Here is a 143,448-nt window from a genome sequence, read left to right as displayed (position 1 = left end):
GATCATAAACAAGACACAATCGTTCAGGGATCGGAAAACACTTGTGAAGTCCATTGCAGGCTAAGCAGCTGCGTTTAAAGGCATGCGTGGGCACCAGATTGTCTCATCAGAAAATTTACCCGCCGGATTACAATTTCAATGGAAAACAAAAGGCTATCACACCTCCATACTCTTACAGGCTAGAACAAAGGCGATCCCATGGATCGCGAGCAGTGCCTTTAAATGACCTACATAAGTCCTGATTACAGTTTCTTAGTACAGAACATTTGTAAACATTGCTGTATACCGATACAAAGTCCAGACGCTGATAATTGTTCAAAAGAAAACACTCTCACGTGAGTTGCTCGGCTTGAACAAAGTTTTATCTCCAATCAACCCAGTAGGCAAATATAGCTAACCACGCTGCTGCCGCGAAGTGTCAATGATGTGATAAGCTTAATATATAATTTAGGCTGCGTTTATCTTCACACATTTGTGATCACATCGAAGTGCAGCATATAATTAAAGTTGGCATTAAGTGAAATCTTAACGCCTTGCTATAGTCTGAATTATCAGTGGTGTTGAATGAACTATTTGGCTTGTTTAATGTTGGATTATGTCGTTTGAAATTTAATCAATTAACATGCATACAAATATAATTTACAGAAGCTGTAATTTCATCGTATTATTCAAACAGCTGTAGAGAGACGAATTCCAGTCCTCTTGAAAATCCCAAAGTTGTGGACTTGTTTGCAAAAATTACGACTCAATGCTGCCTTTGGTGCCATTGCAACAACCCTGATTAACGATGATTTTGGACATTTTTGTTCTCAACGAAGCATGGCTCAAGAATCAAGCTGACCCTGCAATCGCTGACAACTCGGCCATTAGCGGATATTCTATTTACCACCAGTCTCGCTTTAAACGTAGAGGAGGCGGCGTTGCTGTCATTGCCCGTTCTAATCTACGTGTTACTGAGAAACGAGCCGGTTCATACCAATTGTTTGAGTGTTTGGACGTCATGTTTAAATCATCTAGCCAGTCTTTACGTGACGTTATTATCATCTACCGCCCACCGAAATCGCACAGGAATAATTCAACCGTCAACGGGTTTCTTGCTGAATTTTCCATTCTACTTGTGTCCGCTGTACCGTTGCCCGGCAATCTTATCATGGCTGGCGATTTTAACATTCACCTTGATGAACTGAACTCGCCCGACACAGTCAAAAGTTTATGAACCTGTTGCACTCGATGGGGTTACATCAACATATTCTCACACTGACACATAACAAAGGCCATATTCTAGATCTCCCAATTACACGTTCGACAGATGAGCTTGTTCACTCGGTGGATGTATCGAACTTTATGAACTCTGATCATAGTCTCTTACAGTTTGATCTGAATCTTCGACGCCCTGCACCCAAAAAAGTGAGTATTTCGCGTCGCGATTTCCGAACTGTTAGCATCGATGTCTTTCAAGATGAAATCTCTACCAAGTTGTCCACTTACCCACTAGTTTTCGACGCTGAAGCCATTTCTACATTTTATTGCGACACCGTTACGGAGATATTAGACACTGTAGCGCCCATTAAGAAGAAATGGGTTACTGAAAAGGTACGTGCTCCATGGTACTGCGAAGAGCTACTGATGTTGAGAAAGAATGTGAGACGGCTGGAGTCAAAGTATCGCTCGACAAAGTTTGAGATTGACCGGCAGATTTTTCTGATAAAGCGAATTGAATATTTTCGCCGCTGTGACGAATTAAAGGCCGACTACCATCGCGCTCGCATCCAAGAAACAGATGACAAGAAGTTGTTTAAATCGTCTATGAATTATCTGATACGCAAGCTATCAACGCTAAAGCTCTACCCAGTGAGATTCCATTGAAGGAACTACCATCTAGATTCCTGAGCTATTTCAACTCCAAAGTTGCCAAACTTCGTGAAGGCTTCATTAGTTACAGTACTGACACCGGCAACACCTTACCATCTCATAATTTACCAACTTTCAGTGAGGTGTCCGTGCATCAGGTTCGTACTCTTATTGAGCGGACAGCTCCAAAATCATGTGATCTGGATATCCTCCCGACAAACTATATCAAGAAATTCGCCTCTGTTCTTGCACCGTTCATTACGCATCTCTTTAATGCATCACTATCATCTGGTGTCGTTCCCTGTCAATTTAAATCTGCGATCATTCGACCATTGCTGAAAAACCCGGACCTTGATCCAAACAGTCTGAAAAACTACCGACCTGTGTCAAATCTACCATTTCTTTCGAAATCACTTGAACGGGTTGTTGCTTCACAATTGAACATCATTCACCTGGCTAACCATTTGTAACGCCCCTCCCTGTAGAGATTTTATCTCGAAGCGTCCCTCACGTGGCCAAGACGTGTGAAGGTCATTGACTCAGATCGTACGAGAAGCAGATAAGAGATAGTGTGATAGTTTAATTAATTATTGGTTAAGATTTCATTGAGAACAATCGAGAATGGGATATTCCATGGTGTGATCTTATTTAATCTTAAGAATCAATCAAAGACTGGCGGGAAAATTACCACGTGATAACTTTTGTAATTATGTAAGTTTGAAGATGTATTTAACTTTGTAGAGAGCTTAGACTAGAGAGAGACGAGACTTGAGATCAGACCGTTGACGGTGAACGACACGGTCGCCATCTTGCAATAAAGTACAAGGTTGTGTTACAATCTACATCTTGGTGTGTCGGCTTCAGTTACTGAAAGCATTACGATCCAGGCTGGTACCTCTCAACTCGTAATTCCCCTAACTACGAGCGCAACAATTTGGTGTGAGAATCCGGAGTATACTGAAGCAGGACGAATATATGATCCTTAGATCTGGTAGAATTATCAGGCGACAAGAACCAAACATGGCAGAACAAGCAGATATACCAGTAGCTGTACCACTGAACCAGCAGCGGGATGAGCGATATGACAACCTCCAGCAGCGCATCGGAGAGATACTTCAACAGGTGCAGGGTTTGCGAGACCAAGGGCAAGAAGTCCGACAAGCCGAAATAGATGCTCTAGGTAGGCACGTTGACAATTTGACTATTAGTGCAAATATCATGCCTCCTAGGTACACTGGGCGAGAGAGCGACTGCCCTCAGAAATGGATGAGGAAGTTTGAACTGTACGTGCACTTGAGACAATTACAGCCAAACAATATCCGTGATGTCTTTGGTTTGCTACTGACTGATGAGGCTGAGCGTTGGTTTAACTCACAGCCAGAGGAAATCTTGGGAAATTGGGAGGCCCTCAGAAACGCTTTTCGTGAGCGTTTTACCGACAGGCACCGAGGTGGCGTAATGATGAAGAAATTCGCAGCATCCGCCAGGGGCCGAACGAATCTGTGGAGAGTTATGCAGGTCGCCTGAAAGACAAGTGTGATCGGTATGGTCGAGCTGATGCCGAACTTTTGAGCGCTTTCCTTCAGGGACTGCGTCCAAAGCTGAAGAAGTTCGTCGCTGGACGGGACCCCGAGGACTTCAGGGCGGCTTTCACATCCGCGAAGACCGGCGAGTTAGTGGTTGATCTGCCCGAGGACGATGGTTCTTCGACATCGGAACTGACGAAGGCCGTCATGATGCTGGTCGAACAGAATAAAACTCTGGCAGAAGAAAAGAAGGCCGCCGTACCGCAGGTTGCAGCGACAAGCGGGATTTCACCAGCACCGGTACAAGTAGATACAGTACTTCCTAATTTTAGTGGTAATTATGACCAGAGACAGAACTCTTACTCGTACCAACGGAACAATAGTCAGCAATTCAGGAACAATGGGAGACAACAAACTTTTCAAAATCGGCAAATCAATCAAAATGTGGTTTGTTATAATTGCGGAGGGGTGGGCACATTAATCTGCATGTCCGAGCGGTAATTATAGTAATAATAATGTTGGGCAAGGTGCTAAAGTTTGTTATAATTGCGGTCAAGCTGGCCATATTGCTCGTAACTGTCCGGCAGGGGGGCGTGGATACCAAGAAAAAAACGAATAAAGCCGGCAGGTGTTTGGAGAAAGAATCAAGGGGATGGTACCTGTGAACGGCCAGATAAGGGGATATTTGATAATGTTAAGAGCGTGTGTAATTTGAATATTGATGATAGTTGTGTACAAGGTATTAGTGTTATCAATGTTAATATAATGAATCAGAGTGTTCCAGCAATTGTTGATACAGGTGCTGCCATTACGGTTGCTCCGGTGAGTTTGTTATCGGAAATTCCCAAATTGCGTAATCAAAGAATTCACAAGTCAAATTACAACGCAATCAAATTAGCTGATGATCGTGAAATTCCAATTAAGGGTGTTGTAAATGCACGTGTTAATATTGCTGGTAAGAAAGTTATGATGTCGATTCATTTAGTTGAAAATTTGAAACAAAAGTTAATTATTGGTGTTGATTTTCTCACAAAGTATAGAGCTGTAATTGATATTGCTAGTAAGAGATTAAAGCTTCGTTCGGCTTTGGTTGTCAAGGCTACCGAGGGCTTCACTGTTCCACCTCGATCAGAATTAGAAATTTCCGGTAAATTTAATGGTCATATGCCCGATGGAATTCTGGGACATACAGAAAACACCAAAACTTTGAGCCATTTGGGAGTCGTGACAGCACGTGTTTTATCGATGACAAAGACGAACGAAGTTCCGGTAAGGTTAGTTAATACGACCGAAAGGGATGTATACATAAGAAAGGGAACAAAATTGGGGGCGTTCCGTTTTCTTCCCGGGGGTGCCACTGTTCATAAGGGACTGGTCAGTTTCTTCGGCCTGGGGGGGGGGGGGCGGTGGATTATTTTTTGCGGACATCAAAAAGTGGCTGACCCCCCCTATTCCAAATTTTGAAAACAGGGTGACCCCCCCATCCCAAATTTTGAAAACCGGGTGACCCCCCCCCCTGCGCATGCGACAACTGTAAAACAAAAGGTGGACATAATATATATATATATATATATATATATATATATATATATATATATATATATATATATATATATATATATATATATATATATATATATATATTTTACATACATTTATATTTTAACAGTTATTCTGTGTTTTAGTGAAATTGTTGACATGTCAGTTGTAAGATAGGAATTTCAAAGTGTCAATCTTGAAGTTTGAATACAGTAGGGTACATTTTGAATGAGTTGTGAATGTATTTCACATTTTCTATGCTTAACCAGATGTCCTGAACAGAAATGGATGTCAATCATTAATATCAAAGAGGAAAGTGCAGTAAATCAAAAATTTTGATGGGTGTTAAGACTTTCCAGCCATCGAATGAATTCTCCTGAGGAGCCATAGAGAGACATTTGCGCTAAATCTGATGTGTGCAGTGTCTGAGATGACCTTTTCTTGTAACATTGAAACCATAAAAGCACAGCTAATAATGACAAAAACTGCCTTTTTAACTGTTATTTTGGTCATAAAAAAGTATTATTCTACAGAAAACCTGAGACACAAAGGAAAACAGTTGCATTAATGACAACGAAAGATGTCTTGTCATTTTTCTATCTCTAAAATAAGTCACTTTATCAAATATATATTGTGAAATATTTGTGCAGAGAACAGAAAAGTATCAGGAATTTGTCATGCTTTTCATTTTCACTTAGCAAACATCAAGATATCTCTGGCATATATCTTTGATTTATTACAGTATGGTGCCCAAAGGGCGCGGAGAAAAATATGAAACATCCTGATACCTCTGATATATATTTCTTGCATATTAAAGTCATGCACAGGAAGGGCGTGCTGAAAAATGTCTGATATATTAAAGTAATGTGCTCGAAGAGCACGCTGAAAAATATTGAACATACAGATATCTCTGATATATGTATGCCTGATATGTTAAAGTTGGGCGTGCTGAAAATATGTCTTATTATTAAAGTTACGCGCCCGAAGGGCGCGCCGAAAAATGCAACTGAATGATGAAATTTGTGGCTGACACGATGCATTTTAGGCAATGATGAGCCTGTGTCGAAATTCAAAAACACACTGACCCCCCCTATTGGGCATTTCAAAAACATGGTGACCCCCCCATCACCAAAGTCAAAAACAGGGTGACCCCCCCATGAATCCACCGGCCCCCCCAGGCCGAAGAAACTGACCAGTCCCTAATTTGGATATTGATGTTGGTACGAATGTGAATGAGCAAGTAAATGAAACCACCCGTCAACGATTTCTGAGTCAGTTTGATTTTAGTGATTCATTTTTGAGTGATCAACAAAGAAAGAGTTTGCAAGAAATATTATGGAAAAATCGACAAGCATTTGTTGGTGATGATAAGAAGTTGGGTTACTGTGATGTCATAAAGCATAGAATTGAATTAGTCCCGGGGGCTCAACCTGTTAAAATGCCGCCCTATAGAGTTGACCCAGAAAAGCGCAAGGTCATTGAGAAGGAAGTTGATAATTTGCTGGCCCAAGGTATAATTTCCCCAAGCACTTCTCAGTTCTCTTCCCCGGTCGTGCTTGTTAAGAAATCATCATCATCGAATGAATATCGTTTCTGCTTAGATTATAGACGTGTAAATTCTCTTACAAAACCGAATGTATTTCCTATCCCAAACCTTACAGAGTCTCTTGAAATGATCGGTGATCAAAATCCCCAGTATTTTTCGACTTTAGACATGATGTCCGGTTTTTGGCAAATTGCCATTGACGAACGAGACACCCACAAAACGGCCTTTGTCTGTCATGATGGTTTATATGAATTTAATCGACTTCCCCAAGGTATGAGAAATTCAGCTAATTCTTTTCAACGTACAATGCAGTTTATTTTCAGGAATATGTTATGGCATTATGTGTTGGTGTATATTGATGATTTGATTGTCTTCTCAAGGACGTTTGAAGAACACTTACAACATCTCGACGCGGTTTTGTCTCGCCTTCGTGAGGCTGGGTTGAAACTTCGTCCTCAGAAGTGTTCTTTTGGTAAGAAACAGGTGAAATTTCTTGGTCATATTCTCAACAAAGATGGAATTTCTGTTGATTCGAAAAAGGTGAGTGCTGTTCGAGATTTCCCCGTCCCAAAGAATGTTTCCGAATTACGTGCATTTTTAGGTTGTGTTGGTTTTTGTCGTCGTTTTATCAAAGATTTTGCAAAGATTGCTGGTCCCCTTTATAAATTGTTGAAGAAGGAGGTTAGATTTTATTGGAATGATAAGTGTCAGGAAGCGTTTGATACTCTTAAACAAGCCCTTATTACTGCCCCAGTTCTAGGATTTCCACGTTTCGGCGAACCTTTCAAATTGTACACAGATGCATCGGCCTATAGCGTTGGTTTTGTATTGACACAAGAGCAAGACGGAGTAGAGAGACCTATCGTTTATGGTGGGCGTTCCCTCAGCGCAGCGCAACAGCGATACACAACTACAGAAAGGGAGGCTATTGCGGTTATACATGGTTTGGCCCAATGCGACCCTTACTTGCGTTCAACGAAATTTCAAATTATTACTGATCACGCAAATCTCCCGTATTTGTTCAGAATTAAGAAACCTTCAGGTAGAATCGCTCGTTGGATACTTAAAGTGCAGGGTTATGATTTTGAAATTGTTCATAAACCAGGGAAGTCTATTGCGCATGCGGACGGATTGTCTCGTAGGAAATACTCGGAAGTTTGTGACAATAGTTCCGATTTCAGTGGTAGAGATTTCATTGATGATGTGAAATCGGAAGTAGATATTGATTTCGAGGCGACAAAATCAAATGAGGATAATGATACAAGTATGTCTACGGAAATTCAAAGTAACGAATCGGTGGTCCCAGTACATAAAATAGGTGTCCCCTCCGATGATGATGTTGTAACAGATGTACGACAATTGTATACGGAGACTGAATCTAAGACAGGCGCGGAATTACAATCTAGTGATGATGTTGACGATGGAAATCTAGAGATTAATCGCCGTGACTCGAGTAGTACTGATCAAATAGTAGAGGAAGATGAGGCGTTAACACGGATTAAGAATTTGCAGAGGAAAGATAGTCAGTTAAAATATTGGTTTGATTTTATCGAGAAAGGCGAATTACCGAATGACGATAAATTGGCGCGATACGTAACATGTGATAGTGATAACTATGCAATCATAGACGGTGTGTTATACCATTACTGGAATGCGACAGGTAAGGCTGCGAATAAAGAAAAATGCGTTAGACAGGTTGTGGTTCCCCAATCATTGCAACTTTATATCCTTCAGAGAATGCATGATGATATTACAGCTGGTCATCAAGGCGTACGCCGTACTTTGGAGACTATAAGATTGCGTTATTTCTGGAAAACAATGATCAAGGACGTTACTGATTACGTAAATTCATGTGTGAAATGTCACTCGCGCAAGCGCGGTCCTCGAGGTAAAGCCCCTTTGCTCCCCATCCCCGTGTCCTCAGTTATGCAACGAGTTGGAGTTGATTTTCTAGGTCCCTTGAAAGAAACAAAACAAGGCAATAAGTACGTTTTGTTGTTTACGGAATATTTGACGAAATTTAGTTGGGCATTTGCAACCCCTGATATGAAGGCTGAGACAGTTGCTAAGATTATGTTTGAGCAAATCCTTTGTATATTCGGTTTCCCCAGTATTTTAATCTCAGATCAAGGACCAGCATTTACGTCACAAATTGTTAAAGAAGTTTGTCGTTATTTTGAAATTACAAAACGTTTTACGAGTCCTTATCACCCGAGCTCCAATGGGGCTACGGAACGTATGAATCAGAGTCTTCTGAGTATGTTGTCTATGTATGTGTCTGAAAGAGAAGATGATTGGGATCAATATTTAGCTTCCGTGATGTTTGCGTATCGATCAAGTCCGCATGAGACGACTGGTGTCAGTCCTTTCATGGCAATGTTCGGATATGAAGCGAAACTTCCGGTGGATGTAGAAATTTTACCACAACAGTCAAGATCAAGAAATATAGATTTCCATTTGAAAGACATAGCGCAGAAACGAAACTTAGCGGTTTGGTTAGCCAAAGAAAACATACATAGAGCGCAAAATGTTATGAAGGAAAGACACGACAGAAAATTGGGCAAGATTGTCAAGTTTAAAGTAGGCGATACAGTCTATTTACACTCTCCAGCAGTGGCAGTCGGAAAAAGCCCAAAGTTCGCCCATCCCTATCGAGGCCCATACACAATCAGCGCGCAAGTATCCCCAGTAAACTACCGTTTACAACCAATAGGAAATGTAAAGCCGTACAAAAATGTTGTTCACGTTAATCGATTGAAACACGCCCATCTGAGACCACGCCGACTGTTAGATTCACAATCTAGTCAGTACAGCGCCGATGATAGTGAGACAAACGACGACGTAAACAACCTGCCACACCCAGCAACTGTAGATTACCACTTAGAGTCAGATACCGACATTTACTTTAGTGCCAGTGAAACGCCCCTCGAGTCATCTGATAATAATCAACGAAACAAACAACGTCGCCGCGAAATTCGTGAGCGCGCTGAAGAACGATTAAGTCAGCTTTCTGTATCACAAACTGATGATGAGTGTGATGATAATAATAAGAATAAGAACTTTGGTATAGAGAAAATTGAAAAATGTAGATATCGAAATGGAAAGCGCGAATATTTGATAAAATGGCATGGATACAACGCGAAACATAACACATGGGAACTGGAGGAGAATCTGAATGACGCAGCTTTGGAAAGTTTGAAGTCAAATCCAGTCCCCACTATAGGAAAACCCACTCATAAGGTCCGACAGCAGCGCAAATAAGCATGCATGACTTTTTTTTGTTTTTGGTGAATTTTCTGGTATTTTGGAAACCACTCTTTTAATAGGATAATTCTCTGGGCTTGTATGCAAACGAGGCGTCTTTCTTGTTTTGAAGTGTTGTTTTGTTTTGTTTTGATGAAGTTGAAGTTATGTTGTTGTTAGAGAAGTAAGTTTAAGGAGTGTGGATGTTTTGTTGTGTATCTCCCCTCAGTTGGCTAGGAATGCCAGTGCTAGTGATCCGTAAGTGATACAATGGTCCTTAGTTTTGACCGATGGCCTGAGGAATTGAGTTTCTGGAGATAGAGCGATAGTGAGGTTTATCACGTTTTTTGGAGTTTTTGACGTTGTTGAGGAGGTTTTGTGCTGATGTTTTGTTGTTTTATGTTTTATGAAGATTTTTGGAGATAGAAAGAGCCCCGAATGTTGGCACAGAAGTTGCTATTTGCTACAGTCTAGTGATGCCTAACGGTCGTTACTATGGTTACCCTGAACCTTTGACCGTGATATCAGAAAACACCAAGCAAAATTACGTCATCCTTCTCAATGTCCACCCCCTTCCAGTTAGACCCACCCTTTCACACAAATTAAAGAAAATTATCATTGATACATGTTACAATTTTCAAATGATTTTCGTCGATTGTATTTTATGTAGAATAGTTGAACTTTTGGTTTCTAGTTGGATGTATTTTAGTGATTTTATTAGTATTTCTGTAAGTATTTTAGATGCGTTAATGTTAGTCTGTAAGTTTGTAGGTGCACGAATAATGAGTTTATGCTAACTTGTAAAATATGTGATTTATGCGTATTTTAACCACACTGCCTTACGATTAATGTATTTTTTTTTATTTTAAGTAGATTGCAACTGTCCGCTATCGCCATGCTTCGTCACTCGTTTTGACCAGCGAGGACGCTGGTTATAAAAAAGGTGGGAGAGTGTAACGCCCCTCCCTGTAGAGATTTTATCTCGAAGCGTCCCTCACGTGGCCAAGACGTGTGAAGGTCATTGACTCAGATCGTACGAGAAGCAGATAAGAGATAGTGTGATAGTTTAATTAATTATTGGTTAAGATTTCATTGAGAACAATCGAGAATGGGATATTCCATGGTGTGATCTTATTTAATCTTAAGAATCAATCAAAGACTGGCGGGAAAATTACCACGTGATAACTTTTGTAATTATGTAAGTTTGAAGATTTATTAACTTTGTAGAGAGCTTAGACGGAGACTTGAGATCAGACCGTTGACGGTGAACGACACGGTCGCCATCTTGCAATAAAGTACAAGGTTGTGTTACAATCTACATCTTGGTGTGTCGGCTTCAGTTACTGAAAGCATTACGATCCAGGCTGGTACCTCTCAACTCGTAATTCCCCTAACTACGAGCGCAACACATTCACTGCTAACCAAATTCCAAAGTGCGTATCGCGCTCACCACAGCACAGAGACTGTCCTTCTGCGTGTGCATAATGACATCATGCTCGCTCTCAACGATAAAATAATACCGCTTTGAACTTCCCCAGTCCTATATAGCTCTTGTTATATACTTTCAAGCAGCTGGTAATTGCATTGAACTTGGTCAGCACTTGCATTACTGTAGCAAACACTGCATACAAATCAAGACAGACTATGCATTGTTTAATAATTTTTTCAAAGTGGATATAGTGAACTATCAATATAAAATATGGATAAAATGCTACCTAGAAAGTTTTTGAAGATTACTGAAAGAGTCTGAAAGTCCTTGCATTCTAAGTGAATTTGAGTGTATGGGCCCAGAATTCTGTTTGTTCCTTCAAGGCTGAGTTTCAACTTGGAGAGGTAAGCAACCATTGGTACTACATCTTTCACCTTAAAACATATTGAATTTTACTCAGACAATCCTGGTCTTATGGTTACTCCAAATAAGATTAAATACATGATGAGTGATTTGAACAGGCTAAGAAAAATACCACAAGATTCCCATCAAGTTTCCATCAGATCCGGCACAAACCTTTGCTGTGAAAGGTAAGCCTCATATTCCACAGGCCAATTGCAACTGGCAAATACAATTGTTTTAACCCTTTACCACCATGGTTTCACCCACAACCATTGGTATAATGAGTATTGACCTGTTTGTAGGGAACAGAGGGAATTGAAGTTGAACAGGTTAGCTGTAGATTGGCACAGTTCTTTGGTTCATGTCCCTATTTCTTCAGCTACATTTACTCTTCAGGTCATAATGGCTAGGCAGTTATTCTTCTACTACCATAAAGAGTGCATGGTTCAAGATTAAGGTACAATTGTAGAGTTGATATGTCCTAAGAGGGGTGGTACAGTTGATCTCATCTTTTCCAGAGTATCAAATTCTTTTCCATGGAAAAAACGACTTTACACTTTGTAGAACTTCCATTAAAAAATTATACTCTTGTTGCAGATTTTGTTTAATAAGGATGAGAATGTACTGTCAAGTTAGCATAGAATCACCATGTACCACTTTTGTTGTGCAAGCGTTATTCAGTTTACAGCCCCTGAAATGAGTAGTGGGAAATCTTTGCTGAACTGAACGATAATTTAATATTAGAATTGAAAATTTGTACATACATTCATATTCCTGTATGAAGGCAAGTATATGGTGCTGTAAAGATACTCGGGCAATTATTTTAGAAGGGCTTAGAGCTGCTACAAATTAATTTCGCTGGTTCAGCTTTTTAAAATGCCCAGAGTTTTATTTCTTCATTGTAGGTACAATGCAAGCATGCAGACTCCTGACAGCAACATCAATGTATGAAAAAGATGCTTTGGAAAATGTATCCAGACAACTTTGGCTCAGAATTTGATCAAGGGTAATGCAATGAATACATTATTCAAGGTCCAGGCGTCATAATAGATATATGAACACATATCCATGAGCAAGATCAACACACAATGTCCTATCAAAATTGTAAACTTTACTAATATTTTCAATTTATAAAGCAGCAATTTTACAAGAAGCTGTACAGTAAATTATAATGCTGCAGGGCAAGTGATTGTGTTGGTCATTTAAAATTTGGTCCTGTCCGGATGATACCATTGAAATATCATCCATCTAGTAATATTGAAAATGACAGGAGTTTGCAGAGACAGTCAACATTATTGTGTCCCAAAATTGCATTAATTCTCTATTATGTTGCACTTTAACCTTTAACTTTTGTGGAGTAGGAAAAATGTATACTTTCTGTTTCAAATAGGATGAAGATATCACTGAGCCAGGAAGCCTTATTGAGTTGTGTATACACACTGTAGTAGTTTTAAACAAGGAAACGTTTTACATATCTGCAATGTGTAATACGTGATACAAGTACACAATCATGACATTTTTCATGTGCTTATGTCTGTAACCATAAGGCAAAAGAGCACCTCTCATTTCTGTTGACATGTGCCAAAAGGTGTCTCATGGAATTTGTCAAAAATAGGCATAATCAGTAACTTTAAAAGTCCAAAATTCAGCTTCAAGGAAAGATATATAAACTCACACAACAGCAACTTGAGTTGATGTTAATGTTAATGTTTGACATCAGCTGTTGCAAATTTCTGTGATTCGTGATAATATGATGTGAGAAACATGCAAAACACCTAAAAATGCTACTTCCATTAATTGTATAATGTCATAATTCTAGTTAGGAGTTAAACATCGACCAACTAAGAATCAGTATTATTGCATCAAGTTTTCATCGCAAAGTCAAGCATGCCCACTTTCAAATATCAAGCGCGACATTCATACCAAACTTGCAGCAATGAAAACAGTGTCTGTTTTGGTTTAGAATAACCATGTAATAAGATTTCAGCAAGAACAAGTTTTTCATAAACGTCAGTTAACGGAAAGTTTCAAAAAGCATCTTGTAGTTTTTTCCCATAGTCATACATTAAATCTTGTTTCTTATCTTTTTGTGTTTCATGTTTTATGTTGTACAGGCAATGGGAGCAGCTGGTTTAACAGATGGCACAGCACAGAATTTGGTATCAAAGATTAAAGACCAGGAAGTAAAGGATAAACTTAAGGAAAGAACTGAAACTGCATTGAAGCATGGGGTAGGGATTTTTCTAAAGCATTACTAGTAATTCTGGTTGATACAGTATAGTGATAGGATTCTGTTTACTCTGGACAAGTGTTCTAGCATACAGCTCATCACTCGAAATTGCCATGGCCTTAATATGTAACATTTTTGGTGGAATTTTTCAGAAAGCATGCATAGCATGATTGTATACTTTAGCAATTAGTATTTTATGAATCAAATGAAGCTCTCCCAAAACTGAGCAGTGCTACTGATATCACAGATTTGTTACCATGTATAGATATGCTGTATTTGCAGAGGCCAAGCTCTAAAACCTGTATCATAACATATGCAGCAGAAACCTTCAGCTTTTTATTGTATGAAGGGGATTTCAAAGAGCTACCCTGTAATAAAATTGCAACAAAAGTGTTTAATTTTGTTCAACTTCTTTCTAGGCATTTGGATCACCAACCATCCTAGTGCATGACAGTGACAAGAAACACATGTTCTTTTGATCCGATAGATTTCATGTTATTGCAAGTCTAGCTAATTGGTAAGATTGTTGTGCCGCCATTTGTGAGTTGACAAAGTAACTAAATTTATGACATGAAACAAGTATTTTTGCCGAGTTAGTCATGACTTTGTGTACACAAATTTAGCAGAATTTTCCATGCCCAAGTCTGTAGACATCTCTTTGAACGACAACTTGTCATTTGCTTTGATATGGTATATAAATTGTATGATAGTGTTTTCATTTAGAGTTTAAACATTTCAAAAGTGAATTTCATCTTTTTACTAACTTGGATACATGTAAGTGCTGTTTCTAAAAGTAGGCATGGTGTAAACTGTTCAAAACATTCATTTTGCTAATAAATGATTGAAACTTACTAGTTTTCATTTGGAAATGAACAAACTTGATCAAATAAACAAATACTACCGTGAAATCTAGTGTATATTAAACAACGTAATTTTTTCATATCATTAGGAGAAACCTATGAGGGGCCATTGACAGAGAAGTCTAAGGTTTAGACAAGATTTGGCTTTCATGGATGGTGCTGTAAGAGTTGGTTTGAAGAAAAACCAGCTGATGACAAAGTGATTATCAGTACCTCTGACTATGGTATCCTGTAATGGCAATGGTGTCCTTTTAACAAGAATTTTGCAGCCAGTTTCCTATGATCCTGTGTAGTTATTTTGTTTTTCAATATCTTGTGTTCGTTTGATTGTGGTGCATTCTTCAAAACGCAGAAATTGATTACTTTCCCTCTATACAGTAACCTTATGTGCAGTTTTTGCATTACACGTAAAAGTGAAAAGTTTAATGACTAGGACATTTTGAAATATATGGCGTCCATGAACATTCATAATGCAAAGTTTTCACGGCAGTCAGCAATTTTGCAGTATATTGTATCAATGTGTGTCCTCTTCAAACAATCAGACAAGTTGAGAATTTTATAAGATTTTGTCAAAATGTCCTGTACAAATAGTAAAAGCAATGCAAATGAATATGTTTGCAATATCAATGCAAATTAATGGTATAAATTTGAATGAAACCCAATATGTATTTATCAAATGTATAATTTTTTTCTTTTGCTTCATTTGTAATATTTGGTCATGATACTTTTTGGAAATCTGACAGTGCTTGACAAAACTCTAACATTTCAGTCCCTCCATCACTATATATACCATATAAATATTATTATTGGCAAGACTGGCTTATATGTGAAGCCTTGTAAACAGCATCATTACCAATTAGAACATTTGACTCGCATATTCTTGAGATTGTGAAGGTGCGTGATTTTCTCTCCACTGCAGCTATCCTATGCAAGTATTTGGGTACATCTACCTAGCTAATTCCGTACTGGTAAAATCCATTCTTCAATTAAGTTTTTCATCCATACAAGAAAGTAATGTGCAAAAAAGACAGCAAGTTAAATTCCATGCAAACTTTGATGTGCAAATTTGTATCTAAAACTGTCTGTTGCAGTCCGGCTATCGATTGTGATTGACACTGAAATGAAGAGTTTTGGTTGGCACTGCCTTGTGTTTTGATCATTATGTAACCTTCATAGACTTTGCGCTTTCCTTTTAAGAGAGTACATATGGGAATTTATTTTGGTTGTCTTTATCAAAGAATTTTTTTGATATGACATTTTTTGAGATTTCTATAAATGATATTTTTGTTTTAGTGGGAAGAATAAATTGACAAAGAATGACAGAAGTTTGTTCTCATTCTATTTTTTCATACATTCCGGCTTGGCTAGCCTAATAATTAAGCCTTTTTTTATCAATGCCTTTGAACGTCTGACATTTTACTGTTGAAAATCCAAAAATTGTTAACAGTTGTATTGTCAACAAACAAAATATACAGCAGTGTACTTGTTGCAATCAGACGGATTTGAATTGGACATTAAACATACCAATAGTTTTGGGCAGGAAAGATAATTGAACAAACTGGCTACAGTGTAACCGCCACAGTGCAGGAAAATTCAAAAAAGAATTTCTAAAAAGAGAATAGAAAATCAAATGATCACAATTCACAGACTTCAAGCCACAATCCTACGTCATCAGATCCCAAGTCTCAATCCCTTTCCAGCAAACAGTTTGGTACTCCATGTCATTAATGTAAGAAAGGTGGCCATTTAATGTCTGATTGTATCAAATGAAAAGAGAACGTGAATTAAGGTCAGAGTGCTCAAAGTGAATCGATATCCAGGCCCACCACCTTTATATTTTCATCATCTCTATTGGAGTTTAATAATACTGATGATGTGTGCAACTCATTTAATTATAATTGTCTGGGGTTAAACCTGTCTTATCCCCAACCGATGAGGTCAAAGTATTCTTCTCAAGATAGCATTATGGATGTTTTTGAACCATTTGTTCACAATGGTTTAGTATCACCTTCCAGTCATTTGTCTTCCCTTACCCCTGTCAAAATTTTAAAAATACCAGGCGTTCCTAGTCCCTTTCATTGGTAATTTTAACTCGTATAAGACGGAGTTTAACCTTGACATTAGACATATCAAGGGCTGAGGCAATTTGATCGCAGACTGTCTCTCTTGTATTTAGAGTTTGTTTTATACACTTTTAATATCATAAGTGTAAAAAAAAGGGGTTTTTTTGTTTTTTGAAAAAAAATTGAAGCGGGGTGTGTTATGTTGGTTGTTGTTTCCCATTGCCAGGACGGTACACAGGATTAGTCAGACTGGGGGATTTTCACGTCAGTTTTCATTTCAAGACTTTCACACTGGTTTTTACTCTGTGAACCTTGCATGGTTCAGATCTACGTCAAAGCCTGTAGCCAGAGGACCTACTTCCTCAATCAACAGTGTTTTTATGGACTCAACTCCCTGGAGACTGTGGCTCAGAATTTTCGTGCTGTCCTAGCCAAGTACAATAATCTTCACACTGTTTTGTAATTTCCCTCTGGACTTATTCATTACTTATAATAAATCTAGTTAAAGAAAATCTCTAGCTTCACCGCCGTTTTCTATCGTAACAACAGTAAATAGTGAAACTTTTGTATACATCTAGCAACATGATATGACTTCTACAAGATATAGCAGAGAGGCAGCACACAGTAAAAACTGACTCGTCTTAATCATGATCTTTGTTTTTTGTGTTTACTTATTCCGTCCAATCCAAAAGAAAATACGCACTAATTTTGTAAAATTATTTTGTATACATGTACTTCCATTTTGATAAAAAAAACCATATTTTCGGCAATTTAGACCAGAGATATTTTTCACTTAATGAGGAATGGGTTATATCAAAATCTGTGTACGTTTGCCTGACAGCAAGGCAGTGGTTAATTTTATATAGGCTTGTAGGTTAATTTGCATATATTCAAATTATCTGTATATTACCTTTACAAAGACTTCTGTACTCATATTTTAGTCATATAAACTGAATGCAAGTGACCTTTATGCCAGACAATTTTGGAAGGTTCAACAAGCTGTATATTAAAACTAAAGAATAATATTAAAATATCATGCAAATTTGGATATATTAGCTAAATTTAACCATTATTTCTGACAAAATGAATGTCATAAACTCATATAAACAGACCTTTTCTCTATAAATTGTTAAAGTTAAAAAGAGCATGTCATCGTTGATGATACAGACCGCACTTGTCAATGTGTATTTTGATTGCAAGTCCTCCGAGAGAATAGAGTCCTGTTCATTAATTGGGTCTGTGATTAAGAATCAATGTCATGGTGGTGAATATGTAAAACCTATATGGGCTGCAACCTTGATTACGAAAGATCATTAAATAAGTAAATTAGTAATTCATTAATGAGATGTCGTCAAACATTTTTGCATTCTATTCTAACACTGGCAGATCATCACCTGTACAACATTTTATAAACGATACTGCTAAGTGTCAATGAGTTGTGTTATATCACTGTGAGATCAACATCTGTACCAAGTTTGATCAAATTTGATATATTTGATATATTGCAATATTTCTGGACATATCACTCTAACTAGGAAAGTTCATTAAATATGCAAATTAGACATTAATTTGCATGACACTCATGCACGTCTTTATTCAAATGTTAAAGCATTGTGAGCTCAGTATCTGTACCAAGTTTCATGAAATTCGTTGAACTATTTCTTGACATAGGAGCCCAATTACAAAAATTCATTAAATATGCAAATAAGCAATTGATATGATAGTGCTACATATGTTTGCATGCCATTACACTAATGGGAAAACAAGATCTGTACCATGTTTCATCAAATTTGATGCAGCATTTCTAGACTTATCACACGAATTATAAAAGTTCATAAAATATGCAAATTTGCAATTTGTTGAAATGATACACCTTTATGTGTTTACATAGTATTACAATGCTGACAGAAGTAATCAGCATCTGCACTGCATTTCATAAAATTTAAAGCAGCATTTTTGGAGATAGCCTACTAATTAGGAAAAGTCATGGAATATGCAAATTAGCGGTTGGTTATTATTCTGCCGTCTCGAAACATCGGTTACACAAGCAACATTTCGGTGAAATTCCAAAGTCAATTTAATTTGTTTTCCATAACTCAATACAAACCTTTGTAAAATTTGACCCCCCCCCTTCAATCATTGATTGTAAAATTTGACCCCCCCCTAAAAAGCGGTTTTGTAAAAGTCAACCCTCCCCCTGATTTCCACCGGCCCCCCCTCCCCGTAAATAACGAATGCTCCCTTAGTGAATATTCAACCATCAAACCTGTTCGTCCTTATCCGCCATTCAAATTCTTTATCACTAGATTGGCACTCACAACTACTTTAGATGCTGTTATTTCTGTCATCAAAGATCGCTGCCGCGTTACAGTTAAAGTTGAACTAATAAAAATCGAAAGATTGAACTAATAAAAATCGAAAGATCAGCACAACTGTAGAGTGTCGAAAAAAGTTCATTAGTAACTGAATATTTCAATCATTGTGGTTTACTTAAATAATGCCCAAAAACATAAATAATCTTTCAAAAATGTACTGCAATTGAACACATGGAGGAGAAAATGACCAAACAATTGACAATAGATGTCAAAATATTCCCCTCTACTAATGTACATTAATATTTATGAATAATATTTTCGTTTAAAAACAAAGAAGCAACATAAAAGAAAATATTCTGTATTTATATTTTTAGAACGTATTATCCGCTGCTACTTATATAAGCAACCTTATTCAGGAAAAGCACGCTACAAGGATTCTGCGTTCATCTGCTAAATGTCTATTAACAGAACCGAGCTATACCAACTTGAACCATATGGTCGGCGAGCATTCTGATGCGCGGCGCCTCCATTATAGAATAAACTTGAATAGAGACAGAAGCCCTTAGCCACTAGCTTCAGAAGGAACCTTAAAGGTATACAGTCACCTGTAATCTAAAATATGCCCATATATGGTAAAAAGGAGCGTTACTTGGTATTCAAAATGCCCATGTGAGGGAGCTGTTTCTAACAGCGGCCACCTGCTTAAAATCTGTGATTGGTTAGATTTTCCCTTTCCATGGTGACTGTGGCAAAATTGGAACAGGTGACATACCTTTAAAACTTACTTTCTAACTGAAGCATTTGCTTTATAATTGTTGAGCGCCTCTAGAGTATAGATATTAAGGATACCAGCACTTTATTAATCATTTAATTGATTGATAGATAGATTGATTGATAGATTGATGTCTGCGTAAGCGGACTAATTTGCATATTTGATTAATTTTTGTAATTGGGATGATATGTCTAGAAATACTGCAACAAATTTAATGCAATAAGGTACAAATCTTCAGCACACAGCCCTATAATAGTGTATCTTGCATTCAGTTTATATGACTAAAATATGAGTACAGAAGTCTTTGTAAAGGTAATATACAGATAATTTGAATATATGCAAATTAACCTACAAGCCTATATAAAATTAACCACTGCCTTGCTGTCAGGCAAACGTACACAGATTTTGATATAACCCATTCCTCATTAAGTGAAAAATATCTCTGGTCTAAATTGCCGAAAATATGGTTTTTTTTATCAAAATGGAAGTACATGTATACAAAATAATTTTACAAAATTAGTGCGTATTTTCTTTTGGATTGGACGGAATAAGTAAACACAAAAAACAAAGATCATGATTAAGACGAGTCAGTTTTTACTGTGTGCTGCCTCTCTGCTATATCTTGTAGAAGTCATATCGTGTTGCTAGATGTATACAAAAGTTTCACTATTTACTGTTGTTTACGATAGAAAACGGCGGTGAAGCTAGAGATTTTCTTTAACTAGATTTATTATAAGTAATGAATAAGTCCAGAGGGAAATTACAAAACAGTGTGAAGATTATTGTACTTGGCTAGGACAGCACGAAAATTCTGAGCCACAGTCTCCAGGGAGTTGAGTCCATAAAAACACTGTTGATTGAGGAAGTAGGTCCTCTGGCTACAGGCTTTGACGTAGATCTGAACCATGCAAGGTTCACAGAGTAAAAACCAGTGTGAAAGTCTTGAAATGAAAACTGACGTGAAAATCCCCCAGTCTGACTAATCCTGTGTACCGTCCTGGCAATGGGAAACAACAACCAACATAACACACCCCGCTTCAATTTTTTTTCAAAAAACAAAAAAAAAACTTTCTTTTTACACTTATGATATTAAAAGTGTATAAAACAATAAACTCTAAATATGAGAGAGACAGTCTGCAATCAAATTGCCTCAGTCCTTGATATGTCTAATGTCAAGGTTAAACTCCTGTAACATTAAACTCCGTCTTATACGAGTTAAAATTACTTTTCATAAAACGGCAAGGTATCTGCCAATAAAAGGGACTAGGAAGGCCTGGTATTTTTTAAATTTTGACAGGGGTAAGGGAAGGCAAATGATTGGAAGGTGATACTAAACCATTGTGAACAAATGGTTCAAAAACATCCATAATGCTATCTTGAGAAGAATACTTTGACCTCATCGGTTGGGGATAAGACAGGTTTAACCCCAGACAATTATAATTAAATGAGTTGCACACATCATCAGTATTATTAAACTCCAATAGAGATGATGAAAATATAAAGGTGGTGGGCCTGGATATCGATTCACTTTGAGCACTCTGACCTTAATTCACGTTCTCTTTTCATTTGATACAATCAGACATTAAATGGCCACCTTTCTTACATTAATGACACGGACTACCAAACTGTTTGCTGGAAAGGGATTGAGACTTTGAAAAAGAGATTTTAAATTTTCCTGCACTGTGGCGGTTACACTGTAGCCAGTTTGTTTAATTATCTTTCCTGCCCAAAACTATTGGTATGTTCAATGTCCAATTCAAATCCGTCTGATTGCAACAAGTACACTGCTGTATATTTTGTTTGTTGACAATACAACTGTTAACAATTTTTGGATTTTCAACAGTAAAATGTCAGACGTTCAAAGGCATTGATAAAAAAGGCTTAATTATTAGGCTAGCCAAGCCGGAATGTATGAAAAAATCGAATGAGAACAAACTTCTGTCGTTCTTTGTCAATTTATTCTTCCCACTAAAACAAAAAGTTCATTTATAGAGATCTCAAAAAATGTCACGTCAAAAAAATTCTTTGATAAAGACAACCAAAATAAATTCCCATATGTACTCTCTTAAAAGGAAAGCGCAAAGTCTATGAAGATTACATAATGATCAAAACACAAGGCAGTGCCAACCAAAACTCTTCATTTCAGTGTCAATCACAATCGATAACCTGACTGCAACAGACAGTTTTAGATACAAATTTGCACATCAAAGTTTGCATGGAATTTAACCTGCTGTCTTTTTTGCACATTCCTTTCTTGTATGGATGAAAAACTTAATTGAAGAATGGATTTTACCAGTACGGTATTATCCAGGTAGATGTACCCAAATACTTGCATAGGATAGCTGCAGTGGAGAGAAAATCACGCACCTTCACAATCTCAAGAATATGCGAGTCAAATGTTCTAATTGGTAATGATGCAGTTTACAAGGCGTCACATATAAGCCAGTCTTGCCAATAATAATATTCATATGGTATATATAGTAATGGAGGGACTGAAATGTTAGAGTTTTGTCAAGCACTGTCAGATTTCCAAAAAGTATCAAGGCCAAACATAACAAATGAAGCAAAAGAAAAAAATTATATATTTGATAAATACATATTGGGTTTCATTCAAATTTATACCATTAATTTGCATTGATATTCTAAACATATTCATTTGCATTGCTTTTACTATTTGTATAGGACATTTTGGCAAAATCTTATAAAATCCTCAACTTGTCTGATTGTTTGAAGAGGACACACATTGATACAATACACTGCAAAATTGCTGACTGCCCTGAAAACTTTGCATTATGAATGTTCATGGATGCCAAATGTTTGAAAATGTCCTAGTCATTAAACTTTTCACTTTTAGGTGTTATGCAAAAACTGCACATAAGGTTACTGTATAGAGGGAAAGTAATCAATTTCTGCGTTTTGAAGAATGCACCACATTCAAACGAACACAAGATATTGAAAAACAAAATAACTACACAGGATCATAGGAAACTGGCCGCAAAATTCTTGTTAAAAGGACACCATTGCCATTACAGGATACCATAGTCCTGATAATCACTTTGTCATCAGCTGGTTTTTCTTCAAACCAACTCTTACAGCACCATCCATGAAAGCAAAATCTTGTCTAAACCTTAGACATCTCTGTCAATGGCCCCTCATAGGTTTCTCCTAATGATATGAAAAAAATTACGTTGTTTAATATACACTAAATTTCACGATACTATTTGTTTATTTAATCAAGTTTGTTCATTTCCAAAATGAAAACTAGTAAGTTTCAATCATTTATTAGCAAAATGAATGTTTTGAACAGTTTACACCATGCCTACTTTTAGAAACAGCACTTACATGTATCCAAGTTAGTAAAAAGATGAAATTCACTTTTGAAATGTTTAAACTCTAAATGAAAACACTATCATACAATTTATATACCATATCAAAGCAAATGACAAGTTGTCGTTCAAAGAGATGTCTACAGACTTGGGCATGGAAAATTCTGCTAAATTTGTGTACACAAAGTCATAACTGACTCGGCAAAAATACTTGTTTCATGTCATAAATTTAGTTATTTTGTCAACTCACAAATGGCGGCACAACAATCTTACCAATTAGACTTGCAATAACATGAAATCTGTCGGATCCAAAGAACATGTGTTTCTTGTCACTGTCATGCACTAGGATGGTTGGTGATCCAAATGCCTAGAATTAGAAAGAAATTGAATAAAATGATAAGATTTTTGTTGAAATTTTATTACAGGGTAGCTCTTTGAAAAAACTAGGACAGGAAAAGTATTTCTTTCTCCAAGAGCTTTAAAATAATCTGCCACAAGCGGTAGATTAGAGTCAAATCATCTGTCTCCGAGGCGCATTCTACCTGACTTTTCTCACTGAAAATGAGCTGAGTACTAGAACACTTGTCCAGAGTAAACAGAATCTTATCACTTTACTGTATCAACCAGAATTACTAGTAATGCTTTAGAAACATCCCTACCCCATGCTTCAATGCAGTTTCAGTTCTTTCCTTAAGTTTATCCTTTACTTCCTGGTCTTTAATCTTTGATACCAAATTCTGTGCTGTGCCATCTGTTAAACCAGCTGCTCCCATTGCCTGTGCAACATAAAACATGAAATACAAAAAGATAAGAAACAAGATTTAATGTATGAATAGGGGAAAAAACTACAAGATGCTTTTTTGAAACCTTCCGTTAACTGACGTGTATGAAAAAATTGCTCTTGCTGAAATCTTATTACATGGTTATTCTAAACCAAAACAGTCACTGTTTTCATTGCTGCAAGTTTGGTATGAATGTCACGCTTGATGATTGAAAGTTGACATGCTTGAATTTGCGATGAAAACTTGATGCAATATAATAGTAATGATTCTTAGTTGTGTATGTACAACTCCTAACTAGAATTATGACATTATACAATTAATGGAAGTAGCATTTTTAGGTGTTTTGCATGTTTCTCACATCATATTATCACGAATCACAGAAATTTGCAACAGCTGATGTCAAACATTAACATTAACATCAACTCAAGTTGCTGTTGTGTGAGTTTATATATCTTTCCTTGAAGCTGAATTTTGGACTTTTAAAGTTACTGATTATGCCTATTTTTGACAAATTCCATGAGACACCTTTTGGCACATGTCAACAGAAATGAGAGGTGCTCTTTTGCCTTATGGTTACAGACATAAGCACATGAAAAATGTCATGATTGTGTACTTGTATCACGTATTACACATTGCAGATATGTAAAACGTTTCCTTGTTTAAAACTACTACAGTGTGTATACACAACTCAATAAGGCTTCCTGGCTCAGTGATATCTTCATCCTATTTGAAACAGAAAGTATACATTTTTCCTATTCCACAAAAGTTAAAGTGCAACATAATAGAGAATTAATGCAATTTTGGGACACAATAATGTTTACTGTCTCTGCAAACTCCTGTCATTTTCAATATTACTAGATGGATGATATTTCAATGGTATCATCCGGACAGGACCGAATTTTAAATGACCAACACAATCACTTGCCCTGCAGCATTATAATTACTGTCAGCTTCTTGTAAACGTGCTGCTTTATAAATTGAAAATATTAGTAAAGTTTACAATTTGATAGGACATTGTGTGTTGATCTTGCTCATGGATATGTGTTCATATATCTATTATGACTCCTGGACCTGAATAATGTATTCATTGCATTACCCTTGACCAAATTCTGAGCCAAAGTTGTCTGGATACATTTTCCAAAGCATCTTTTTCATACATTGATGTTGCTGTCAGGAGTCTGAATGCTTGCATTGTACCTACAGTGAAGAAATAACTTCTGGGCATTTTAAAAGCTGAACCAGCGAAATTTACTTGTAGCAGCTCTAAGCCCTTCTAAAATAATTGCCCGAGTATCTTTACAGCACCATATACTTGCCTCATAGAGGAATATGAATAAATGTCCAAATTTTCAATTCTAATATTGAATTATTGTTCAGTTCAGCAGAGATTTCCCACTGCTCATTTCAGCAAATGTAAACTGAATAACGCTCGCACAATAAAAGTTGTACATGGTGATTCTATGCTAACATGACAGTACATTCTCATCCTCATTAAACAAAATCTGCAACTAGAGTATAAAATTTTAATGGAAGTTCTACAAAGTGTAAAGTCGTTTTTTTCCATGGAAAAGAATTTTATACTCTGGAAAAGATGAGATCAACTGTACCACCCCTCTTACGACTTGTCAACTCTAAAATTGTACCTTGAACCATGCACTCTTTATGGTAGTAGAAGAATAACTGCCTAGCCATTATGACCTGAAGAGTAAATGTAGCTGAAGAAATAGAGACATGAACCAAAGAACTGTGCCAATCTACAGCTAACCTGTTCAACTTCAATTCCCTCTGTTCCCTACAAACAGGTCAATACTCATTATACCAATGGCTTTGGGTGAAGCCATGGTGGTAAAGTGTTAAAACAATGGTATTTGCCAGTTGCAATTGGCTTGTGGAATATGAGGCTTACCTTTCACAGCAAAGGTTTGTGCCGGATCTGATGGAAACTTGATGGGAATCTTGTGGTATTTTCTTAGCCTGTTCAAATCACTCATCATGTATTTAATTTTATTTGGAGTAACCATAAGACCAGGATTGTCTGAGTAAAATTCAATATGTTTTAAGGTGAAAGATGTGGTACCAATGGTTGCCTACCTTTCCAAGTTGAAACTCAGCCTTGAAGGAACAAAAAGAATTCTGGGCCCATACACTCAAATTCACTTAGAATGCAAGGACTTTCAAAGACTCTTTCAGTAATTTCCAAAAACTTTCTAGGTAGCATTTTATCCATATTTTATATTGATAGTTCACTATATCCACTTTGAAAAAATTATTAAACAATGCATAGTCTGTCTTGATTTGTATGCAGTTTGCTACAGTAATGCAAGTGCTGACCAAGTTCAATGCAATTACCAGCTGCTTGAAGTATATAACAAGAGCTATATAGGACTGGGGAAGTTCAAAGCTACATTGTATTTTGTACAGATCTACCAGTACTTATCAAAAGCTTGAACTTCTTGAAGGAGATCATGATGACTTTTGTCAAAAATGATTTTACAGATTCTGATTGCAAGTAACTTATTGGCATTTTCCAGTTCTGTGAAGATTTCTTTTCTTTACCTGAACTCTTCATTATTCCAGCCAGGAAAAATGGACGGAGTTTCAAATCCAAGTTCCATTTGTCTGAGTATCTACATAGTGTCTGTGTATGGAATATATACAAAGATATTTGACATGGTTACTGTGAAAATAAAAACAAACATACATATTCTGGAAGCAAGGCTTTCAGTATCTACTTGAGAGGGCTGGGGATATGGTTATAGGACTGGTCATGGACTATGGAGCCATAATTAAAACTTGGAATTTTACTGAGATTTAGTGAGAGACCACATCACTATCATCTAAATAATATGCAAGAATTATAATTTTTTTAAACTTGGCTAAAGAGCAACACACTATCTGATTCTAGCATTTAGTATGTTTTTCATTGGAAGTCATATTTCTGTTCTTTTTCATTGCAGACCACTACTGGTATTAAGTTAACTTACCATTTCCTCATTAAGGTGTTAAAGGTTGTTTGAGCCTCGAAAATGAAAGACTTAAACTTTAGCTCTAACTTTCCCCACACAAACTTTAAACCATTCTCTTTTAAAATCAAGAATGAAAATCAGGGTCAATGTGCAAGTTTCATTTCTAGAAAAACAGATACTTATCAAAATTTGAAATTAACATAGCAGCTATTCCTATGTTATTTCTATGGGCAAAATAAATTCCAGATTTTCACAAAACCAAAACTGATGAAACTTTCATTAACGCCATAATGCAGCTTCAAAATGAGCCTGGGCGCAAGCACTACTGTGAGAGTTTGAGGGTCCAAATTTGTTAAAGGTTTATACGATGCATCATGACACAAGTGAGCGGTCAATGACCTACCTAGAACTCTTTATCAAACTCATTTCATGATAACATTTCAACACAGGCTGTTGAGATTTGATCACTCTATAGCATGAAAATCACACCCTTGGGTGAGTCACCCACTAGACTGAAGAAACTCGTAGCTAGCACTGGCAGAACTCTATTTTGCAGCGAGAGTAATATTTCCTCATATTTTACTGATTGCATTGACTTCAGAATAAAACGCAGTGTGCATAAATGCTAAACAATCGTTGCTCCTGTAACTTTGCATTCCCTGACCTAGGAAAACTTTTAGATTCTAATCATGTCGATGTTAAATCTCTACCGGATGTTATCTCTATTTATACGGAAATTTGATTTAAAGAGACTGATGATGTATGACTATTTTATTTATCAGACATATCTCTACTCACATGGAAGTTTTAAAAAACAGATCGAAACTGATGATGAAATATTTTTGTTAATGTCGGCTTGGTGATGTAGATTACGGTAAACACTTTTCGTGCATCGTGCATCGCGTCTATCGTATTTTGAGCGCCACAGGGTCTACACTGTATTTCACAAAGAAAACGTCATAAAATTTATTTTCAGAGAATGCCAATAATTTCTCGTTTACTTGAAGCAGAAGGAGTTCATGCAGACACATTGTATGCTACATGATGGATAGTACGTGACAGGAAAATCGAAACAACTATGGGGCCAGGTGGAACGAAGTCTTCCCCGCCAGGTTGGGGTGCGCTGCGTAGCGCATGTAGCGTGCATCCACAGTCCCTCGCACCTGAGCAATTCAGTTTGGACGATCCCAACCCGTATTTGGTGGGCCTGCTTTTGTCTGGTGCTTTCGACCACAGGTCCGTGGAGTTGCCGTTTAGTATATTCTCTCTATGTATACTACACGGCAACTCCATTTACCTGTGCTTTTAACGACAGGTCACGGCCAGAAATGCAGAAACCGATGTACATTTTGCATGAACCCATGTTATTGATTGTCCCGCTGTGTATGAAGAAAGTTAACGTATCTGAGCGTAAACGGACGTGAGATTTTCTCATCATATGTCCCAGGTTTCCTGTCAGACATATCGATATGTAAAGCCTGCTCACCTCAAACCCAATCCACGAGTACGGGGAGGCAACGTCGTAAAACAGTTCAATCGTTCTTTTCGCCGGTGCAGCCATTTTCGTTAAGCATGACCTGAATTGACCCGTTACATTCCAGTTTGGGGCGAACCACTATTTTTAAGGGTATAACGCATTAGAGGGGACACATACTCTAGGACATGGAGGTAGAACTACCTCCATGTCCAGGAAGACTGACTGGGGCCGTTTTGCGTCAAATTGGACCAACAAGTACTTGGCTGCAGCTTCAATGTTTCATTTATTTTTATTTTATTTATTTATTTATTTATTTCGAGAACCAGCTCATACACCAAAAAGCATACAGAAAAAAAGGGGGACTGATAAACTTAGATGCTACGCGACCTCTTTTCACTTTCACTCTGGCGGTACAATTCACAGGCACGTACTAGCTGACGAGTCACCGAGCGAAAGCCAAGCTCTGGCTAATGTTGCAATACATGGCTTTCTTTGAGTAAATCGGATGCCTGTGGTGCAATCCATCGTGGCTTTGATGCACTGGCCATTTGGAAGGAATACCTTTGTTTAGTAAGGATCGTTAAAGTCTCTGTCCACTCTTTGACTTGACTCAAAAAGTAAATAAAAGTATGGGACCCAATAAGAAGTTTGAGTACTATGTACAGGGAAGGGCTGTACCTAAGCTGACTTCGACTTTTGATGCAGAATTATTTAATTTGATGTTTTTTGAGCAGAAGTGTAGGACTGAAGTTCAGGGGAAATGACAATTATATATCTGGGCAGGTTACATTGAAGAGTTACGATACCTGCCCTGAATGTCTTGTTCACTGTACACCTGGCAATATTTTATCTTTGAGCCCGCAAAAAATTATACATCCAATTATACATCCAATCTGTCCATACGGCAGATGAACATAACATTTCACCTGTTTGGTAAAATTTGATAAATATTTAATAGCCCTAGGTAGGCGGGCAACTATTTTTTCCTGGGAGAGAAAAATGCAGTCAGTTTTCCCTTTTGTACAATATCATGCTGATTTCAGCAGCCATGGACATTTATTTTTGCAAAAGGAATATGTGGCTGAAAGAATTTTTCTATATTTGACTAAAATCTCCTGACATTTATACATTTATTAATATCATTTAAGTCAATATGGCATGCAATACGCCAGTTGTTTTGTACAAACAATGGTTAGCTTTTCACTGCAAAAATGTTTGAATATTAATGAAAGTTCTGCAATGCTTGCTCTTTACAACATGACTTACATCAGAATTTCGCATATCTAGCCCATGACATTATATCATAGCTTTGAATACCAGTGTATTTAGCATGTCACCCCAAGATTATCACTGACAATTTATCTGATTATCCAACATTGTAGCCAAAGATGTTTTGTACACCTACAAATTCACTGACATGATGCCAAAACTGTAACATAATAGATTATGTCCCCCCTCCCGACCCATAATGGACTCAAGCAAACTTTAAACTTTGCACTCCATAATGTAAAGAGCTTAACCTCATGTTTTAAACCTTTGGGTGCCAAAGTAAATTTTTGTCGATTTTGTAAAATATACCCACGCAAATTTTTTCCGGACTATTGCCAAAATTTTGATAAAGAACTGTAACCAATGAAATGTGATGTACACTTAGTCCAAAATTATAAAAAAAGCACGGTAAGATTAATAAAAATTGGTAAAATGTTGCAGTAAAATTTTGGTGGGAAAAATTAGAGCACTCATAAGGTTAATGTCGTGCGAAGTTTGCTGTCATCCATCATGGGCCAAGAGGGAAATTATTGTTTAATTAAATTTCCTGTACTAAACATTACAACTTTAAATCACAATGTGCAGTGTCCAGAATATTTTCAACTTTATTTCAGTCATTCATTTATTTATTTATTCACATGTGCAACACAATTGAGAGAATACAATACTGTACATTATCAAATGTTTTACTTAAATATGAATGAATGTTCTGTTGCAGAAATGACAGGAGATATACACAAAACCAGTTTTAATAATATATACATGTGTCATCTAACCTTTTTTTGTCTAAAAGTCCCTAAATATTTTAAAAATGCTTTGCATTGATCTTAAAGTTTCTGAAAGTTTACTGTGGAAAGTGTCTTGAAGGGAATGACCAAAACACTGTATTTGACACGTTACTCAAAGTATTTCCTATTCAATGTACTGGTATATCTGATGTGAGCAAAGCTGTTTATGGACATGTTCACTTTGCACTGATGGGATCATTAGATTTAGCTGTATGTAAATTTTTTACTGTTACATTTGTCATAAAAAGTGTGGTAAGCACCATTTCTACATAGTAAGGTATGCCAATACAACATCCTGTCAATAATCCTCGCAGGGAAACAGTGGAATTGTACAAGGTTCTGATGGAGTTCACTTGGTATGAACTTTTGGTCTTCAAATGTGGTGACGTCAACAATTTGACAGCAACAACAACATTCACATTTTGAGTTTGGAGTATTCGACCAGAGGTCCTTCATATTTTTCTCCTGAAATGATGAAAAGAAAGTGACCAGGAAAACGTCAAAATAAGGCTGACATGTGATATCAAACAGGCCACACAGCATTCACTTTGGATATGATATTATGCTGGTAAAAACAGTCAGCAATTTCAATTAAATGATGGTTTCCTGAGACTGACTCCCACTGATGCTGTACCCTGCTGCAGGGTCATCGATAACAGCCTGCCTTGTATAATTCATGACATAACTACTGGTTGTGTACACATCAGATTGTAATGTCTGTAAGCAGTTCCAGCAAAGGTTACAGTCCAAGTTACAAAGGTCATGGCATTAAGATAAGATAAGGTCAGATGTCATGTAAAGGTAATGTATGCATAGTCCTTAGGCATCTGATATTCTGATTGTTTTTCTTCATTCAAAGGAGATACCACTGACAGGTAATTTTTCAATTTTACAAAATCATCACACATGTCGAAGGCCGAGATACTGATTTAACATGATTTTGACCTTGACCTAAAAATTGGGACGGGAAAGCAGAGCTGTTTGTATCTGCCCTCCAACTGTCATTTGCGGAAAATTCCCTCTTACTGAATATGATGCCCACTGCCCTCCAGTATCCATTGTCTGCACGCTCCCACTTCCCACAACAGTTCAAGCTCCCAACTGCCTCTCCCCACCACTGAAATTCCCCATTGCCCACAAGAGGTACTTATTCCCAAATGTACATTTTATTTACGCAACCATTCATCTATCACGCAGACGTGCTAGTGTGGCAACAAAGATCAGTGCAAAACAGTGCAAGCAAAACCTTATCATTTCAACCTTTGGACATTGCATGCCTCCCTCTATCTTAGGTGCTAAATCTTCCCTGAAGTTCTATCAACTAGGGCATTCCCCTTCCTCTACCTATTTTCGGGTAGCCACCAACAGATATTTTCTCCCTGCTCATTGTAAAAAATGAAATTTCTTCCCATCCATTGTAAATATTGACTTTTTTCTCCCCATCTGCTGATTATAGTTTTTAAATTTGCCCGCCTGCTGAAAAACTGTGAAATAACACCTTTTTGCACAAACAGCTTAGTTGGCGGCACCTGAAAAAGATAAAACAAAAATGATATTTTATCCCGTAGAATCGCCATACCTAATAGATCGGCTATGAGATGAAATCGATCAGATCCAAAGAACATATGAGCTTCATCATCCATATGTACAACTATTGTAGGTGCACCAAATGCCTAGAACAGACAAGAACAAAAGTTTCAGTAATGCAATTTCTTTTATTGCATTAAACTTAAATTATGCAGTGCTTAACAAGATCTTAGTATGGGCAGATGTAAGTACACATTATGATTATGAATTAATCTTCAGTTATGTTGCAGTAACTTCAGAGTTCTTGTTGAGGGTGAATGCAAACAGGAAACAGCTAAGAATTGTGGAAGAAGATTGTATGGCTAATCTTTGTATTTCACTAAACTTTTTCAAGTATGGCATATTGTCTTTCAATAGACCTTTTCTAGATCAAACAAACCAATTTATGGTTCAGTAAAATATGGAAACATATCAGATGTGACAATAACACAGTTAACCAATAAAACCGCTGAAAGAACCAAAAATTTATCAAATATTGACTTTCTTTTTACACTGCTACTCTTCCGTTTATTTTGTTGTGTTTGATTCGTTTTGGTTAGGCCATCATATATGTACCAGGGTACTTTCCTGGAGGCTAAGGTGGTATATAAAAGCTTCAGAGGACTATATAAATAAATATTTTGGGGAAAAATGTTGGGACGTTAGGATCAACTGAGTGATATTCAATGTCAGCTTTCAAGACTATAATAATAAAAAAGCAAACATTATTTTTTATTCTTCAAGGTTAACAAGGATAAATATGCCATTTTAATTCAAGTATATTGTGTAATTTGTTTTACTGTTGCAAACTTTTGGATGTCCATCGATGGTTTCTATTCATGATTAATACACATATATCACATTGGGACTGAACCCCGAGAAGCTCGCATAGCTGCGCAGAGATGGATTGAAAAAGCTATTTCAATTGAAAGTGGTCACTGTTAATAGCAAAGACGTGCCATTGATAAAAATTCTTGAATTCAGTCTTCTTCCTTAAAGGTGTTGATGGCTTTGCTGGCTTTGCTTACAACAGCTGGCTGAGACCAGCTACCCAGTATGCTTTGTGCTATGATGGTGACCTGTGACATGAATCATGACAACAACTCCAGAACAATGTTACATATTTCATAGAAAACAAAATGTTGGTGCAATTTTTATCTAAGTTTATGTTGTAAAGTTATCTTACTAACTAGGCTAACTTGTAAGCTTTATCACTTGCAAATCTTTATCAAAGTATTGTACACCAAATATTGTGATGGTAGGTGTGGCGGTTTGGGAGCTTTTGCATGTGACGGACATACATCTGCACATACATACATAATACATACATACATACATGCAGACGCCACCGACTCATCATCACATGAGCTCTTTTTGGTATTTATATATGTGACAGGGTTTTGTAGAATTTACGAACTCTTGGTGTGTTTTTCAAGACGCCCATCTCAACGCAATTCCCAGCTTGCACCCTCAATCTGAATGCTTGTTGGCGACCTTCACATATACATACCAGATATGAGCTAAAAAATTGGGCCACGTGACATGTGATGATACATTTACAAGCATTATGGCATTGCAATGTCATTTACTATGTGGTCAAAGAATTTTGTCGTATCATAAGGCAGTGAGCTGTTTGCAGCCAAGTTTGGCAGCCCACTGAACAAACTATAAAAGAGTACACACCCCCAACTAGCTCTTTGTGCACACAGTCAAAGTGAGTTACATTGTCAATTTGTTTCCTTTCATGGGATAACAGCCATTTCTTCAATCATTGCTACACTTTTTTCAGTAAGCCATGCCTCAATTTAATATACTCACTCCATGACCAACAGCTGTTTGTGTGTTGTCCTTTAATTTATCTTTTATTTCCTGATCGTTTATCCTTGATACTAAACTCTGTGCTTTCTCTTCGGAAAAGCCTGCTTTCTGTGCAGCCTGAAAATGACCAAAACATTCACGAGTATTATCAACTGGTGAACATTACATCGAATTACAGTCGACTCGCACTTTTTCCAGCCCGCCCAGAACCAACTCTCCCGATTCCAACTCGCCCGATACCAACTCGCCCGATTCCAACTTGCCCGATACCAACTCGCCCTATTCCAACTTGCCCGATACCAACTCGCCCGTTGTTGTGAGATAGGGTGTTGTAGATTCCATGTACACTAACTCGATGGCCCGAGGCCAGCTATTTTCATGTCATGCCAGGCCAGTAACTCGTGAAAGACGGTCCTGCTGTTCCTAAAGAAGTGAGCCAGTACGCAGTAACTATCCCCATACGTAAAGAAGCCGAACGAAATTTATTCTTTCAAGAGATTTGCAAAATGTGAAATTCGCAAATAAAAAGGTTTTCCATGTTGGCACATATTTCAAGCCGCACCTGTGGTTCTCAATGTTAGAAATAATTGTTGTTAGAAATAAAATGTTTTATACGTACCAGGTACTCATAAAATTGCAAAATAGTAAGCTTATTGGGCGAGTTGGCATCGGGCGAGTTGGCATTGAGCGAGTTGGTATCGGGCGAGTTGGAATCGGGCGAGTTGGTATCGGGCGAGTTGGCATCGGGTGAGTTGGTCCTGGGCGGGTTGAAAAAAGTGCGAGTTGACTGGTACCCCATTACATCATCTGCATAGAAGATGTGTTGATCTTTTGAATTTTGGCAGTAGTGGAAGCAAGAATTTTTGAATGAAAGCAAAGTCAGTCAGTGGAACAGAATCTGGTTGATATTGTACAATATATATGGCACAGTTAATTTAACTAGGGCTATTTCCTATATGTTGACATTGAACCATTGTCTTCCATTATAATACAAAACAAACATTTTTAAAATGGAATGGAATCAAACAATTTATTAAGTGTTTGTGAATGCCCCAAATACATAGATCTGTTTTCATATCAACAATTATAACGCAAGATACAGTGTAGGTTTTCACTGTCCCTTGTTTGTGTTAGTATTTCTACTCTTTCATATATCATCATAATCAGCTAATTAGCAAATCACCAACCTCCATCAAGCTGCTTGGCTGAGTGACGTCCAAGTCCTAAAATACAAAACACAAAACCAAAGTGAAGACACATACCCTGTTCACTTTCATTTGTCAGTACTTGTGTGAAAATTACACAAATGAAAAAATTAAACGGCCCAAAAAATATGAAAAAAGTAATTTGAACTTTGAGAACTGTTCAGTTTCCTAAAGTTCTACACTATCGGGTTAATGCTTCTACATTTCAATAATCATACAGGGAACGCTCACCTTTGACCAGACTCTGAGATATAATTGTCTTGAAATGTTTTCCATTGCATCGTTACCTTCATGCATTGACACGGCTGTAAGAAGTCTCTGTGCTTGCAAAGAACCTAAATAATAGCATAGCATAATAGGGAAAAAGTTTACTACAGAATACAACTTGTAGTACCTTTGTAAAAATAAAATTAATTTGAATATTGTAGATCAGCAAATTGAAAAATATCATGAAAGTATTCATCTTTCAGTGAGAAAAATTTATTGTATACACAATATTATTGACAAGACACAGCTAAATGACATTGAAAACTGATTATGTTAGTATGGTTAATATCTGTAGCAAGATTCATCAGATCTGATGATGTCATATAGACACTTATGGATGATTAATTATTCAAATAAACATCAGTTATGCAAACAACATCAAGCAAACACAACGTTTTTGCTATTACCAAAGAGAAGCCATGTACTGGATTGATACAGATGGGCCATTCTTGAGATATCACACACACAGGTAGACAGACAGACATACATACACACATTAGTATGACGATCGAATGCATACATGTTGGTGTGTGAAACGTGAGTCATATCGCACGCTGACACTGGTAGACAGACAGACACACATTAGTATAACAGTCGAGTGTTTATGTGTGTGAAATATATGAGAGCCACATTTGTCAGATCCTTTTGTGAAATGGTAAGAACAACAATGATTTGAAAACAATGGCAAGCAAGTTGGTAATTTTAAGTGCCATATTCAAGTTGCAGTATTTACCTTTAACAAACAAGTCTGCTACGTTTTTTGGTTTCACCATCGGGATTTGAAAATGATCTCTGTTCCTTTCCAAGTCTTTATAGCCATACACTTTAATAGCTTGGGTCACTCCTCGATTACCTGAAATCATCAGAAAAATTTATATCAAAATTAAAAAAATAGCGTCAATGACACTGTAGCTCCCATCCTGGACTATTTAGTGTTTGTTCTCTGGTCATATTTGAACATGTGTGAAAGGGATAAAGTGCATGAAGTGAAAATACTTAAATGTAATGTACTGGAGACAGTGAAATACGTTTAATGTATTTATTCAGAATATAAAATGGAAAAAATACAGAATTAGAAATATTGAATACTGTGATACAACCATTAACTCAACAAGTCATTGACAATGACATAGTCCCCACTTGTAATAGGAGTATTAGTCTTGATGGGGCAGGGAAATGTGGTCATTCAGAACTATCACTGGAGTGTATATGTTGAGATCTATGGGCACATAGGTCTATGTTGTTGTTTCCAATTTGAAACACATGAGGCATGTCTAAGTTATGGTTCTAAATCGGAAAAAAGATCAGACCTCTAGCAGTATTGGCCAGCCAAGAAATACATATGCGCATAATAAATGAGGTACAAGTTGTGACATCTTAATGTCTAATATCCTATCAAAATTGGAGGGTATAGAACTTGTGGTTACTGAGATATGCATATATATGTATAATCAAGGTCAAAGGTCATCGAGGTTACATGACATTTTGAAAAAAAAATTATATTGCTAATTTATCCCTATATGCCAAAAAATCAGACCTCTGGCTCTATTCGCTTGCCCAGAATTAGATGTGTGCATAATTAATGAGGTAAAGCGTGTGTTGTCATAAGGTCTCCCATCCTACTAAATACAAAGGACATAGCACTTGTGGTTACTTATTTATTGATATAAACATATATTTTTGGTAAAAGGTCATCGAGGTCACATGACATTTGGTCAAAAAATTTCTCTCCTATAGTTATCCCTATATACCAAAAATCAGACATCCAGCTCTATTGGCTTGCACAGAATGAGATATGTGCATAATTAATGAGGTACAGTATGTGGTGTCATAAGGTGTCCAATCATACCATACATGAAAGGTGCAGCACTTGTGGTTACTGAGTTACGGACAAATATGTATATTTGAGGTCAAAGGTCACCGAGGTCATGTGACATTTTGTCAAAAAAATTGTATTACTAAGTTATCCCTATATACCAAAAATCAGACCTCTAGCTCTATTGGCTCCCTCAAAATTAGATATGTGCATAATTAATGTTAATGTCACGGATGGACAAACAGACGGACATGACCCAATCTGTAAGCCCACTGGACTTCATCCTTGGGGACTAAATTGTGTCACTGCATCCTTTTTGCAATATGAATACGATGAGAAACTAAATTTTTATTTTTCGTGGCCTTATACATGGGAGTCTATGGAGATCTGCCTATACAAAAATTTTGACGAAACAAATTTTATCAGGGAGCTTGATGAGCTCCCATGGTCAGTTTTGGAAGTGTTTGATGACCCAAATGATTATTTAGAAAGTTGGTATGAAATGTATATTGGTGTGTTGGATAAATATGCTCCGTGGCGAGAAAAACGTGTCAAGAAACCAATGCAACCAGAATGGTTGTCTGATGATATTCTGAATGCCATTCATACTAGAGATAGATTTAAGGCATTGAAAAATCACACTGAATATAAAATCCGGAGACAGAAAGTTAATAAAATGGTTAAAAAGGCTAAAATTGATTACTACAGATCGCTCATAGAGGACAACAATACAAATACAAAAGATCTATGGAAGTACATGTCTGATCTAGTGCCCAAAAAGTCTAATACTTGCCCCGCTTCATTGAAAGTAGAGGGATCAGATATTACAGATCCAATGGAAATAGCAAATTCTTTCAATAAGTTTTTCACAGATATAGTGAATCAGTTTACTACAGAGTTTACAGATTCAGAAACAGATTTTACAAAACTAAGAAATCATGTTCATGACACTTTGGGTCCAGATGTGAGTTTTAAAATCCCTCCAGTTAGCGAGGAATTTGTGTTAAAAGAATTATCAAGTTTAAATACAGCTAAAGCTACTGGACTTGATCAGATAAGTCCTAAGATTCTTAAATTATCATCGAACGCTATAGCTAGATCTTTATGCTACATTTATAATTTAAGCTTAAAAACAGGTGTGTTTCCAGATGTGTGGAAGGGAGCAAAGGTTACCCCTTTGCACAAGTCTGGATCCTTACAAGATCATGGAAATTACAGGCCTGTTTCAGTACTCCCGGTCCTTTCAAAGATATTTGAGAAACACGTTCATAGTCATTTATACGGGTTCTTAAAACCTATGGTTAATGACTCACAGTCAGGTTTTCGAAAAGGTTTCTCATGTGAGACAGTTTTATGTAAAATGGTTCAAACCTGGTCTAAGGCTATGGATAATGGTGATCTAAATGGAGTAATTTTTATAGATTTACGCAAAGCTTTTGACTTGGTGAACCATGATGTGCTTCTTAAAAAGCTTGAAATCTATAATTGTGATATAACATCCATAAACTGGTTTCATTCATATCTCTCAAATAGGAAACAAGTTGTGTGTTTTCAAGATCAAATTTCTGATGCTTTACCGATATCTACTGGGGTTCCTCAAGGTAGCATACTTGGGCCCTTTTTTTCATATTGTTTATTGATGATTTACCTTTAGCTGTCAACAACACCATTGAAATGTATGCCGATGATTCTACAATCATGGCAAAAGGAAAGAACCTGGCAGAAATTGAAAAAACACTCAATGATGATCTTGAATCAGTAAGACATTGGTGTATGCAAAATAAAATGGTTATAAATACAAGTAAAACAAAGACCATGCTTATGACCACACATCAGAGATTGTCACGTCTACCAAGAAATGCTCTTCATTGTAAACTTGGTCAGAATATTTTAGAGTCTGTAAATGAAGAAAGACTTCTGGGTATAGTGGTAGATCAACACTTCAACTGGAAGTCAAATACTGATTCAATTTATAAAAAGGTCAATTCACATATAGCTCTACTTAGACGTATAATACGATATTTACCATTAAGAACTAGACGAACATATTATAATGCATATATACTTCCCCATTTGGACTATTGTTGTAGTGCATGGGGAACTAGTGCAAATATAAACAAGTTATTTAAATTACAGAAACGCGCTGTGCGTGTTATGATGGGCACTAAGTATAATTATCCGACCAATGGACTTTTTAGATCATTACATATTATGCCTTTACCTGATAGAATTTTATACAAAAATATGTGTTTAGTTTTTAAATCCTTGAAAGGTATAGCCCCATTGTATATGACGGAAATGTTCCAATATGTCAGTCAGTGTCATAGCCGTGTGACCAGAGCTAGCTCCCAAAATAAGCTTGATATCCCTAGAGCCAAATTGAATGTTTTTAAAAACGCATTGTCAGTACAGGGAGCTATGGAATGGAATAAGTTGAAAACAGAAGTCAAATCTTCTGAGACACTTGTCTCTTTTAAAAGAAATTATTTAAAACAATATTGGGCAGAATTTTAATTTTTTCTTGCTTTTCCTGTTAAATGTGGCAGTTGTTATATGTGGTGTTTGTATTTTCACTCTTGAAAATTGTTTTTGTGGTTTTGTATATATTTGTTGTAATGTTGAGGGCCCTGGGGAGATAAACTCTCTCTAGAGTTTACCAGGCTACCCTCATTAAATAAAGCCAAATAAAAAAATAAATAAAAAAATAAATACATGGGAGTCTATGGACGTGTAAACTAAAAATATGCAAATTTCACCACGATTTGCCCAAATTTGGGAAAGGTCACTCCTATGCACTTCCATACCAAGTTTCAAATCAATCGGACTTGCGGTTTCAGAGAAGAAGATTTTTTGACCAAAAATGGGAGAAAATTACAAAAAAATTCATGAAAAATAGCAAGTCCAAGATATACTGACCCAAGATGTGCACAATCATTTCAGGTCAGCCCAAAGTACTTACATGCTAATTTTTCATGTAATCTGCTCTGTGGTTATTGAGTTTTTCAATTTTGACTGTTTTTACATTTTTTCACTTAATTTGCATATTTTTGGCAATGACAACTTCATTTGAACAAAATCTCATCTACAGCCCATCATCCATGTACACATCAAATATCAAGATGAAATGTGCAGCGGTTTTGGAGTTTTTGATGTTGACGGACAGACATACATACATACAGACAGTTCTCTAGCCTATAAGAATAGCTTCCATTGCCATATATACATATGGCTATGGGAGCTAAAAAAACTAACATACTATATTGCATGATATAATATTGAACTTTTTAAGTAATGAAGTTGATGATACTATTTCTAGCTCACACTTCTCTATTCAATTGTGAGCATCATACTTCTAGTACCTGGACGACTGAAGATTAGTGGACACAACTTTGGTTGTGAACTAAAAGGGATTTTCTTAGGGGCTTTGGTGGGCAGTGATGGAACAAGTGCACTCCCTAGGTTACTGACATTTCAAACAAAATTTCTTTGGGTCCACTACTATCAAGTCTTGCCCGGTATGTAACCTTTGTTACATTAGAAATACAATATTCGAACTGAAAAGTAGAATCAACATAGAAATGTTAATTAATCCAACACTCTGAAATATGTTTGCGTGCTACAATAAGTTAATGAACACTATAGGCACCTCTTCATGGCTTTTGCAGTGGTGTAGTACAAGAAACTTTTCTTCACAAACAGAATTAAATCAATATTAACATTTACAGCCAATGGAGCCGTACCTGTACTTCTCTTTGTTCTTACCTACAGCTGCCATGACTGCCCCCAGGAAAAACGGTCTGAACTGCAAGTCTATGTTCCACTTGTTCTGGTACCGGCACAATGTCTAAACAAGTTGTAACAAAATATATATTAGCAAAACTGCTTCATTGTAATCAATATGTGTGTACAAAGAAATCTTGTGAAATTAAATACAATGCAAAAAATGTTTACTGAAGTGTGTACCCACAAACATTTTTCAAACTTAGCAACATTATATATGTACAATTTGGATTTTCACGGCTATGAAAGTAACAACTTGAAATGTCGCAAACATATGTGTAAGTATTTCAATGACCAAATCCATACCAAAGGTTGAAATATTGAATACATTTTCAAAGACAGCATATGGCTTACTGAAATGGGAATATAAAACACCTCTCTGAAATTGGATGCAAAAAGATACAGCTATAGGGCTTTGGGGAATTTGTACAAGTTGACCAGTACATCAATAATCAATGCTGTACGGGCAATTTTGTCAATCAAGTATAGTATCTCACTTTACTTCATGTATTTACTGTAGTCGGATAGCTGTTTTTGTGAATTACAGCATCACTTTGATTGCTTTAATTGACCATGCATAATGAAAAGCGCCCCCACTCAAGCTCTATCACTGCTCTACCCATTGTGGGGTAGAGTGGTTAATCGTACCGCATCTACCAAATGCCAGGCCATTGTAGATTAAAACTTGGGGACAACTCAAATGCAAATGAGATACAAGTACACTATGGTCAATATCAAAACCATTTCCCTCACCTAAAGGGCTGTCCATTTCTCAATGTGGCACTGGCAGCAAACTAGCACTTATAGGGTCAAGACCATGGAGAAGTACTTTAATTAGAGTCCTACTATAATTGAGCCATTTTGAAATTGGACGAAAATCCAGCATTGGATTTCAAAATTCTGCTAAAAGGATAAGCTGGAACACCAAACATTGATATTGACCTTGGTTGACCTCACTTAGCTCGAAGAAGAGAGATTGATGATGATAGAGCAAAGAAACCTCTACATGTATACACAAGCTCTCTCCTTTCTATCCATAAATGTTGAGGCTAACAATTGTATGCATATGAAGCAAACCCTTGCCCCGGCCCTTTACCAATCTGCACAACACGGACCAGTGAAAATGTCCCTCCCCAGGGGTGGGGTGTCTAAGTCTCAGCATGGGTATCTTGTTCATTTTTTTGACTATGATATTCCCTATAAAGATTTATACTACCAACCCTCGGTGTCTTGGTTTCTCTCAGCTATACAAATGTGTTCTGTTTGATTTGACGCATCATTGTAATCAATAGTGAATAGACAATGGCAACAAGACAACCCACTCCTCCCCATCCCTAGAGACGGACTGATATTTTTGCTGGCCTATGAGCCTGCACATGGGCCTGGGCTTTACAGCTAAGCCAAACGGCAAGCACTGGCGGTAACACAGTCTTGTCAGGTCATGTCATGTTGAGGTACCTGTAGGCTGGAGTACCAGTATACTGAGCACTACAAGCACTTCAACTAAACCTACCCAAACTGAAATACAGACGTGTCAGTGGTGACATGATAGAGTTATATAAAATTTTAACTGGGAAATACGACAGTGAAGTATCCAACTTCATCCAACAACATAGAACAGCACATGGCACCAAAGGGCACCTGTACAAAATCAACAAACAATATGTCAGGCTCAACATCAGGAAATCTTCATTTATTCATAGAAGTGTGGACTTATGGAATAGTTTACCAGAAGCAGTAGTAACAGCAAAATCAGTACAAGTATTTGAAAATAGACTGAATAAATTGTGGAAACATCAACCCTTTAAATTTAATATAAATGAGGAGTTACCTACTCGACAAAACCGAACAGAGCTGACATTAGAGGCCCAATAAGGCCTGTAGTCAGAAGAGAACCTGTAAGTACCTGTAAGTACCTGCATGCAGGCTGTGTAAGAGCAGTGCAGTGATAGTGATACTGTACAACTACAACGGGGAGGAGTACAGTTTACGTATATATGGAGGTACAAGTAAGGAGGTCTTTTTTGTACCTCCATGGTACTAGTCACAGGTGTCCGGAGTTGCCGGTGTACATGCATAGAGCATGTACACCGGCAACTCCGGAGACCTGTGGTACTAGTAATATCAGCTGAGTCGGAGTGCCTAAAATCTCCGTAATGCCTAAATCACACATGGTATAGTGACAAGGATTGGAGAGGTGCGGTTGAAATTACCCGTATGTTTCACATTAGTACCGGTAATACCATTTGAAGTTTAAGACACAGTCCCTCGTGTACCGTGGCCGAAAACGACACACACCCTCTTCAGTTTGTAATTGCGTCGTTCTGTTTGAGCTGCGTCGTTCTGTTTGGACCTGCGCTCTTCAGTTTGTAATTGCGTCGTTCTGTTTGAGCTGCGTCGTTCTGTTTGGACCTGCGCTCTTCAGTTTGTAATTGCGTCGTTCTGTTTGAGCTGCGTCGTTCTGTTTCAACCTGCGCTCTTCAGTTTGTAATTGCGTCGTTCTGTTTGAGCTGCGTCGTTCTGTTTTGACCTGCGCTCTTCAGTTTGCAATTGCGTCGTTCTGTTTGAGCTGCGTCGTTCTGTTTTGAACTGCGCTCTTCAGTTTGTAATTGCGTCGTTCTGTTAGACCTGCGTCGTTCTGTTTGAACTGCATCGTTCTGTTTGATCTATGCTCTTCAGGTTGTTTTCAGCATAACACGGAAGTACTGGAGTAAACATTTTGTAAAAAACATTGAACGGTCACTTGGAGAATACCATTGCAACTTGGCATGGGTGCCCGTGGAGTCATAGGTAGTAGAGGGAGAGCAACTTCACACATCGTTCACATATTGGTTGCTTGCGTTTAATGTATGGTGGTGTGTATTTTTTGTTTCACTGTCTTGTGTACAGAACAGAATAGGTACGGCGAGACAGCTGAATATCATGAATGTCAGTGCAGTCTGTACTCCATAGTTGAGACACTGCGTACGACACTAACGCTATGTTTCGAAAGTTTGCCAGACTTTCTTTATCAATCGCCTCAAGTCAGGTTCAGTGGATAAATTTCGTGGTATAATGGCAGATCATTGTACGTATTCCTATGTTGTCCCACTGAAGGTTTGTTCTTTCATTCTGGAAGCTAGGATGTCTAACTTTGTTCTATTGTGTTAAAGGTTGTGTTCGTATTGTGTTTACTAGACTGATATATATATATATATATATATATATATATATATATATATATATCATTTACAAACAAGAGAAAAAGGTCCGTAAAAGAACGGAAACAGAACACAGACAAAAGACAAAGAACAAGGATAGCACTTACAAAAAAAAGACATTCTCAATCTATGATTCAAAGTACATTACCAAAATATGCCAGCGGGTCCTATACTTTTCAGTTGTGCTATTTTTGTAGGAAATGTTTCTCTCAACTTTGTGCTTTTGTTTGCACTTGGTAAGGGTTGAAATTCATCCCAACACCAAATCGTCCTCACAGAGTTCATCTCATACAAGACGCAAACATTACGAGAAGGAAAATCCAATACATTATGCGACACAAATTGACCAAAAAAGACAAATTCAAACACAAGTCTCGATGGACTCCACATACAACTAAAGAACACAAATCGACAGATTTGAATTCTTACATAAAACATCAGGCCAAATGAAATCTACGCTTTAAAACCCTGATCAAAGGCGAAACACTAAGATATACCGTGGCCGAAAACGACACAGACCCTCTTCAGTTTGTAATTGCGTCGTTCTGTTTCAGCTGCGTCATTCTGTTTTGATCTGCGCTCTTCAGTTTGTAATTGCGTCATTCTGTTTGAGCTGCGTCGTTCTGTTTCGACCTGCGCTCTTCAGTTTGTAAATTGCGTCGCTCTGTTTGAGCTGCGTCGTTCTGTTTCGACCTGCGCTCTTCAGTTTGTAATTGCGTCGTTCTGTTTGAGCTGCGTCGTTCTGTTTCGACCTGCGCTCTTCTGTTTGTAATTGCGTCGTTCTGTTTGAGCTGCCTCGTTCTGTTTTGACCTGCGCTCTTCAGTTTGTAATTGCGTCGTTCTGTTTGAGCTGCCTCATTCTGTTTTGAACTGCGCTCTTCAGTTTGTAATTGCGTCGTTCTGTTAGACCTGCGTCGTTCTGTTTGAACTGCATCGTTCTGTTTGATCTGTGCTCTTCAGTTTGTTTTCAGCATAACACGGAAGTACTGGAATAAACATTTTGTAACAAACATTGAACGGTCACATGGAGAATACCATTGCAACTTGGCATGGGTGCCCGTGGAGTCATAGGTAGTAGAGGGAGAGCAACTCCACACATCGTTCACATATTGGTTGATTGCGTTTAATGTATGGTGGTGTGTATTTTTTGTTTCACTGTCTTGTGTACAGAACAGAATAGGTACGTCGAGACAGCTGAATATAAATGTCAGTGCAGTCTGTACTCCAGAGTTGAGTCACTGCGTACGACACTAAGGCTATGTTTCGAAAGTTTGCCGGATTTTCTTTATCAATCGCCTAAAGTCAGGTTCAGTGGATAAATTTCGTGGTATAATGGCAGATCATTGTACGTATTCATATGTTGTCCCACTGAAGGTTTGTTCTTTCATTCTGGAAGCTAGAATGTCTAACTTTGTTCTACTGTGTTAAAGGTTGTGTTCGTCACCACGTATTGTGTTTACTAGACTTATATATATATATATATATATATATATATATAATTTACAACTTGAACAAGAGAAAAAGGTACGAAAAAAGACAACGGAAACAGAACACAGACAAAAGACGAAGAACAAGGATAGCACTTACAAAAAAAAGACATTCTCAATCTATGATTTAAAGTACATTACCAGAATATGCCAGCGGGTCCTATACTTTTCAGTTGTGCTATTTTTGTAGGAAATGTTTCTCTCAACTTTGTGCTTTTGTTTGACCTCCGTTATAAATGAATAGAACGGAAGAATTTTCTTTATTGTCTACACTTTTAGACAAGAACTGTTTCCCTAAGATAATGTGCACAGTAACAACATGTTTTTACTGTAATTTAAATAGCAGGGAGAGAGGTTATGCCTCCACTGTTACCCTTGCACGAGGCTACCTCGCGGTCGTCATCATCACTTGCCACACGTGGTAGAGCAGACAGTTTACATCCTGAGCATTTTTGAGCAATTTTACAAGAAGGAAAGTGAGGGCAACTTCACACATCGTTTCTACCTTTGTTCAATGATGCGGTACATTGAGTCGATTAATGTGTGTATATACAATCTCTCTTTCTACCTAACCATAGTGCGTCACTCTTTTCCTTATTGATCTTCTGGCCGGGGATGTTGCGAATGAGTCAACTATTCTGAGAAATTCTTCGGCAGATTTCACATCTGATAACATTCGAGTGGTGTCATCTGCATATTGTGCAATTTTAACTCATTTTGTTCGATTTGAATGCCCTTAATTGTTTTGTTGTGACGAATGGCGATGGACAAAATTTCTAAACTAAAAACAATAAAGTGAAAGAGTATCACCTTGTCTTGAACCGCTGCTAACTTAAAATTAACCAGAGGTGACACCATTATTAATGACTAGAAATATCGCAGTATAAAACTTTGATTCATAAAATAAAAGATTCACCAAAATTAAATTTCTTTAAAGCAAAGTAAAGGAAAGACCACTCGATAGAGTCAAATGCCTTGGCAAAATCAATACAAAGTAGAATACCATGGAATATCGTTTTCTTTTGTAAAGTGTATTGAGTCTAAAATCTTGCAAACAGCGTCACCGATGTAGCGACCTTTCACATATTAACCAGCTTGATTTGGGTAAATTATTTCCGATAAAACTTTGAAATTCGAATTAAAAGGCCCTTGGCAACAATTTTTATAATAAAAGTTTAAAAGAGAAATAGGTCCCCAATTTTTCAGCTACAGACGATCTTTTTCTTTTTATCAATCAAAGTAATGGTTGCTGGTCTTTTGGGAAACTGACACTGACAACTCTCCATATGGACGTGTACATATAGTTGAAACTCAGTACAATTAAATTACCATACAAGGGCCAGAAACGCCATTCCCCGGGCTTTAATTACTGGACATGTTTTTCGAAGCTTGGTAGCATTCTTCGAGACTCAAATAACCCTCACAAATATTTGTTCTGTAATTCTGACAGTAAAGGAATATGGAAATCGCCAGTGAACTCTTCTGGTTTTTCTTCAGGAAAACAATGTGTAGTCTGGTATAAATTTCGATAGAATTCTTTCTGCGTGTTTAAAATTTCATTTAAATCTGTAGATGCTTGAAGTTTACGAATGTGATTTTGTAATGATTTCTCTTTTCAAGCTTCAAAAAATAAGCATTGCTTTTTCAACAAGCTCATGTCATCTTATTCTAGCATGTTGAATAGGCCTAATACCTTGTGTTTTGACTTCGTAATATCATCTAAAGCTCTCTGAATTTCATCAATGTCTTTTCATGTTTTTCTATTTCACTTTCTTAATTTCGAGGTCCTTTTTTGTTGCTCCAGCTTTTTTTCCTTGTGTCTTTGACACTTAGCCCGTTTTTGCTGTATTTCATACAAAAGTCCATGATTTTATACTATTTAAGCTTTGGATCAAACACGTCAGTGAAATCTTGTCCAAAATTTTTTTCATGCTGCAAACCTTCGAGCAACCAATAATCGCATACAGAAGGAACAGAAGTATGCGATACACTTACACATGCCAGACTTCACAAAAGCTACAATAGATGGCACTCCGATTCACATGAGCATACACAAACACAACAAGACCAAACCGTAGACATAGCTTCCGTAATTGAACAACAAACTTCAGTGGAACAACATAACACATAAAATCAATCAATCATTCAACATGTCTCACCAATCAAAAATGAATTTTAAGTGACTGATGAAGAAAACTCTGTTTTCGAAACGTAGCTTCAAAGGATTGCAGTGTAACGCTAGTCTCTCCCCTCCAATGTTGGTTAACAGCAAGACACGTAAATTACGGGTACGTCTCGCCATGGCTAATCAACTCTTTACATAAAACAGCTAAACATGATATACATACACATAGAATCATACACAAAATGCAAAGAATTCACATATGAACGATGTGACGAGTTGCTTTCCCTTTATTACATTCGCCATGGCTAACCAATACTCACATAAAACAATCAAACATGATACACACTCACAATATACACAATATCATACACAAAATGCAAACAACTCAGATATGAACGATGGCGATGTGTGGAGTTGCTTTCCCTTTATTACAACAAACAAACTGAAGAGCGACGATCAAACAGAACGACGCAGCTCAAACAGTACGACGCAATTACAAACTGAAGAGTGCAGGTCAAAACAGAACGACGCAGCTCTAACAGAACGACGCAATTACAAACTGAAGAGCGCAGGTCAAAACAGAACGATGCAGCTCTAACAGAACGCAATTACAAACTGAAGAGCGCAGGTCAAAACAGAACGACGCAGCTCTAACAGAACGACGCAATTACAAACTGAAGAGTGCAGGTCAAAACAGAACGACGCAGCTCTAACAGAACGACGCAATTACAAACTGAAGAGCGCAGGTCAAAACAGAACGATGCAGCTCAAACAGAACGACGCAATTACAAACTGAAGAGCGCAGGTCAAAACAGAACGACGCAGCTCAAACAGAACGACGCAATTACAAACTGAAGAGCGCAGGTCAAAACAGAACGACGCAATGACAAACTGAATGGGGTCTGTGTCGTTTTCGGCCACGGTAAAGATACATCAGAACTTGCAACACACAAGTGACTTTGTTTCAAAGGTCAATACACTTTATGCAAGATTAATCTAACGTGGCTATTACAACAGGAAATGTCCAGTCACATCGCAAGCACAGTTCGCCGCACGAATTACGCAACTAGAACACAAGCGAACGAACGAAGAAACAAAGAAAACACTAGTCTTCACAACGAAACTATAGCAACAATATATATAAGAACACATTAAGCTATAAAAAGCAGCAATATACGAAAACTCGGAACACATAGACAAGGACGAAACACTAAGCCTGAATGAAATATTTCCACAACAACCGATCATCGCATACAAAAGAAATCCAAACATTAGCGATATACTGATACAGGCCAAAGTCCACGGCATTTTTGTATTATAGGAACAAGTCAATGAACGGCTATTGACAAAGGTTGAGACGACCCAAACTAGCCAAAATTAGCCAAACCACCATAAACCACCATAAACGACCCATATCATCAAGTAAACGACCTAAAATAAGCACAGGGATGAAATATGTCTCAGATTTCTGGAGAAACCGCCCCAAAAACGGCGAAAACCAGCCGGCATTTTCGATCATTGCAAATTCCTATACATGCCATCAACGAGTTAAGGGGTTCGGTTTGTTTCTTCAATAGAGGGCGCTGTGCAAGATTGTTACTGCTTTTACAACGTAAAGTGTAGCACAGGGAATTTCCCCGTTGTCGTGTTTAGTGGCTTACCAAGGAATGAGATCAAAGTTTTTAGTTTATTACATTTTTACAGCTCATTCACATTTTTTTTGATACCAACATTAATTTATTTGAATAAATTCTACAAACCAAATATTAAGATAACATGTGCCGTGGCCCTGGTTCCATACATGTACATACACATACCTGCATATATGTGCATGCATGCATGCATGCATGCACACAAACATATATATGCCTGCATGCAGGTTACCATGGAAAGTTGAAGATCTAGCAAATAACAGATTAAGTGGTGGTCGCTTTAAAAAGCACGTGGCATTATCACATCACGCAGGACTTTCAACTGCATAAAGGTTTTAATTTCAAAAGTTTGAAGCTTTAATTTTTTTCACAAACAAGTCATCATCAATGATACAGCTGCATCCACCTGATAGAGGTGTTTGAATTATCATGGTGACTGAATAACACATGTAGTAGACTTGTGCTTCAAAATACATGAAACAATAAAAAAAATTCTTCATTCACTTGGCTGGATGTACTCAAAGTGGATCCATTTTTCAATTACACATATTACCCACAGCAGACATGGCATTAAATGGCAAGATAGAACTGCTTTGAAAAAGCGCCCTCCTTCGGTGAGCCCAGTTACGATGCTGAAGTTATTTTCGTTTTCAGTTGTGTCATCGAAATGAGCCCCACAACTTGGTAATTGATAGTACCAACAACATGGCTGCCCGCAATTCTGTCGACGGTTTCTCCAGAAGGTGGAGTTTTATTGTATCCCTGAATACCTAGAATGTTTGTTTTAGGTCGTTTACTTGATGATATGGGTCGTTTTTGGTGGTTTATGCTGGTTTGGCTAATTTTGGCTAGTTTGGGTCGTCTCAACCTTTGTCAATAGCCGTCAAGTAATGAACGAACGAACACATGACGATCCAAATATATGGGCCAAAAGGATGCCTATTCGGGCAGTATTCCGCGAAGCATATTTCCTACCTGAGAGCGCTTCAGTCGGTTGCTATTGACGACAGTGAACATTGTATCAATTTATTTTCAATAGTATATCGATCGACATCTGCTCGCGTGCCGCTCGTGTAATCAGGTCAACTCATGAATATTTCCACATTTACCCTTATATATATTGACGTACAAGCCATACCATAAATGTATCTGTTGGTTTCTTGTACTCAAATAAAATCGACGACACTTTTTTCAGTTTTGGTAATACTTTTACGTTTCAGCATATTTTCGCGCACTTTTGCCAAGTTTGGCGCCATTGTGAGCAGGGAACGACCTGCAAGTGAGGGAGACAACAATGTATCAATTTCGGACAAAAGATTATCGATCGATAACGTTCACTGCACGAAGACAGTGGAGACTCTGTGCCGGTTCGCCTCCGTTCTGTGTTGTTTTTTCAATTTTCTGCAGTTTTCATCGTTCATATTTGCCCGAATTTTGTATACACTACAACAACTTGACAGGTATTTAGTCTGTACAACTTACGAGACGCTTACTGATTAAAATGCGTCCATTTAAGACCCTTCTTCTGTATATGTAAACGCTGTCAGATCGCCATTTTATTGAGCTACAATAGATGGCACTAACACAACAAGACCAAACCGTAGACATAGCTCCCGTAATTGAACAACAAACTTCAGTGGAACAACATATTAACACATAAAATCAATCATTCATTCCACATGTCTCTCCAATCAAAAATGAATTTTAAGTGACTGATGAAGAAAACTCTGTTTTCGAAACGTAGCTTCAAAGGATCGCAGTGTAACGCTAGTCTCTCAGCTCCAATGTGGGTTAACAGCAAGACACGTAAATTACGGGTACGTCTCGCCAAGGCTAATCAACCCTTTACATAAAACAGCTAAACATGATATACACACATAGAATCATACACAAAACGCAAAGAATTCACATATGAACGGTGTGAGGAGTTGCTTTCCCTTTAGTACATTCGCCATGGCTAACCAATACTCACATTTCTAAAACAATCAAACATGATACACACTCACAATATATACAATATCATACACAAAATGCAAAAAACTCAGATATGAACAATGTGTGGAGTTGCTTTCCCTATATTACAACAAAACAAACTGAAGAGCGACTATCAAACAGAACGATGCAGTTCAAACAGTACGACACAATTACAAACTGAAGAGCGCAGGTCAAAACAGAACGACGCAATTACAAACTGAAGAGCGCAGGTCAAAACAGAACGACGCAGCTCTAACAGAACGACGCAATTACAAACGACGCAGCTCAAATAGTCCAGTCAATCTACGAGATTTTGGCACCTAACCCACCACAAATTGCAACAGAATTTTTTTCTTCAGAATGCATTTTGGAGAGGTACCCAGAACAACATATCAAAATTTACTCGAATCCACCTTGGGGAAATATGTCTAATTAGCATAAATCAAATATGGCTGCCGGCAATCCGACAAAATAGCATAATTGGCCATATATCACATATTAAACAAGCTATTTCAGTGATTTCAAAGTCTGACACTAGTTATTGGGCTCAGGGAATCATTTTTGGGATATAATGTTTCATATAGGCACTTCATTAATTTGCATAATTCCAATATGGCGGCCAACATTCCCACAAAAGACATTTTCAGTCATATACCACATATTAAACAAGCTCTTTCAGTAATTTTAAAGTTAAAAGTATATTTCTTAGGCATTAACAAACGTTTTTCGAGATGCAATGATTTATAGGTAATTTGTTAATTTGCATAAATCCAATATGGTGGCCAACATACCTACAAAAGACATTTTCTGTCATATACCACGTATTAACCCTTTGGGCGCCAATGTCTATTTTTGTCAGCTTTATAAAATGTACCACAGTCATTTTTTTTGCCTTTTGCCAAAATTTTGATAAAGAAATGTAGATGATGAAAAATGATATCCATTTGGTCAAAAATTATAGAAAAAACGTTCAGAAAAGTTCGCAGAAATTGGTAAAATATTGCATAAAAATTTTTGTGTAAAAAATTACAGCAGTCAAAGGGTTAAACAAGCCATTTCTGTGATTTCAAAGTTAAAAGTATATTTCTTTGGCATGGACAAAAAATTTTCGAGAAGCGATGATTAGCATACTTAGGTATTTCGTTAATTTACATAAATCCAATAGGGTTGCCAACATATATAAAAAAGAAATTTTCTGTCATATACCACGTATTAACCCTTTTGGCGCCAAGTCTATTATTGTCAACTATATAAAATGTATCACAGTCAATTTTTCTGCTTTTTGCCAAAATTTTGATAAAAAAATGTAGCTGCTGGAAAATGATATCCATTTGGTCAAAATTATGAAAAAACGTACAGAAAACTTCACAGAATTTGGTAAAATATTGCATTAAAATTTTCGTGTAAATAATTACAGCAGCCAAATGGTTAAACAAGCTATTTTTGTGCTTTCAAAGTTAAAAGTATATTTCTTTGGCATGGACAGATGATTTTTGAGGTGCAATGATTGGCCTAGAGGTAAACTTTAGCAACATGCATAGCAGAGAATGTTTCAACCATGGATGTACAAAAATAGACATCCATGGTTTGAGCAGGTCTGTTAATATGTCACAGTTCATAAACAATCACAGGAAATAATAATAAGCTGTTTCAGTTACTGCCACCACTCCCGCACATAATAGGTACCCTGCATACAAATAGGTTACAGGTCAAAAACCTCTTACTCAGATGTGTGCGCTGTTTCAGTTATTGCCACCACTCCTGCACATTTGCAGGATTTCCCCTTTTTCTGACCTCATTTGCATATTTTTGACACTGAAACAACGTCACATCTCAACCCCTGCATCTACCTGTACACCAAATACTGAGATGGTAGCTTTGGCGGTATGGGAGCCTTTGCGTGTGACGGACATACATCTGCACGTACATACCTACATACAGACATACAGACATACAGACGCCATAGACTCACCATATAAGCTCTTTTTCGTATTTATATCAATACCAAATATGAGCTTAAAATGAATGTCGAAGGACTTAACTGTTTCTTGTTGATAGTTTCCTAGTGCTTAACACTATACCAAACCCTTATTTATATTAGAAGCTATTAAGCCATGGGGCATTAATATGGCAGCCATATTTAATTTATGCAAACTATCAAAGGTTCTTTGTAAAAATTGAACCACTAAAAGTGTTTCTTCATACCCAAGAAAAATATTAAAAGTTTAAAATCACTAAAATAGCTTGTTTAATGCATGCTATATGACCGACAATGTCCTTTGTAGGACTGTTGGCCACCATATTGGATTTACGCAAATTAACAAATTACCTATGCAAATCATTGCATCTCGAAAATCATTTTTCAATGCCAAAAAAATATACTTTTAACTTTGAAATCACTGAAATGGCTTGTTTAATACGTGGTATATGACCGAAAATGTCTTTTGTAGGAATGATGGCCGCCATATTGGAATTATGCAAATTAATGAAGTTCCTATATGAAACATTCCCTGAGCCTAATAACTAGTGTCAGACTTTGAAATCACTGAAATAGCTTGTTTAACATGTGATATATGGCCAAGTATGTTATTTTGTCGGATGGTTGGCCGCCATATTTGATTTATGCAAATTAGTCATATTTCCCCAAGGTGGATTCGAGTAAACTTTTAATATTTTGTTCTGGGTACCTCCCTGAAATGCATTCTGAAGAAAAAAATTCTGTTGCAATTTGTGGTGGGTCTAACCCTATTTTGACTGGACTAGAACAGAACGACGCAATTACAAACTGAAGCGCGCAGGTCGAAACAGAACGACGCAACTCAAACAGAACGACGCAATTACAAACTGAAGAGCGCAGGTCAAAACAGAACGACGCAGCTCTAACAGAACGACGCAATTACAAACTGAAGAGGGTCTGTGTCGTTTTCGGCCACGGTACTCGTGGGCTATTCAGCTCTGGGACTATTCGCCCCATAGACGAGTGTACAGAAGCGAGCCACTCGTCTATGGGGCGAATAGTCCCAGAGCTGAATAGCCCACCAAACGACTGTGGTTTTTACTACCCTTCTCAGAATTAGAGCGCGAAGCCACTGCAGTGAACTGCAATAAAACTGCTCACACTAATTAGTTTCAGCTGTAGCCAGCTGTCAAAGTCGACAACATTGTATGCCCCATGCAGACAGTTTGTCTGGGGAAGTTGAAATAAAAAAGATTTGTACATGGACCAGTGCATGGTAATGATACATTGTATATTAATCTTGAACACAGGGTGCAATCTTAAACTCTCATTTACAACTCGAGCCTCAGGCAGAGCTAGTTTTGCCTTTGTACAAGCAGACTTTTTGGTCTTTATCAAGTAGCCTTGTTCAACACCAAAGTGGCCACGGCTACAGCTGAAACTAATTAGTGTAAGCAGTTTTATTGCAGTTCACTGCAGTAGCTTCGCGCTCTAATTCTGAAAAGGGTTTTAATAGACGTTACCTAAACTTACTTCAAACCCGATCCAAGCATACGGTGAAATAACATCATAGAACAATTCAATTGTTCTTCTTGCCGGTGCTGCCATGTTCACCTTCAACCAGGCAGGTCATGGGGGTGAGGGGTCTGGTCTAATTTTTCGCGCAGACAGTGCTTCAGGTTTATCTGTTTATCATGTGTCCTCTGATGATATGGGACCGTGAGCTTACGAATCAGCTCTTGGTCACGACCTCACTGCCGGACGATACCATTCTGAAATGGGGATGGCAATGTTCCTTGCATTGGGGCATTGTGCGGGCGAAGCAAAGTGGCTGCGCGGGTATCAGCTGCAGCTTGTTACGAAGCTAGTTGCTGCAGTTCCGTAGCCCACAACTTTTCTTGCCACCAAATAAACAAAACAAAACGCCCGGGCAAGTTGTGGGGTACTGAAAGCAACTGACACGTTGCAGCAAAAGATGAGAAACTCAGCATAATAGAGTGAAATCAAATTTCTTGATCCTGAGATGATTGTTTTAGGCTTCATTCACAAAATTGGGCGGGGGGGGGGGGGGTGTGGCGAAGGGAAATTACGGCTGTGATGGGAGGACGTACAGACAAGCCAGAGAATGGTGGGGCTTGGTTTATTCGACACGCTGGAAGTGGTGGTGTCACAGGTACTTCGTATGATTTCCCGTGGAGTTTTTTGCACGTGATACATCGGAACAGCACAGACTTCACTCTCGATCGGATTTTCGGAATCCAATATTTCTGACGAATTAATGTTACGCATGATTCTACGCCCGAGTGAAGTGTCCGCGCATGCGTACGTTCAATAACGAGTTCGCTGAACTTGTGGTACGGTGGTAGCAAAATCGGAAATTTTGCGTCATATTCTACCGGTGCGTTGTGTATTCGACCGCCGCAGCGTATGACATGTTTGTCATCTACGAAGAGCTTCAGTTGTCTGGCTAATGCGAAGTTGTTTTGAGACTTCAGTTCGCGTTTTTCTTTTCCATACGCTTTATGTTGTGCGGAGTGTATCCATAGAATTTCGGCGTCAGCAAGTTCTTTGGCTGTGATGTCGCCGACTCTGCGCGCGTTTCGGTCAGTCTTCAAATTGGATACGAATCTGGTAACATATGTCGTTATTCGTAACAGTTTAGGTAGCGATTGGAATTTGTTGATGTCGATGACGTTTCCGATGTCGGCAGATCTTCTTTCATCGGGGAAAACTCGGTTTCGTTTCTCCGCTTCTGGTTCTGATGTGTTGGTTTCTAGAAGAGCGGTTGTTTGATCGGTTGTTTCATCGAAAAGTTCGCATTTCGGCCAATTTCCAGTAGATAGCCACGGGGGGACCCTTCCACCACAGTTCCGAAGTCGTGAATCATTAGCTCTGATTCCTCTTGTTAGGAGGTCTGCAGAGTTATCGGCTGTGGGACAGTACTTGATTTCTTGAAATTGTTCGGCACGAATTTCGCGAACTCTGTTGTCGACAAACACTGGTAGTTTCTTCACACTGCGTATCCAGTGTATCGCTATTTGACTATCGGACCAGAGTAGGCCTACACGTTTGGTGATGTTTATGTTTGTTAGGGCTTTCTGTACTGATCTTGATAGTCGGGTAGCTATAACTGCTGCCATGAGTTCCAGTCTTGGTAGTGACAGTTCTTGAATTGGGTTAACACGGGTTTTAGCCATAACTAATGCGGTCTGATTTCCTCTCTTCAAGTAGACTGCTGCTCCATATGCTGTGGTTTTACTGGCATCGGCGAAGACGTGCAGCTCGTAGGCTCGGTCTTCTGTATCGTCATCTTCGAAGTATTGTCGGTTTAGAGTTGTTTTCTTGACTTGTTCAAATTCGTGACGAATCTTCTGCCATTCGTCTGCTAGTTGTTCGGGGAGGGGAATGTCCCAAGAGAGGTTTGATTTCCACAGTTTCTGGATGAACGCTTTCGCTGTGACATGGACTGGTGACAAATATCCCAGTGGATCAAACAGGCGTGATGTATATTGCACGATTACGCGTTTTGTAATCAGTTCGTCCCGGTTGTCATTGTGTTTTTCTTCATCATCTGCGTAGCGGATAGTATCTTGTCGTGGGTTCCAACGTAACCCGAGTACGTTCACTTGCTTCGAACTGTCTGCAGTATTATCTTCTTCCATAATGTTACGCAGTGTTGGATCATTCGTCGCCCATGATCTCAGGTTGAATCCAGCGGCGTGCATAGTTTCCGACGATTTTCTGTAGTAATGTATAGCATCTGCCGTTGTTCTTTCTCCACTGAGCATATTGTCTACGTATATATTCTGCTTCATATCATCTGCAATGTCACAGGATTGGTTTTCTAGGTGGGTTTTGATGACTGCATTTAGCATGAATGGTGAGCTGGTGGACCCGAACAGGACAACTTTGAATCGGTATACTGCGAAGTCGCTTTCGGGGTCATCTGGGTTTGTCAACCAGAAGAATTTGGTGTATTCTCTGTCTTCATCTGCTAGGCTGACATTCAGGAATGCCTTTTCAATGTCACTGGAGATTGCGATCTGGTTGACACGGAAGCGAAGTAGAATTTCTACCATATCATTTGTGATTGGTGGTCCCGGTTCTAGGCAGTCATTCAGGCTTGGTTGGTCACGATATTTCGCGCTGCAGTTGTAGACGATTCTGACTGGTGTTGTAGACGATTTTTTCTCAACTGGATGGTGTGGGATATAATGTCCGTGTGATGGGTCATCGTTCTCAACTTTCTCGATAAAATCACGGTTCAATTGTTCTCTGATGATAGAATCGTACACGTTGCGTAATTCAGGTGTTAATCGTCTTACCATTGCTCTGGTTCTGGTTTTGGCGAGCGCGAAGTTTGTCGGAAGTGTAGCGTGATCTTCTTTCCATGGCAGACTTGCGACGTACTTGTTACCATCGCGTTTTATCTTGCTGTCACGGTACTCTTCAAAAAATATCTTCTTTGCATCTTTCTCTTCGGGAATCGATATCCCAATTGTCTCTAGCTCCCAGTACTTTGACGTTAGATCTTGTTCGTGTTCGGTGTCGGCCAGTACTCTCATTATTGTGGTGTTCATGACGGACACGTTGTTTAGTTTGGTGGGTCCCGAAAGTAGATAGCCGAGTTTTGATGCTACTGCTGTTGGGCCATCGCCTCTGACAATGTGATCTTCTACGATGGACCAGTAGTAATCTGCCCCGATCAGCATGTCAATTTCAAACGTACCTGACTGTACTTGTGGAGCGAGAGGCAATTGCTGTAAATATAGGTGTTTATTTACAGCTGCATGTACATGGTTTCGTACTGGTGAACTGATCTTCGGTACTATCAATGTTCGCATGGTAATGTCGCCTGACTTTGTCTTCAGTTTGATATCTGTAGCTTTGATTGCTCGTATACCTGTTTCTTCATTTCCGAATGAACCCACGTTGAGATGTTCGTTCTGGCAGTCTTCATCTCGAATACTTAAACTGCGTGCTGTTTCTTCAGTTATGAAAGTACGTTGCGCCCCTTCATCAAGCAAGACGTTCACGGAAATTGATCGGATTTCTGAAGACACCGTCCCTCTGGTTGTTTTAAGCAATACAGGGCCTTGCGTAGGTGTTAATTTGACATGTGTCACGTTCTTCTCACCATTTCTGTTGTGGCTCTTCTCATGCTGTTTGGCTTGATCACAAATGGATGTGTGGTGTTTCTTACCGCAGTTTCGACACGAGAATTTGCTCCAGCAGTCGGTGCTCCTGTGTCTTGGGCCGAAGCAGTTGAAGCACGATTTATTTCTTGATAGAACTTCGATGCGTTTATTACGATCGGTAACTGTAGTGCACCTGCCTGACGGATGTGGCCCATGACAAAAAATACAGGATTTCTTCGGCATTGGTTTGGTTCCGATGTGAAATGATGTCACTGTTGATGATGGGATGTCACTGGTTTCCCTCAGGTTTTCGATATCTGAACTTGAAGCTGCTTGGTTTGCTTGAATCTCTTTGTGTATGGCATCTTTCAGTTCTTGAATCGTCCAGGCGTTGTCGCCGTGAGCACGGGAGATTTGGGTCTTTACACTTGGTGGTAACTTTTCAAACACGATTGGTACAAGTAATTCGCCATAACTATCTTCTGATTTACCCAGTGCTTTCAGACCCCTGGTGTGTTTTTCCAGTGAGTCATAAAAAACACGTATGCTTTCGGTGTTGGTACTTGGCATTGGTAAACTCCATAACGCCTTCATATGACATGAAATGATTTTATGTGTTTGTCCATACCTGTTTTTCAGTAGCTGCATTGCTTCTGTGTAATTTGCATTCGTCAGCTGGAGCCCTTCTATGGTGCGAGCTGCTTCACCGACTAGCTGTGCTGACAGGTACTGGAACTTCTGTATGTCTTCCAGTGTTGGGTCGTCATCAACGGCTGCCTTAAAAGTGTCGATGAATGTCGTCCACTTCAAACAGTCACCGTTGAAAGTTGGCAATTGGAGTTTCGGTAGATTTACCTGTCGTCTTTGTGTTGATGGGGTGATAGACGCTATGGATACTGTATCTGCTGAGGCGGTTGGTTGTGTGGCTCTCTCGGCTGCAGTCGTCGATCTTTCGAGGAACAGCTTGTATCGGACCAAGTGCTCGTTGATTTGAATGTGATAGTCATCTGCTTCTTCGAATAACTGTTCATAGGTTTCTTCGTCTTCGGTCGCTTGTAGGATTAATTCGTCTAGATCTTCGAGAGTTTTCGTTCTTTTTTCTATGTTGGATATAGTTGCTGTTAACAGGTCTAGGTCGCTCTGTTGAGGCTCACCTTTCTGTAGAATTCCGTCAGCTTTCTGCAACTGTTTTGTCATCTGGCCTCGGTTGCTCGATCTTCTCTTGGTAGCTTGCTTGACATCCATCACGGGTTGGTCTTGGTTCTTCCCTGCCATGCTTGGTTGACGCTTGGTTTGGTCAAATCACTCTGGATCCTGGTCTCGGCACCATAAAATGTGGCGAAGGGAAATTACGGCTGTGATGGGAGGACGTACAGACAAGCCGATACGAGGTGTTGCATTTGAACACTAACTAAGAAGTCCTACTTTATTCACAAAATCTATGGGTTTATATACATGTGTGTTGTGTAAGTCACATTTACATATATTAAAATTCATAAGTCTTATTTAAGTCTTGGTCAGGTGTGATGTCAGGGTGGTCTTTCTATACACAATTACAAGGTGTAAACGTAAATTGCATGAGGTTTGGAAGGTGTTAGTAAATAAACTAGTTGTATATCGGATAATCACTGGTAGTGTTGAAAAATAAACTAAATGTATATGTCAATCAAACTAACATATTTTCATTTCCCGACATTGGTAGTGTTGAAAAATAAACTAAATGTATATGTCAATCAAACTAACATATTTTCATTTCCCGACAGGGGGTGTTGAATAAATTAAGGAGAATTTGAAAATTTTGGGAGTATATTATAGTAGGGGCCGGCCTTTAAGGCTTTCCTCTGGGTGAACAGGGGAGCTGAAAATATTTTTGTTCCGTATTTTGTTACATTTTCAGATTCCATTGTGTAATTCAATGAAAACTTAACCTAATAATCTATGTAGAGCTTGTAATGGGAAAGAAGCTACAACTGTTGATACATGTAATTTGCTTAATATTTCTACGCAATATGTCTTGAGTACACTTTCCTGCTTTCTCCCTATAGCAGGCTGTAACACTCAATCAGACATATCAGACATACATACCGGTATATCAAAGATATCTGTATGTTCAATATTTTTCAGCACGCTCTTCAAGCGCATGACTATAATATATCAGACATATAAATCAGAGATATCAGGATGTTTAATATTTTTGGCAAGCCCTTTGGGCGCCGTACTTTAATAAATCAGAGATATACGTCAGAGATATCTTGATGTTTGCAAAGTGAAAGTGTACCATTATGAAATCTGCAGTTCATATGAAAAGCATGACAAATTCCTGATACTTTTCTGTTTTCTCTATGAGAATTCAGTATGAGAAAGCAACATGCACAAATATTTCACAATTTATATTTGATACAGTGACATATTTTAGAAAGAGAAAAATGACAAGATATTTTTTGTTCTCATTGATGCAACTATTTTCTTTTGTGTCATGCGTTTTCTGTAAAAAGATGTTTCTTTTTATGACTAACAGTTAACAAAAGGCACTTTTTGTCATTATTAGCTGTGCTTTTATGGTTTCAATGTTAAAAGAAGAAGTCCTCTCAGACACTGCACACATCAAATTTGGCTTTCTATATGGCTTCTCAGGAGATTTAATCGGATGGCTGGCAAGTCTTAACACCCATCAAGAATTTTGATTTACTGCTTTTTCCTCTTTGATATTAATGATTGACATCCATTTCTGTATAAACAGTTCAGGACATCTGGTTGAGCATAGACAGTGTGAAATACATTCACAGCTCATTCAAAATACTGTATTCAAACTTTAAAATTGACACTTTGAAATTCCTATTAACAACTTTGTTTAAGGAGAATGACTAATATATATATATATATATATATATATATATATATATATATATATATATATATATATATATAATATATATATATATATATATATTTCACCTTTTGTATACCATTGTCGTGCTGGGGGGGGGGGTTGTGGTGTCACCCTGTTTTCGAAATTTGGAATGGGGGTCAACCACTTTTTGACATTGGCAAAAATAATCCATCCCCAGGCAGAAGAAACTGACCAGTCCTTTACTGAAAGTCATTTGTGGTAAAATTAATGCACAAGGATACATAGGTGCTAGTTGCACATTGAATGCTGGACAGTGCAACATGCTAAACAAATATATTATGAAAACTTATCAAAGTTATAAAGGTGCTACCCTACTACTGCCTGCGAGCAGTGTCACTGTCGCTATCAGTGTGCCCTCTTACAAAAGAGATTTGAGGAAACTTTTGAGTCAATTGAAAAATTTGTGAAATTTTCTTGAGTCTCAGTGTATAATTTCCTATTCAATTGGAAATTTTCTTTTGTCAAAGAGAATATTCTTGAGTCATGGCATGCCAAAGAGACATTTTATCGTAGGGTTGGACTTTATATACCAGAAGAGCCCGAGTACGAGGGTTTTATCCGACTTAAAAACTATCGCCCCTAACTGATATATTTTCGTTTTCAATGTGTTTACGTCAACCGTCCCCTTTGTCAATATAACATTTCAGGATATGAATTAAAACTTTTATTTGTGAAATAGCCTTCCAATGTAATGGAACATCCTATAAATGCCCTAGGGCACATTAGTTTATGTTTGTACCACCGCAGATTTTGTGTTGCAGCTGGTTTCTGCTTTGTTACCAAATTTGAATATTAGGGAAAAAACGTACCAGATGTCTACAGAATATGACATGTTCATTTTTGATTGGACAGTACTTTACTACAGCACTGTCATTCGTTTCTGGAATTTGGTGACAAGGCTTTACGAGTAAATAAAACACCCTGAATTGAGCACTCTGATTGGTCAATCAACAGTAGATAGTTTTTAAATATATATATATACCGGTATATATATATATATATATATATATATATATATATATATATATATATATATATATATATATATATATATATATATATATATATATATATATATATATATATATATATATATATATATATATATATATATATATATAGACAGAGATAGCACAGACTCTGATGTAGTTGAAGAAGAGTTTTGGTCATAATGACCTCTCGTGACAGTGAAACATACTTGTTCATAAAATGGAGCCAGATAGTAGCACATGGAAAACCAGTGTTGACTCTGGTACATAAAAAAGAAGGCATCTCCTTGAATGTAACATGGTACAGTTTACTTATTTCTACAAGGCTACCTGTATTTGTTCCTTTGCTATGAATACATTGTCTATCAGTGTAACCAAGAATGTAAATGTCAAGTAGGTATGTTGAAGTCATCTTCAACTTTGGACTTAAAACTTTAAAGGTATACAGTCACCTGTAATCTAAATATGCCCATATATGGTCAAAGGGACATTCCTTGGTATTCAAAATGTCCATGTGAGGGCGCCGTTTTAATAAAGCGGACATCCGCTTAAAATCTGTGATTAGTTAGATTTTCTCTTTCCATGGTAACTGTAGCAAAATTGGAACAGGTGACAGTATACCTTTAAAGGTGTGTGTATGTTCACATTGATCTCAAAAATGACCAAACTGATGACACGTTATTTTAATATTATCATTATGTTAAATTTATTTTGACAATGTAATACAGGGCTTTCACTCATGGCAACATGTTCTCTGCACTTTTTTTCTTCTCATCTTGAAGTAAGTTGTTTTTACATCGCATTTCAAAGTCTACTGATCATGTCAGCCATGCAACACACACACATTACAGCGGGAAACCTTGCTATTTTTTTAACATCAGTTTAATTTTGATCAGAAAAATGTATGTGAAGTGAAGCTGTGAGTCATGATGGCCTGAATTCAAAATGATATTAAACTAATGTCTCTGAGGCAATTGTTTATCATACCAAATTTGTTTGTGGTATTTTCTTTGTATGATTCCATGACTTTGAAATATTTTTTCTCTATAAGCTTCATGAAAGCAGGTCAAATTTTACACAATCAGACGCATGCACAGTACATACAATTACTAACACAGAATATTGTAATTACTTGAAAGAAATAAATGGAGATATGCTCAGTTGAAAACAAATTTCACACAACCTGAACCCTTTCACCAAAATAGTTTGGCCTAAAACATTTGTATTATATGGTGACTTTGGACCTATTTGCAGGAAATTTAGGGGTGTACAGGTTAAACCTGGGATTTAAAAAAAAATTTACATGATGGATATAGTGTTTCTGGCAAATATTTTTGCATTGCTATGGCAATTATTTTTTTCAGCTTTCAGCTCATATACATTTCATGATTGTTGAACGCTTCAGTGAAGAGCTCACAGCTTGGAGAATTCCGTCAGGGGTCCCTCAAATTTTTCTCCTGAAAGAAAGAAAAAATAATATTTTGAAAATCTGAAACAGGGCATTCAAGCAGAAACTCTGTAGGAGTTGCGGAAAATTTAAGTAAATGTAAGTATGCGGTAAACTTTGATTTCTTGCTGGATGGATTCATTTCAATATTGATGTTCCAGTTAACCCTTTGAGTGCTGTAATTTTTTTTACACCAAAATTTTAGTGCAACATTTTACCAATTTTTGTGATTTTTTCTGTAATTTTTTTATAATTTTAGACCAAATAAACATCACATTTCATTGGCTAAAGTTTCTTTGCAAAAGTTTAGCAAAACTTTGAAAAAATTGACAGAGAGGGTATATTTTATAAATGCAACAAAAATTGACTTTGGCACTCAAAGGGTTAATCTCATTTGTCACTTATTACACTTGTGACTTAAGATACATATGCAGCATTGGGGTGACACGACAAACTTGCATCATGGTAATTCGCGTAACTCTTTGTCAATATCGCTCTATTCTCATATGGTGATGATAAACAGTCCACTACATCTCAGTTGTCAATCAGCCTAAATGATCTGATTCTAGTAAGAAACCATCTCAGATTGTCGCATAGTTCAAGAAACGAAATTCCTTTTTGAACATCAAAACCCCCTCCTCCCCTTAAAAGAAACTTCAAAAGTGCAAAATGTTGATGTCTGCCTGGGAGTACAATGTAGAATTTTGCTATAGCTACTGGAGAATATGTACATGTATCCCTTGACCACATTACATGTACATCGTAAAGTAATCAATCAAATTTGAGTAGTACATGTATTAACCATAACATGACATGAATGTGTTGGAAACAGTTACAGAAAAATTTGTCGAGTGTGCAGTTTTTGTTAATTTTACACACCGTGTAAAGAGAACTTGTGATCAAAAAATAAAAGTGCGAAAGTAAAGTTCACTAATTGAAAGGAGGTCAAACCCCCTCCTCCGCAAACAAACAAAATTTCGCTTCTTGAACTTATGCAACAATCTGAGACCATCCCTAATGCTTCCTTTATTTGACCACTAAATAATAACTTGACGTGCAAGGTGAATGATACTGAATTTTTAACCAAACAGCCCGAATGAAGGTTACACTCAAGGTACAAAATCATATTAAAGCTAATACACTTCAATTGAGGTCAATAGGTCAATGTGACTCTCCTGAAATAAATGTAGAAATTTTTGATAAATAAAACTATGATAGGAAAGCAATCCATACCCAACACTTCAGCTATGAGATGAAATCTGTCAGATCCAAAGAACATGTGGGTTTTACCGTCAACATGTACAACAATTGTTGGTGCTCCAAATGCCTATGAACGAAACAACCAGATATATTTAACGAAAGATCTTTATTCATGGTACATGTATACATACGAACAACATATTTAGGATTATCAGTCCATTCACATATATAAATATTCCACTTCTTTACATTACTATTTACTAAGAGAAAGATCCCGTTCTAGGTGAGACATGTATGATCATAAACAGTGACATGTTTTTCCAACCTTTGTCACCATTAAACATGAAAAAAATTTATGAGAAATAAAGTTATTTATTTGGGTAATTTATTGCACTCTGTGATATTCTTTTATTGCTTTACTTGTTAAAGTTGACAAGCAGTAATACTATCCCACTAGCAACAAAATAAAATGTCTTATAACCTTTGCCAACTAGCTGAAAATGTCCCAGTTACTGTACATTAAAGTCTGGCCATTTCAGTTTAGATTGAAATACAGTGAGAAAATTTGAAAGCTAGGGACAAATCCACTATCACTGTCGCTGCCATATTCGTGGAAAGAACTCACTCCATGTTCCAAAGCAGTATTTGTGTTTTCCTTTAATTTATCTTTGATGTCTTGATCCTTTGTTCTTGCCACTAAACTTTGTGCTTTCTCTTCGGAGAACCCTGCTTTCTTTGCAGCCTGAAAATGACCAAAGATTCATTAGTTTAATGATGTTATTGTATTATGTTATTTTAGCGTACATGTAGTATACATCTCAATATTGAAAAACTGAAAATATTCATCAAACTTTGCTCACCAAAACTCCCAATCATTCTCTTTACAAATCAAGAATTAAAATTAGGAGGTCACCAAGCAAATTTTGGAACCACAGAAACAAATAACCTAATATATCTCGGTATTGAAAATCATAATGGCTGCTATCTTTGTGTTACTGCTACCGGTATGGGCCCAAAATGTTGAGTTGCTCAAAACTGTACTTATTCCAAGAGCTTCAAAATGAGTCTTCGAGCCTTCACAAGTGGTACACCAGAAAAGAATTGTAAAATTTGAGAGCCTGAATACATGTCCCTGATGTGTATTCTACCTCAACATATCCATTTTCTATTCAATCATTTCTGTCATGGACTTACATGTATTCCAAAACACTGAATTGTACAACAAAAGTGTACGCCACACAATCACTGGTTCCTTTGCAACATTTAACTTACATCTTGTGAAGCCTTGCAGATTGATATCTTTATTACTGACAGTATCACAGCGTTTTCAAGTGCTCAGAAAAACGGAGGATGACTATCATATATGTAAAAACCCGCGTAATACAGTAGTATACTTTGTTTGCATTTTAGTTTATAATTCAAGCGCTAGTCTTGTCAATAATAAACCACCATAAAGAAGATAAGGCGACTATTTTGGACTGGTATCTGATTTTTATTGTGTGTGCATAATTCAATTTTATAAACACACACACATCTATTTACCTCCATCAGGCTTTTTGGCTCTGTGATGTCCAGGTCCTGAAAGATAAAACAAAATACTGAGCCAGAAATAAACAAACCTGAAGTGTCTTTTCATCAATGACACTGTTACAGTATACATCAATAAATGTAAATATCAGACTTGGAAAACTTAACAAGATATGTGGAAGTGACAAACAGTAAATATACTTTTAAATCCACGCTTAATGAAAAGTTGAACACTGCAAAGTTATTAATGTACATAGAATGCAGTTGCAAAGCAAAGCTATTCTATGGCCTTGACCTTGATTTCTTACCTTTGACCAGACTCTGAGATATAATTGTCTTGTTACATTTTCCACTGCATCGTTCCCCTCCTGCATTGACACGGCTGTCAAGAGTCTCTGTGCTTGCAAAGAACCTACATGATGGGTTAAAATGATGATTCAGAAACATCAAAACCACATGTTCATGATGTTACCGTAGTATGTGCCTCGAAGGTCAAATATTTAAACTTTCGCTCAAACATTTTTCAATGAAAATTTTTACCATTCTCTTACCAAACTTTAGGAATGAAAATCAGGTGGTACAATCGAAACGAATTACCCAACAATTTAACCAGTACTAGAAATTCAAATTGGCCACCATCCCTGTGTTAACTAAATGGTAAAAAATAAAATTTTCAGTTTTTGAAAAACTACGTCAGTTAAAATATTCTAAGGCTAAGCACTTTAAAAACATACAGATAGCTTTTTCTACCGATAACTTGAACTTCCTTTTCACAAATACATAATGATGGGAGCTATTTAAGCCCCAACAAGTGATGGACCATAACAGTATTCAAAAAAATTGAGAGTCAAAATATTTGTCCCTAAGGCACATTTGACACTGAGGGATATTCTCACCGGATGTCCTGAGAGGTCTACTTTCTGTAAGATTTTCACTTGTCAAAATTGTTCTCATGTTGAAACTTTTCACTGCATGGAAATTTTACAATATTGGAGAATCACTCAGGCAGCCTGAGAATTACTGTACTCTTGTGTAATTTTTGCATTAACCTACAAAGCATGCATGATGTATTCTAAATTCCATGGAAACAACTGCATATACCTTTAACAAACATGACTTCCGCAGGATCTTCCGGTCTAACAAGAGGGATTTTGTAATAATCCCGGTTTCTCTCCAAATCCTTCTGACCATATGCTCCCTTTGCAGGGTTCATTCCTGGAGGTGTGTTTTCTGAATATCAATGGACAAGAAGTATAAACGAAATATCGCAAAAGTGTTTTGGCGGTAGAAGCATATTACTATTTGCAGTCATTTTGTTTGGTTATCAACATTACCTGCATAAACAGTACATGTATGCACACACCACTAAAAGTTACTGAAACAGCAAAGTACTGGTATGCAGTAAAACTTAAACTACATAGTACATGTACATTAATGGAAGTTCAAACTCAGGATTTTGTCACCTCTGATAGAAATAACGTGTACAAAGGTTGGAATTAGTAAATGGGTGAGGAGTTATTGTACTGAATTGTGTTGCTTTATACACAATCAGAGAAATGACATAAAACTTAACTTTCTCGAGGCTAATAAAATAACTTCTAATTTCTCTAGACAGTGAAGGAGTATGCGCTCTAAATATTACTTCTAAGATCTCTTAACTCTTTTGAATAAATGAAGGTAATTGGTCTTGACATTTCCTTCTTGACATTTCCTTGGGTCACCCCTCTACCTATATATGTAGAATAATTCATATTGCCAGGCCATAGAGAACACTCTGAGTTAGTGCATCAAATTAAAGGGGCAGTTCTCAATCCCAAGTTTTCACATTAGTTCAGTTGTTCTTGTTGACTTTGGAATTTTTTTTATTCAATCATTAATTCCATATGTGAACACCCTAGTCCCTATTACAAGATGAGGTATACAGCACCCTTTACTCAGTGTAAAAATGAGGATTAACGTGCCTTGCTCAAGGGCAAAACATTGGGCTAAAGTCTTGAGCTCACCATTTTCTCACAGCAAATCCGTTATACTGGACTAACCTGGTCTCAAACTCACACCCTCTCATAGTGAGATCATTATCCTATTGGTACATGTATCGTAACATTAGTCCTTTGTTTTCCATTGATGCTTTTGTAAAGTTGGTAAATTTGATTCTAGATATTATTTAAAGCTGATAAACACATCCCTCTTTAACTGAGAGGATATATTATTGTGAAACAAGTATCAAGAATGCAACATACAAGAACAAAGACTGTCAACAAGGGACTTTGGATTCATGCATGATAAAATCTGAGTACATATTTCAATATGAATTAATATTGAAAACCACCTGACTCGGTTTCCAGCTCTGGATTTGGGATGGGGATAATAGTTTTAAATTTCTTACTGTACTTACCTGTAGCATGCATGACTGCCCCCAGGAAAAATGGTCTGAACTGCAAGTCTATATTCCATTTGTTCTTGTACCGGCACAATGTCTGAATTGAAAATGTTTTGATACAGTGTTAGATCTAATCTTCCAATTAACTTTTAAATTCATTATTTTGTGGAGGTCCTTCATATATATTTCAAGGAAGACTAGTATGTTGTTTCATTGGAATTAAAAGCAATAAGCCAGTCATCAACTTACAACGTATCAGAATTACTGCACTGCATGTTTCAGAATTGCTGCTGCATGTGATATTTCTGCAATTTTTTTTTTGTAAGAAACCTAGGAATAGGAACAGACTCATAGGTATTTTTTATGCATAATGCAACTAATACTTCATTGTCATCTGGAAAATAAATCATTTCTCCTGATTCTATTACCTAAATAACCAAGCCAACAGGTAAATGATTCCACTTAAATCATCTGGTGCCATATCATCATATGTATATTAGTTTTCTTGCCACAATCTCACTTTCTCACTATACCATACCAACCATTAATCAATGTTGTATTGCAGGGGGATAAGGTGCTATTACTATTAGTCATCACAAAGGTGTAAAAAATATCAACAAATTGTGTAAATTTACTACTGATTCTCATTCAGGATTCGAGTGCAGTAGGGTAAATTTGTAAGTATACAATGATGACAGAAAATAAATTTATATCAACTGTATTCATAATCACAACTTTGTTGATACTTTTAACACGCTTGATATGAATCGTGGCGCTTTATCCTCCCGTGGTTGTATTATCAATCCTTTGTGAGAATTAATTACTGTCACTATTATTAAACTATTTGTACTGCAATGATATTAAAACCATATACCTTCTCACACTGTCCTATGAGCAATGCCTTCTCACACTGTCCTATGAGCAACTTGACAACAAATTATATAGTGCAGAGGAGAGTACATAATTAAATGCCATGTTTTAAATGTGCGAAATGGGTGACCCGTCGTGACCGTGTTTGTGCAAAGTACATGTACACGCAGAGCGTAGTTCACTAGTAGCAAGTTGTACCACAGGGGGCAGATGAAAGTCCCCTGGGGTGGGGAGGAGGTTTTCTTTGTGCAACGGTTTACCTTTAATATTTGATTTTATTAATTTTGACTGTGATATTTCAAATAAAGCTTCCGACTCCAAACTGTCTGACTGTGTTTCCATGCGTGTGGGACGGCTGTGGTGTTGACTCAATCACTTAATCCGCTGATACCGACAGCGGATTAGCAAGTTGGCAATGTTTTCGGAGCAATTACAGTGGCGTATACACACAAGTTGGAGAGGAGATTAGGTCTTGTCGGTAATATATAAAGCAGTCAGACGGTGAGGAGTCGAAATCTTTTTTTGAAATACCACAGTCAAAATTAATAAAATTACTTGTAGTAATAAAGAAAGCAGTCAGACGGTTTTGACTTGAACTTTATTTGAAATATCATAGTCAAAATTAACAAAATAAAATAAGGTAAACCGTTGCACAAAAAAAACTCCCTCCCCACCCCAGGGGACTGATTTCTTTCCCCTATGGTTGTAGTATGTACACTGTATTCAGTCTACAAAGCGCCCTAACACAAAACTCAGGTTAAAAAGTTTTTGTTGCCTGTGTTGGGTGTTTCAGCGAACACTACTGGACTGCATGCTTCATTGCATTGGAGACCACTGGCGACCCGCGCTGTGTGGAGACCAATCGACAGTTTGAATACATTTGACAAGTCATTGGTATACAACTTCTATAGTATGTATGCCTGGGTCGACCTACTTTTCGGTGAACCCCAACAACTTCAAGGCAACGGCGCAGCGCACTGAAACAGTGAGTCGCAATGTATATAAACGTAGAGAATTCTCTATACCTTCGGAAAGGGTAAATTTCATCTTAACTTACTTCAAATCCGATCCAGGAATATGGTGAAATAACATCGTAGAACAGTTCGATAGTTTTCCTTGCCGGTGCAGCCATTTTATTTCAGCGTGTTGTACTCTGAAATGAACTTTGAATGACATAGGTCAAAGGTCACAATCATTTCAAGTGCCTAGCCGAGGGTTGGCTCGTCCGTTTCGCAGTTAAATTGAAGCCTACAATATTTGTCTGTGTGTTTTAAAAACAAAATAGACTAAATAGCAGATTAAATAAGTACAAGTAGAGGACCAGGAGAAAGCTTGTGAGGATGTAGATGAGCTGAAAGCGATTCTGTCCACCCACCTTAAAAAGGCAACTCCCTACACAGTAAATCGGTCGACCAAAGAGTATCACGTGATTTGCTGCAGACGACACTTTTCCCCCAATGAGCTATCAACTTAGTGTTCTCGAAATCTGCCAGGCATATCAAACTTTTAAAAGCAAGAAGTCAAAGTTGCCAAACAAATGGTATTAATAAGCAACATTTCTTCATAACATCTAGGGTTAACATATCCAGAAAGTGTTACAACATCAAGAATGGCCACTAGTACGACACAGATTCGCCACAGCAGCCCCGAACCCGAAAGTACGAATGGCGGACCAGAAGATCTCCAGAAATTGCTCCAGAATTTAGGTTGGTATGGGATTTCAAGTCTTGTAAGAAAGAATGTATTTTGTTTACTATCATCTTGTAAACATAATTTGTTTGCTCAAATCCTTGTGCTTTTTAATGTGTTGCTTGCGTGTTATCTTATGGGCTGATCGCACTTGAAATTTGTTCGTTGCTCGATGATCGATCACCATGAAAACGACTCTGACTCGGCGGGCGAAAGCATCGGTGTGGTTCTGGAACTAGTGGAAGTGCAACTTGTGCCAATTCTCGGACCCTAGAGTCTATGCATTGTGTAGATTGATAATAATAGCGTTATGAGATCATAAGTTTTGCTCAAATGGTGGTAACAACCCAAATACTTATAATTTTTTACCCAGAGTTTGAAAATACACAACAGTTGATATTAATAGACAAGGAGAATCAGCAAATCGAAGGTAAGATGTCGAGAAACCTAACAACATCCCTCCGAAATGATAAAACTTCAACAAAGTTTTCTTTAAGTTTGGTTTCATTGTGACCGACAAAGACAAACAGAACTGAAGTTTTAACAGCACTAGAAGGAATTTCAAAAATGTAAGAAAAGGAGAGTCATTGGTAACAAATGTTTCAACATTCACTCTTGCAGACTACACATGACTCCAGCTGGCACAACTGTTCTGTAAAGCATGGGAGTTGAGTTTCAATTCATCAATAACATGTATGAAGGAAAAGAGTGATGAAAATTTTCTCAGTATTGAAATGAAATAATTTACACATTTTGCATAGAAAGAGTGCTCTCATCCAAATTTGCAGAAGTGGAAAATGTAACATAACAATAACATAACATAACATAACGTATCAAATACATCACGTAATATCAGGTACTTTTCTCAGGTAAAACAAATTATTGATAATTTACAAACTTTTCATAGCTCTGGAAAAAGATTTAAAGCACAAACAAGAGGCAATTCAAACCTTGCAAGAGTCAACAGCACAACTTGATGAACAAACAAAACGAGTACACAGACAATTCAAGCAAAATAGAGAAAATCTTGGCAGGTAAGAACCTTAGTTCTCTTTGTAAGTTCTATTTGGCTTTGACTTCACTCTTGTGCATTGCTATGTTTGTCTGTTGAGTTATGTAATTTTCAATACATATACTGAGTAGTAGATTGTATTAAATGGATACATAACATATACCTGTAGAGAGTTGGTTTCACTTTGTTCACAGCCTGAAGAAAACTTCTGATGTTTTAGTTGAGCATGAAGAGGCCTTGGTCAAGAAGTTTGAGAGGCTTAAAGTAGCATGGGAAACAGATAAGTATGCATAAACACAAATTGATGTAGCACTCTATATACATTACTTACAGAAGGGAGATGGAAAAGGATGTTCACACATGAGAAAACTTTATTAAACGGGCTTCTAATACAGGATTACCATGATGATGGCTGGAGTGCTTGCATCTACTGTCACACTTATGAAATTTCTTCATATATTACTCCAAAACTATATTCAATATCCTATTAAAATAACCATTAATATAACCAAGCTTAATGTTACCATTATAAGATGGACCTGTTTAATCTGTGTTGCGTTGAGGCAAAAAGGATCATTAACTTCTAAAATTATTCCACTGTTTGCTACTAAATTCAGTGCATTGTTAATGTTATATATATAGTAATGGCTTTATGACTTTTTACGTATCATTCTGTGGATGTTGATTCATGAAAATGTACACAATCCAAAGAAATGATAATTCTTTCAATTTTGCAATGTGTACATTACTAAATTTTGTCAACACAGGAAAGTAGAATTTCTAGTGTGTTGTAACTGTTACTGTACCATGCATTAAATGACAGAGATGGTAGTGAGGCATACAGTATGCTCTTCAACATGGGAGTTGATTTGTTCAGAACTACGGTACACATGCATACTTTATGTCTTTATCTCTTTGTAGAACAGAACATGAGGCAGCTACTGCCCACTATGAATCAATATGGGAGTCCTGTAAAAATAAATATGAAGACAATCCAGCTGCAAGGGAACTTGCTAAGCAACTCAATGTACTTCAGGATTTAGAGATAACAGCTGATAAAGCAAGTCAAACAGTTGAAGATCTAAGATGTGCAATTGATATCATTAAAGGTAGTAAACATCCTTTGTAGTCTTTATTTTGATGATAAACTGTGTTGATGAGACATTGATCATCTGTCAAGTATTACCAGGTAGTTGGGAAGTAAAATGTTTTCATTTTATTTTCCTTGACAGGAAAACAGGAAAAACCATTTGAGAGTCTGACAAACTGGATGATTTCAGTGTATCCTTTTAATCTCTGCAAGGGAAAAAGGCTTTACATCAAAATTGTGTCAAAATTATTTTAGTTTTCATTCAAAGTGTGTAGAATATAATTTGCAAAATTACCAGTAGATTTTGTCAGTTCTTTGTTGGAGGTAAAAAATTAACATCAAAATGCCAGGTATTGGTCATGTAGGGATTTTCTTACAGGGCAAGATAGTTGGGTAAGTATAGTTGGTAGTAGATATGATATGAAAATGTTTGCAAAATGGCACACAAATGAACCTTTCACTACTAAATTGTTTGTATTTGGCCAGACAACATCTATAGGCCACACTTGGCATAGTACTGCTAAAAACCCAATCCAGTTAATGTGGACCAGTCAATTCAAGTCCAATAATAAGAATATTCACTTAACAAAAATTTGGTAGTGCAGAAGTAGGCAAGGAGCTTGGTCAAACTGAATGTGAAATTCAGGCAACTCAAAAGAACATCATAGAACTACAGAAAACAAATGAAGATCTCAAGGATAAAGAAGAGAAGATTTCAGAGGTAGCCATTAAAATTATATTAATGACGTCCAATCGATTTTTCAAGAAATGTTTTGAAGCTTGCACCTATTTTCCTCATTTGCATTTCATTGATCTGTTTAAATACCATGTAATAAAAGTTTTAATTGCTCTTGTCTTTGCTACAGCGACATATGGTAATGGAAAACAAAGCCACCTATTTATATTTTAATTTTGAATACTAATGTTTTGAATATTAAATGACCATGCTCATTAAATCTTTTTTTCTAAGCCATCAAGCAGAGGAGACAAAGGTTCAAAACAGCAAGAAGAAGATGAGAGTGTAATGCAAGGACAAGATGAAGGTCATCAATCCAGGTAATGTGCACACATAAATGTGGACATACAAGGTATTGCTATCAGCAATGGCTTGACTATCCTTAAGCTTTTTCTTCATAACAATAAGCTATTCTATTCTGTAAATCATTGTTTTGCACTATCTTTTAGACTGAAGTTCATGTTGAAATAGTAGTCTTTAGTAGTGTTAATGATTACAATTTCATGGTAGCAAATTTTCACTACTTGGCGAGGAAGAAAGGAATTTCATGTTTGTTCTTGTTACAATTGCACTATTTTATGCATATAGTTGTAAATATTTACCTGATAAACATTCAGTCTATAAACAAATCCAGTTTATTATCAGGTTTATGGAATTCCATGCATTAAAAAAAAAGAATTGATGTTAATCTATTTTCAAATCAAATCTATTCTTTTCCCCTAGTCTGATTTCTCATTCTAAAATCTTCCATTCATGCACAACATTTTTTCTACAATGCAAATTTGCAGTGAGGTGGTAGATGAATCCACTGAGGGCATGGATCATCATAGCAATGACTTGACACACAACCTGGAAACTGAAGAAAGATGTGGGTTACAACCCTCACAAGATGCCACCATCAATAATCAGCAAAGACAGAATTCCCAAATTGAGATGCTGAGACCATCAAAGCCGCCACCTACAAGAAATCATAGTGTCCTTGGGCAAGTGCCGCAAATTAATATTCCAAGACAGCAATTACCATCTAGAACTCATACAGAAATTCAAGTTCCTCGGCTTCAAACTTTAAGTGAGGTATGTATAAATCGGAGCTAGATATGTACCAGTATTTTGAAAAAAGCTTTTATGGGCATCTCTATTACAATTTATATACCCGTATAATGTGAGTTTTCAAGTATATTTATAGTATGTGCAGAAAGGAACAACCTGCTCATCAAGCTTTATGGACTTGAATGAACTATGATGCATGTACTTTCTTTCCCAGAGATCATGCTATGTTGCAGCACCAAAACAACACTGTCCTTCAAATAGACTATCTGTTAACGTTCCACAACTGCATGTACCAGCTATGAATCTGGGAAGTCCACAACATATCCGCCAACAAAAACCTCACCAGCAATCATCAAGTCTACTTTGGCAGATGCAAAATCAACAGTTGCAAAGAAAACTTGAGAGTTTTTTGTAAGTTTTTAATTAAGGTAGAATATAGTTGATTGGACTCTCAAACTTTTACAATATTCTTTTGGCCTAGCACTTGTGGGGATCATTTTGAAGCTAGTTGGATTAATAACATTTTCACTTGCTTAGTTTAGTGAAAATCTCGAAATTTTGTCTAGACATGGAGATAACGCAGGAAATGGCACCCATTTTTAATTTCAAATATTGCCAATAGGTAATTTATTTCTGGATTTATCATGATTTTGAAAGGGGAATGGTTGAGAGTTTGTTTGAGGAAAACTTAAGCAAAATTGAAGTCTTTTAATTTTGAGATGTGAACAACTTTAATTTGACATTGTCATGATTGTTTTTTGATAACCGATATGGCTGATAAACTCTGCTGTCAATGTTATATCATATGTAATGTATTCATTGATCGTTAACATCGATATGGAAAGAAAAACGTATAGCTATCATGACAAATAGGGAAAAAGAGTAAACTCTGCAGTTGTCCTGATTTATGATCAGTGTTGCACAGGGGTGTGGGTTAAAGAATGAATCGTGTCACAACGAAAACTTTTATAGCACCATCAGCTGCTTTGAATAGACCCGTCATCAAATCCTAATCATTCAATCACAAAGAAGTGGCTTCCACTCAAATGGTTGTAATTACTTTGATCTAACAATACCCTCAGTCCTTGATCATTTTGTAAACTCTGTGTAACCCTTAGTATGTGAAAGAACAAAATTTGCCAAAACCTGGCCCTGTACCTCTTCTATTTGGTACATTTCCTGCCACTTTCTGCATGTCTTCAAAGGTTTAAGCTGAAACAAAAACTTCTGGCATGTGAATTGGCAAGAAATTTATTCTGCAGACTTTTGGCTGTGTGGTAAGTTTCCCCTAAGATCTTATTCAACTAAAATAGACAGTGCAGAAAGTTACTTTAAAAATTTACATTCCTCTTTCAGCCATCTGTTCCACCTGTTCCATTGCAAAAACCCCAAATGCCACAAAAGCAAGCTCTAAGTCAACAACCAGAAAGCCTGCCGCGTCCAGCCAGTCATTTCAGTCAAACCTCTCAACAAATAAGTCGAGAACTTGGTGGCAGCAGATTACGTACTGTGTTCCCTGAGAAGACTGGAGACACTAATCGTGACTCAAATCCTCCTCTGAATCAAGTGGAAGATATGAATGGTATGGGTTTAACCACAGACAGTAGAGGGGGGAAGAGTCCCCCCTCTACTGTCTATGCATTAATGCTTGTTAAACATTTTTTTGAGAAGTAATTCATTCTATTTTTATCTATGGGGCAGCTGCTGGTATAAAAATGTGTTTCCAAGTGAAAGACAGACAGACAGACATAGAGTCTTTGTATCAGTGGGTTTGGGAATGATGGGTGCATATGGGCAAGACTAAATTGTGTTGGGCATTATAAGTCTTCCCCACTGCAGGCAGTGTCCAAAAGGTCTAGCAGAATATGGCAGAGAGTAGGATTCTTCCATCTGTGTAGGGTTTGCCAAGGGGCTTATTTGTATTGGGAGGTGGAGAGATTTATAACAGCTTGAGGCCAATGGTAAAGTCTGACAGGAAAATTTTGAATTCAACGGGGAAGGCAGTTAGTAGAAAACTTTCACTTCACTGGAGAATTTATTTTATTTGAAATTTCCTTGAATATTGTTCTGTAAAACACCCTTGATTTCAATTTCTGAAAATCAGCAGGTTGGTTGCCGCTATCATTGTACTTGGCCTACTTGAGAAAAGAATCCATCACTTGTTTTCACCATCTATTTTCTGAAACACTGGCAATATCATTTTGAAACATCGATATAAATCAATTAAATTTGTATGATTATCTTCATATTCTGAAGTTGAAAAAGGTATTCAATAATTCAGTATAGATTCTGTGAAGTTTTTCAGATTTTAAAGTGTGAACCTGATCAGTCTGAAGAAATTTCAAGTTGACCATTTAAGGGACAAAGTCGGCCATTTTTCATGAATTTTTGTTCGATACAAGATACTACTTTTATTGTTTGACATGTTGAAGGATAATGAATGGGTGACCATGCATATATTTGACCCCGGTTTTAGACACAATAAATGAAACCAATTCAAAAATGAATTAATGGTCATGACCATTAATTTATTTTTGCGATCATTTCAAATATCGTGTCTAAAACCGGGGTCAAATGTATGCATGGTCACCCATTCATTATCCTTCAACATGTCAAACAATAAAAGTAGTATCTTGTATCAAACAAAATTCATGAAAAATGGCCGACTTTGTCCCTTTAATACATGGACAAATGTCTATTCTTTTATGGTATATTTGTTATAATCTCCATGATACCTGAAAACAGTAGAAATACTGAGTTAACCATAAATTTTGATTCATAAATCACCAACAGGGAATATGTCACAAATAGAATTGGTAGATAACCATAACTTCCTATCAATATTGCCATATACCCATTTTCACCAATACCTTAATCTTTCTAAACTTAAACATAGCGGTTATTTCAACTTGGCTTTTTCAGCTGTCACTTCTGTGATTTTAAACAATACCCCATTCCAAATTATGATACTCAGACCAGTTTGCATTGAAATATGATCAAACTTCCATTATTCAACTATAGTAGCAAGTATCACTTACATACATGATCTGCTCACAGGGACCTGATTCTTGCATTTTCTGCCAGGTGATCTCATGGAACAGCCAAGGAATATTTCCAATTCAACAACCCAAATGAATTCTGAAATAGACAGGTCAATAGTAGGGACGCCATCACCTTCACTATCACCATCATCACAGCACACAGGTGGTGATATCAGTCCATTTAATGAAGCAAGACATGCAGCATATCTTGAGTCCCTGAGGAAGTCACCTGGATTTACCTATTCCAGCAGAGCAATGTTTGATGTTGGGAAAGCCAATCCTGGAAGTCAACAGGTATTGCTAAGCTTTTATCAGGCAGTTGAACTCATGTTGTATGTTCATTTATGATGCGATTGCAAACAGTACAATGCTTACCAAAATCATGTATTTCAAAATATTGTGTATTTTTATACTGCTAGATGTAATGTGCACTAGTGTGGATAAACTGTAGTTATTGGGCATTAATTTGTCCAGGTAAAATGCCATGCAAGCATACTGCAACATTGCAGTATGCTTGCTGTACGCATTTCATACTGAAAATCCATACACTTTATACCGGTATGGTTTTCCCTTCAAAACTCAAGAGAAAGTATTGATACATATTAAACTTTTAAAAAATGAATCAGATCAGTTTGCATGATGGAAACCTGATAATGATAGTATGTTACCACCATCATTTTCTTCAGTAGTATAGCTTTCAAAGGCAAACTAAATGTCTGATTCTCACTCACAGTATTTGATGTGTGAGGTGCTCGTTAACACTTTGTCAATCTTTTGATCGCCATTGAGATTTTCATCAACTAATTAATTTCTGTTACATTAATCTGATAACAGAATGGCCTCTAAGTTTATGCATCATACTTCAAGGACACTTTAATCAAGTGTTTAGAAACTAGTATTTATCTTGAATGGGAAAGGTTCATTCAGATTTCAATTTATGAAAATATTGAAAAGATTAGATAATCTGATAAAGCAGTTTGGCCTTTAAATTTACACATCACACATCAATGACAATGTAATAATTAAATAATAAGACATGAGAGCGAGGGTAATATCACAATTTATTGCCTCCCCAAGGGATGGTGGTCATGATCGAAATATTGATGATGCCTGAGCCGTAGGCGAGGGCATCATCAGTATTTCGATCATGACCACCAGCCCGAGGGCAGGCAAAAAATCGTGATATTGCCCCAGCTCTCATGTCTTATTATTTTTATTACACCGAACAAGCAAACATGCAAAGAAACAAAAACACAAAGACTTCTTCTTCGAGTACAGTTCGCCTTCTGAGTCCGGACCTCAGTGTAAAATGTTGTCAGTGCCGAGTCTAGGGTTGCCGCTAAAGTTTGCCGATCTCCTCGGTGGCGTACCAAAATTTGTTGCTTGCATAGTCACTGAACACAGAAATTGCATTCATTGTTGCCATTTTCGTTCGTTTGCTGCTTACTCGCATCAAAATATCGTCTAACTGACGGTGACAGCTCTGCATGATGTTTTGCAGCCATAAGTTGCCGACTGCAAAGTACAACAAGCGAACGACAATTTTTTTGCGCAGAAAGGATGCGCAGTAAGTAAAATGATGTCATCCATGTAATATCAAATGCAGAGGGCATCATCATATTCGCAGAGGGCATCATCACGTTCTTTTACATGTCACGTGAGTCGTGTTTAACCAATGGCAGTGCACGCTGAATGAGTGAGGTGTAATAAAGTCTTTTTAAAGAGACACTTCGTTATGAATTTGGTACTGGGACGTAAATTCTTAATTCAAATTTTCTGAATAATGCGAAAATATGGTATGATTAATCAAAATAAGCTTTGATCATGTTGCTTGTTATGAATTAATTTTTTGTTCTGCATATTTTACAGATTGCTGACAAGTCAAAGCATGTGCATCCTGAAAGTAATGCCAGCAATGAATTTGAAACACCTTTCTTCCAGTCTGCCTTTGATGTAGTAAGTACAGTTAGATCTATATTGGTGGAAAATCAACAGGTGGTAGTGGTTAAATGTGTATGAACAATTGCTACCACCAGTGTTGCAACCAGGAATTTTAAACCAGGGGGCACTCTGACCCCCTACCACATATTTTTTGGGACATGTTGCACATTTTGGGGACAACATGTGTTAGTTGTTAATCAAATTTTGTATTATATTGTTACAAATTAGTTTTACAAAACAAAATTCAATTGCAGCATTTTAATTACTTCTAATCACAGCTCTGAAAAAATGAAAATATAAACCTCAAAAAAATCATGCAAAATAAAGGTTATCATCAGTATCAGATAATACATGTATTACTGGCAGACTACACCTAACACAGTCAACTCGTGAGTGTGCCCAAGGTGACCCGCTGTATGCGAGAATGCAGGACAATGGGTTTGATTTTGGGACGTCACAAGAGCGCATCCTGGCTACAACACTGTACCACTACCTCTCAGTAGTGTTTTGGTGACTATGACAGCATACAACAGATATTCATAGTAAAGCCCTATGTTCATGTTAGTGGCAGTAAATTTTGCCTCCACCTTAAAGGTGTATTTATTTTTGCCAATCTCACAATGTTCTTTTTTCACAGCCATTTGGCCAAGCAGAGTTTGGCAATTCCCAACAAGGTGAGTACCGTCCATTGGTGATTCAATGGAAAATGTGTGTTTGTTGTTAGTTTCCTGTACACACCTGTGTGGTATGCCTGTGCAGTGAGCGGTAAACATCAACTCTGGTTGCAAAATTACGGTATTTCAATATCAGTATGCTTGCTTGTCCAGAATTCATTTTTGCCAATGTTTATTTTCAAACTTTTGACTGTGTGCACTGACATCTTTACCATTTTTGATCTTTGTCAACAACACATGCAGATGATAACCATACTCGGAGCAATGGTTCAAATTCTGGAAACACTGGTCCTCAAAGCATTTTTGGATCAGCTTCTCCAACACTGCCTTTGCCTGGTGAATCAACAAACGGAGGTAGTTATATAAATCTTGTCATCAGTAAATGTTTTCAATAGGTTCAAGTAATTGTCACTGTGCATTACTATGTACAACTTCCTTCATAGCACATCAGTTCGTATGAACTGTTGTTACCACATCAGTGAAGTTAACTGAGATAAAAATCCATCCTTCCAAGAAGATGAAAGAAAATAACTACATGAAAGACGACACATCTCTGAATTTGATGGAAAGTCTATCCATCTGTTAACATATATCTAATCTCAGGGCAAATTGAGGTACCGTTTGCAACTATGATGGACATACTGTCCTATATTTCTTTGATATGTGTACTGACCTGAGCTCATCAATATATTTGGTGTGACTTGAGGCTTTGGGCCAAGTTCAGTTCAATGTTTACATGTGATGTTGATCTTTGATCATCAACATCATCAACATACCCAGGATTACTTACTTACATACAAATGTATGTATGTATGTCAACATTGTGAAAATTGGCTGTTTCATATGTGCTCTTTGCATCAAATTGAGTTTGATTTTCAGTTCTATGATTTTCCGACTTGAATCAAAGATTTTCTGTGCCTTATTATTATATTGCAGGGTCAATATTTAGTCAAGGTGAACAGCCGTCCTCCAATCAGGAAAGCACCAGTGCCTTTGCAATGTTTGGCTTTAACAATACAGAAGACAATTCCAGCACAAGTAGTTCTGCATTCAGCTTTAATTTTGGGGGTGGTGGAGATAATTCACCAAACACTTCAAGTGGAGGTTTCAGTCTTTTCTGAATATTGTTTGTTCACATATTTAAATTACCCTGAGAGCACTTATTGGCTTTAAAATAGGATTTGTTAATCTTGGATATTTCAATATGAGGAAACTTTGAAGTAATCAATACATGTGATGTTGATCTTTGATCATCAACATACCCTGTTTACTGCACACATGTACATATATTTTCCTTTTTTTCACTGCTGGAAATATATCTTGACTTTTTGTTTACTGATATATTAAACGATGGTAATTGTTCCTGTTTCAAATCATTATCTTTGTAAATGAACAAATCACAAAATATTTGCTGTTTGCCCTCATTGAATGGTTGGCTTCTTCATTAAAAATTAAAGATTTGAAATAAACCCACTGGCAGATGTTTTGTCCTGATGTGTTTCTGTGGAACAATATTTCAACAATAACACACGCTAGTAATAGCAAAGGCAAGATCACAATTTTTACCTGCCCAGGGATATGATGTTCATGATGGTAATATCGACAGGGCTCGAAATTAGCGGTAGTCCCGCGTCCACAGACTACCAACTTTTCTCTGCTACCAAAATCATGAAATGGTAGCCCACATGGACTACAAAAGACCGGGATATAAAAGTCAGTCACTACTTGGCGTGTCATGTCCGGTCCGTCACTTTCGGACGAGCTAAATTGCAGTCAAATCCAGTTGGACACAGTAAGGCCAGTCTATGAATTTCTTATGCCAATTACAAAGACAACCGTGCGGTGGAACTTTGCAACAAAGTTTCAATATTTCAACTGAAGTATTTCGATGACAGGCACAGGAAATGATGGCCAATGAAAACGCATTTTCATTGTATTTTGATCATTATGTATCAATCATTGACAATATGCCTCCTCCCTACAGAAAGCCCATGGTCTAGTTTTAGCACTGCTACAGTATGTCTAGTCTCGACGTGCTGAGAAGCTCATCGTGACTTCGTCGTTGTCATGATGACTATCAAAATCTTCATACAACTCTGAGAATGAAACGAGTTGTCAATAGGTCACCAAACTTTTGAGTATCGCCGTTGTCCATTAGGCCAAACAAATACCGTTTCTGGTCTCCGCGTGCATCATTTCAGAACCTGCTGATGTTACATTTTCTGGCATGACAATAAGGGGAGAAGTGTCCCAACATTATTGGATCTTGATATATTGCAATGTGATGATATGACTTTTACACTCAAATAACTTATGCTAACGCAAGGTTGTTTAACTTAATGTCATGACACATTTTACTTTCAAATAGTCTAAAGGGACAGTCACAAATGAAAACTTGTATCAAAATTCTTATCATGAATATTACACAACAGATAAAAAGACAAGGGTTCTCTTTTAACATTATGCAGACCTGTGAGTACATTTCTTCATAAATGGTACTACGTGTATTCTAAATATTTTGGAATTCACACCTGGATTTTGATCTACCATTACCAATAAATTAACTGAACATTAAACATGTTCTCAGTAGCTGCCAAGGTGAGACAATGTGTCTCTAATGAATCGTCATTTTGACTGATGTTCAGGCCAGATGTTTTTCATAATTATAATTTTGCAAGATGATGCATTTTTATCGTACTGCTGCAATTGATCAAGATTCCATGTTTTGACAAGGCTACATAAGTTTAATATTTTTGGAATCTCAGTTATGTTATCCCTTGGTATAATTAGGTTGGTGCCAAGCTGTTTTCTTTGGAACGCTGTGGCTAGGATTTTGTTGAACACATCCAAGGTCTTTTGGTGATGAAGTTGATGACTAGACACAAATGTATCTTTTTGTTTGGCTTAAGGGAGAACGCACCTCAGTGACATATTTTGACTCTCAAACTTTTACAATTCTTTTCTGCTATACCACTCGTTGGGGTTCATGAGTAAGAAAACTTCACTGGCTTAGTTTTTTCAAAATTCAAAAATTTTATTTTTCGCCATAGAGTTTACACAGGGATAGCAGCCATTTTTAATCTCAAATATCAGTAATGTTGGGTTCTTTGTTTCTCTAGTTCCAAAATTTGCATGGTGATTTGATTTTGAAAGAGAATGGTTAAAAGATTCCTTATGGAAAGTTTGTGCAAAAGTTTAAGTCTTTCACTTTTGAGGCACATACTACCTTAACAAGAGAATAGCCTGGAAAATGAATGGTAAAACTTGATATATAAAATTGCTATCATAAACAAGTGATGACATAAACCCAGTCACTTTACAAGGCATTGCCCTATGGCAGAATACAAAAGTTGACAATTTCAAACTTTCATATTCACAACATCTTACATGGTTTTGTTTATCAATTTTGATATTAGATTTTACATCATGGAGATCTCCACTTGTAAGATACCAGTATTTCATGATTACTTACAAAGTAAACAACTGTTTAAGACTGGAAAAAACTGGATTCTTGAATGATACAAAGAACTTTACGATTAAATCTACAAGGCTTCTTTACATTTATCTATTTACATGTGGAAGTAATTGTAAAATTTGTCCAGCAAGACTATGAAAAAAAGACAGACAACCACACAGTATGTCACCATCTTGGAGTCATGAAAAAACAAAAATACTGGTAATCTACTTAAAGATGTAAAGGTGTGACTGAGAAAAAAAGAACCTTTGTAATGAATATCATTAAAGGGAGGGGTCATCAGAACCATGCTGTGCCTGTAAAACTTTCTTGTTTACAAACAATGTATTTCAAGCACAATAGTTAGATACATCATGTCAACATATATGTAGCGGCAACATTTAAATTTTACAATGTACATTACAACAAACATGTTTTAATGTCATCAGTTACAAACATACCTTGGCTGTAGTGTTTACATGGGTCGTATACATCATGTCAACATATATGTAGCGGCAACATTTAAATTTTACAATGTACATTACAACAAACATGTTTTAATGTCATCAGTTGCAAATATACCTTGGCTGTAGTGTTTACATGGGTCGTATTGGTCCATACGACCTGTGAGCACAGTTCCAATGACATTTCCCTTTAATTAACCCTCCTGTTTTACAAGCAAATTTGACTGACTTGCGTTGTCTGAGATAATGTCAAACAGTCATATGAAAATTTAAATTCATAATTAAAAAGTTTCCTCTTTATTTACAAAATTGGTAAGAACCTAGAATGAACTTTTGGAAAGCTGTCTTTCTTGTGCAATATTGAGATTAACAAGTTACATTCTTACAAATAACGCCAGATATCCTGTAGTTTCATATAAGAGACTGAAAACCTAACTCTACTCTTCTAAGTTGACTTTTGCAGTATAAAAACATCACATGCATGTATATGTACATCGAACACACGTTGGGTAAAGCACCTTGGGGCCGTGTTCTAGACTCAAATTTGTATAATGCTTTGCTTGCCTTCTGCCTGTGTGCACTCATTTTGAAACAGTAGGGACCGAATGAAGTTCACCCAGTTTTAATCTAGGCCATTTTGAATTTAAATTATCCGTAAATTGTATGTGATTATTTTTGGTAGTCCAAAAATTGGTATAGTGACCCCTGATTTTTATTTTTGATATGAAAACCATGGTTTCAAGTCTCTTGAGTAAATTGGAAGTGAAAGTTTAAACTTTCTGTTTAACTGCAAGCATTACCTAAAGATAGCAATTTGGACGTAATATGGATAACCAGTGAAAAAAATCACATCAGGGAATCGAATATTTTAAATATAATTTTCATAATGGAAAATGCTGAATTTTTTGTTTTAATTTTCATAACATGAAATGCTGAAAGCTTTGTTCACAGTTAAAATGTCTATAATGTAAGCGGATCTCGGACCCGCTTAGCTTAACTGGCAATAAAATGCCAACGCTACCTAACTCTGGTGTTGGAGAAATCTGGTACAGCATCCTTTTGATCAGTCGAGGTATACAGTCACTGCAGTAAATAATCACGGTGCAGATTTCAGTTATATCAAAACCTGTGAGTCTATAACCAAGTCATTAGTTTACAAACTCTTTAAAAGCAATGATCACATTGTATGGCAGTCATCCCCTCTCAGTGAACCCATATAAGAAAGAGTTCACAACCATCTACATCGTACTCGTGTCACCTTTCAAGGTCATAATTTTATATTTGCACCGGGTAGTGATGTTGGATGCCTTACGACTGAAACGATTCTATGTGCATGTTCTGTTATCAGTCTGTGGAAGATGAAGGCTGTTCTGTACTTTCCTCAGCTTGTTTTTGTTTCTTCTTTGCCCTAATGTCGTTCATCATCTCTTCAACTGATCTCTTGTCTCTTTTGTTAGCACTAGGAACTGCAGTGGAAAAAATTGAGTGTAAAAGGCTCACATCTTAATCACTACAAAGAATGTAGTTTGATAATTCAAACTTGCGACACCATAGTGTTTCTGGTAAACAACATTACATTGTCAAGATAAACCATTAATTCAAGGGACATATTTTTTTTGAGAAGTACGTAAGCAAATGACAGCAGTGAAAAGAGTCATAGGTGCACGAAGAAATTCAGGGAGAACAAGCCTTAGGACCTTCAGGGACACTTTTGGGACATCAAGGTAGAATGAACGTCAGGGACAGATATTTGGACTCAAAATTTTCCAATTCTTTTCAGATTTCTCTGGTACAAAAATGTGCACTGTCACCCTGGTTTTCATTCTTGATTTTGAAAGAGAATGGTTGAAAGATTGCTTGAGGAAAGTTTGAGCAAAATGTTAAGTCTTTCACTTTCGAGTTGCATACTACCATACATTTTATATAAAAACACATTTTTGGTCTGCTGCTTGTGTTAACTTTTCCTAGAGCTGCAGTACTTTGCACTTTCTTGTTTCCTCAAAATCAAAAATTTAAATTTTTGCCAACAGCGTTGTTCACATGGCATCCATTTTGAACTTCAAATAAGATTTAATGTTAGTTAATCGTTTTTCTAGTCTAAAACTTTGCTTGGTGACCCCTGAGTTTTATTGTTGATTATGAAACAATGGTTTGAAGTTTCCTTAAAGGATATAGTCGTCGGAACTGCGCTCAAAGGTCGTATGGGACCCATACGACCCATGGCAACAATGTATCCAAGGCACAATGGTGATTGATGACAGTTAAAACATGTCTGTCACAATCTATCATCGTATAATTTAAATGTTGCAGCTATGATGATGAGGTGCATCTTGATATGGTGCACGAAATACATTGTTTGTAAACAAGAAACTCGCACAGGCGCAGTTCCGACGACTATATCCCTTTAAAGGGGAGTTGGAGAACTAGTTTAAGACACATATTTAAATGAAAGCAGCGAAAGGAGGCAAAGGTACATTAACCCCTTGACTACCTATGGCGCCGGATATATCCGGCGCCATATTGAATTACCATATACCTAGAGTGCCGGAAATATCCGGCACAGTTAAATAGGCCTATTTGCTTTGTTTTTGTCGCTAAAAATCCCGTTATTTCGGCATCGGCACGCAGTGCGACTGAGATTGATGTATTCCTATCTGGCCTGAATGTGATTGCGCCCCCGTACGTCCGAGTATGGCCAAAATCCGGAAGCAAATGTCAGACCCATGACCTCGACCCTGAAAGGTCAGGCTGATCACAGAAGCGTCGCGCTGATTGTTTACAGTTTCAGAAGTACGGACGATCGCGAAGATGTTTATGGTTTGTTTTTTTTAATGAGATGAAATGTTTATTTATTGAAAACAAATGATTTATATGTAAATATGTTCTATTAACAGCAAATTCGTGAATGAAACTAGAGGAAATACAATTTTTTACTATAAGCCAGTGAAATTTTATAGCAGCCATATTATCAATATGACTGGTCACATGACTGGTCATGTGTTTGGTCTGTAATATTTTGTTCCCTAAAATGTATTTTTAAATATTGTGAATTATTTTTTGATAAATCATAACCATTTTAGATGCATGTTTCTGCAAGGAAGACATAAAGCAGGTGTTTACAAATATAAACTGTGTTGATTTTCAAATACAGAATCATGTCAGATGCTGATGTTTGTGGTTCATTTACTCTGCCTTTTGTGAGAAAAATCTCAAATAGGTACATGATAACATCTATAAATAAGGTAAAGGGTAGTTATTATTACATATATGTAAAGACAATGCCATGAAAATTGCAACTGTATTCAAATTTGCGTCATTTTACGGATTCAAAACACGTCCTGATGCTTCAAATATTCATATTCTTTGCCAATTCTGGTCACATGATGTGTCATGTGATCAGTCACGTGACCTGGAAATACAAAACTTATGTATGAAAAAGTGGGAAATTTCATGCTGATTCAGAAAATATATGGTTTATTGGTACTTACTTAATTTTTACTCTAAGCAGTGTTCATGCAATGACCACACCTAAGATTTTATCAATATTTCCATAAGGACCCTTGTATATAGAAATACATTGGCCTTGGTAGTCAAGGGGTTAAATTAATAAGAAGTGTGCCCTTCATACAGAGAATTGGGGACAGCTGTAAACATACATCCAATTACTGGTAAGCAATGAATGGTGCTATACTTTTGCACTTGTTTTAGACTGATTTCTTGCAGTTTGGAAAGTTAGAAATTAAAAAACCTTCCAAGAGCTGTTTTTTAATGAATCTTCAAGACCTGTGTATATTCCATTTGAGAAATAAGGTAGTAGAAACATCCAACAGCATGATTGGGTCATTCTTTTCCTCCATGCTGGCATGAAATATTGGTATTATATGGATTAAAGTTTTGGCACAAAACAAGCAGTCCTTGTTTTTGATTATTTACGGACCAGTAGCTGTAACTTCTGATGAATTTTTCGTTACTTTTGTTTTGTTCTTCGATGGCAAGTTATTTTTGTACTCCCCAAAGCATGTTGAAACACCAACTATTTATGCTGTCAACACAGCATCTTACACATGTAAACAACACATTGTTACATGTATTGTTTACATTTGAATTGTAGTCGGGATCAAGATTAACTTTTCAACAATAACAATGTGGTTTTCACGTGTACAGGCTGAATTGACAAGCTGAATACTGTGTACCTCAACATGCTTTGGGGAATAGAACAAGAAACTGTAGTTGACATAAACCAAAAAAGTGGGGGAAAAATAATTGAAAGTTACAGCTACTAGAACTTTAAATGAAAGGAAATGAATAACTGTTCTCATGGAAACGACAGAATAAATATTGTGACTTACCAAATCCAAATTGTTTATTTGCTTCTAGAGTACGAGCTGCATCTTTGGCTGCATCTTCACCGATTAGTTTCTTGTATTTATCTCGATAATTTGTTGTTGGCACAAAATCCTTTTCATGCGTACTTGAAATTTGACAGTCTTCTTTGGAACTAGCTGCCTGGATTGAATGCAGAGGCAGAAGAAATTTTTCAATGGACAATGTACAGATCGAAAACTTTTGGGGCCTATGAATGCTGTTTGTTAATACTACTACTAATAATAACAGTTCTTTATTAAAAAAAATAATTTCAGACTGAAATGTCCATATAAGGAAAATACAAAAGGAAGCACCTGAAAAATAATCAGTCCCTGGGATATATGCTTTTTGCTCAAAAGTTTGCAATTTGAGAAAAATACACACCAGAGGAAAAAAATATAAGCTCTTTTTGGTACTAGAGACATGACATGGTTTGTTGCGAATATAGCTGATGCACTACAAAATGGAGGAAGACCCAGAAGTCTTCTCCAGACGTTGTTATACATAGTTTAAATGTACTATTCAGTCATGCACATGTTCTTTTCAGAATCAGAAATCTTCTCTTCTTACTTCCTACTACCAGCGTGAAAGATGCACTTAAAGGGACAAAGTTTGCCATTTTCATGAATTTTGTTTGATACGAGATACTACTGATATGGTTTGACATGTTGAAAGATACTGAATGAATGGGTGACCATGCATATATTCGACCCTGGTTTTAGACAAATTAAATAAAACATTGCGAAAATGATTAATGGCCATGACCATTAATTCATTTTCGCTATGGTTTCATTGATCGTGTCTAAAACCTGGGTCAAATATATTCATGGTCACCAATTCATTCAGTATCTTTCAACAGGTCAAACCATATCAGTAGTATCTCGTATCAAACAAAATTCATGAAAAATGGCCAACTTTGTCCCTGTAAAATATTTAGGAAAATTAGAAATTGCTACATTAATCCTTTTCCTGCCAAGTCGGTGAAAATCCGCTTGAAATTCGGTGTAGCCAGAATCTAAGCACTGGTGACCGTTATTCTCCCAACCCGGTGGAAATCGGGCCCTTTTTGGGTACCCCCTTTCCTGCCAAGTCGACGGCACTACGTTTTGCTATCCCCTGTGCGTTTAGGGGTCATCCGAGGAGAGGTTTTCTGACAAGGAACGCCTTTTCCCCTCGAAATGGGTTCGCAGGGAGTCGATAGACAGGGAAAGGTGCAGAAACCTGTCTGCCAGTCCCCCCACACCCGAAGGGGGCTGGGTTTTTTTTTACCGCTTTTTAGCGGACTTGGCAGGATAGCATGGTGACGTTTTCTGGCGGAGTTGGACGTACTTGGCTGCCTGGCACTATAGAGATTGCTGCCGAACTTGACCAACTCGGCAATGCTAATCTAGAAGGCTACCTCTTGCAAACGACTTGGCAGATATGCCGATGGTGCGAGACGAAAGTCACTTATTCAGTTGTGCGTGACTGAAAATGAGAACGTATTTTTGACGGGACGGCTCAACTTGTTCCTCCGATGGAACGGATATGAACGACTCGGAAATACCATTACAAACTGGTGTCCGACGTACTAAGCTGGGCTTCAGCTCTGCAAGTTCAAGCCAGGCAACGTCCTTCACCGCCTTGGCCGTGCCATTCAATGGACGTAGCTTTGGATTTTTTATTTATTCCATCGTCCGAAGTATTGGCTCTGGTTTGCAGGCAAACGTATCCTCTTGCCGACGCATTAGTAACTACGTACGCTGTTTGCGTACAGAGAATTCAAAAGGTGACATAAGGTCAATATGCTACGGGGATACCGCCTGCAGTTAGCAGGGACTGCTTTTGTTATGCAAACCAGCTACCAGTACAATATGGCTGCCAGGCATGTGGACACGTCGATGGCTAGAACAATGGAAGCATATTGCATTGCACCCGTGCATCGCAAAAGTGAACTGAAGACTTGGGTGTAGTGACTGGTTATCACTGGTTAGCTGCAGCCCAAGCCATGTCGGTACAAACCCGTACCTGACTGAGGACCACTCGATTAAGTCAGTAATGAACGGTAACACTCGTAAGCCAACTCCCAACTGAGCTGGCTTAACTACGTTGAGCTGTGCTTCAATGGCTCAGCCATGTCGTTAATACAACGGCAAAAACGTAGTTTTTGTGCTACACTGCCAAGTCGTTTAAGGTACGTATTCAATTGACCCTACCCTGGGGAAACAGGACAGGTTTGACGGTGCTTCTGCACCCCTAACACGACCCTCAGGGTCTCTGACTAACAGACGAGTGAGGTAATGTTTGTGCCTAGCGGACGTGCGTAATACTGAAGGAGTTTATTTCCGAAAAAATAAACATGAAACGGCAATAAAATGACGCACTCCCAGGGGCAAACAAAGCCGGTGACCTCAATTTTTTTCTGCAGCAACCCTTGAGCTCCTTCCCCTGTCTACGGGCATGTAGAAATTATCGAAGTCTAACACGTATAAGTACGGCTAAAACTACCCTGAAAATGGGCGATTTCTGCCAAAATGCCTGGCAGGATAACATGCAGGAGAGCCAATCTTTTGCAGGCACATATTATGGGGCGGTTTTCTACTGACTTGGGAGAATAACGGACAGGGGCGCTCGGCAGGAAAAGGGTTAACATTAATTAAAAGGAAACAAGTAAACCTTCACAACTTACTTTTGTTTTGTAAATTTCCCTTGCTTCTTCTGGGTCAATTATTTTTCCACTTCGGTAAGCTGCTAACTCTTCATCGGTTGGTGCAAATTCCTAGTACAAACATTTGAATGGAAAATTGTATACTGGTATACTTATCTGAAAATGCTAATACTCAATAATTTTTTATAAAAAGTTATATATCAAGCCTTGAAAAAATACAGAAGACTCGATCATAGTTCATATTCACAATCTCTACAGCGGTATACAAAATCAGAGTTTTTGACTTTGTTCTTCAAAAAAGAGTTTCAAATACACTCCTACCTTTTTGAAAACGATCATGTATCTGTTATCATCTCTCTCACCAAATGAAAATGTTGTAAGACCTGCTACTTCAGCAACATCATGTCTGTAAGAGAAAAAACAGCAAATAAAATTCTGACAGTGACCCAAGACAATGGCTTATTTCCCAGCGGAACAGCCATGTTGTCTGTTATCCTTATAGCAGTATAATACCCTGTAAAGAACTTGAACGAATGTTTGTCACACTGACTTAGGTACATGACTTTTTTCATAACCACACACTGATACATCCTCATTGATTTCAATCCTCAAGTGGGACAATGGTATTCAAAGTTCACAAAAGTAAAACACTACGAGATTGGCTAAGAAGTATTGCCATTTATGTATATGAAGTATATGTGTAGCTTACACAATGCTCCTATAGACTCTGTCCATTGGTTCATATTTCAGCCTTGTTTTGGCACTGTCATTTATAAAGTCATTGATTTCCTTTTCGATCTTTACTCTGAACTCAGTTTTCCTCTTCTTGTCTTCTGCTTGAAGCTTTTCAAGTTCTTTTTTTCTTTCTGTATAAACACAACAGAAAAGATTTCATAACTATTTTCTGAAATCCGCTGATCATCTGCATGATTCAACACCCATAGTGCCCCTATACTGTATGTCGGGCATCAACGGACTGGTATATACGTGTGCGCCCTCATGCATAGAAAGCATAAAAACTTTCATTTTCCTTTTGTACGCAAGGCACGACGTACATGATAATTCGCATTTCTTTCTTTACCAATAATTCGTGTTGGAACGGAGTGCACTATGCGCGGTCTTGCGCTGTTCGTTAACTATACAAACAAGACTTGCACTTAATAATCCTGACGCTGCTGACCCGCAGCGGCTCCCCGTGACGAATGGACAGTCTACTTCACTCCGAACAAAACACTGACTGATAAAGGTACAGTGTAGTCGGCAAGGCGACTAACATGTAAATGCCACTTCCAATTGCCTTGTTTCACAACTGTCGATCTAAAGAAAAGCAAGTGATAGCAAAGACATTGATAAATGAACTAACAGCTTACGTTTTGCCAATTTCTTCTCCTTGTCCCCCACCGAAGGAGGTTTTTCCATTGAGCCCAGGATATTTCCGAGTAAGTCCGCCATTTTGATCGACTTGAGGCACCCTAGCTCACTAAACAAAGGAACGTACTGCAAATTGCATTTTTTAAACAAGTTTAAGCAATGTTACCGACATTTTATGTGACTTGCTTATAGTACTGAGTATACTTTAAATCTGCTTTGAGTGCTATAGTAAATTTGACATCTGAAATTGCTGTTTTCTTAGTGGGCGAATGAACACTTACTGAGATAGGGGACCTTTGTATAGGAGAGAAATTACAAACGAACTAAACAGTAGCAAAATGGCAATGAACCTACCTCCAGATCTTCAACACGAAGACGAAGATGCAGCAGAATTGAAATTCCCGAAAGGTATGTTCGAATCTACCCCTTTTCCTGAAATTGTCAAATATACTGTACCCCTTGGTCGTTGGTAATGTTTGTACGTCATCTGTATTCGATGGCTTTCGTGGTCGAAAGTCACATACTCTTACATCTTTGTTGTACAATGATGAATTGTCTATGTTGTCTGTACAGTGTGTGGTGCATGTAGCTGCAAACTTGTAGCTCTACGGTGAGGTGTTTCGGTGAGTTTTGGTTTTTGGGACCTTGCTCACCAGTAGAGGTCGCAAAAACCAAAAGCTCACCGACCGCCTCACCGTAGAGCTACAGGTTTGCAACTACGGTGCATGATGGTGTCAATCTGGTGCTCAGTTTGTAACACTTCTCCACTACCGCCAACTGCTTATGTATAAAACTGCCATGTTGGCTAGATATTGAAGTATAAAGGAGACCACAGGGTAAAGTGATATGGAAGTTAACTTGTGTGCATACTGTGATTTATTTAATTTCTTTATTTATGACTTCACAATCAGAATGTTTTTGTGTCTGATAAACCCAAGTGACTGGACGTGGTCTGTTTCACATACACAATTTATTGTCATTTGATCTGTTTCTATTTAAACAGGAACTACCCCTATGAAACCTGGATTATCGTAAATCTATTCTAATGTAAAAAAGCCACACTACTGATCGGACGTGCTGTGTTTAGCCCCAGTATCCCATAATTTTGCCATGTTTCAGGCGCTCATTGTTATTGAATCTTGCATATGATGTCTGTGGATTATAGCAACTAAACTTGAGTAGAAAATAAACTGAAAAAATGGTCCATTTTTGTCGGAGAACGCATATGTTTCAGAATGTGTTCCCTGTACGACATTTGACCCCTCTTTGCATACTGTATGTCACAAAAGTGCCCATCATGATTGTTCAAATTTATCATACGGTCAATGCAATATCATGAGAGTTCAAAACCTCCCGCTCAGTGTATGCAAATGGCTGCGTCATCAGTAATCCCCCTCTTGTGTGCCTATGGTCCTGTAACTTCCCATTTAAACAATATTGCCCACTCAGTAAATAACTATAACAAAGGAACAACTTTGATGTCATGAGTCCTTGAAGGCACGACTCAAGCCACTCCAGTCCTTAGTTGTGTTTAACAAAGCAATGATATTGATTCATTTCGCATACTCACTACTTTAGTTTCAGTTTGCACACTTAGAACTTAACTAAATTTTCACAGCCGGCAAATTTTAACTGACAGCCAGTTGTTTTTGCCGGCTGCCAGCTATTTTCTACATCCCTGCCATCTATGTGTGTGATTGGGATAGGGGAGAACAGGAGACTGAATTTGAAAAGTTGCTTTCATAAGGAAGAGGGTCTACAACCCCTCAATTGCATGAATAACAGATCAACTCCACTTCACCTCACAGTGTTGTGGATACTACATGTAGATTGACTGTCACTACAGTACTCCCCCATCGCCGCAAAATTGAGCTTGGAGAAAAAATTACATCGATGGGAGAACAGATCAACTTCCTCTATTCACACTGCAACAGTGCAGATGACAGATTGTCTGCCACTTGCCCCACGGTGGTATGGATAACAGATTGACTTGAACTAATCACCTTGCAGAATAACCCTTCACTATAACCCTAGCCCTAAAAATAGTGCTTGCAGCATGAGTATTTTTTTCTGAAGTAAACACATTGTTTATTTAAAAATTGTACCTCACAATATCTGCACAATTGTTCTTGACTTTCATTTGACCAATATGCTGTTTGATGGAAGTCCATGATGATACAGGGAGTTGATCTGTTATTCATCCCATTCCGCAGTATGGCAAATAGTCATTTGGTTCTCATAACTATTCAAGGCAACAAATATTAAATGAAAGTTGAGGAACTGAGACAGCATGTCATGAACTTGGCAGTCAACAACTAATCTGTAAACTCTACCATTAAGCGACTGCTAATGTATTTACACTCTATAAATGAATGTAATTGTTCTTCTACTTTCAGAATTTGAGCAGGCAGAGACTTTATTGAACTCAGAAGTTCACATGTTACTGGAACACAGAAAAACACAGAATGAAAGTGCAGAAGAAGAACAAGAATTAAGTGAGGTTTTCATGAAGACGTTGCACTACACTCAGAGATTTTCAAGATTTACAAACAGAGAAACAATATCAGATGTTAGAGGGTAAGTTCCTTATTTATGTACTTTTCAAATCATTTTTTTTTCATCATAAGTTTTTTCCAAACATATACAAACATACTTCTGGTTGACTTTCTATCCGCCCTTGAAATGGCTTCAATCTGTGATTTGCTCGAGGAAACTGGCATTGAAAAGTTAGAAATACAGGAAGCAGTTTTGTTCACACCTTAACAAGTAGAATGCAAAGGAGATTTTATTCAATTGGACTGTCACTTTTTCTGTTGAATATTCGTTGTGGAATTATGGGTATGCTGTGGAGATATACTTTGTTGCAGTGAAGTTGGTGTTTTTAACTATGATCAGGGAACAGAGGTGATAGACTGTGAACAACTGTACACTTCTGCTGTTTGTCTTCAAGATTGCCTATATAAAGGGTTAACATGAGTAAAATGACTAGGAAACCTTTGATAACATTTAACGTGTAGCCACCTTTCACAAAACCAGATGAAGTAAATTACATAATGCAATCAATGTCTGAAATAAAATGTGATAACTGTATCCTGTATAGAATTATTTTGAAGAGGCTACATATATATATAAAAACTAGGCAACCATCTTACAAATCTTACAAATTAAACTGTATAACACAGATACATTCCTATTTCTTATTCTGTTTAATCAGTTTACTTATGCAGAAGAAGCTTCACAAATTTGAGTTGGCATCAGTTGCAAATCTGTGTCCTGAAAGTGCAGAAGAGGCAAAATCTTTGATCCCGAGGTAAGTCAATCTGAAAAGATATGGTTGTATCTGTAGGTCCGGTGGCGTACATCATGATTTCTTTATTAATGAAGATTCGTTTTTCCCGTATCAGGACTTTGGCTGATACATGCATGTTGAAAATTCGAGATGTTATCCTAAATGTTCAAATTTTGTGAGAATCTGCAAGAATAACTACATGTAGTCCTTCTGTACTGTGTCTTTGTCTCAGAATACTAAAACTAACAGTCAGTCAAACAATAATAGAATGCACCCAGCTATTCAAGTTAAACTTTCCAGGAGCTGAAGTTTTAAACTTATTTTGTGAATCTTAATAGATGAGTTTGAGAATTTGTTAGTGGATGTCTTTTTCATATCAAAATAAGTTAAAAGATCACAGTGTCATTGGCATTCTAGTGTTTTCTGCGTGGCAAATGATTTTGCATGTGTTAACATAAGTCGCCACTGAATCACAGCCTTTGTTGCTTTTATTCCAGCCTTGAAGGTCGCTTTGAGGATGAAGAATTACAAGAAATTTTGGACAACATACAAACAAAGAGAAGTTTCCAATACTGATGATTTTTAAAAAGATTTCTCTACTTATTTAAACTGCCAAAATTGTATATTTTTCTGAGGAGTCTAGTGGATTTGTATTTCTTGTAGAGTACCAGATGATTATGTAGCCATCCAACTTATGGCATGATATACTCATTTCCATACACTCAATAGTATTGCAAGGTGATCTGATGGCAAAGTATATTACATGTATTAACCTATTCACCCTATTCCTTGTAAACAGGTCCGCAATGACAGTTGAAAACAATTGGAGTCAAAGGGTTACACAGATGAGCTTTTTCGAGTTGGGGGTGTTTTTTTTTGTTTTGTGTACATTGTTATTACTACTGATCAGCAAATAGAACATTTCTTTTTGCAATATCTCATCAAAGACAGTGTTTTCTTTCTTTCTGGAAGTACCATTTAACAGCAATATCAAGATACTGTTTTGTTGTACATGTATGTTGTTTGATACATATATTTATGACTTTTTTAATTCTGTTGCAATGTGTACTTTATTCCTGCAAGTGAGACACTGGTATTGTTTTGGCTGCATTGCAAGTGTATCTATTTAACATTCAAAGATAGGAGCTGCATTGGACACTTTCTGTGTGCTTGTTTGGTTTAAGCACCTTTAATTAACTTGTTCATCCCCAATTCCATGTAAACAGGTCCCCATTTACCACTGATAATAATGGGTTTGGGCTAAACCATGGCAGTAAAAGGGACAAGAGTTTTGTAGTTAGCCTAAATCATGATAGTTCCTGTTGAAGCCCTAGCAGTCTTGATAAATTGTTTGTTCCACCAAAAATGCTATGCGTACACTTGTCTGAACTTTACAATGTGCTTTAAAAAAATTACCTCATAAACTTCTAGGAAATTTTGGTAAAGTGGAACTAAGCTTCATCGAGTCAATCAAAGTCAATCTATGCTTAAAAGATGGTATCTTTCACAAGAATGCAAGTAGATGACATGATTTGTTCTAAAGTTTCAATGCGTGAACTGCAGATTCATTCATTCATAGGTTTCATGAGCTAAAGAAGTACCAAATAACTCATTATTTCATTTTATGAACCAGTTCATGTTCACCATTTTCAACATCAAAATCTAATGATTATACACCATATCCACAAAATGGTTCCTTTCAAGAGACACACCAAGGGCATTGTGGCATTGAAATTGACACAATGGAGAGCTTTTTCATAATCTTTGATGTCTACACCGTGTTTCCACCAAAAACACCCCAAGAGACTGTGTTTACCAATATATTGTAACCAATAGGTATTTGCATGACTGGTAGATGACTTTACATGCTGAAAGTTTTGTATCATTCAGTATTTGAAATTCCGCATTTTGTCGCAAGAGGAATGCAAAGTTTACCTCAAAGTTACTGACAGTTACAATTCTGTAAGGAAATCAGTAAACATGGTCAGCTTTTACTGAGTGTCAAACAAAAACATTTAGATTCATGGTAAGGTTATATACTATGTACCCATGGTCATAACAGTGACTAGTGCAGTCAATGAACATAAATACTTTACATTTTAACAGAACCTAAATTCTTAATTGTCAGTGACATTTCTAGCAGAGTATAGGAAATCTTATTTGAAGACCCAATTGTTCTGTGTAAATATACCGGTACTTTGTATTCCTTTCCTACTTATTCATTTCCAATATGTTCATTCCATGATCATACATGTATTTTACTGTATCGCAGGTATTACCAAATGAAACACACTAATTATCTGAAAATAAAGTTGTCTTTGTTTTGATAAATCTGTTGTAAATTTTAGTCAGACTATGCTTTGACATGGATATAGCACAAATACAGTCTGGAATTACTCTCTACATGTATGTGAGTATCTTTCTGGTATGGTGTGCAGTATCTATAGCCGCAACAAACTTTTTAATTTTGATACCTAGCCAACTATCAGGCAATTTTGCTAGCAGGCAGAATTACTCCAAACTCGCCATGGCCTTTGCCCAATACATGTACCATGAAAAGTTTAGATGGAATGCATGGCACATTGATTGATTGATCATCTCAGTGTTAAATTTACTGCATCCCAGCACCCCTTGCTCTGTGCAAGACAAGGAAGTGGCTGTAACTATATTTGGAAATATCTGTCTCTCCTAGACTTTGTAAATCAGGGGCTGTTTTTTTGTCTTAATAATATCTTCCATATTTCTCAAAAAAGGGTGTCCGATTACTGTTGAAAAATCACAGACAAGGGTGTTGTAAAATTCTGCGGAACACGCATTTGTACAAAGCTACCCTGTGAGTGCTAATGCCGTAGTTCACTTTGCTTCAGAACTGCAGGAAAAGTAGTGTTTCCTAGAACACAATGATGAAGTCCCAATATACATGTATTTGTTACTTCTGCAGATTGTGAGTCACGACATAGCTAGTAAGTAACGGAGTTTTTAAATTTTCTTCAAAATGTTTCGCCAGAATGAGTACACTAAGTAGAGTACCATCAATTTGATTACGATCCGAAGTAGAGATTGGTCGGTCTGTCATCGTGTTATGGACTTTATTTCCGCGTTCCTCCCCTCTCTATATAGCAAAAGGGGAGGATCGTTGAAATTATAGTTTAATATCTAACATATTGTGCCTCCATTCTTGACTATTATTGACTATGATAAAGCTAGTTCAGACTGTCCTCAGTTTGAACTGTGGTCACATGTTAAGGTTCATCAATTCGTCATAACATTCGAATGTTCATAAGAAGGCTAAAAAATCTCATGGAATTTTGTCCATTAATGCAAGCAATCTATTTTAAGTGCAATGGATCTCGATTACATAGCAACATCTATGGCCCAGTGCAAGAGGGGCGTAACTCACTTTCTGCAACAAACTGAGTTGGAGGAGAATAAAGGGTTTAAAAGCCTCTAACTCTAAAATTCAATTTGTTTGTAGTTAATGGTTTTATTGGTAACGGGTAATGTCATGGATATATAAAATGCCATAAAAGATTGTTATAATTATGAAATCAATTTCATGTTCATGGAAAAATGTTGAGTTACGCCTGTCTTGCACTATAATTTTAAGCAAAAAAGAAGTCCTTCATCATGAGTTAAGCCCTTTATAGGGCGTAACTCATCATATGTTACTTCCTTTATGCACAGGTCATTTTTCTGTTTTGATGAATAGCATCCTCATTATAGGATTTGTTTGATGTTTTTATATTTTGCCCGAGCAAAACAGGCGTAAGTACGGAGTTACGGGCCGCCCTTAGTGCACCGACTCTCCTCATGCAAAAGAGGCGTCGTCAAGTTACGTCCCTATGGCAACATGAGTCATGTTGGCCTTTTTACTCAAAAGTTTCACAGAAGATGCATTTCACATTCCTTGACAAAAATATATCAAAAACCTCAAGTTTGAAGAAAACATGTGTTACGCCCCTCTTGCTATGGACCATCGATATGGTAACAATAACATACTGCTCACTCCGACATGTAAAAAGAAAGTCCGTATCCTTCTCCTGTCTAGCATAATCACTGAACTAACGGCGCTGCCAATTACGGGGGGGGGGGGGGTGAGTTTGGTTGGTGTTGCACCCAATCGTTCCGTACGTATTCCCTTATTACCTCATTTCCTTCCTCGGGTGAGGTTACAGTTCTGTGAGCCAAATCATAACTCAATCAATTTTAGATGAAATATTAGTCTCGCTTTCCAGACCCCCGCTTCGCTTCGCTTACACAATTTGAACCATCAAAATAAAGTGCGCTCCTGGCGGTATGGACAGACATGTCGTGGCCCGAAGCGGTGCTAAGTCACACTCCCCGTTTGAGGCGCACTATTCTATGCAAGAGCGAAGCGACCGATGTCTGGAAGTTGAGACTAGTGGAGTATAAGGTTTCATTGAATCTATAGGATTGTTTGAAATAATTACAATGCGAATATGGTTTGAATACAAAAGAGAAAGTTGAATTCAAGTATAATATACTAGTCTACTGACATACCTTTATTGATTTTTATCTCGTGTAAATAGAAAACGATGTAAAAAGTCGTGAACATTTCTAAATATTGGGAATTAGATACTCCATATGTACCAACGAGAGATTAACACTTTTCATGGTGTATCATGACACCTACTTAAACGATGCATTCAAAACTATGGTTACTACTACATTGATCGCGCTATCACTTGCACGACATGTACAGTTTGGAGTACCCCATCACTTTGAATACTATTCAATGCAGCGATGAGCCAGTCTGTCATCGTGTTATGGTCTTTATTTCCGCGGTCCTCTCCCGTCTACATAGCAAGCTATTGTGGGGAGGATCGTTAAAATGAACACACACGACAGCGTAACAGACCGACCTAGATGTACATCGGATATTCAATCAGATTGGACTCATGTAGCAAATCCTGTGTTAGTAGCGGAGCACAAAATATAAAAATACCTAGGATAAAAAATAGATTCTGGACGTAAAAGCTCAAAACAGATATATCTGTGCAAACAATATTATTTCAAAAACAGCCGATTACAATCACTTCTGCTGCTCCAATTTTAGCGGCCATAGCATGCTTTCACTCCTGCTTTTGCTCCGACACCGAATTTTTTCTTTTTTCTTTGTTTTCTCGAAGAAGTTAGGTCCATTTGTGCTTGATATGTTCCTTCACTGCCTTGCTTAAGTTTTCCCCTTCCAAACTGTACCTCTTGGAATGTTGTGGTTTCCACGCATGGTCTCTTGTCCGGCTGAAATTTCAGCGCGGTCCTGCCTCCGATGGAATATCCAGGAACAGAGACAGAAACGTCGGCGAAAATTTCTGATGTGAATCCCTTCTTTGGTGCGCCTGAGTCTATTCCAAATGATGTTCCACCGACACCGAGACCTGCTTCAGCACAGGCAGACCAACCATTTCGATCAAAACACAGCTCTGCCCCTCCTCCAATGATATTGTAAAATGTACCGCCTATACAGAACAGACCCAAGGGATCACGGAGATTAATCGGGTCATTAAAGACATACTGATACAGGTTCGGCTGCTGGCTACTGTACAGACTCGGGTCACGTGACGTCCAGCGGCCAATGCTAGCATCGTAGTCACGGTAATGGAATCTGGTCAGGGTCGTTTTAGCGTCAAAAATGCCTCCCACATAACCAATAGGTACAAATACACCAGGAGCCGAGTCGGACAATAACACACCGTACGAATCTCGAATAATCATCTTGATTAGACTGCCTTGTTCGTCAAATACCGCCATTGGAGTACCAAGATGATCACACATTACGTAACTGATAACGTCTTCTGTTACCATGGCGAAAAGATGTCCAAGCTGGTTGTAATAGAGAGCTGTCACAAGTTCTTCCTCACCATGGACGACATGAGTGACCCTTATTGCATTGGCTGGATCACCATAGAAATACCGAATCCCTTCACCACTTGATGAGTCAAAGCTTTCTATCAGCCTGCCTAAAGCATCATATCTGTATTCTCTAGCGTAGAAACCATTTTCACTAGCTTTTTCTAGCTCACCTCTTGCGTTATAAGTGAATGCAGCAGATCGTTTTCTGCGAAGGAACCCGTCGTCCGTGAAGTTGAATGTCAATGAGTCAAACTGTTGTATTCTATCGTTGTCATCGTAGAGGGCGCTGTGCTGCTCTCTCCCTCCAACACCGCCCCAGGAAACCCGATTGCCGTTGATATCATATTCATAATGCTCAGATGCTTGGCCGTCTGTTGAGACATCAACGAGCTGCCCATCATTATCGTACAAGTATTGATTTGTATAGTCATCCTGTGCGATCTTCACTGCCCTTCCAGAAACTAGCGACTCCCCATTATAAGAAAGTCGGTAGGAAAATACCTCGTTTGAGTTAATCATGCATACAATGTCTGTAATCCGTCCATTTTGGTCATGTGTGTAGGTGCATTCTACCTTTGAATCAGAAATACGCCGAGTATTCGGGGAAATGTCGGACAAGTCAAACTGTCCATATTTGGTCATAACGCCAAAGTCATCGTATTCCATTGCCATTTCATACCTCCGCCCATAAACGATGGCTCTGATTTGATTAATTAAGAACACGTTGTTGTATTCGTACACATAAGTGGCAGAAACTTCACTGCCATCGGATACGATCTGTTGAGTTGGCAAGAAACCGTCATAAGAATATTCGATTATTGAATGTTTGTTTTTTTCGTAGTATCTGTTAACATTGACAACATTGTTGCTGTTGTCTATATAAGCGAATCGGATGAAATGCTTGTCAAAGGCAGCTGCCGTTAATCTATCAAAGTCATCATACCAGTGAAATACACAACCTAGCACAAAATGATATGTGCGGATCAAATCAGAATCTAAGTTATAAGTTGACAGGTAGATAGTTTGTTGCGACACTGGAGCCTTGTAGAGCTCGTCTCGAGTTTCAGTCCTGATCCGTGTCTGCATCCGGTGCTCTGCGCCACTCGGCATCATAATTTTGAAAAAGTTGCCAGCATCGTCATAGAGGAACTGGTATGTTCGCCCGCTGGGTAAGATTAACTTTGAAAGCTGTGGAAAGACAATAAAGATGACATGGAGATAGGAATGAACAAAATTACAATCGACTTTTAAACTTTAGTGCTTTCTGGTCTTTTTACAACAACCTAATGGATGTGAATTTGAGGATGTCATGATATGAACAATGCAATCACTTAAAACTCTTTCTGTACTATTTGCGACCTATGAGAATGACTTGCGCGCCAGTACTGCACATAACATTATAATTTTATTATTCACCTTTCCATTTTGAAAATATTCAAAGCGGGTTTCCAATCCAGACTTTGTTCGTTCACTGATAATGTTGCCATGGTTATCCTGAAGGAGCAAGTTAAGTAGTCATAGAACTGCATCTTTATCTTGAACACATAAGCACGTACAGGATGCTGTGCTCAAATAATGCCAATTATCTCCCAACAATTCTTTTCGACACGAAATGATACCATGGCGGTCAATATATCTCAAGTGGACGATAAATGTCAAAATACTCCCATGTAAGATTTGAGATTTATGTCTGAGCGATGGATACATTGCAGTGTCGCACCTTGTGATGTATAGCATTTTCCAGGTGGCTACAAATAGCAATATTGTTGTTTGAAATATAAGCAGTGGGTATTTCGATGTATTGTCCATATCATAAAGAACTAATAGTATTCAGCCTCAAACTGTATGCGTGAATTTGTGTGTTTTTTATATGGCGAAAGGATACATATGTGTAGTCGAGCCACATCTCCCCTTGTTTCATACGCTTTACTTCCTCCGATGAATCTACATACTCCAATGTGGTATCTACAAACCCGGTGGAAGGTCTTTGGATTCTAACTGGCCTGTCCATATCATCATAAATAATTCTCTCTCGTCTACAATAAAACATTTCTCGGAATCATTTCTTGTCAAACCTTTGGAACCGGAAATGTCCCGATACAATATTAAAGATCCGTTAATCGTATGGTTCGTTAGTTTTACGCAAAATGTATATTCGATACCTCTATTGCATTGATGTAATCATTTTCACAATTTTATGACATAAACAGTCTTATCTGCTATCAGTCAGCCATTGCCTGACAAACGTAACTGATGGTTAGGGAATCCAATGGAATGACAGATCCCACAAATGATTGCATATTACTACACTTAGACAAATACCAATCTAGAAATTTCACTTTTCAAAATACTCATCTATAAAATTCAATTTTGAAAATACATCTTTGAAATACAACTTTGAAAATAGCTCAGATATCGCCCACTATTTTTGTATGAGCTACATATGCATGTTACAACCATGAACCAATACATAATATACTTACATGTTTCCGTCAACTGTCAAAGTGCTTGCTCTATCAGAATAGCTGTACTCGGTGGTCGATATTGTCTGGTCATTTACCTTGTACACAAGAAGAAGTGAAATTTAAACGCTTTAACATAAAAAACATTATTTCATTATAACAAAATTAATAATACCTATGACCTTTTTCGTCCAATAGAAGCTCACTGTAGCCCTTTCTTGCTATGGCATTTTAATTATAACCCTATATAAAGTAAGTGAAAATAAGATAACTTGTCGCATTGCACATATCTTTATATATTCTTGGAATGAAATCAAATACGTGCGGATTGCGACATTTTTTTCCAATTAACTTGTTGAAAAAACTAATTTTTTCTTCAATATTCATCACTTGTTGTTATTGTTTTTTGGGGAAAACTTTCGCTGTATGATTAAAGCAACGGCTAAGACTAGTGAAAACAAACAGCGTTTCGCAAGCAGTAGCATCCTAAGAGGTTGCTTTGGTCTAAGATAATGCACATAGCTAGGCGACCAAGAAAACCAATTTCGCCATCGTCAAAAGACTGCATCAATTTGATAGATGTTAGGGTTTCAATAGTTACCTTTACGTGTTGGCCAATAGTCTGCAACGTAAGAGGGTCATCCGGGACATCCAGTGTTGCAAAGTGGTCATTATCTATTCGTTTCTGCAGTCCAGAAGGTAACACCGTTATTGAAGTACCCGGCAGTGAAACTTGTGACCCCCAAACTGGATGGGGAGCTCCGGATTCTATTGTCTATTTCAAAGGAAAGGAAACGTATCACTCGTATATTTTGTCCATTGGGTAATGCACAGTTTCTTTAGGTACACTTATTTCATAGGATCTTTCATAACATTGTAAGCATTGTTCAGGATGTTATGTCTGCTGAAGTAGCATACTTTTAAATGTTGAAGCATTTACAGTGATTATATACTTGTTAGTTCCATAGGCTCAGATTGATAAAGTGATCTTTCTGATCTGTCTTGGTTGACAATTTGGTATATTATTTTTGTGCAATCAGTTGCCATACTGAAGAGTGTAGCATTCAAATGCTCTGTAAACTATTCTTGAATAACATCATATAAGATGGAAGTTTTTCAGTAAGATATCAATTATAGCACAAAGTATTAAAGGTAACGATGACGTACCATGGTGCCATCGGGAAATGTTGTCTCTGTTATCCCTTCCTGTACTTTGCTGATCACCTCATGTGTTTTCCCTGCCTTTGTTTTATAGATCTTCTTTATTTGACTTGATGAGGACTGTGTTTCCACACTCTGCTCTCTGTTCAGTGACGTATATGTGGTGACGGTATTTGAAGTGCTGCCTTGGAAGTTACCGTAGAGCTCACGCCGACCTAAGTTGTCGTATTGGGCAAATACACGCCCGTTCTCGTCGTACCTTCAAAAGGTGATATTCCATGAGAAAAGTGAAATTTTAAGGGCCTGCTCTCGTGGAAGGTAAAGCGGAGACTGATACAAATAGTTAAATATACAAACTGACTCATATGCTGATCAATATGTGCATATGAACCACAGTAAACAAGTGCATCAAGATATAACTGGCTTTTACGTATAATCGGCCTCTAAAAGGACATTTAAAGCATTAGTCTTACGCTAAGTAGTGACTGAAGCCATCCGGATAATTCACTCCCCGAATCAGTCCACCGTCTTGGTAGGAGACTCGTGTGATTCCGTCACTTGGATCCGAAAAGAAATCCATAAGGCCTTCAGCATTCACTCCCAATACAGTTCTGACGCCTTTTGGGGACACTATTGCATGGGGAATACCATCTGATAACCGCTCCACCTGGACGGAATTATTTTTCCAGTCTGTCACTTTCTGATGTCACAAAAAGGAAATTTATTTATCATGGAGTCTTCATCCATAATGATGTCATCAGAAATGATATCAAATGGCGACTGCTTTGTGACGATATCGATTCATTCATTACTATTTTAATGTCACTGAACCCGTTGATTTATCGCGGTGCTGTCAACTTTCTTATCGTCCGAAGTTGCACACAGTGTGTTCCATCAATAGCAACGTACACTACGATCAAGTTCGATAGCAAAGTTTTACCGAACACAAAGAGCAGATAAAAAACAGATCAAGACGGAGGAAACATAATAGTCTTTGGTGTAAGAACATTTCTTCTGAGGGTTTCATACATTATGAAGTTTTTGGAATGTAATGTCATACGTAGCGTAACTAACCTGTAGTAGGCCATCTTCGTTGTATTCGAACTTATGGACATCTCGTCTTGTTTTCATGTTAAACGTTCGTAAATGCTGTCCTTGTCCGTTGAAAATGAAGATGTCACTGTGTAAATTGGAGGAAAATAGAACAAATTACTTTGAAGAAACAACATTTAGATGGCACTTTAAAAATTAATATCACGCACGTCCAAGACAAACTTCACTTGCTTTGTAAGTAAACAAATTTATGCCAGTAAATATTTTTGTGGCGAAGAAGCACAACAGGGGCACGTCCGCATTGTTTTAGAATTGAAAACATATCATATTGAATCCAATTCTTTGAACGCGGCATTTACATGTACAGTAAAGAAAGCTATACATCCAAACTTAAGCACTGTCTGATCTTATTATATATAGTAAGCTTTTTGATAGGCATGCATAACAGGTTTAGAATTTTCAGACATTACTTTGGATCTGGTCCAGGAATGAGGTAGTTGTCCACTTCACCGACCTTTGGGTGACCAGCTCCCATAGAACGAACCCTGAAGTTTCCTGTAATGAAAAAAAAATATTTGGCTCTCACGATGTCATTCTGTGAGCATCCTAAAAAGAATCATCATAGAGAGTGTGTTTATTTGCTATTTGAAAAGTAACAACGCTAAGAAACAGAACCCTTCAAAGTTCTTTTCTTTCTATTAGAATTAGAGTAGAAAGACACTGTTATTGTAAAAGCCACGGTTATAACAAGCAGTTTTAGGCCAGCATTACAGGTGTTTTGTTCGGCAACTTTTACAAGCAATACCAGTTTCGAAAAGTCATAATTCTAAGTTCAGATTAAATCTTTGACGTGAGAAATGGCGATTTTTCTGTATACACGGATGAAATTACACCAGTGAACCTTGCGAGTTACCTTGTTCAGCGATGTACAATTCATTGCTCGGCGTTAATGTCACCATGGCCGGTGCATACATCTGACTTTTCACCGCCGATGCACCTTCACTGAAACAATTACAGCCCCTGTCATCGCATGCACAGGAGGACGCCTGCCCAGCTACAGGGTAGACCCCACTACCGCGTCCATGTGCTCGTACTCGGTGGATATACTTGAAATCCGTTTCGCTGATATACACGGTACCATATGGTGATACTGTGATACCCTGCAAAGAAGACAAGTTGATGAAAACGAATGCTTGGAATCTTAATTCCGTATTAAAATGATAAATGACTGTCTACAACCACAATTGATTCAACAGACTTGGCGTTCACGAGAAAATGAATCACTTGTCGTGTGTCTGCTTTTTATCAAATACAAATCATGAATACATGCAATTTTATCATTTAACTGACTCTACAAATACCTGCAATTCTTGTATTTATTTCATTTTCTGAACTTCGGTATGAATGGTACTTCTATTAACATATTCACCACAGGATCACACAGTAACAGAGCCAAGATAAATGAACTTGCAATTTGATTATTTAATTAAATATTTCATTTTATGGGCCGGATTAATACAAGTGATGCTGAAATGCATCGCTGCGGGCGCTATCGAGTGTAGTTTACGTACCTGCGGGGACAAAAGTCTCGCATCTAACGCCTCCTCCCTGTCTGGATAACCAGTTGGTGGATAAACTGGGGGTCGTACTGGAGTGCGTCCTATGATTGGTCGAACATTGCCTTGTTTATTCAAGGTAAATATAACATTGCCATCTACGATGTACAGAGTATCGTCTTCTGCGTGGACAGCTATGTCTGTAGGCCAGGTCAAGGTGATGTCATTCATCGGAGCAGTATAATAGTCACTCGATTTCTCAGCTTCATGTTGGTCGATAAGGTTTGTGCCAATATAGGCTTCAATGATGCCATCACTTCCTATTTGGCGAACTCTCCGATTGTCCACTATGAAGACATCTCCATCTTTGCCAAATGCTATGCCTACAGTGTACAAATAGTTGACCGAGACAGGGGCATGGAAACTAAGCCTTTTGTTAAACTCATTACACAGCATTATAAGGAAAACCATTGTATTTGGACGTGCAGTTGCGTGTACTTTCTGTTCAATGACATTTTAAGTTAAAGGTAGAATGCGACTCCAGAACAGATATTCTGACACTCAGACTTTTACATTTACAACATTCTTTTGGCCTACCACTTAAGGGGCTCATTTTGAAACTTATTTAGTAAATAAAGGTTTCACCGGCTTAGTTTTGTGAAAATTGGGAACTGCATTCCTTCATAGAGAAAAAGCATGGATGCCGCCATTTTGAATTTCAAATATCGGTCAATTTTGGGTAGTTTTTCTACAACCAAAATTCGAAGGTGACCCCCGATTTTCATGAATTCTTAATTTTAAAAGAGAATGGTTGAAAGTTTGCTGAAGAAAATTTGAGTAAAAAGTGTTTTACTGTAAGTCTTTCAATTTTTGAGGTTCAAGCTGCCTTAATATTCGATATACCGGTACATATATTATGTAGACATGCGCATAAGTTTTAAAGAGAAGATATATAAGTTATGTAGTTACCATGGCTAATGAAAGGGCAAAATTCTGTATTTGAAAAACAAATTAATGAAACACAACTCCGTACTATCTCGACAGTGAATTTCGTCATCTTGTGAATTCTTCAGATTGCAAATGATGTATGTATCGTGACAAAACTAAAAAAATCCTGGACTTCAATGAAAACATGCTTCACTATTTAAAACATCAGTCAAAAATGTTAAACCCATGTAACCATGTGATGCAACTGCAAGCTGTTGTTTGGCAGGATTGAGAATGCTGTCAAGCATAGATTTATCATCGTACGTGATTCATAAATATGTGCAAAACTTTTTTAAATCTGCTTTCTATCTAGCCCCATGTAACATAGGGCACAGCCCCTCTACCCGTTATGGCTAAAGCAGCCAAAGAAGCCTTGACATGACCCGCTGAACCTCTGATATATGTTGTAAAGGGAGGTTTGTAGCAAGAGCTCCATAGTGTATACAGCCAATGAAGTTCGACTGGTCACGTTAGGATAACTTATGACTGAAGATAAAAACATCCAAGCCGTTGTACACATACGGGAATCTGAATCTCATGGACTCTTACTTTGAAAACGGATAAATAGATAGAATCCGAGAATACCTTTAGGAGTGTTTAATTTTGCATTAACAGCCAGGCCATTGTCTCCACAACCATTCTCCCAAGGTGGACATCGTTCACCTGTGCCGGCAAACACTTTTTCTTCCCCAGTGCTTGGATCGATGTACAATACTTGGCGTCTTGTACTGTCAGAGATGTAGAGCAGGCCAGTCCTTGGATTAACTGCCATATAGTATCGTTGTTTTGGTCTGGTGTCTCTGTAAGCAAAACGGCGGTGAATAACATTATGCTTCCATGGTTAAATGCATCCCATCGTAAACCACAATCAACATTACAGTTTGCGTATTTTCACAACATGGAAACTTTATATTCCACTCTTCAATGTATAGATATTTGCTTGCTTAATGAGACTAAGTCGTGTATATTTGTATAATTGAAATTGGCAATAAATTGTTTCCTTTTGGTTGAAAATAAAATCTTGGGTTCTGCGTTCGTTTAGTACTCTAATTTAAATATGCTTCGATATGTTTGAGAAACACTGATGAGCTTCGACTGTCGCCTGGTGGTGAAAGAGCACTACATTGACCTTATATTCTGAACGTGAAAAATCCGTTATTGCTGAAAATAATTAAATGTGTACTTACACCAGTTGTGTGACGGTAGATACAGTTCCGTTTGGCCAGATTCTTCTGATAAAATTGTAGTCACCAAGAAAGACACTACCATCCGGTGAAGCAGCTACAGCAACAGGCAGCCTAAGTTCCGTGTCTTCACCGAAGCCCTCACCGCATGTCTGATAGATATGAATAATATGTAATCGCTATTATTTAGTGTGGCATTGAAAGTTTGATACTTTTTATGATTCCTTGACTCGTTCGATAAATTTGAAAATCTATGCAGCTATCATGAACCACAAGTGTACTAATACATGTAAATATTGTGAAAATTCCAACAAGTGACAAAAGACTGGGCCATTGAAAAGTTAAAGGGATATAGTCGTCGGAACTGCGCCTGTGCGAGTTTCTTGTTTACGAACAATGTATTTCGTGCACGATATCAAGTTGCACTTCATCATCATAGCTGCAACATTTAAATTATACGATGATAGATTATGACAGACATGTTATAACTTTCATCAATCACCATTGTGCCTTGCATACATTGTTGCCATGGGTCGTATGGGCCCCATACGACCTTTGAGCGCAGTTCCGACGACTATATCCCTTAAATATGTTTTAATTTGTATGTGCCTCGAAAGTAAAAGACTTAATCTTTTGCTCAAACTTTCTTCATTGAAACTTTCAACTATTCTCTTACCAAATCAATGATAAAAGTCAGGCGTCACCATGCACATCTTGGTATCAGAGGGAGAAAAGTCATCAATTCATCACAAAAATGGAGGCAGGATGATTGTTTCTATTGCATAACATATATCCGTAATTTGTTACATTACTCAAATGACTTCAATGAAGAAGCCAATTTCTGCTTTAAAAATTGAGCGACGACTAATGGTATGAAAGTAGTGCAACTTATCGGCATTGACAATAGCAGTTCATCTTGCATATACAAAAATTGAACTTACCCTACAATCTATACCTGCACGTACTGCACTTCCTGCAACTGTTTTCAGGACTTTGTTTTTGTCTCTATATCCAATCACGTCACCACTCCCTGTGTGTAACGTTCCTACAATACAAGTAAAGTGAATGTATATATATATATATATATATATATATATATATATATATATATATATTATATATATATATATATATATTATATATAATATATATATATATATATATATATATGCACACACACGCAAACAGACACACACACACACACAATTGATGATGGTACAATAATCACATTGACAAGTACCTGGAGTCTTATGCTACCATAGACATTCTGAGCCAGGGGGAACCTACCAGCAATAGCGTCATAGCTGTGATGGATGTCAAACGACCACCCTCCTAACCCAGGATTCAGCAAGTTCCTTACGACATCCATTTCTCGGTCTTCCCAGTATGTGACCGCTCTGTCGCGCCTCGCTAATGTACTCCTGGTGTCGGCTTGACTCAGGCGATTGAAACTCTGTTGGAACTCAGATCTCACAGGATAATATTGCAATCCATACTTATAGCCAATTTTCACTGTAAGTGATTGTGCACACAGTTTATATATTAAATGGAGCTATAACTGTATTATTATATTATATCAGAGCGTCAAGTATGCGAGTGCGTCGTTAGGATTCGACAATAGTTCACATCTCAAAAAACTGTCGTAAAGTGGTAATACAGCAACGCTAAAACGGGTCCCTCCGAAGGTTAATGCCTAAATACACGCCGTTAAAATACCATGGGAAATTTGAAATCAGGACGAGAAATGATTAAACACATGGGGATTATTTTCATAAAAGAGCATACTTCAGAACATGTTTAGATTATTCGACTGGATCATTTAACCTGACAGGTGATCCTCGAAAGGTAACACGCGGGTGACAACAGGGAGAGGATATTTCCATGCGTATAGTACGCTGGGTAAGTGAGATATACAAACAGGTAGCGAAAATAATTGAAGCCGCTGCAGTCGGGCTCCATCAAAAGAATTTTATTTTCTGCATTCTCAAGCAATTAATACCTAACCTTTTGCCTTCTCAGACCCCTTTATTGCTCTACCATAGGTGTCCTTTCCATCCCAAACAATCGATTCTGTAAGATTTGGACTTGGTGTCAACTCCTTGGTGAATGTTTTCCCGGCAATCTGTGACACAAAATGCACACATATGTGATTGAGAACTATACAATAGTAGAGTTCGTCTGCGGGTCATTGGCTTTCATAAATAAACAAGTTTTCGGCTACAGCAATTTCATGTGGTGAATCTTCTCCAGTGGTGTACAGCAGGAAGGTAATGGTTTATAATAATCCCCAAGTTCCTTATTTTGTGTTGTTTGAAAGAAAAGAAACTTTGACATTACAATGCAGTTGTTTTGTATATTGCTCTTATACACATTACAAAATATTCTTGCCAGTTTTGCCAATACAGGAACAAACAAGAGGATCACTACTAATAGTTAGGTATCGACATATAAGGTATTAAATAGACTGAAAACGTCATTTGTGGTAGCACAGGGAACAATATTCTCACCGTTACTTCGACGACAACTTTCTGCATGATGCTTGGCACATTGTCGCCGGTTACTGGTATTTTCATGAGTGACTTGTACCCAGCATGTCTGTTGTGATTGTACACAAGGTTCAAGGACGTTCCAGGGATTGGTTCATGTATCGTTCCAGGGCTCTGAATTAGTCAAAAGTTCGAAGAATCTTGGTGATTAATACGATAAAAAAATGAAAAATGTTCATTTTGATATGCCAAATGGCTCATGCCAGTAATGCTGATCAAAGTGTGTTTCCGGATCTTTGAATTACTGCATAATTACCCATTAATATCCAAGAAAAATAATGTCACAATTCCGACCTCATGACAAACTATTGTCCCCATAAAAAGTAAACCTTTTCTTCAATTAAATGACCCCGAGATATCTCTTAAGTCAGTTGTGCCATTTTATGAAAGGTGAACAATTCAACTTAGAATTAAAGTAATTTGATAGTGGTGCCAAGCGAATCAACAGACCACTTTTTGTGTTCTTTATGTTGATACAGTTGGCAATATGTAAATTTTCTTCGTATTACCTTACTAAGATCGCGCAATTCAATACTACCATTAGGTTTCCAGTATCCGAGATCTTTGTCAATATCCCATGATGCATTGTTACACACGGTGCCGGGCGGTGGACCAAAGTCTCCAGGATTCTCTACGTCATCAGGAATATTTGGGTTTACAGCAAACCAGTGTCTCGGCGATTGCTCCTCTCTGCCGGGTAGAGGAACCGAAGGCAGCACAGGAAGCCCCGGATCTGACGGTATGCCCGGAATTGACGGAACACCCGGCACATATGGTATGCTCGGAATTCTGGGTATTTTGGAGTTACTTCCTTGATAATTTCAGGCGACTGAACCGGAAGGTTCGGATTGTATCCATTGGTTGGTGCGGGTGACTCTTCGGGAGGATCTGGGTTTTGTGTTGGCGCATTCTGGTTAATAGGCGTCGTTGAGCCTTCGTTGCAGTCATCAAACGGTTCAGGAAGATCGTTGCATTCAGCTGGCACACAACTGTTAGTCGGTGGCCCATATGGCCAATTGCAGTCCCAGGGCGTGAAATGAGGTATTGGTACTCTCCATAACTTTTGACCAGGTGTGTACAGATCAGCCAATGCCTCCAACTCTTGGTCGTTGAAGCCTGTTTAACAAAATATCTATGAATTTCAGAGTATAGAAGTTTAGAACACTTGAAAATAATCACATTTAAGGCGAACTCTTTCAACGTTATTTAATCAAATGTCGACATGATAATACGTCACATTGTGAATACGACACGACAAAATCTTCACTTTGTCATTACACTACATTGATTGATCATAAGCTTGTCGAACATTCAAGCAGCAGAATTGTTAACAACGCCCTCTTGGTGTGCTTACCTAACTTTATAAGTTCCCCTCTGTTGCTGGAGTACCGGTGCCTGTGACGTCAACACTTGCTCTGTCGGGGTCATCAGGTGTCACGAGTTCAATGACAAGTCCGTTCTCTGAAGGAACCCACTCACCACGAGATCGATTGTAAAAACCTACGGACCAAAAAAAATCCATATTTAGGGTTTGCATGCTCTGATGTTGGTATGGTCGGTTAGATCACTTTGGAAAGTGGCTCATTTGAATTTCTTCTCATGAGATTTTGGTTGAAGTAAACTTTCTTGTTTATTTAAGGTAGAATAAACCACATGGCACTTATTTAGACTCTAAAACATTTGCAATATTCGTTTGGTCTACCGTTTGCCGGCAGGGACCCATTTTGGAGCTTATGGAGTAAATACAGTTTTCACCGGGTTAGTTTTGTTAAAATTGGAAATTTCATTTTTCCTTAATTACACAGGGATGGTGGCCATTTTGAATGTCAAATATCGGTGAATATTCGGTGACTTGTTTCATTAGTACTCGAACTTGCACGACGACCCTCTCTCCTCATTTTTATTATTGATTTGAAAGAAAGTGGTTCAAGGAGAGTTTAAGCAAAAGTTGAAGTCTTTCATTTTCAAGGCTAGCTATCTTTATTAAAAAGAATCTAAATATACCGAGGTATGACTTCAACAGCAACATCGATTTCACCTATACTATTTACTCTTTCAGTCAGACGATATGATTGCACATATACAGCAGGAATTCGTCAGTCATAGAAAGAATGTATCACACAGATTTTAGCGGGAGTTCCTGAAATCTAGCATCCGAATCAAGTAACAGTTAATTTACCTCAAAACAGAACAAGACATTTGAGTCCAGTAATCTTGGGAACTTTGATATCAATGGGAATACTTCCATTGAATAACTAGGTTATATCTGAAGGTCTCTCCGGCCAAAAATTGTTTCATGAATATGTAACAGTCTTCTTGTATGGTTACCTTCTGCCTTTACTTAGAATGTAGATGAACTTTATTCTCTAAAAATCAATACCTGGTATAACTGAACTCTGATAAAATAAGAGACTCGGTGATCGTTTGTGACGGAACTCTGATAAAATGAAGAGATCATAAATGATGAAATTCTGATGAAATAAAGTGACCCATTAATGAAAAAAATACCCGTTGGCACTGCAGAACCAACTGGAAATCCAAGATAATCCTCTACGTAATAATACAACTTCTGATTGAAGAAAACGTCCGTGCTTCCATTAACAGCAGCTTCATCCATACTGAAATCAGGATGATATGCATATTAAATTACATTAAAGTAATAATCGGATAAACTCGAAGTTTTGTGAGCAAAGTAACTTGAGCACGTAAGTCCCATTGCACATCATTCATTCAAATTAAGACAGCATTACTGTGACAGGGAAATGTCTTTTCATATTAGTACGGGAAAACCGAAATTTGTTTCAACATCTGGAAGAAAACCAAACTCAACTCTGTAAGGATGCCAAAGTTCTGTGTTCAAGGTACGGTCTTTCAACCTTCAACCCAAATTGGACAGAAAAGATCAAAGAAATTTAATTTCGAGCACCTTCCTTGCATGTGATAACGAACCAAAAGTGCAGCTACACACCAAAACCAGAAGGGTAGAGTACTACAGATTTTGAAAATCATTGTTGTCTGCTGTAAAACTGGGAGTTGTGGTGTTTCTTTACCCGGGTTGGGGAGAGCTGAAAACAGCTACAAGGTTTGAATTTCATAATCTTGTCAACTCTCTCTTATGCATGTAGCCTAAAGTATTATCATTATTCAGTATGAAAACTACTTTACCTCAGCTCCATGGCGTAGGTATATCCAGTAAACGGCGGTAATTGGGCTGGCATAGCCTCTTCGCCATTTTCACCAACTGTGTATTCAGTTATACGTACACTAGGTTTGGTTAATGTCTAATTAAAGATAGTTTGAAATACAGAAATTCAGAAATAGTTACAGCAAACGTGTAGAAAGACACGGTATCGAGTGAATTGAAAATATCGACAAGTACATGAGGAAAATAGAGGACACTTCATACAACATGGGCATGTTTGTGTGGCTAATAGTCAAGTAATTGTGTTGAAATAGGAAACATCGATTGCAACTTAAACGCATCGGATTTGATGTGGCTATACCTGGTTATCTGTGCCGTTATAAGACACAACCGTTGCTTCAGTACCCGGATGAAACATGATCACCCCTTTCCTTTTACCAGCTGCATCTTCGCTTTCACTTCCTTCGGCGATTTGAATTTTGTCCGAGTCCAAGTCGATTTTTGTTACCTGAATAGAATACAAGGACACAACATTTCTAGGTTTGCCATTCCGGGACCGATTCCTATAGGAATGTAAGTTAAATTGTTATATTAACCTTCCTAGTGAAATCTGCCCATTTCAGTATGTATATGAACGATCTCATTTCAGTGTAATATATAACGTTACACACCACAGGAATTATGGAGCAACATTCAAGTAAATTGAACGTCACTTTAAAGCATCCTAAAGCGTCTCCCTCGTTTCTCCGTGTTTCCACTACAATATTATTTTAGAACAGAAGAATATGGGAGTATGATTTTATACATTGTTATATCATGCTAATGTGAACCGTATATTTTTATGCCTACCTTTGGGTCGATACCTAGCAGTATAACAATCTTGCTTAAAACAAAATACTGGTTTATGGTTGGTTGGACACTACGCTGTGCGCCAATAAAATTCATCTTACTGAAGGTTGCCGTGAGGACGCCACCACCGTTGACAGCCATGTCAAATCTAAAAAAAATCAAAGTGGCAATTTCAACCAATAATCGAAAGTTAGATACATGCAAATGTTTGGTTTTAACAAATCTCTAGAACAAAAAATCTATGAAATGAAAACCACAATTTTTATCAGCTTTGATGGAATTCAAGGGCAGCTTGATCATATCACCGTGGATTATTCATTTCAAGGATCTTTATCTCACAAGTTTGTCAAATATATTTACAAATAATGAACGAATAAATAAACTGTGAAAAAGCATGATTTCATACCAAATAATATTGTGTAATTTATAATATTAAGACAGTTGCCTGGGTGTACACGTTGAACAAAATCACTTTGTCGGGTGTATAATGTAATCGAAGCAGAGGAGACAGCCGATTTTGCTAGAATCGATTATTGCATTCAGTTAAAGATGACAGTGTATAGTTTCATATGAACTCACCCGCCATCCTTCCTCGTTGTCGTGTATCCGTACTGGGAAAAGCCCTGAATTGCTATGGTAACGCCTTGTAGTGGGGTGCCATCGCGGTTGGTGACGTAACCACGTAATACACTGATCAGACTGTAGGTTTGTAAGTTTGACGTGTGAATATAAAACGGTGAAATTGGTATTAACAGAGACCACAGCACTCTTTTGAAACGTCTGTCGCCAAGCTTTGACAGCTGAACCAGCAATTTAACAATATGGAATGACCATTGTTGCTGACTAGCCAGTGCAAGTTAACATTCCTTTCTTTAACCTTAATCATAAAACTTTATCAGCAATGTGTATGAATTTCACGTAATAAATTCAGTACATCCTTCTATACTATAGTAGGACGTTGTTACATATAGTGCCATATTAACTTGCGCATTAACTTTAAAAACAAAACTTATTTGGCAATTAAGATGTATGGCAAGACATTCTGAGAGCGTAATATGCACACCTAAAGATACTATAGAGTGTTATGGCGATGAATTTATTACCTTGGCTGAATATAACCTTCCTCTACTTCCTGTTGAATTCCACTCTCTTCAAACAAAAAGGAAACTTGGTCGTAGAAATGTTGCGTTGCACTTTCATTGGTCTGAGCATATTCCTCAGGCGAATCCGAATATGAACACGAAGCTACGGATTCGCATACTGTGTCGTTGCAACAGTCGGGGTCCTCGCAATCTATAAAAGTATCTAAAGTAAACAAAGCGAATCTCAGTTACTACTTATTAATTAACCGCATCACTAACATTTTATATTGTTCATGCGACATTTTATACAACCTAACATGATTCATTTTTTTGAATAAATAATTGCAAATATGTAACGAGAGCTCGCCTTCCGAGTACGGCTGGCTCTCTCTCTCTCTCTCTCTCTCTCTCTCTCTCTCTCTCTCTCTCTCTCTCTCTCTCTCTCTCGTGTCAAATATGGACATGCAGGCTTGCACAGCAACGCATATCTCTAAGCATGAACTTTAAACTATAACAAATACTGCGTGCTGTGCGCAAATTTTCAAGTTATATTCACCAAGCATGCACGAAATAGTGGCTTACGCAATGAAAGTAAGACCAACCTTGATCGTTGTCAATTCCATCATCACAAGTTGATTCGTACGCTGAAGACAAATAAAATATTTAAGGGATGATTACTCAGTTTATGCCGAAAAAGGATTCAATTCATAGTTTCATTTTGTTCACAGTTTTAATTTCATAGTTTTACTTTCAACAGACTTAGTGGTAGTATTGGGTGTATCAATTGTCATTGCATCCCAGTGGTGTCACCGAGGACAAAAGTCAATTTTCTGAACACTAAAGTTTAGTCTCAAAGACTCCTCGTCACGATGTCTCTCCTTTTTGATGACCTTTTGAAATAAAAATTGCAAAGAGTAACTTGAAAACCAACCAACTTTTCTACCTAACACTGTCCAGATCTGTCCGCTAAAGAGACACGGCCTGAGTTGTAAGTTCAGTAAAAGTATTTACTTACCAATAGCACAATCTGCTCCTTTGAAGTCACCCTGGCATACACATTGCCACAAGTTCTCAGCAAGGATGCAATCACCATTGGAAGTACAGTTATTTGGACAAGCATCTGTGTAGAAGGAAAAAGCATGGAATTACATTTGGTGTAGTTCATGAGATCAGATGAGAGAGACCAAATTATATTTTTTAATCGAGAAACGACATGAAACATAATATGTAAGGTTTGAGGCTTCCATAATTATGAACAGACAATGGTTGATAGCGTTTTGCTCAATATTCTCTTCCATATTATTCTTTCGTATGCTATATTTGTGAAAATCTCGGTGAATCTCTAAGAAAGCTGGTTTATCTACCCTTAATGACTAATGGTGTAACACTCAAAAGTATCATCAGTGATCTGTTAAACATGTTATATGGACAAACTGGTTCAAGCTCACATATTTTGTATGTTTTTTTCAGATTTCTTCTGATGTGAACAAATTTAACAGTATGCTCTAAAACCACAAGAGTAAGTACCTATATCCTGAATGATATTATGACGATCGATTTGCTCATGAATACGAAAATCGCCTTCCTTATAATAACAATTGTGTCATCTATGGATTCTGTAATAATCGTGCGAAGTTTCGATCACCTTGCAATGGTCACGTGGTGCGACTGAGAACTCACCTAAGTCACATGCAGTACCAGTCCAACCTTTGTTGCAAATACAAGTTCCCGATTGGCAGCTACCGTGCTCACGACAGCCGTATTCACAGTCACCTAGCAAATATTATGCATCGAGATATCATTTCACTGAAGACATTGAGCGATATCATGCACTTGCTTTGTGATAGTAACCCCGAATCTTCCTTTAATTAGTCAGTATGCACCTCGAAAGTGAAAGTCTTTAAATTTGTACTCAAACTTTCCTTACTGAAACTTTCAACCTTTCCCTTTTAAAATCAAGAATAAAGATCGAAGGTCACGATGCAATGTTTAAATTTGTATCAGAGAAACAAATTACATTAAATTTATTGGTATTTGAAATTCAAAATGGCTGCCATCCTGTGTTAACTTTTATAGGAAAACATAACATTGTCATTTTCACAAAAATACAGTGAAAGTTTTATTTATTTCAAGAGCTTCAAAATGAGCCCATACTGGCAAAAGTGCCAGATCATAAATATTGTAAAAGATTAGTGTCTGAATATCTGTCCTCGGGGCGCATTCTACCGTAACAAGGTGCAAATAAGTTGTAACAATGAATAGAGTGAAAGATCTGACCTCCAATAAATTATTTTAAAAATGTCAATCAACGTGTCTTACGTACGTTCTGTGCATGCCGACCAGTCCATCCAGTGTCGCAGTCACAGGTTCCATTGTGACAAACACCAAGACCTGAACAGTCATGGTCACCACATTTTACTGGAAGATAGATAATGTGATGATTGATGATCAGCATACAACTACTACGGAGTTTATGGTTATTGGTGGTTGATCATCAGCGTACAACTACTACGGAGTTTATGGTTACGATTTGACATATGGTGCAGAAACTGTTTGGATGCATATGACAACGCTCTCAAGAACAAATGGTCCGGTGTGACAACATAGGAGATAAACACAATGCCAAGATAGCATCGATGATAGTTGAAATGGCGAGCACCGTTGATGACGTGCCGGTTGTGCTCACAAGTCGAATACCACAGGCTGACAACCATGGTCCGAAAGTCTTTAACATTGCTTAGTTTAAAATACTTAAACTGATAACTTTAATGAAAATACATCCAATAGCCAGTGCAATGTTTGTGGACCAGCTTCAAAAAGATTAATCGTTGTAAAAGTTGACATAGATCGTCTGTGGAGAGGAGGAAAATTGAAAAGTACTAGTGAGCTTGACACCTTACCTTCAGAACAGTCTTGCTTCTGCCAATCGTCATGGCAACTACAGATACCTGTCATATTGTCACAGTCGCCATGTCCGGAGCAGTCATTCAAACACGGTCTGTGAACTACATGAGAGTGTATTGAGTTGAAGTGCATATGCATAGTTCCCACATTAGCGAGTAATCTAAGCATTTTTATTATTCAGAATGGAGCCTTGTTCATCAGTAAATTCTGATCAACAAAAGGAAAATAAGCCAATAAGCCAAAATAAGCCGAGTGAATATTCCCTAATCTCAAATATTTCGTACTTGACATAATCCGTAAAATGAAAATTCACTAATAAGATTATGAGAATTGCCCCCTAAGCATGAAAGACAGTCGGGTACATTTTGTAAAGCAAACCTTGAAAAAACACTTATCTCGTAAGCACCAGAAACTTTCTCTTGAGCACGAGATAATGATATTTTATTTGCTTTACACATTGTGCCTTCCGAGATTTCAAACCTTAAACATGAAGAATATAGAAAAATTGCTTATTTTCCGTATACCTTTAATATTTAAACGTATCCTAGTTTGCCCTTGTATAACACGATTACAACATTTGCCAAGCTGTATCAAATGTTCTTCTTTTATACACGCATTCACAAGTTTCATAAGACAAAAGTCGAAGAAAAGCAAAGCAATAAAATGACAGGAAGGTGACCTACCAATACTGCAGTCATCTCCTTGCCAGTCTGTGTCACAGTGGCATACGCCATCAACGCACTGGCCATTTGTATTACAATCGGATGGTATACAATCCACTGACCAGGAAATGAATGGTATAGTGAGAACATTGTTAAACAGTATCACAAAAATAGCTTGACTAAAGCTACAGATAAGTTTATAAAGGAGGCCGTTCAACCAGTACTCTTTCTCTTCTGATGATCTTTATTTAAAATATACCGACGTTTCGGCAACACACAAGTTGCCTTCTTCAGACAACATTCACATTCACGAAACATAATTAGGCTACTCTTTGTACCGAAAGAATTGTCTGATTTAGCCGAGGTTCTTGAAAAATTAGTCATGATTGGTACAATGCATTATGCCTTCGCAGCATATGTAACATTATGTGAAAACAGATTTTCGCTTGAAATGACACTTCAGGACATGTGCATTTTCGGGAACTTGGGTACGCTGTGATGAAAGGCGGAAAGATAAAAGCATGTCACTAAATCTATTCACTGCAATCACCTTCATCGCACATGATGCCTTTCCATCCTTGATCACAGATACAAGTTTCTTCGACACAAGACCCATGACCGTTACAATCACTTGGAATGCAGTCCACTGAAATGCAAGAATTAGGAGAAGTTGTCTGTTATGATGCATGCTTTAAATTTAACATTCTATATATGGCTATTACAATGCATTTTATTCCTCTCTATTAGGCTATACAGTTGCATGTCTAAAATGACCGACACAAACTTTCTGCAATCAAAGCAACTTCAAGGCAATCTAATTTCACATCCTACTTTTTCTTAAAGGCGCCTTTTACGGCAAAATAAACCCCTTAGGTGATGTTGAATTTGCTCTTCAGCTCACAACAGGTCCATCATTCTTCAGTTTGGCCTTTGTAATGTCGCTAGCGATGTATAAGTTTGTAAATGTGAGGACTATATATATCAAATATGTTGGCCATTGTTGTTTATGTCTGTCCGATGTAGGCGGAAATTGTAGAAGTTATTTGACGTGTTATAGTATACCTTGCAAACAGTTATCCCCAGTCCATCCCTCAGAACAATGACATACTCCTTCCCGAAGAGTACCGTGACCGCCGCAATCGTCCTCTTCACAGGAAATAGGGTCAACTGAAAAAATACCAAATTGACAGACCTTTTTCTATTGAAGAACGGTGTTATTTACTGAAAATGTGAATACAGATATTTGTATAATCAACTTTTTACAAAAGCTTTCTCATTCTGCCTCTTTTGTGGGCAAATTTTGAAGATTCTGAAGTATGGTAAGCTTTCAACGTCTTTGTGAAACTGATTCGAAAATTTGATTTTCCCAAAGAGATGGCGGCCATATCGAATTTCAAATGTCGGTAAATTTCACGTAATGATTTGTTTCTCTAGTCCCAAAATTGCATGGTTTAATTTCCTTGAGGGTGTTAACTTAATATTCAAAGTATAAAAGTTGGATGTTAGTTATTTAAGGAAATACATACATACGTATGCACGTACATACATACATACATACATACATACATACATACATACATAGTAAACATACATACATACATACATACATACATACATACATACATACATACATACATACATACATACATATCTTTATCTATCTATCTATCTATCTATATCTATCTATCTATCTATCTGTCTATCTGTCTATCCACACACACACACACACACACACACACACACACACACACACACACACACACACACACACATATATATATATATATATATATATATATATATATATATATATATATATATATATCGGCGGGAGAGCGCCACCAAAATTTTCTTATTTTCTTGCCAACAGAGGGTGAGGGCTTTGAAAATTTTGGCAAACGTCGTTGGGGAAGGGCGCAAAAAAGCGGATGAAATATGTTCTCTTCCGCGCCAGCCATTAATGATACACGTTCTCTAAATGTAGCCATTTATTACCTTTTGAACAGTCTCCTCCTGTCCATCCTTCGACACAGTCACAGATTCCGTCTTTACAACCCCCACGCCCCAGACAGTCAAGTGGACACGGCTTCGCACTGGCTGTAAACAACAAATAAAACCTGCATGATGACATTTTTTAAAAATAAGTTGAAGTGCTTTTAGATATGCGTTGCGTCTACCTTACGTGACATAATGTACAGGGTTTCAGCATGATTGGGCTTAGAGTATCGAAAAGGATCCTGTAACAGCAAATTTTGAAATTTCCAAATATTTCAATATTTTGCTTTTTTGAGCATTATCGGACATTTCTTTGTACACTTCCCGCAGTATCTTGTAATTGACTTGTCAAACCAATCTATTCACAAAAACATGTGCACGATCAATATTTAACAGTTACTGTAATAGTAGTTGACACACATCGATGCGCGAGTACCGTCGGTAGTTGAACTACTTAACCAACCACAGATGTTTATTCAGACAGGGACACTCCGACGACGTCTACCTAACCACGCCATGCGCTTTGGACCGTGATCAAACACTTTTCTAGAGAATTCGGGATACCTTAGTCCAGGAAGAAAAAAATAAATTGTTCATCGGAATCGCCGCTTCTACTTTGGCATATTTGGAATTTTTTTTGATCGCGGCAAATTCTTACTTCCGCATTACAAATATTTTTAGTACTGCCGCTGGTGGCGCCCTACACTTTGTCGGGTTTTCGCGGGCAGGGGATTTGAATGAGACTTCCGACGTGTTTGGACTTAGTTGACCGCCAACATGTTGTTGTGACGTCTGAATTTGGCGAATCACGACGCAAAGTGGGTCGATTTGGCCAGAAATTTCCTCGTTTTGTAAAGGTTAGTACATGTCACATCATGAGTATTAATTTGATCGCCAACATTCGACGTGATGGCCAACAGTTTGTTCCAAAGAGGCTATTCAGTGTTTGTCATGATATTACGTTCGGCGCGGCGATTTGCTCAACAAGATGGTGACAGCAGATGGACGGTGCATCCGATTGAATGAAAATTGCATCGAAAGTATAAAAATTTACGGCAATGACAGAACACATGGTTGCGTCGATGTTAAAGTACGATCTGAATGATGATTATATAACTTCACTCCGATCACAGTACAGTGTTGTTAGACCATTGTGTAAAATGTGTAGAGACAGTGGTAAAGAGGCCAAAACATGGGGCCAAAGTAACATGAAAAAAACTCAGATGCTAGGTCCCACCAGGAGGACAATACTGAATTGTTGGATTTCAGTGATTTGCTGTACATTTCAGTTTTATTCTGAGAGAATGTTGAAATACTCAGAATATGTTGTGCAAACACTAACTGTGAATGTAATGGTCTATGTCATTGTTGGGAAATATAGTATTGAATTCAGTTACCAGTATCAGTGTTTCTTGTCTGAGATATTTCTGGTAAAAAGGGAAACAATTATCTTGCCTTGTCTGCATCTGTGCAAAAATGCCAGAGAACCGCGTTTACCTTCGGCCTAAAAAAATAAGAAAAAAATTTCGCTCGCCGCTCCTGGGACTTGGTCCAAAAAATCCGATGAACAAGATTTTTTTTTCTCTGCCCTGGACTACTTTATTGCACTGCGGGTGCCACCGGCCTGTGTCCGTTTAAGCCTGTCCGCGCATTTTCTGAGAGGCGTAGTACCGCTGTTGCTGTTGTAGATGAAAAGTCTAAGATTTACTGTTTGGCAATTTGTTGAAACACGATTGCCATATCCGACATCGTCGAAACATTCATACTAGCTGTAATTGGGTGTTTTAAAATCATTTCAGATACAAAAATGTCAAAATATGTCGGAGGATAAAAGCAAAAAGTAAATCTCACAGAATTACCTACCTTTGATGAATGCGGTGATGCTTGCCTTGAAAGTGACGTTATTCCCATTTAAAATCCCAAACGACCAAGTACCAGACGATAACTTTTCAAAATGGACTGTGATGTCGGACACCAATGACGACCTGTGTTTTTTTTAATAATTTACATCAGTATCATTATACAAAACATTAACAATAAAATTGTTTTCATAGTTTGCAATTATCGGTCCATTTTGTGTTTTATATTTTGACTTTATCAGCCTGGACTGAAAGATACGTCGCTCGAGGACGCTCCCTACGCTCCCCTCCACTGGGGGAGCGTAGAGAGCGGCCTCGAGCAACGGATCTTCCAGTCTATTATCAGCCATACCACAAAAAACTAACAAAACAGTTTCCATGGCGACAATTTTCTTAACGCTTACAGAAGAATCATGAGAAACTTTTTGACTGTGACACGTTGTTGCTTTAAGACGTTGTTTCAAATCTTCATAGTCATCTGCAAAGAACTACGGCTTATTAATAATGATAATATTTATTTCTTACACGCACTACACATACGTCTCAGTGCGATTTACATATTTTAAAAAAGAAACAAACAAATACTAAAAACCAGCAACAGCAATAGAAGAAAACGAAAACAAACAATGTCAAAATCTGTCAAAACCTGTACCATTCTCGTACAATAAACAAAAGACGGTGATAAAAAAATTTAAAAAAATAATTAATAAAAATAAAATAAAACAAAAGACGGTGATAAAAAAATTATGAAAGCAGCAGAATAAATTAAAAAGTCCCAGTTAAAAACCATACAGAAGATGATCCTAAAAACTCAATCACAAATAGCACTGATTAAAAAGATGAGTTTTGCGAATCACTGGCGGCAGCGAATTTCACAGAGCAGGTGCACAAACAGAGAATGCTCTCTGCCCATATGCCTTATTAAAGTTTCCATGAGGTGGCACCAACCGCAAAGAGTCAGCTGATCTGAGATCTCTCACTGGGGTGTAAATTTCAAGCAAATCAATTAAATAAAGTGGTGCGAAGCGATGAATGGTTTTATAGGTAGTTAACAAAATTTTGAATTTAATTATTAGTTACCTTTCCACGATCAATCGAGAATCGTCGTAGTCAAAGTGTGTGGGCTTGAATTTCATTCTACCATAAATGACAACTCTCACATCCAGTTCGTAGTTTTCAATCACAAAAGTTACGTCAGATGTTTCGTTCAATTGGAGTTGGAGGTATTGAAACCTATCCGGAGGTACCGATAGAGGGACACTCTGATTCGGCGAAACGGCTGGAAAAAGAAATGGAAAAACGAAATGGAAGGAAATATGTCAATCTTTCCTCGGCAAATTAAATATCAACATACTTTGAATTCATCACCAATACAGCAATGAAAATATAAGGGGAACGTACGAGACAAGTACTTTTTAAACTCATATTTATAAGGCCAAAGGAAGTAAATTGTTTTTTTGCGTCTCCTTATAATTCAGAAAGGTAGAGGGGCAGCGGCTAAAAGCACACAAAAATGACACTTCGACAGTTTGCCTTTATCGGACAGTTTTCTCATGCGACATTCCTGTAATGTAATACCTCTGAAGGATACTGGTTTAAATTACAACATCGGGTTCACTGGCTGTGAACTGAATCTTTTACGCTAGTGTTTTGTTGCAATTTAAAAGCCAATGCCTCACTAGCTAGGTTTTGCGACAGAATAACGCTAACAATGGAGAATCCTGCATATTAAGAAAATATCATATAATTATTATTTTATGTTGCGTTTTTCCCGAAAACTCCGAAGACCGACGAAGACGCCAAGAAAAGAATTTACATTAATCTACAAATGAAATATTAATGTTTGATATTAAACGTATGACCTCGTCAGAGCTTCCTTAACTCGCAGTGTCAGCAATCGAAACGAAGCATTGATATTACTGTGAACGGGCCTCTGAACGAGCCTTCTGCAAGAAGTTATGAATGAGGCGAGTTCTACGTATACAATCATTTGTAAAATTTAAAATTGTCAATAGGTTCATTAGGCTTATATATTTATATTATTACAATAAATTATATAAATTTTGAAAAGTGAAATGGTGGTTCCAAAAAGCAGTGATTAATAAACTGAAAATCTCTAAATACCATATATGGGAATATCTGTTGTTTGGGCCTCAGTTGTTACATTGTATTCTTTTGTAATGAATTCCGTTGTCTGGTTCGCAATTACTTGAGTGCTTTCGTCAGGTGATGCGCTTTCTGTTACAGTGTTCCAGGTTTGGTTTTCTGTCGTGTCATCTGATGAAGTGTTAACGTGTGTTGTTCCGGTAGTGACCGTTGGTGGCGTAGAAGCCACAGCAGCAGAGTCCGTGGTAGTAATGTCTGTGGTTGCTGCAGGAGTGTCACTTGACCCGAATTCTTGTGACGTAGTCTCTAGGGGAGGTAACGATGGACAAACACAGGCCGTCTGTGGCGCCATCGACGTGTCTGCCACTTTAGTTGTGGACGAGGCCGTAGAACGAACAACATTGCTGGTTGTAGCCGACCGAAGTGTACTGGCTGTTGTTGTGGATTCTACCGTTGAAGTTTCGATAACCGTGGTGGTGCATTTGGTGACTTCAGCTACTGTTGAGTGCATCCGGTCAACTGCAAATCAAACAAGCGTTTTACAACCATTTCCCAATCACACTGGTCGACATTAATGAATGCTAACCCTGCAGGTGTAGCGACTTTGGTGATTTTTAGTGATTATTGAGAATCTAATTAATAATAATTCAAGATAGTGCTTGACAACGGCTCTTGAGTCAAGGTCGTTCTTTTTTATGATATGAAGAAAACATGGACCACTTGCAAAGGACGACGGTACATAACTGCAAAAGTGTCAAAAACATCCCTTTACTGTATACAGATTATTTCATTTATGACCTCTAGAGAAAATCGATTTTTCCTATTCCGACTTACTTTCTTATGACAATGCACGTTGCCACAATGTAAGGGGAAGCTGCTATCCTTGTCTATATAAAAGGGATTTGTCCCGGGGATTTGTCCGCCAAACCAGCTTTTATTACAAAAGCTTGCATAAGGTTCAAACTGTACGTAGCAGAGTATCTGCAGCCATGCATGGTGACAGTTAGTGCGCGGAATTTGAGTTTTTGGTGCGGACCGAAAAATGTTTCATTAATGTCTTCATACCAAGAAACACTCAAAAAAAGATCGACTCCCTCCCTTTAATGGTGATTTAAAAATAGGTCCGCTACCTTGTGTGGTTCCCAGGGAACTTTCATGAATCGATGTTTGCGCTGTTGTTACAAACGAATCAGTAGGTTTCTCTTCTGTCCCTGCGCGAGATATCGCTTCATTTGATTCGTTACCACTCGGAGTTGTCGTCTCTTCGGTCGTCGGTTTCAGATTAGTTTCTTTGGACAGATTAAAGAAGAATAATGAACCAGTTATTTGCACAAAGTGTTCTATCTGTCGTTGATTTCACAGATGAAATTGAGAAAATACCGATACATGATCTGGTTACAGCAAACAAATTGATGACATAATGAATCAGTGAAAACATAGGAGACAAATAACAAAATTTGGAAAATGTAAATAGTAATAGCAAATTTACTATCATATTTAGAAAAAGGCAACATATGAACAGTGTTCAAATTTTGCTCATTCTCGACATGACATGACTTGACATTCTCGATTTCTTTGCCACAAAGAGGGTGCGTACGCGTTATCAACTTACCAGCAAGATCAATAACAGCGTCGGATTGCAAGGTTTCACTGTCTCCATTGAACACTCCAAATATCCAATTACCGACAGACAAATCTTCAAATATGACAGTCTTGTTTCTAAAATCAACCGATCTCTTGCGGCTTCTTAAAACAAATACGAGTAAATGAGAATAATAGTACAGTGTTGAACAGGTCATAAGGATGTGAAGCTGATTGACGATATGCTGGAGGTTTTGAGAAGATTTCGAAAAAAAGTTTCCCAACAAAGTTCAATAACAAAAATCAGCCAGAGAAGGCTTTACAAACAAAAAAAGGGGGGAGAATGGGAAAAAATAATGTCCAATGGATCAGGTAAAAAATAATGCTAACTCATCAATCTTCCAGACCCCCCCCCCAGGATATCAAATTGTCCATTTAGCGTAACGACTGACGTGATACGCTCACACATTCTCTCTCTCTCTCTCTCTCTCTCTCTCTCTCTCTCTCTCTCTCTCTCTCTCTCTCTCTCTCTCTCTCTCTCCCCCCCGGGTTTATCGATGAGACTGTATCAGCTTTTTTTACCGTTAATATTATCTTTAAGTAGCGGACTGCCTTATGGTGGTGTTTGTTGGGAAGATTTACTCGAATACTCACAATTATTAATAACTAAATAATAATAATTAAATAAAGTAGCAAAGTTGACTTACTGTTCCAGTACCAACGTTGCAACAACGTCGTATATGACGTGAGTCGGTTCAGCGCCAATGCGGCCATACACAGCTATCACTAGATCATTTCCCGTGTTGTCAATTGAAAAACTGACACTTGATGTCTCGTTTAGGCTGACGGACAAATATTGAAAACTATCCGGTGGTACGGAAAGTGATACCGGTTTCGATGGCACGACAACTGTTAAAGAAACAAGAAATTTGATAATGTATAATTAGGACGTTTCTCTTCAAAATTGTACAGCGAATTGGAAAGAAGTATTGGGTTAAATGTTATTGTACGTTTGACAATAAACAAGAACATTTGACAATCAGAAGGAGCGAGTATTCATCAAAACGGGGAATTGATCACAATCCCACGACAAGGAAACTTGTTCGCCGCGGCGCCACGGTGACGGATACGTCCGGCAATGAAACATGCCACACGCGTGGATGGTGGCGACACAGAGGAAGACTGTCTTTGTATCATGTGTTTCGAAGTTTGATTGATATAAAGTCCTAGATTATCTATATGTAGTCTCTATTTTGCCCTTCATTGATTATTTGACATATTATTTAGCCTGTGGAGGGAAATTTGACGTAGCTTGGTAATGGTCAAATTATCCTGTTACTTCGCACTCCCCTTGGTGGAAAACATTGAGAAAGGATTCGAATAAGATTACCTGAGTCATAGCAAAGTCCCCAAGAAAAAAGGTGCTTAGAAGTGTGAAGCAAAGATGATATTGAAATTTCATAGGAAATATCAGCGTATTTACAGATGAATCTACTGAACAAACTATGAAACTAATCGGTATAAAAGTAGCTATATCTGTTAAAATTGATTATTCGCGGCTTAAACGTCTTTGTCCAAGCCCATTGTCTATCTTGTCAGTACCTACATGTGTCAACTGTTGCTCTCATTTCTCAGTACCACATTTTGACAGTCAGCAGTAGAGTGTTTACAAGCATAAAATGCAAATCATCATCAGTCATTGAACACAGCTGTTTCATTTGATTAGCCTCAGAAAACTGGTTTATGAAATATTGTTTTCTGTCCCATTTGAATTGATTTATCGTGGAACGATTGTATTGAGTAAAAAGTTGGAGGCTCCGTTTTGGTACTCTGGAATTATCAAGGCTCTCTCCCCTTGAACACCAACGTGGGTTTTTTGTGCCCCCTCCATTTTCTCTTCCTTCCCTCTGCTGTTAATAATACCCGTTCCCTAAATGGTGTATTTCTAATGTGCTGAACGCTTTGGATACTTTCCCTGTCTTGTATTACGTACATTCACCAAAAGCTATTGAAATTTCATCAGATTAACGTGTTTCTGGCTCCGTAACGGAGGTATTGTGTTTGACATATATATTCGGCTAAGCAGTGACGGCTGGCCTTACCTGGCAACGGCTGCTTTGATATATCAGGTGATGCCCTTGTTGTTCCCACGTCGCTTTGGCTACACGATCTGGTATCCACATACAGGTTTACGTATAACCCTGTAAGGTTAAATCAGTGAAAACAATTGAGTGGAGGCGCGTCTCGCATGATATACATGGCTATCGTCGGGTGCCCAAATTCCCCCTCTCTCTCTCTCTCTCTCTCTCTCTCTCTCTCTCTCTCTCTCTCTCTGTAGTGTACAACATTTTCGAGAGTAATGTGAGTTGTGTATCTGTCTGTGGAGTCTCCCTACACAAAGAAACTCAGCGATTGCCTTTGTTGAGCCGCTTTTAGCGGGTCAATCAAGCAAAACATATATTGCAAGAGTGAAACACTAGAGAATGAGGTAGAGTGAACCTCGGGGCAGATTTGTAATACTCAAACTTTGACAATACTGTTCCCGTCTACCGCTTGTGTGAGCTAATTTTGAAGCATGCAGATTAAATTAAATTTTCAACGTCTTATTTTTTTGAAATTTAGTTACTTCCCATACGACAGGGATCGCGGCCATTTTGAATTTTAAAAATGTGTAAAGTTTAGGTAATCTTTTTCTCTAGTATCAAAATTGGCACGATGATTTAGAGGGTCAATCAAGCAATAAATTTATTTTAACTCTTAATTTTTACAGAGAATGATTAGAAATGCTTAAAATTTCCACGAGGAAAATTTGTGCGAAGCACCTTCTACCTTAGTACACACCTCGACAACAATACAGAGAGTGATTTCATGCAGACAATGCATTCTGATAGTCAGATTATTTTTTTTCCTGTCGTTCTTCCTGCGTGTTTGTTCAGTGCCTCAATAAACGTTCACACTCCAATAGTTACTACTTCCCTATTTGGAATAGCACGAACACGCCCTTTGCAATATCGATCTAATCAATAGTTCCTTGAGGGTAGCACGATCCACTTAACCTTTGACCTTTGAAAGCCAAACGACGTGGGTAAAATTTCAAACAGGTTCTTACCCGCCAATGCAACAAGGCCAGCTAGTAACGCCACGCATAGAATACATACGACTACAATGATTGACACAAGTCCACAGCAGCATGACTTAGCTGATGATGACGGCTCCTCTCTCTTCGTTGTCACTGATTCATGCCTAGGGCTGCACCAACGACCGTCGTCATTATTACGTCGCATGGTTCTCCAGATTGGCAGGAGCTAAACTTTCGAAAATAAAAAGAAATCAAACTCTTGCAAATAGCATTTAGCATGTATCGTCCAAATTTGGAGTGATCAAAGTGATCAGAAGTATAAAGTTTGTGCCGACCACACCGTCTTACTTGGTCAGTAAGTCGAAAGAGTATATGCGGGGAAGAGCATTCTTAGAAGATGGTTAAGTTTTAATGTCGTCTTTAGTAGTTATACCTAAACTTTATATGTAAACGTAGGGGATACTGCTCTTTCAACGGTATTCTAGTGTCTCACCAAGGTACCCCGTAAATTAAGAAAACGCTGAAGTCAGAGAAAGTAAAATAATTTTCGCCGACAGCCGTCTACTGTAAAAAATCAGCATCGGATGATCAAGGCAGTCCGAAATTTAATACGTAGTACTTTAAAATAAACAGGATGGTATTCAATATAGTATCTTAAAGTCGTCAGATTTTTCAAGACTTAAGTTTATGATTAATATTATAACATAAATAAAAGCTAGTTATAGTAGAACACCTTTATTTTTATGAAATAACATGGCTTGCCCGCATTCATATACATTCATAATAATAATATGGTAGGCTATATTTTACATATCCTCATAACTACTTAATAATATCGAATACATACGACAATGCGTTTATGAAAGTTAGCAATCATGGGCTATTTAAAAGCGTCACCAAACGTTTGAAGATAGGAGAGCTATCACCGTATACAAAACAGTTTTTATACAGAGATTTTAAAAATAAGTCGTTTCATTTGCCTTGTGTGTTCTTCAACCTACGTGACTGTACAGCCTTTCTGGTAAAACGCTCCTCGTGGACAGACACTCAGACTCTTAAATTTCTACAATTCTTTCGGATCTACCACTTGTTAGGGCTCATTTTAAAACTCTTGGAGAAAGAAAAACTTTCATCGTATTAGTTTTTGAAAATCTCAAAATTTCATTTTCCCCTAAAAATTTAACACAGGAATTGCGGCCATTTTGAATTTCAAATATCGCAAAATGTTGTGTAATTTCTTTTCGCTAGTTCCAAACTGTGCACGCTGACCCCTGATTTTTATTGTTGATTTGGTAAGAGAATGGTTGAAAGTTTAATTCAGGAAAGTTTGAGCAAAAATTTAAGTCTTTCACTTTCGGGTCTCACAGTACCTTAACATCCATGCAAATCAAAAAGACGGAACCATAGATGGACTGTCTGAAATGATCTCGTTTTTCACCCCTAGCAACTCTGTGAACTGTGGCATATGAGAACTGAGCCATCCGACCATAACAGGAAAACGTATAAAACTTTTTGAATGAATTGCTTTTTTATATTTCCAAAGATACCAGACTGCGTTGAATTTCATTGTCCGTTAATATTGCTAGACGGAACCAAATTGTAAAAAAACCCACATTTCTAACGAAAGGTGGTCGTAAATAGTTTCTCGCTGAGCTGCCAGGCGAGTAGAATTATAAGAATTCCGAAGCAACACTTTCTTTATCGATTCTGTATAAACGTGAATGATAAATCACTCTGACTCAAGGGGAACTTTTTTGTCGGTGATTACCCATTGTTTGCAAGTGTTCTTTGTACGTAAAAGTGACTCAACCGTAGCTGTCAGAACTATCGTCAATACCTACTCAGATAATCGGGAGCGGCTTTACAAAAAGTGTTCGAATTCTCAGAGATCATAAACTTTCAAACAAGGAGTCACCGGCCTTCACTTTCAACACAATCACTGAAGGTTATATTAACCGGGCATATAAACTGCATTTGTTCATTCTGTCATTCCGCCAGCCTACTTGATATTTTGCTAAACTCCTGCATACCTGTCAATGTGACGTATATCATGTATTGAAAGTGAATAAGTTTAAGATAGATGTCATGGAGTTTTGCCGATATCTTCGGGTGCATTACGCAGACAGAAATGTTTAAACGTTTGTGAACCAGAATCATTCTGTAACTTTCTGTCATTAAACGAACCCGTTCAGAATGACCGCCATTATATGCAAATAAGCGCAGAAAGTTAAAGACGACATACGCTGTTTGGAAGTTTATGACGGGGAATTCGAACACCTTTCGTCAAGCCACTCCCGATCATCTGAGTAGGTTTCGACGATAGTTCTGATAGCCACAGTTGAGTTACTTTTTAAGTACAAAGAAAACTTGGCAAACAATCGGTAATCACCGACAAAGAAGTTCCCCTAGGGTCGGAGTGATTTATCATTTGTGTTTATACAGAATCAATAAAGAAAGTGTTTCTTCGGAATTCTAATTCTATGCGTCTGGCAACTCTGCGAGAAACTATTTCAGACCGCGTTTTATTAGAAATGTTTTTTTTTTTCAAAGTTCGGTTCAGTCTAGCAATATTCATGGACTGCGAAATGCTGCGCAGTCTGGTATCTTTAGGAATAAAAAAAAATCTTTCAGTAAGTCTCACAATTTTTTCTCTTTTTGGTCATTATGGTAAAATGTTGAATTGTCATTTATCAGAGTATCAGAAACAGAATGTGTTGAACGTTTTTCCTCATGTGGATAGCCCTAAAAACCCAGCCTTAAAAATCCAAACGTCAAATTAAATTTTTTTCTGAAAATCTATCATTCATTAAAATATTTCAAAAAAGCAGCAAAGCCCAAGATGTCTCTCAAAGTAGTGGACAATTTAAAGCAAAGAGTCTCTTACTGAAATAAGTGAATCGATCTTTGAGAAAAAGCATAATTATGGAGAAAATAAATAATAGTTTTGTACGGTGCTACAATTGAGCGGAACCTCAGTCATATTACTTAGTTTCCTAATAACACCTAAGCAATTTGAACAGATCGTGATTCCGTTGAAGAAAGTCCAGTATGCGCCTCGAAATTGAAAGACGCATCAAAAACGTTTGCTCAAACTTTCTTCGAGGAAATTTGCAACCGTCCCCTTTCAAAATGAAGAATAAAAATCGGGGGGGGGGGGGAACCGATTACATTGTTGTATTATGGAAACAGATTGCATTAAATTTACCGATATTTCTAATACATCATGGGCGCCATCCCTGTGTTAGCCCATATCGGAAATAATTACATGTTCTATGCTCACAAAAGATATGACCATGCAAAGTATATTTACTCCAAGAGCTTCAAAATGAAGCCACACAAGTGGTAGATCTGAAAAATAATTGTAAATTGCCAAAGTATTATTGGAGGTAATCTCCATCAAAACTAAGATAGGACGCCTTTCATGGGATCTCCGACGAACTTCGGTGTTACGTCTTTAAGAAACATCATTTTTGTCATTGTGATTGCTTCGTCTTCTCTTATCTTCAGCTTACTCGATATGACTACATGAACTACACTAATCATAAACACTGGGTTTTTAAACTCCTGAAATGATTTGGTCATGTCTCATAAAAGTTTGGTGTCCTACACCCTTAAAACCACTTGAGGATTTAACAGAAATGACGATTCGTTCTTCCATGTTCTCCATCAAGACCATCAAATGTGTGAAGATAAACGAGATGGCACCAATAACACGATTGGAACTAATTTCGGAGATTTGGATCTTCATATTTTTCAAATTTCTCAAAATTGTCGGGTGCCCTATAGTTGAATTTTATATATATTAAGCCTGCCGCACACGAGAGGAATTAGCTAAGCAAAATTTCATTCGAGGCTTTTGCTCAGCTAGTTTACTTTCGTGTGCGGGCGATTTTTCGTGAGTATTTTTCCTCTCGAGCCTTTGAGCAAAATATTCAACAGGTTTGATATGTTTTGCCTCGCGAGGCAAATTCCTCTGCTTGTGTGCCAGACAAAGTGATTTTCCTCACGTCTTTGTGACTAAAAGCGCGCGTGTGGAGATCACATGACAGTGCAAAATGACCACTCGTAGCCTGGCCCGTAGCATTGAAAACGCAGTCGCTTGTGATTCGATACACAGCGAAGGCAGCTGTACGCTTTAGAAAGATAGGCCAATCTATCTTGGCCGCCATGTACACATGAAATTCGCCTGTTTATACATCAAATTCTATACAATAGATTTACTGATGTGAAGCGCATTCGTGTGGAAAAAAAACATGGAATTTCACATAAACCTGTCATTTCACTTTCACTATACATTGTCTGTGGCGCAAACTATGAGCAATGTTTTTCCGATGGCCTAGCGATGACCCTTGACTTGAGCGCGCTTGAGTCAAAAAGACGTGAGGAAAATCACTTTACCTAGCGCACACACGGAGGACTTTGCCTCACGAGGCAGAAAATACCAAACATGTTTAATACTTTCCTCGACTACTCGAGAAGAAAAAACTCACGAAAAATCGCCCGCACACGAGAGTAAACTAGTTGAGCAAACAGCCTCGAATGAAAGTTTGCTCAGCTAATTTCTCTCGTGTGCAACAGACTTTACAAATTGCTTACAGAAACAAGTGCATGGCTTAGGGAGAAAAGCGGATCAGCTTACATTTGCAGATTAAACCGAGAGTAGTTCACTGTCCAATTATCTAAAGTTACTTCCAATCGCGTTCATTCAAAAACAGCCTATGTAAAAAAATAAAGGGTCCGAATTTTGATGTTGTTCAAGGTGCCAGGCGGGCCATGGCCTGTCTAATATGATTTCTTTGACCCCGTATTGATTTTGTCATTTATAACAACAAGATGGTCGAACCACCCACCTGACCAAACCCCTAAATCTCTGTTTTTAAAGAGACCTTCTGAAGTCTTTTTGTTTTCGCACTCTCAGATATCTGACTGCGCTGCTTGTCATAATCCAAGACGGAACTAAACTCCAAAAAATGAACTTTTCTAACGGAGCCACCGTCTGAGATAGTTTTCTCAGAGCTTCCACCCTTTATCGATACGTAGATACGCGAATGATTAACCACTTCTAGCCTCGGGGAACTGTTTTGTTCGTCATGATCAATTATATGCATGAGTTCTTTACACCCCTACGCGATCAACAGGACTTGATACAAGGTGTTTTCTATCACAAACCTTCAGTTTCAAACACGGAGTCGTCGATAATTCACACTCTGCACAATCACTGAAGATTTGTACGGTCAGACATTCAATGCATTTGCCCATACAATCGTTCCGTAAACTTCCAAAACGTTTTGTTCATATATTATCTGTCCGTCAGTGTGATTTTTACGTGTGTTATGTGGCATGTAATCAAGATATATGTGGTTGTCATGTATTTGACGATACCCTAGGTCACATTCAGTAAACAGAAAGCTGAAATAATTAAAGTCTTTCATTATTCTGTAAATTCGTAGAAACGTGACCCTTTCAAATGGACACCACTATTGATCAGTTACATAGCAAATGTTAAAATGGAGGTAGTCAATTACATTGAATGATGCTGACTGTATAATCCTCACAGCATTCGGAATAGTCCCAATAAACTCCATGATCAACATCGCAAACATAGATAAGTTAGGAAGCCTGTTTTTCCCCTAACAGTCTGTCACACAGCAAGATATCATGTCTTTTGTAAAGGTAGGGCGACATTACTAGTCTCATCTCAAACGAACGGGCGTCAAAAGGCTTAGTACACGTCAAAGTATTTATATATACCTGTATGTACAATATGGAGGGAGTCGTGCAGGAATGGGCGACCTCCGTAAATAAGGAATACTAAGGTCAATGGACAGCGTTGAATTCTAAGTTACTCCGCAGAGCACATAAAATAAGCCGCACCCAGTACAGTGTACCTTGCAAAGTTATGAGTTTGTGCAGGTGTTTACGATGTCGACGGAGTACAATTGTTGTCGGTGTGTGCGAATTCACTCAAACGGACCCAGAGCAACAACGAGGCTGTAACCACTGCAGTTGCGTTATTTTGTTGTTTTCAAAATTTGTTGTCAAATTAAAATTATGTGATTCATTAAATTAAACCTGTTCAGCAATAGCAGCTGAACCATACATTTACCTTTGATATTGGCGCATTTTTGACATTGATTCTTTTCATTTGACATATGTGTTGGTTGCGTCAATCTTGAACGGACGTGACAAAGAGAACAATAAGTTTACATCATTGTTCGGTTAGTGGCAGTTCGGGTTGAATTGTCTATATCAAATCACGCGTGAATAAATTCAAAAGCAAACTTTAGTCAAATTTTTCTAAAACTATACTAAAAACCAACCTTTATCTCACTGTCATGCGCAGAATGTCTAGTACATGTTACTTTGACAGGATAACAGGAGTCTTCATTATAAAACTGCCCTATTTTTCTTAAGGTTTCTCTAGTTCTAAACTTTGCACGGTGACCCTAATTTTTATTCTTGATCTGGTAAGAGGATAGTTGACCGTTTCATTGAGGAAATTTTGAGCTAAGGTTTAAGTCTTTCACTTTCGAGGCGTGTATACTACTACCTCATTGATTTCTATACGATGAAGTAGTGTGTCATTTGCTATTACTATCAAATATGCGGTTGCTTCATAGGAGAACTTCTTGTCAGTTTTCTTGGACCGATGCAAACTTAATGCGGTCCACTGATAAGGTAATCCAAGAAATACAAAAATTAAAAAAAATAGCGTGTCTTTCTCGTTTCCTGCAGTCTGTTGATTCCCTTTCAACCTGTAACTCTGTGCATTCTAAATTATTCACTTTTGACACCAGATCTTTAATAAATTAGTCAAAAATGATTTCCATGTGTGGTGATCAGATACACGTCCGAGGGCTCTGTATCATGCAATTATAATATATATATATTCTTCTTAAATAAATTATAAATCATCACTGTGCTCTGAATTCTCGACCACTGGATAATATTGCGTCAATAGCCTTTAAGAGAGGCAGCATTATTATAACGTCATACGTCATAGTTTTCGAAAAATTATGCTTCTATCAGGCACTAAGAAGTAAAGTGTGATCCAAAACTGTGACCACAAAAGGCGATGCTGTTGATTCAAATTAGCGAAATATTCCAAATGCATTGCCTTGATGCACTGATATGTTTATGTGACTAGCCTTTAGTTTATGACAGACGTTAAATATATTACTGACTGCAGATTTCTTGTTGCTAAGAGAAGCATTGTTAGTTTGAGGTAACCCACTGCAGAATGAGAGTGGCGTGCAGGCATCAAAACGACGCCTGGGTTATAGAAGGCGCCTCTGTCACTATTATAACTGTTGAACTCTCAGCTTTGCGCTCTCTTTGCACCTGTAAACACGAGTGGATGTTTACGAATTCAGGGCACGTAATGATTGCCGCCACAAAGGGAACGCATTCTTGATGGAAATAAATTGATATGGTGCCTGGTCTTCGCGTTCACTTGACCAGAACGAAACTCACCTTAACTCTCTACAGCAGTATGTGTCTTGACACAGGTCTTTTCCGCCGTTTACGAACGTTTAACGAAAATTACATCTGGCGCAGAGTCACAGTGTTAAATAAAATGAAATCTGAATATGGTTATTGCTTCTCAGATCAGCAACAATATAAGATGGGAGTTACAGCTTTTGAACAAAAGTGTCGCCGGCACTACGTCAACACAGATTATTTGCGACACCTAGAGACCAAAGTAAACAGTCTAAGTTGCTACCACGTGATTGTTTTCAATACCGTGGATTGGTTGTTCATTGTGATAAATTGTCAGTTGCCAGATGCGTTAATCGCACACACTGACGTCGCAGGAGAAAACAGTCGACACAAGTGGTCGTTTCGATGAAAGTGCCTAGCGTACAGCGTTGACGCGACGGTGGATCACGATGGGCACAACGGTGAGTACATGCCCATGAACTATACTGCTGTATGTATGTATACGTATGTACGTACGTAGGTACATACATACATACATACATACATACATACATACATACATACATACATACATACATACATACATACATACATACATACATACTTACCATGCATGCATGCATGCATGCATACATACATACATACATACATACATACATACATACATACATGCATGCATGCATGCATGCATGCATGCATGCATGCATGCATGTATGTATGTATGTATGTATGTATGTATGTATGTATGTATGTATGTATGTATGTATGTATGTATGTATGTATGTATGTATGTATGTATGTATGTATGCGGGTTGAGAAGTAAGTTTTAGACTGTTTAGAGGTAGGCGTCCCAAGCATATTTATTTGAAGGTTGCACTACTTTTCAAGGTTATTTCAGAAAAAACTGAACTAATGACAGGCATTGAGTGAGTGCATTTTACGTTATTTTGCTGTGGATTGCATTGATACCAATAGAATATTAGGCATCGTTCGCAGGATGAGAAACTCAATGGGACATGTGCTTACATTTTGTTGGCATGTTAAGGGCAATTTTCATACTTTTCGAATTCATGAAGGCGGTTCAGAAAGTGTGTAGCATCACAGCCGGTTAAAATTAAATCAGATGGGTAACGATCACATTTCAGCTGGGTTTTTTTAAGGCCGCGTCCTTAATTCATGGTCCGCCATTCTTACTGGGAAGTTCTGTATCGCATATTAATATACATTAGTTTATGAATTATGTTCCTCTTTCAATCGCGAAAGACCTGAGCTTTTTCAACATGTATTTAACCACAGTCCCTCTTTGGTGGAGGGACTGTGATTTAACTCAGTAATATATCAACTAATAATTGTCATACACATGTGACACTCTAGTCTATTTTGAAATAATCAATAGGCGCAGTGTAAAACAATACTGTCGTATTTAAGAAATTAACATGAATGCCACAATAATGACATACTTGTTTTAAATAAGCTATTTCTATACATGAATTAGCTAGACTTTTTACAAATGCTTCATTGGTATAATTCATTTATAGTATATGCTGACATGCAGTCGGTTGGTAAAAAATGTATATGTTTTTGTTTCTCTGCTTTGGAGCTTTAAGCTTTTGGAAAGATAGAAGTACATTTTCGCGGCAAAGTCCCTTAAGCATTAAAATATTTACCATCCCAGTAAACTTTATAGAATTATTAGGGTATGTATTAAAGTCGCATCAAATTTCGTCTTAGCATTGCGTTCACTTGATCATTCATCAATACGGCCTAAGTTGGGGCTGGGGTGAGAATGGGTAGGGCTGGGCGTGTCAGTCAAGAAATGTCTTTACGGGCGGGTAGCAGGTTTTTCTCGAATTGAAACAGGCGGAAAGAAGGTGGTTCGACACTTTTTCATTAAACATAGTGTTATTTCGGCCAGTTGGCGGACAAGGAGTACGATTCGATCTTTTTTTTGAGTCGCCGATGGGAGGAATGAGAAAGAAGGCTAAGAGAAGGCGGTGAGAACTGTGAAGGGGAGAGGGAAATTGAGGAGGTCTCCTTGCGGAAAGTGGAAAAAGAGAACTTGTGGGCGGAAGAAGACTTTGTAGGTTGGTTTCCATGCTACACAGCGAAATCACAGCAGCCCATATTTTCTCTTTACACCTTTCATAGAAAAGTTTACAATACGGAAGAAAACTGTCCATAAATTCAGAAAAGTGAGCCTTATCGCCCCCTAATGAAAAAACATTTTAAACACTGTGTTGTAATTACAGTGGTTTACATTGAACCATTGGCAACATGGGAACTGGACATACAGTATAAGGGGACTTACATAAATTACTAGGGTGAGTGCCAGTGTTTTCAAAATGAAGCTGCGCAAAAAAGTTACCTTTCAGAAGCGTTTGCGCCTCCCCAATGTCCATGCGCAAACACAGTCACCCTCCCGCTGCATGTCACATTCAATATCAATAATATCTTAATTTAAATCTAATTTCTCATTTGACCTTTGAACTTTTAAAGAATACTTTTAAGCCTTTAAAATAATCCCATTTTCCAAGTAATTCAATGAAAAGAGATCACATTTCACAATAATTAATTCTATCAAGTACTTGCAGTAAAGGACAAAAGCTGTAATGTTTACCTTCATTTATAGTTTGGCTTGTAATTGTACAGAGAACATCATCATTGTTTGTTAAGAAACGCGTGAAATTTCATGACCCTTCAGAAATGCTTGCGCGAAAAATTGCGACCCATCCCACTCTAAAACACCAACCTTTTCCCCTGTGATTTCTGTCCACTCCTTAAATTGCGCAGTTGCCAGCACTGTCAGGTGTAACTAGTATCGTCTAGGGGCACTATTAGTCGACACAATAGATCTCAACTCTGCGAAAGTTAAAGGTATATAGTAACCTGTAATTTCAATATGCCCATATATGGTCAAATGGGCGTTCCTTGGCATTCAAAATGCCTATGCGAGGGCGCTCTTTATAAATAGCGGCCACCCTCTTAAAATCTGTGGTTAGATTTTCTCTTTCCATGGTAACATTGGCAAAACTTGGAACAGGTGATAGTATACCTTTAAAACATTGTCCTGAAGTAGGTCAGGCGTAGTCAAACAATACTACAGATACGGACGAACAACTTTTGCAAATAATGCGTTGTGGAAAATTAGAGGGATTTGTGTGGATGTGTGGTGTTGTTTTGACTCTTTCTAGACAATGTTTCAACTTTCGCAGAGTTAAATTATCTATGGTTGACTGATATTGGCACCTGGATGATAATTATGCCTGACAGTGTTGGCAACTCCTCAATTTACAGTATATATAGTGCCAGTATTGCCAAGTCAAGGTTCAACTCAAACCGTTGTATTGTTTGTTGCTATCAATTATTTTAGAATTGTGCGAAAAAGACGTAGTTTTGTTCACGGTCACTTG

General features: G+C 37.6%; 10 protein-coding genes and 1 long non-coding RNA gene across 13 annotated transcripts; 4 read left to right on the top strand and 7 right to left on the bottom strand.

Moving 5' to 3' along the window:
• Window positions 1-11,645: 11,645 nt before the first annotated feature.
• On the top strand, window positions 11,646-12,962 carry LOC139136229 (uncharacterized). Its single transcript, XR_011553160.1, has 3 exons — window positions 11,646-11,724; window positions 12,442-12,542; window positions 12,927-12,962. It is a non-coding gene; the product is annotated as an uncharacterized lncRNA (long non-coding RNA).
• A 7,525-nt stretch (window positions 12,963-20,487) lies between these two features.
• LOC139137538 (glutathione S-transferase kappa 1-like) lies at window positions 20,488-26,182 on the bottom strand. Its single transcript, XM_070705695.1, has 5 exons — window positions 25,791-26,182; window positions 24,981-25,081; window positions 23,762-23,878; window positions 23,376-23,469; window positions 20,488-22,941 (listed from the first exon to the last, which is right to left on the bottom strand). The coding sequence occupies exons 1-5, from the start codon at window positions 25,903-25,905 to the stop codon at window positions 22,898-22,900; spliced, it is 471 nt and encodes a 156-aa protein (XP_070561796.1). The 5' UTR covers window positions 25,906-26,182; the 3' UTR covers window positions 20,488-22,897.
• A 3,994-nt stretch (window positions 26,183-30,176) lies between these two features.
• Window positions 30,177-54,972, bottom strand: LOC139137537 (glutathione S-transferase kappa 1-like). Of its 3 annotated transcripts, none has more exons than XM_070705692.1 (8): window positions 54,765-54,972; window positions 40,819-40,900; window positions 35,974-36,093; window positions 35,205-35,308; window positions 34,956-34,991; window positions 33,769-33,885; window positions 31,964-32,057; window positions 30,177-30,849 (listed from the first exon to the last, which is right to left on the bottom strand). In XM_070705692.1, the coding sequence occupies exons 1-8, from the start codon at window positions 54,837-54,839 to the stop codon at window positions 30,800-30,802; spliced, it is 678 nt and encodes a 225-aa protein (XP_070561793.1). In that variant the 5' UTR covers window positions 54,840-54,972; the 3' UTR covers window positions 30,177-30,799. The 3 variants fall into 3 exon arrangements, with proteins under 3 accessions (XP_070561793.1, XP_070561795.1, XP_070561794.1); XM_070705694.1 differs by having other exon boundaries at window positions 54,755-54,960; XM_070705693.1 differs by lacking the exon at window positions 35,974-36,093.
• On the bottom strand, window positions 54,848-59,644 carry LOC139136500 (uncharacterized). Its single transcript, XM_070704224.1, has 2 exons — window positions 55,628-59,644; window positions 54,848-54,934 (listed from the first exon to the last, which is right to left on the bottom strand). The coding sequence occupies exons 1-2, from the start codon at window positions 59,642-59,644 to the stop codon at window positions 54,848-54,850; spliced, it is 4,104 nt and encodes a 1,367-aa protein (XP_070560325.1).
• A 3,303-nt stretch (window positions 59,645-62,947) lies between these two features.
• On the bottom strand, window positions 62,948-70,908 carry LOC139137536 (glutathione S-transferase kappa 1-like). Its single transcript, XM_070705691.1, has 8 exons — window positions 70,751-70,908; window positions 68,839-68,920; window positions 67,545-67,673; window positions 66,752-66,855; window positions 66,459-66,494; window positions 65,542-65,658; window positions 64,950-65,043; window positions 62,948-63,726 (listed from the first exon to the last, which is right to left on the bottom strand). The coding sequence occupies exons 1-8, from the start codon at window positions 70,823-70,825 to the stop codon at window positions 63,683-63,685; spliced, it is 681 nt and encodes a 226-aa protein (XP_070561792.1). The 5' UTR covers window positions 70,826-70,908; the 3' UTR covers window positions 62,948-63,682.
• A 31-nt stretch (window positions 70,909-70,939) lies between these two features.
• LOC139136499 (centrosomal protein of 83 kDa-like) lies at window positions 70,940-75,685 on the top strand. Its single transcript, XM_070704223.1, has 10 exons — window positions 70,940-71,399; window positions 71,756-71,812; window positions 72,290-72,416; window positions 72,589-72,678; window positions 73,316-73,503; window positions 73,627-73,675; window positions 74,085-74,205; window positions 74,455-74,540; window positions 75,009-75,294; window positions 75,485-75,685. The coding sequence occupies exons 1-10, from the start codon at window positions 71,303-71,305 to the stop codon at window positions 75,683-75,685; spliced, it is 1,302 nt and encodes a 433-aa protein (XP_070560324.1). The 5' UTR covers window positions 70,940-71,302.
• A 929-nt stretch (window positions 75,686-76,614) lies between these two features.
• On the top strand, window positions 76,615-82,685 carry LOC139137533 (protein rtoA-like). Its single transcript, XM_070705687.1, has 6 exons — window positions 76,615-76,852; window positions 78,355-78,605; window positions 80,181-80,267; window positions 80,890-80,926; window positions 81,170-81,280; window positions 81,863-82,685. The coding sequence occupies exons 1-6, from the start codon at window positions 76,663-76,665 to the stop codon at window positions 82,045-82,047; spliced, it is 861 nt and encodes a 286-aa protein (XP_070561788.1). The 5' UTR covers window positions 76,615-76,662; the 3' UTR covers window positions 82,048-82,685.
• Window positions 82,686-83,253: 568 nt separating this feature from the next.
• LOC139137534 (sperm-associated antigen 7 homolog) lies at window positions 83,254-93,454 on the bottom strand. Its single transcript, XM_070705688.1, has 6 exons — window positions 93,227-93,454; window positions 92,566-92,722; window positions 92,178-92,262; window positions 91,878-91,967; window positions 89,194-89,350; window positions 83,254-86,310 (listed from the first exon to the last, which is right to left on the bottom strand). Exons 1-6 carry the CDS (start codon window positions 93,306-93,308, stop codon window positions 86,189-86,191), a joined length of 693 nt encoding a protein of 230 aa, XP_070561789.1. The 5' UTR covers window positions 93,309-93,454; the 3' UTR covers window positions 83,254-86,188.
• On the top strand, window positions 93,300-98,858 carry LOC139137535 (DNA-directed RNA polymerase II subunit RPB4-like). Its single transcript, XM_070705690.1, has 4 exons — window positions 93,300-93,635; window positions 95,624-95,804; window positions 96,442-96,537; window positions 97,014-98,858. Exons 1-4 carry the CDS (start codon window positions 93,566-93,568, stop codon window positions 97,090-97,092), a joined length of 426 nt encoding a protein of 141 aa, XP_070561791.1. The 5' UTR covers window positions 93,300-93,565; the 3' UTR covers window positions 97,093-98,858.
• Window positions 98,859-101,589: 2,731 nt separating this feature from the next.
• LOC139136498 (teneurin-2-like) lies at window positions 101,590-114,834 on the bottom strand. Its single transcript, XM_070704222.1, has 19 exons — window positions 114,694-114,834; window positions 113,849-114,455; window positions 113,301-113,453; window positions 112,798-112,915; window positions 112,081-112,305; window positions 111,735-111,838; window positions 110,797-110,945; window positions 110,195-110,409; window positions 108,638-109,005; window positions 107,980-108,226; window positions 107,537-107,621; window positions 107,088-107,193; window positions 106,487-106,713; window positions 106,020-106,272; window positions 105,454-105,627; window positions 104,874-104,950; window positions 104,276-104,426; window positions 103,807-103,884; window positions 101,590-103,578 (listed from the first exon to the last, which is right to left on the bottom strand). Exons 3-19 carry the CDS (start codon window positions 113,364-113,366, stop codon window positions 101,590-101,592), a joined length of 4,632 nt encoding a protein of 1,543 aa, XP_070560323.1. The 5' UTR covers window positions 113,367-113,453; window positions 113,849-114,455; window positions 114,694-114,834.
• Window positions 113,995-140,278, bottom strand: LOC139136497 (teneurin-3-like). The gene is made up of 26 exons (XM_070704221.1): window positions 140,072-140,278; window positions 132,629-132,824; window positions 131,622-131,720; window positions 130,227-130,428; window positions 129,551-129,684; window positions 129,069-129,227; window positions 127,957-128,457; window positions 126,913-127,111; window positions 125,837-125,958; window positions 123,974-124,075; window positions 123,041-123,145; window positions 122,529-122,624; window positions 122,000-122,095; window positions 121,313-121,417; window positions 120,732-120,830; window positions 120,093-120,185; window positions 119,428-119,532; window positions 119,015-119,056; window positions 118,434-118,635; window positions 117,910-118,029; window positions 117,331-117,478; window positions 116,843-116,989; window positions 116,505-116,620; window positions 115,720-115,957; window positions 114,815-114,839; window positions 113,995-114,455 (listed from the first exon to the last, which is right to left on the bottom strand). Exons 2-26 carry the CDS (start codon window positions 132,801-132,803, stop codon window positions 113,995-113,997), a joined length of 3,891 nt encoding a protein of 1,296 aa, XP_070560322.1. The 5' UTR covers window positions 132,804-132,824; window positions 140,072-140,278.
• Window positions 140,279-143,448: the final 3,170 nt, after the last annotated feature.

This window comes from Ptychodera flava, chromosome 7 (assembly GCF_041260155.1).
Source record: "Ptychodera flava strain L36383 chromosome 7, AS_Pfla_20210202, whole genome shotgun sequence".
Taxonomy (NCBI): domain Eukaryota; kingdom Metazoa; phylum Hemichordata; class Enteropneusta; family Ptychoderidae; genus Ptychodera; species Ptychodera flava.
The sequence above is the reverse complement of the archived record's forward strand: the minus strand, read 5'-3'. Positions and strand labels throughout refer to the sequence as shown.

What these genes read in the sequence shown, in the direction of transcription:
- LOC139137538 (XM_070705695.1), bottom strand. Translation starts at nt 25,905, where the DNA reads ATGGTTACTCCAAATAAAATTAAATACATGATGAGTGATTTGAACAGG. An exon ending in GGCTCAGAATTTGGTCAAGG is followed by an intron (nt 23,879 to 24,980) that starts GTAATGCAATGA and finishes TATGTTGCACAG; the next exon opens with GCAATGGGAGCAGCTGGTTT. An exon ending in AAACTGCATTGAAGCATGGG is followed by an intron (nt 23,470 to 23,761) that starts GTAGGGATGTTT and finishes TTCTAATTCTAG; the next exon opens with GCATTTGGATCACCAACCAT.
- LOC139137537 (XM_070705692.1), bottom strand. Translation starts at nt 54,839, where the DNA reads ATGGCAGCACCGGCAAGAAGAACAATTGAATTGTTCTATGATGTTATT. An exon ending in GGCAGTCATGGCAGCTGTAG is followed by an intron (nt 36,094 to 40,818) that starts GTAAGAACAAAG and finishes TGATGATTTCAG; the next exon opens with GTAATCGAGGAGTGACCCAA. An exon ending in AGCAGACTTGTTTGTTAAAG is followed by an intron (nt 35,309 to 35,973) that starts GTAAATACTGCA and finishes GCTATTATTTAG; the next exon opens with GTTCTTTGCAAGCACAGAGA.
- LOC139136500 (XM_070704224.1), bottom strand. Translation starts at nt 59,644, where the DNA reads ATGGCAGGGAAGAACCAAGACCAACCCGTGATGGATGTCAAGCAAGCT. An exon ending in GTCGAATACACAACGCACCG is followed by an intron (nt 54,935 to 55,627) that starts GTAGAATATGAC and finishes CCATATCATCAG; the next exon opens with AGGACACATGATAAACAGAT.
- LOC139137536 (XM_070705691.1), bottom strand. Translation starts at nt 70,825, where the DNA reads ATGGCTGCACCGGCAAGGAAAACTATCGAACTGTTCTACGATGTTATT. An exon ending in GGAAGTCATGTTTGTTAAAG is followed by an intron (nt 66,856 to 67,544) that starts GTATATGCAGTT and finishes CCCATCATGTAG; the next exon opens with GTTCTTTGCAAGCACAGAGA. An exon ending in AGCCAAAAAGCCTGATGGAG is followed by an intron (nt 65,659 to 66,458) that starts GTAAATAGATGT and finishes GGTCATTTTCAG; the next exon opens with GCTGCAAAGAAAGCAGGGTT.
- LOC139136499 (XM_070704223.1), top strand. Translation starts at nt 71,303, where the DNA reads ATGGCCACTAGTACGACACAGATTCGCCACAGCAGCCCCGAACCCGAA. An exon ending in GTAGCATGGGAAACAGATAA is followed by an intron (nt 72,679 to 73,315) that starts GTATGCATAAAC and finishes ATCTCTTTGTAG; the next exon opens with AACAGAACATGAGGCAGCTA. An exon ending in GGCTTCAAACTTTAAGTGAG is followed by an intron (nt 75,295 to 75,484) that starts GTATGTATAAAT and finishes TTTCTTTCCCAG; the next exon opens with AGATCATGCTATGTTGCAGC.
- LOC139137533 (XM_070705687.1), top strand. Translation starts at nt 76,663, where the DNA reads ATGCCACAAAAGCAAGCTCTAAGTCAACAACCAGAAAGCCTGCCGCGT. An exon ending in TCAAGTGGAAGATATGAATG is followed by an intron (nt 76,853 to 78,354) that starts GTATGGGTTTAA and finishes ATTTTCTGCCAG; the next exon opens with GTGATCTCATGGAACAGCCA. An exon ending in CCAATCCTGGAAGTCAACAG is followed by an intron (nt 78,606 to 80,180) that starts GTATTGCTAAGC and finishes CATATTTTACAG; the next exon opens with ATTGCTGACAAGTCAAAGCA.
- LOC139137534 (XM_070705688.1), bottom strand. Translation starts at nt 93,308, where the DNA reads ATGGCGGACTTACTCGGAAATATCCTGGGCTCAATGGAAAAACCTCCT. An exon ending in GGAGAAGAAATTGGCAAAAC is followed by an intron (nt 92,723 to 93,226) that starts GTAAGCTGTTAG and finishes GTGTTTATACAG; the next exon opens with AAAGAAAAAAAGAACTTGAA. An exon ending in GGGAAATTTACAAAACAAAA is followed by an intron (nt 89,351 to 91,877) that starts GTAAGTTGTGAA and finishes CATTCAATCCAG; the next exon opens with GCAGCTAGTTCCAAAGAAGA.
- LOC139137535 (XM_070705690.1), top strand. Translation starts at nt 93,566, where the DNA reads ATGGCAATGAACCTACCTCCAGATCTTCAACACGAAGACGAAGATGCA. An exon ending in ACAATATCAGATGTTAGAGG is followed by an intron (nt 95,805 to 96,441) that starts GTAAGTTCCTTA and finishes CTGTTTAATCAG; the next exon opens with TTTACTTATGCAGAAGAAGC. An exon ending in GCAAAATCTTTGATCCCGAG is followed by an intron (nt 96,538 to 97,013) that starts GTAAGTCAATCT and finishes CTTTTATTCCAG; the next exon opens with CCTTGAAGGTCGCTTTGAGG.
- LOC139136498 (XM_070704222.1), bottom strand. Translation starts at nt 113,366, where the DNA reads ATGAAAATACCAGTAACCGGCGACAATGTGCCAAGCATCATGCAGAAA. An exon ending in GTGCAGGTATAGATTGTAGG is followed by an intron (nt 110,946 to 111,734) that starts GTAAGTTCAATT and finishes CATATCTATCAG; the next exon opens with ACATGCGGTGAGGGCTTCGG. An exon ending in CATTTCCCGATGGCACCATG is followed by an intron (nt 105,628 to 106,019) that starts GTACGTCATCGT and finishes CCTTTGAAATAG; the next exon opens with ACAATAGAATCCGGAGCTCC.
- LOC139136497 (XM_070704221.1), bottom strand. Translation starts at nt 132,803, where the DNA reads ATGCGACGTAATAATGACGACGGTCGTTGGTGCAGCCCTAGGCATGAA. An exon ending in AGGCATCATGTGCGATGAAG is followed by an intron (nt 122,096 to 122,528) that starts GTGATTGCAGTG and finishes TTTCCTGGTCAG; the next exon opens with TGGATTGTATACCATCCGAT. An exon ending in TGGTACTGCATGTGACTTAG is followed by an intron (nt 119,533 to 120,092) that starts GTGAGTTCTCAG and finishes CCTTCTACACAG; the next exon opens with ATGCTTGTCCAAATAACTGT.